We start from the raw sequence: 128,127 nt of genomic DNA, 5'->3' as shown, positions 1-128,127 counted from the left end.
CTCAGGAGTGACAGGAGGCTCTCAACAGCTGACTGTGTTGGAGGCTGAGGTGAGCCTAACTGGAAATGAGTGGCAAAAGCGCCCTGTTGTAACTGGCCCGGAAGCTCCCTGTATTCTTGGTATAGATTACCTCAGGAGAGGGTATTTTAAGGACCCAAAAGGGTACCAGTGGGCTTTTGGTATAGCTGCCTTGGAGATGGAGGAAATCAAACAGCTGTCCGCTCTGCCAGAGCTCTCAGAGGATCCTTCTGCTGTGGAACTGCTGAAGGTTGAAGAGCAACAGGTGCCGATCGCTACCATGACTGTGCACCAAGGGCAATATTGCACCAACAGAGACTCTGTAGTTCCCATCCACCAACTGATTCGTCAACTTGAGAGCCAAGGGGTGATCAGCAAGACTCGCTCACCCTTCAACAGCCCCATATGGCCAGTGCGGAAGTCTGATGGAGAGTGGAGACTGACAGTGGACTCTCGGGGCCTGAATGAAGTCACACCACCGCTAAGTGCTGCTGTGCCAGACATGCTGCAGCTTCAGTATGAACTCGAGTCAAAGGCAGCCAAGTGGTGCGACACAACTGATATCGCCAATGCCTTTTTCTCCATCCCTCTGGCAGCAGAATGCAGGCCACAGTTTGCTTTCACCTGGAGGGGTGTCCAATACACCTGGAACAGACTGCCCCAGGGGTGGAAACACAGTCCCACTATTTGCCATGGACTGATCCACACTGCGCTGGAACAGGATGAAGCTCCAGAACATTTACAATACATTGATGACATCATTATATGGGGGAATACAGCAGAAGAGGTTTTTGAGAAGGGAGAGAAAATAGTTAAAATTCTTTTGAGAGCTGGCTTCGCCATAAAATGGGGTAAAGTCAAGGGCCCTGCACAGGAGATTCAGTTTTTAGGAATCAAATGGCAAGATGGATGTCTTCAGATTCCAATGGATGTGATTAATAAAATAACGGCTATGTCTCCACCAACCAGCAGAAAGGAAGTACAAGCTTTCTTAGGTGTGATAGGCTTCTGGAGAATGCATATTCCAAATTACAGTCAGATCGTAAGCCCTCTTTATCAAGTGACCCGAAAGAAAAATTACTTTTTATGGGGCCCTGAACAAAAGCAAGCTTTTGAACAAATTAAACAAGAAATCGTTCATGCTGTAGCCCTTGGGCCAGTTCGGGCAGGACATGATGTTAAAAACGTGCTCTACACTGCAGCTGGGGAGAATGGCCCTACCTGGAGTCTTTGGCAGAGGGCACCAGGGGAGACCCGGGGTCGACCCCTGGGATTCTGGAGTCAAGGATATAGAGGATCTGAAGCCCGTTATACTCCAACTGAAAAAGAGATACTGGCAGCATATGAAGGGGTCCGAGCTGCTTCAGAAGTGATTGGTACAGAAGCACAGCTCCTCTTGGCACCCCGACTGCCGGTACTGGGCTGGATGTTCAAAGGGAAGGTCCCCTCAACACATCATGCAACTGACGCTACGTGGAGTAAGTGGGTCACGCTCATCACACAGAGGGCTCGAATAGGAAGCGCCAACCGCCCAGGAATACTAGAGGTAATCACAAATTGGCCAGAGAACAAAGACTTTGGAATGTCACCAGAGGAAGAGGTGACCTGAGCTGAAGAGGCACCGCCATATAATGAGCTACCGGATAATGAGAAGCGCTATGCCTTATTTACCGATGGGTCCTGTCGCATTGTAGGGAAACATCGGAAGTAGAAGGCTGCTGTGTGGAGCCCCACGTGTCGGGTCGCAGAAGCTGTTGAAGGAGAGGGTGAATCCAGTCAATTTGCAGAAGTGAAAGCCATCCAGCTGGCCTTAAGTATCGCCGAGCGAGAAAAATGGCCAGTCCTTTATCTCTACACTGATTCATGGATGGTGGCAAATGCCCTGTGGGGGTGGTTGCAGCAGTGGAAACAGAGTGGTTGGCAGCGTAGAGGCAAACCCATCTGGGCTGCTGATTTGTGGCAAGATATTGCTGCTTGAATAGAGAACTTGATTGTGAAAGTACACCACGTAGATGCTCATGTACCCAAAAATCGAGCAACGGAAGAACATGAAAACAACCACCAGGTGGACCAGGCTGCAAAGATTAAGGCGGCCCAAGTAGATCTGGACTGGCAACATAAGGGCGAAAAATTTATGGCTCGTTGGGCCCATGACTCCTCGGGCCATCAAGGAAGAGACGCAACATATAGATGGGCTCATGACTGAGGGGTGGACCTAACTATGGACATTGTATCACAGGTTATCCATGAATGTGAGACCTGTGCTGCAATCAGGCAGGCCAAGCGGTTAAAACCTCTTTGGTATGGAGGGAGATGGTTAAAGTACAGATATGGGGAGGCCTGGCAGATTGATTACATCACGCTCCCACAAACTCGGCATGGTAAGCGTTATGTGTTCACAATGGTAGAAGCAACTACCGGATGGCTGGAAACATGTGCTGTGCCCAAGCCACTGCTCGGAACACTATTCTGGGACTTGAAAGACAAGTCCTGTGGCAGCATGGCACCCCAGATAGAATTGAGTCAGATAATGGTACTCATTTTCGAAATAATCTTATAAACACCTGGGCAAAAGAACATGGCATTGAGTGGATATATCATATCCCCTATCATGCCCCAGCCTCCGGGAAAATTGAGCAGTATAATGGGCTACTAAAGACCATGCTGAGAGCAATGGGAGGCGGAACTTTTAAGCATTGGGACACACATTTAGCAAAGGCCACCTCGTTAGTCAATACTAGAGGATCTGCCAACCAGGCTGGCCCTGAGCAGTCAAACATTCTGCATATTGTAGATGGAGACAGAGTCCCGGTAGTGCACCCTAAAAACGTGCTGGGGAAGACCATCTGGGTTATACCTCCTTCAGGTAAAGGTAAGCCCATACGTGGGATTACCTTTGCCCAAGGACCGGAGTGCACTTGGTGGGTAATGCAGAAGGACGGGGAAGTCCAATGTGTACCTCAAGGGGACTTAATGTTAGGTGAAAATAGCAAATAAGCTGTATTAGATTAGTCACCACACCACCCTACCAATGCTTTGTTATGGCAAACATGAACTTGGATGAAAATAGGACTGGTTCCAGCAACTGATGCCCAGCGACTGCCGCAGACTGTGAATACAGACACCATCAGATGCATCAGATCCAGCTGCAACAGAGACTGCATGCCATCCTCCTGTCAAGTTCAAGAACACCTCTGCCCTACTGACTGAGCATCGCTCCTCCTGCCTGAAGGGACTGTTATGACAGATGGAACCTGAAGCTATGGACCAAGTCAACTCATGATACGTCCTGCAGTGATGGACCATGGACTGAGGAAATGACATCTGTATGCATATGTCTTTGACCAAGGAAGAGGATTGTAAATAACAATAATGTATTAGAAATATGGAACGTGAGCATAATGTAAAATGATATGGAATAAGGGGTGGATACTGTCCTGGTTCGGGCTGGACTAGAGTTCCTGTTGGTTTTAGCAGCGGGAGGAGCTGCAGCCCCCCGAGACCCCCGGGGCTCCCCAGGTCCCAGTGCCCTCACCCGTGTGTGGGGGCGGGGGGAGCACAGCTGGAGGGCTGGGCCGGGATAGGCTGATATCCCATGTCATGTGACATCGTGCTCACCATATAAAGGCAGGAGAGGGCCGGGAGAGGGGCCACTTCTGGGAGTGTGGCTGTGGGGCCTTTGTGTTTGGGATTGCTGGCTGGGAGCAGGCGGGTGTTGGTCGGCAGGAGGTGAGCAGCTGTATTGTCCATTACCTGCTGATATTGCTGTCAGTGTATTATTCTGTTACTGTTATTACACTGTTTTTATCTCAACCCGGGAGTCTCCCTTTGCCCCTCCGATTCCCTCCCCATTCCCAAGTGGGGGGAGGGTGGGTGAGCGGCTGTGTGGCATTTAGCTGCTGAGTAGGCTCAAACCACAACATTTTCTTATCCTACGGCTGCTTATTTCATCATAGCCTTTGGTGAAGGACAGTGTCAAAGCATTTTGGGAATCCAAATACAATCTATTAAATAAATTGCTTGTCTGCCACTCAGAGAACTCTGCTGCCCCTTCCCCTGTGAGTCACGTACATCCATTTGCCTACAAATACCATTCTGTGGTATTATGGTGTAAACAAAAATGAACCAGAACTTTTCTGGAGCTCTTTTTCAAATTTTCCATACTTCAGCCTTTAGATGCAAAGGCAGTCTGAGAAAGCACTTGTACACCACCATTTCTAATTCAGCAGTCTCAGTCTTGGCTTTCTTAAGAAGTCCAAATCAAGACAACCAGCCCAGACTGTTTATCACTGTCCATTTCATCAATTGGATCCATAATCTCTGCTCCAGGCTTTTCAGTTTTGAACATATCCTCTGTTGAGTCCCCACGAAGGTTAATTACAGCATGGAAATCTCCATGTTTTCTTCTACAATCAACAATAATGCAAATAATTGCTTCAGCTTCTCTGCAATGGGCTCGTCTTTTCTAATTGCTCCTTTTATACTCTGATTGTGTGCTGGCTCTGCCAACTCCTTGGCACACTTCTTGTTTCTGATATATTTGAGGAAAATCTACTCTCTTATTCTTTAGGTGTTTCTCAGATTCTTTCAGCGTGTCACTTGGGCCAGGAACTCAGTGATGTATATCCAATACAGGGACGCAGTACTGCCATCGTCCTATCTAGGTCTGGCCTTTCTTTCCACAAGGTTTCTCTGTTTTTTACTGGGATTAGCCTGGGTGGGTTAGACTGCTCACTTTCTTCAGTTTACAACCCTCTGTTAAACAACATCACTCGGTTTACAGTGCCTGAGGGATTGTCCACCTTGCCCCAGTTTCCAGTATGCCTGTTGTGTTCATGTCTTCGTTGAGGACCTGTCAATCCACTCCTCCGTTTCCAAAGGCTCTTGGAGCTCTAGAATATGCCTGAATTTTAATCCACTGCATCACTTTCTCCTAGGCTGTGTGACTGAGGCTAACTCTGTAATCAGATTGTGCAGCAAATGAACTCAAATGACTTACAGAAGCTTTAATATACAGTATTAATACATTTATATATTTTCAATCGCCAAGTTTGTAATCCGGCCAAGAGATACCCCCCGGGTTTGCAGGGAAGAACTTATTTTCCACAGAGCAGAGCTGTCAGGCATTAATCATGCTGGCAATCTGTAATCTGCTACAATCTACTGTTTCCAGACCTCCAGCATATGACTTGGGCAGGAGGCAACCTTAGGAGAACAGCTCAGATACAGGGTAGAGCTCTGCACCCAGCACTACAGCATGTTCAGCTCATGTCATTTCTCTGCAGCGCAGCTGAGACAATACCGTCCTCTGGCAAGACAGCACCCTGGCCACCAGCATCACCGGGACTGGTGTGGTTGGTCATTTAGACCCATAAAAGTGGAGAAGTCTGAGAACATTCATCCCCAAATAGCTCTCTTCTGTCTTATTTTCTGGCAAGGTTGCTGAGGACCCTGTGTAACCATGCTGCTGGGGACACAGCTGCTTTAACCATGCAGAAGATGTTACAACAAGCACAGCTGGCATGTAAAAAAAAATCTCATTTCACAGGAAAGCAAAACTGAGATAAATATTTACCTGCTCAGTGGCTTGACGTTTGTCTTGTGTCACAGACTCAGTCATTCAGGAAAAAACTTGTCATATTCCTGTTACCTGCCCCTTTGTCACCAGCCTACAGGCATGAGCCCAGGCACTGCAGAGAGGGTTCCTGCCCTCACACTCAAGGAACGATTTCCTACTAATGTAGGAAATGCCACCATTCCCTTCGAGGGCCAGAGCCAAGAGAAGCTACAGAACATGGAAAACCAATCAGAGCAACCAGCTTCATCGCCAATCCCAATGTGATACAGCTTTGGGGAGCACCTGTGCTGGCAGCAGTGAGCAGAGGCCTCCCACATGGACATACTAAGCAACATTTCTACATCCTCTCCAGCCCCGCCAGCTACTACATTTGTGCCTGAACTCATGTCAATGATTCCACGTAACTGAATCCATGCCAGTCCTTCGCCCATGGGACAGTACACACCAGGCTGTTCTGACTCACTCATCACTAGAAATGTAGAAGTCTCCATCCTGGAGTGAACTTTATGGACCGTGATTTTTGCTGTGAACTTGTCTAATCCCATTTTGAACACACTCTGCTTTCAACCCTCAGCATCATGTGAAGGTGGATTCACAGAGATGTGAATGGATCACATCCATCCATTCACCCGCTTCTCACACAGTGGGAAATGGCAAAACATTTCCTCTCTCTCTCTGCCACAGATGTCTGCTACACTCCCTTCAATTCACCCCATCCCAAGCTGGGCACTACCCCATAAGCCATCCTTTATAGAGAAGCCAGCTCTGGCCTCCTTGCCAGAATTTCTGTACCTCCTCCAGTCAGCATTAATGCCAGCTGCAACAGATACTATCAACACCCTGTACACATCACTCTCTTTCCTCTGAATTCAGCTTCACATGTATTTGAATTTAATGTAATCTACCATTTTATGCATGAGCATCATGGGACCCTCTTCAGCTTCCTGCATTCAGCCCTACATTTGGCTCTCCTGAATCATTTTTTTCCCTACAAATTTGCCAGCTCACTATATCCACAGCCTTTTCTGCATCCTCTGTGAATGCACTGATCGGTACGCATACCAGCACAGACCTCTGTACGCCACCACCGGTATCTGCTGCCACTGTGAAAATGAGCTCAGTACTCCTGTAAACAGTTATTAATCTACAGGCCTGCCTTTTCACCCCTTGAAAAGTTAGTTTTCTTGTAGGTCACTGATGCAGGAAGTCACTCAAAACATGCAAACCCCCATGTACAACTGTACTAACTGTATATCACCCTGGCCCACCAGCTCGCTCACACCTTCAGAGAGCTTGAACATGCTTCTGAGCTTTGACTTCCTTCTCTAAGAGCCAAATAAAACTCTTCTGCAATATACTGTATTCATTCAAGCATCTAATAAAATTATTCTACATCATTGTTTCTAACAATTTGAGGCTGTTTGAACAGTAACTCTGGTTCCAAAATCAGTCCAGGACTCCTTTTACCCATTGACATCACACTCTTGCATCCCTTGAAGACTGGTTTAGGCATTAAAACACAAGCCCATTAGTAGTTGAACAGCTTCACTACTGCACTCCTCCGGCACTGTTGAGTGACTGCAGTTGGCCCGGGCAATGTGTTGATTTGCTCCAAAACCTCTTCGCCAGTACTTCAGTTTGAGAGTCCCTCTGCCCCCTCTCCCTCTGCACAGTAAATAAAGGAACCTTTCTGAGATGCCACTGGAGTGAGCAGTAACACAGGGAGCTCATTTGCTTCTGCACAATAGCTTTGTTTTCTTCATGTGTCCTCCCTGCTCCTGATGTGCACACCTCAGGACAGAGCTGCCAGGATGTCTTCCTGAAAATTGGCTTTGTAAATATACTTTTAATCTCTAAATATATATAGTGTCAGAATACAAATGAGAACAAAATGTCTCTCTGAAACTCAGACCACTGTCCCTAAAGAGTGAATTTGTCCTTCAACCTCAATTCAGCAACTTTGAGTGGCTTCCTGATTTCTAAGAAACTTGAGTCTCTCCTGCAGCTCTGCAAAGGCTCTTTCTTCGTTGTCAAAGCCTGGCTGTGCGTCAGCTCCCCAGCCCCCCCAGTATTTCCTGGTCCCTCGCCATAGAGCACACTCTGCCCACAGCCCATTTGTCCCTCTGCTCCCACAGCCCCACCAGCTGCTAGAGATATCCCCCCAACCCACCACTCCCACCCCGAGACCATGCAGTACATCTGTGACAGCAGAGAACAAGGACTGTTGACTCAAGACCGTCACACAGCAGCTTTAAATATTCTCCATGGCAGAGCCAAGGATTTTACTCATTTAGCTGCTCCCTTTCATTCCCTTTTAACTGGCTTCCTCTTTTTATATCATTTAAAGACATTTTCAAATTCCTGCTGCTGCAGTCAACTTTTTTGGCTCTTTCCCTTCACAAGGATGTTGAATTTGAGTACATTATAGGCAATATAAAAAAAAAAAAAAAAAAGCATATCTTTGATAGTGATATGTTGATCCAGGTTCTGTGTATTACTCTGGAAGAAATCAAAAGTTACTTCTCCCCATGTAAGGTCTTTCACCAGTCACTTCAGAATTGTCATTTATGGTGCCTAAAACTCATTTTCTCCCCCAAACAGATGCAGTTCCCCCAGACTCAAATTTTGCCCCGTTGTTCAAGGCATTTCCCCATAATAACAAAAATCTCATTTTCAGTAGCTGAGGGTTGCAAAGCTGGATCTTTAAAATGTCAATGTTTCATGGATTAAGCCATTTTAACCCACAATTTATTTCACTTATTACATGCTCAGGTGACTAACTAGTTCCCAGTAATAAAGGAGTTTCTGGAGCTGGCATTACCTTCCTATAACAGAGTTTTTGAATTCTACTCTGAAGTTTGAGAGTTACCAAGGAGGAAGTTCTCTTGCATTTGTCTTTTTCTGTTAATTTTTATGCCAGCTTTTCAAAGAACATTTTCTTTTTTGACTGGCATTTTGTATTGTTTTGTTTGTAGCTATTTAAATGCATTGTTTTGACATCACGTGCATTTATACTCCATACATCATTAAGTGGGGCAAGTTTCATTCCTTTGCAAAAATAAAATCCTCCAGAATAAATTCCTACCCTATTTGCAACATTTTCTCCACCAAAGCTATGCAAACCCACTGTTCAAACCGCAATGGAGACTACAGGGGGATCTCAGAGACGACTCAAGGCTCTGCTGTACCTGTCCTACCAGTGCTTGGAAAAGCAGTCTGCACAGCCCACGAAGAGCAAATTGCCAGCCAGGATTTGGAGTCAGCTCAGAGCTGTGCTGCAAGCCAGGAGCTAATAAATGTCACCAAGCCCGCACAGAGTAGATTAGAAACGGCCATTTGGATTTTGGCCATCAGCCTGTGCAGCGCAGCCACGACACCTCCCTGAATTCCTGCTGAACGTGAATGGACTGTGGGAAAAGCTCATTCGTAATTTAAAAATTACCTGAGTGGGTTAATCTGCCTCAGGAAATCACTCCAATGGTCAGGACCTTAATTCCAAATCCCAGCTGTCCCCTGCCAGCTTTCAGCCACTGGTTCTTGCTCCAGTTACTGCTGTCCTCCAGACTGGAAGACCTGTTAATAGAGCAGGATTTTTTGCTGAGACACTTAGGTACCATGGCTAAGTAAGTCCTTAAAGCTCCTAGAAATTCAATAGTTAAAGTAGATAAAGGTTATCTGATACTCCAGTGACCTCCAAGTCTTCTCTGGTCACTGCGTCTCAGACCAGTACCATCCATCATTTGTTCCTCAACAGCTAATGCTACATCCAGCCTTATTAAGGAATCTATATATTTCCAGCTTAGCAAATCATCTGCCCTACCGTCCAACCATTTTGTCATCTGCGCAGTGAATCAGAGACATTTCTGCTTTTTTCTGCTAGGTTTTTTTGTAAAAATGTTGAATGTAGCCAGTCCACAATACAGGTCATTCTAAAACTTCGCACTTCAAATAAAGTGTGAGGTCTAGAAGTTACAGGAACAAAGGATAGTGCCAGAAAATCTGAGACTTAGTTGGATAAAGGAGATGTTGAGGGCTTGCTGCAACACAACAGACTATGCAGCTGGAAGAATTCGGGTTGAACCCACCATACAAAGCCTGTCACATTTGGGGTTTTGTATTCACTCCCCACTCCTGTCTTCCCTGTTGCTCTGGGCTCACTGCAGTCAGCCATGAAAACTTCCTGCCTTCATGAAAATTGGTTTAAATGAGACAGCCCCTAAATGTACAAAACTCGAGCTCTGGGAGGAATCCCCAAGCACAGCCATCAGGTTCTGGTTCCTGACACACAGCAGAGCTGTGATCTGACTCACAGCAATGTGACTCAGGAGTAACTACCAAAGCCTTAACAGAAGCAAATCAAGGACAAGATATTTCTGTACAGAGTAGTTCTGTACAATCATCTTGGTTGCAGGTTAACGAGTTCGATAAAAGCCTGCACTGGTCTGGAACAGGCATTACAAATACCCAGGCAGTATGCATAGATTAATTACTCAGACCTTGATCTTGATATAAAGGAGTTACAGAAGTCAAAGAAATACCAAAACATCTGGCTGTAAGTTCTGCAGGACAGCTTGAGCAAGCTGCAAACACCCAGATGAAACCAAATCCCTGCAAGACTCCATCTCCCTGCCCAGACAGCTGCGGAAAAGTGGCAGGCGCACTTTGATGAGAGAGATCAAAATGGCATGAGACTCCAGCAAAGGTGCAATAACAGCAGATGATAGTAAGGGACTGGAACCACCCACATACAAACAAACACACGGCATAGTGGGACACAGTTCAGAGACAGTATCTCCACGTTTGACCAGCTGCTCTGTGCAATCGCTCACTTGGAGCAAGGAGAGGAGCAGGAAGAAGTGGGGAGACCTTTCTTGACTTAGTTTTAAGTGGCACACAGGAGCGAATTCATAGTAGCTGAGATGCTGCGTAACAGCAGCCCCAGTCCTGTTCAATTCAGAGTTGCACAGGAAAGCCAAGACCAAACAGCAACAAGTGACACTAAATGGAAGCAAATCCTAAAACTCAGTGTGAGGCTAATTAAGCAAAGCTTAGAGGGGTTTTGAAGAGCAAATCAGTAAAGGTATAAAAACAAACAACAGGGCTGAGCATGTCAAAAAGCCATCAGGAAAACATGGGGCTGTTAGACTGTCAGAGGCTAAAGGAAGCAATTACGGTAGATGAGGATATCACAGAAATGATAAATGGCTCTTCTCCTTCCATCTTCCACACCTTCCCTGGAGATTTCTATGCCTTTGCAGAGCCTCCAGGGAGACACTATCCAGGGCAACAGCAAACATGGGCTAGAAAACATGATTGTTTAAAAGGAAGTATGTTACTGAGCCCATTTGATGATTTAGAAGGCTTCATTCTCACTCCATCCTTCAACCCCACTTCCAGAGACAGTATCCATTGGAGGGACTAGAAAGGCAAGGCAGGAGCTTCTAGTCTGATCCTAAAAGTTGGGAGACAGGTGGCAAGACACCAGAAAAGGACAAATTCAGATAATCAGAGGGTATAATCTTCTCTAGAGATGTGATAACAGAGTGGTCAAACAGACTAGATTTTTTAGATCTGGGGCGGGCAGGGGGAAGAAATTGTAACTAGCTTTGCTAAGGTATTTTGTAAAGTGTTTTAGCTCTATATTCCAGCTAGTCCTGGGTGGAATGTTAACACTGGGGTGGTTTATTCTTCCTCTGTAGCATTAATATTAGCTGCATCCAGGACATGAGGCTGGAAGGTTTCCACAGGCGATCAGGGCTGGCAGCTCTTAAACTGTCAGTGAGAGGTGAGTGAGATCTGGTTGCTTCTACCCAAGGGTGCTATACCTAAGTGGCGTAGGTGAAAAAAACTGTCCTACACCTGCAGCCTGTACCTCGCGCAGTCCTTTACACTTGGCTGAAGTCAGACCACTGCTGGCACACATGGGAGGGTCTGGAGGACCTGAACAGCCCAGTTCAAGAGAGGCACATACTCACAGAGAGCAAGGAGACCCAGAAGTCAACACTGCTCTGAATGTAACACCCACCTTCACAGCCCCACGTTGTCATCAGCAAGAAAGAACCAGAGAGATTTAGGCCAGCAGGGACTTTGGCGGGTTTCTCAGGCAAAGCAGAGTTGAGGAGCACCATCCTTCCTGGGTATGGCAGAGTGAAACCATGCAGGAGAGCTCCAGGATGCCTCGGCAAAGGCAGCTGCATGACATCAGCCCCCTCGGCCGTTTGTTGCCGTTTGTTAATGTTCGGTCCCCAGTGGTGGCAGATGCTCTAGAGCTGAATCACAGGGATTTGTTGTGGCGAGCGTCCCCTCAGCACCTGCTGCACACTGAATGCCTCCTCTTCCTCTGCCTCCGGCCACCCTGCCCTTCACCAGCCACCACTCCTCAAGAGCCACCCATGTGATAAAGAGTGTGGGTGCTGCACCCACGGAGGCAGGAGACAGCCATCTGTCTGCTGGCAGCCACACTCTCTGCAACACACCTGCCTTGCAGGAGACAGAGAAAGGGTTAAAGAACCGCCTGGAGCTACGAAGCCTCCAGCCTGTGGCTGGGAGAGGCGACTGGGGAGGCAGGGGTGAAGGGAGGAGGCAAAGAGCTCCTTGCCCTGCGATTATCTCCTGTGAGGAAGCCTTGCCACGCCATAGCCAGTGCGGCGACAGGAAGGCAGCGTGCCCCCCCAGCCTCCCTCCTCAGTCAAGGGAACTGCGGCACAGCCCCAAGGGACACGACACTCCTGCATGTCCTCCTCCAGCAATCTGAGGAGAGGCTGCGAGATCACAAAAGTCCCTAAGAGACCCAGTGTCACCCAAGACCCTCCTCTCTGGAGGAAACTGCTCCCCTGACTGCCACATGCAGTGCCAGGAGCCACCCACACCCTCCCAGAGCCCAACCCAGCATGGTACCCTCCCAGGAGCCATCCCACAAGACCCTCTCCAGCTTCCCTGCCCCATCTCACTCTCCCACTAGAGCCTCCCTCACCCACACTAATGCCTCTGAGAGGAGCCATGCTTGTATTTACTCCACACCTGGGGGAAGACTTTGTGTGAGCTGTCCTCACATCCCCTGGGTTGCCAGAGCCATTTGTCAAAGGCAGCCCTTTCTCCAGCTGAAGACCTGGGGAGAGCCTCCTGTGGCCTCACTTGGCCCACACTGTCCCCAAATCTGCCCCACAGACCATGGCTCTGCACCCTGAGCACTGGAGTCACATCTGGGGCCAGCTGCAACTCCTCTAAGGTCAGCTGGATGAGGCCCTAATACACCCAGCATCACCTTCAGGACCACATCCAGACACAGGATGAAAATCAAGGCAGAGCAGCAATCTGATCTGACCACCAGAAAGCTGTTCTTCCCACAGCCCCTTCCCACAGAGATTATGACTAACAGAGACATCGCTCTTGCACAGTGTTTGTGCAGGAGATCATCAGGGTGTGGAAGAGCTTGGCATAAAAGCACGTGAGGAGGAGTTTACGCTGCCATGTGAAATGAATGTATGCATTTGTTTCAGACCTACTAAAGCAAAAGGGGTTAATTCCTCCTCTAGGGCTGCAGGAGGGAGTGTTGGCTAAAAACATTTGGGCTAGCATGAACTAGCACTTGGATGTTACCATCTAATGGATGATAACAGTGGATGAAAGAGTTGCCTGCGAGATGCCATGGGATAGCAAGGGCTGGACACTGACTTTATAGGAACTGGCAGCTACGGACTGGAACAAACGCAGACTTCACCCCAAATGTGATTTGGCTGCAAGTCTGAGCAAGGACCAGTCATGAGACCGGGTGGTACATGGGCTGCTGCAGAGACAGAAAGGCAGTCCTCAACCCTGAGGAGCAGAGACAGGCTGAGCAACCCTGGTGAGTCACACCCCAGCGTTCCCGCTGCAGTCCTTCTGACCCCCCGGAGCACTGAGAGGACTGTCCTGCATCAAACAAGGTGCACGTGGTCCGCTCATCTGCGCTCAGCAGGCTGGCTGCAGGAACCAGAGGAAAGCCAAAGCTGGGCCTTCGGCTGCAGGAGCCATGGAGGCTGGTTTGCAAACCGACCTATGCCGGGTACGTGGTATAGAAGGGAGCGATCCCAGAGCCAGCGGGGCCAAGGACCCTCGAGAGCAGCAGAAGACGACAGTGGGCAACCCACCTCCCGTGGCCGCCGCCAGCCACCCATCGCTCAACCCGCTGCTCTGCCACGCGCTTCCCAAGCCACAGATCCCAGAGCCACCCGGAGAGTCACCGCGGAGGGGGAGCCCGGCCTGGCCGGCGCCCTGGCCGGCCCCGGGGACACCGTCTGCGTCGCTGCGCTCCCCACGAGTGGAGCAGACCCACGGCGGCACAGCGCCTGTCCGCGGCCAGAGGCGGGCGGGACGCGGTGGGCTCTGACGGGGACAGGGTCCAGAGGGAGTGCCCGGGCCCGCGAAGACCCGGGGCCGACGCTCCGGGAGGGTCCCCCTCGGGACCGGGCGAAGCTGCGAGGCGCGGGGCTGCGAGGCGCTCCGCTGGGACCGGGAGCAGGTCATCCGCCAGACTGGCACCCCCTCAGCCCGGGATCGGGGTCATCGGGACCACCCGACAAATCGCGACCGAGCTGCGACCGGGCCCTCTCAGCGCGGGGGCGGGACGGGGACCGCGAGGACCCCCGAGCGCGCGCGTGCCCGCCCCCCGCCGCCGCCTGCCCGCGCCCACCTGCCTCCCGCGGGGAGTCGCGCATGTGGAGCACACCACTGCGCCTCGGGGTGCGGGGAGGGCCGGCGGCCGGAGCGGGCATGTTTACACTGGGGCCGAGAGGGGCGGCAACGGCGCGTCCCCCCCGCCCCCCCCCCGCCGCCGTGCTACGAATGGTCTCTTCCTCGCGCTCTATTTAATCCCCGCCGCTGCCGCACCGGTGGCTCTAGCCCGGAGAGCAGCGAGCGCGCCCGGTGCTGCCGCCTCTGCGCTGCGGCTCGGCTCGCCCCGGGCCCCCGCCACCATGCCGCCCCTCGGCCTCCTGCTGCTGCTCTTCGCCTGCTTCGGCGCCGCCCGAGGAAACCTCTCCCGCGACGGTGAGTGGCGGGGCCGGGGCCGGGGCGAGCCCCCTCCCCGCCATCACTCGCGACGGGAGCTGGCGGGGTGCGCCCCCGCCGCCGGGAGGAACGGGGACCGGCGGGGCCGAGCCGCCCGTTATGTGGGTCAGGCGCGGCAGGTGCCGCCCGCCCCGCCCCGCCGCCCCGCCCCGGCCCTGCCCTCGGGGCCCGCCCGCCGCCGCCGGCCCCAGGCGGGTGCGGCTGCCGCGGCCCCGGGCGGCCGGCGGGGCTCAAGGTCACGGCGGCGCCGGTGCTGCTCGCCCTGTCCCCCCATCGCCGCGTACCGCCCGGGGCGGGGCCGGAGCCGGGGCGACGGAAGGTTCCAGACAGGCCCCGGCGGGCGGCGGCAGTGGAGCGCGGCCCCTCCCGGCGCTGCCCGCGGCGGGGCGGGCGGAGCCGCGGGAGGCGGGGGGGCGGCGGATGGAGACTCCCCGGTGGGGTAGAGCCACCCCCCGGGTGGATGGCAGGGGTCGCTGCTAACCCCCGGGGGGAGGCAGACACCCTCGTGGCGGGGGATGGAGCCCCCGGGGGGGGGGTGGTGACCCTCCCCGGGGTGGGGGGGACCCATCCCCGGGATGGGGCGTGTCCCCGGTTTCCCCCCCGGCGGACCAGGAGCCCTCGGTGGGAGCTGGCCGGTCGGAGCCCCCCCCTCTTTGGGGTGATGGGCAGGCGCTCCCCATCCTGCTGGGGTCCCTCGGCTGTCGGGATGTCAGCTGGCATCCCAGCATCTGGCCGGTGCTGGGTGACTGGGAGGCACCGGGCTCGGCTGGAGCATCGGCCCTTGAGACAAAGGGTGTTTACCCGCCATACGCCACAGTGGTGAGCAGCGCAGGGCGAGGCAGCCAGGAATGAAGGGCTACAAAGCAAATGTAATTTTGATAAGGGCTCATCGATGACAGTACCTTGTTTTCCATAACCATTCAACTGCGCAGCACTTGCTGGGTTGCCAGTGCTCAACCACTTAGGGCCCTGTAATTTCTGTCAGGCTGCTGGTGGCTGCATTTGCTGTGTCGGGAATCACTGGCTGTGATAAAATTGCTGTTGTGTGTATTTGGGGAGCAGGTCATGGGGAGAGGCAGCAGCTGTCTGGGGCCTGGTCTCAAGCCCTGATCTGCGTGTTGTGTTTTGGGGGGTGTTACAGGGGCTGACAGCAGGAGAGAGGGTCTGATCGCTGTTGGAGTCCCTGCCTGTGGCTTATTGGAAGCAGGGAGGTGATTCTGGCATGAGCATGTGGCCCTGGGATCAAGGGTCCCGAGGGCAATTGTGGTACAGAGGGTAAAAGGTCTGAAGGCAGCAGCCCCCTGCCCGTGGCTTGGGCTGCCTGTGCTGGCGTGAGGAGCAAGCCTCCCACTGTCTTCCCCTGCCAGTGCCTCCCCTGTGTCCTGTCCCTTTAGTGGAGGAGGTTACTGTCACAGGCGGAGCTGCTCTGGGGGCTGGTGTGGGTTGGTGGCTGTGTTCCCATCCACGAATCACAGGATTTATTCTGGTTATGGCCACAGTCCTCCCACAGGAGCCTGAAAGAGTCACTTGGGTGTGGGTGATGCTCAGTCCCACGGCACAGGGATGTCCTGGCATCCTGTGCATGATGATGCTCAGCTCATGGGTCGGAGCTGGGCAGGAGGGGGTGGCTGAGCAGCCAGGCAAGTGCTCACATGAGGAGGGGTGGCCATGACCTGAAGTTGCGTGTAGTCCTAGGGCAGGATGCAGCCTGGATGATGACACTGCAAGATTTCTTCCAGGGCTGGCTTGCTGCTGTGGCCCAGCCCTGGCCATGAGCTGCCAGGCTCTCTGTTGTCTGATGCAGCGAGACAAACAGATCCCCAAAAAGCTTTTGGGAGCATAGGAGATGGCTTGCTGGAAGATGCTTGGAAAAAAAAGCTGCTGGCTTGTCTTTGTGGTCGGTGCCTTACCCTTGTGTCCCTCAGCCATCAGCTACCAGCATGTCCTGGGGCAGGAATGGAGGAGCTGTCTCCTCCTTGAAGAAATGTTCTTCCAGTGCTCTGGATTTCAAAGCTACAACCATGGCAGGGCCCAGCAGAGCCCCTTGAAGTTGCCAGATCACTAGAAACGCTGGTGCTTCACACCGGGTCTGTGTTTGTGCACTTGGCTGGTGTTGTGCTGCTGTCGGCAGATTTCTGAATGTTTGGGCTGGATGCGTGGGTGTCCTTGCTGCAAGGATTATTCCCCCTGTAGAGTTATTCCACTCTAGAGTTGTGTAACCCTTTTGTTTGAACAGTGCCCTACTGTTGTCCCATGGGCAGCCACAGCATGCCAAAACCAGACTTCACGGGGCTGTTTTTATCTGTGCTCGGTAGCAACCTCATCCTGCCGGGGCACTGGCATTGCGGGCTCTGAGCAACCCTCGATGTGCAGCACCAGGAGCACCACCCTCCAACCACAGTGAGGGGGGAGGCTGGGCAGCTTCACTGGTACAGCAGGGATCTGAGCTCAGGTCTCTCATCCAGTTGCCTCCCACCATACCAGAGCTGGTCCACTCATCATGTGCGTTTTTCTTGCTAGGAGAAACCTTAAAACTGAAGGTCTTAGAACTGGGTCTGCCTGACCAGGTGTAGATGCCACAGCAGGAGGGGCCAGGACTGCTCTGTCTCCTGTAGATGCTGAGGCTGGTTAGGTGGCTTGTGCCCATGCCTCCCTGTTGGGTGAGGAGAGCCTGGAGACCATCTTGAGATGTCTGAAGCCAGGCAAGATGAGCTCCCTGCCTGGTGTTTGGAAGGAGGCAGCTTCAGGAGACTCTCCCCTTCCTGGAAAGTGGCTTCATCTTTCTGAGGCTGATGGAGGTGTCTGCTTGGCCAGACCACCCAGGAAGAGCCTTCTCTGTCTTGGTGAAATGCCCTGTGCTTCCAGGGGCTGTCCTTTCTGTAAGAAGTAATCCACCCTGCCCTGCCTGTGTGGGAACAGTGTCTATTGGCAGGAATATAGGGCTGGGATTGAAGTTTGGACTCTCAGGGCTCTTAACCATCTCCAGCCCTAGAGCAGATGGCAGCTGCAGGTCCTGTAGTCCTTTTCCCTCAGGAGGAGCTTTGCGGACATGTCAGCCCTGGTCCTGAACCAGATTGTGGGAGGCTATGTGCAACCTCCAACCTGTAGCATCGGCCTTGGGCCTGCGGCAGGGAGCCCCAGTGTGCAGAAGTGGGGTGGTGGAAGCCTGGTAGTTGTCTGAAGCTAATGTAAATCTTTGCTGCTTACAGCAGTGCTTTTACCCAACTAATGTGTGCAGAAGCCCTGTTCTTACATGTCATTAGGGCTCACCATATGCTACAAGTCTCTTTCTGTGCCAGCACAAGCCCTTGGCACTAGAGTAGAGGAAGCAGTGACATCCCTGATGAGGCGGTCGTGTGCAGGCACGAGAAGAGGGAGTGTGACCTATCTGCATCACTCGATACCTGGATGTCCTGATTTTGGATGACTCTGATCAGCTGCCTGGGGGAGGTGAGCTGTTCTTGCAGCGGCGATGCAGCTGGGATCAACGTGTCAGTTGGAGGAGAGCATCCCTCTGAGCAGCCGGGCAGAGGGAGCCGGATGGGGAGTGCGAAAGCTATCACTCAGCTGTCTGGCATAACACATTAGGCTCAACAGGCAATGTTGGATTTTAAGACAATACATGGGATCAGCTGCTGCAGAGCTGCCCTGCCACATACCCAGACAGTGAGGGGATGCGCTGGCACTGCTGCCATGGGACAGGAATTTTGCCACTGTCCTGTTAATGCCTCAGGTTTTGACATGGTCCGTGGCACTGAGGCCGGGATGTTTGCTGGAAGTGCGGTGACTTGGTCTGTTGGCCAGAGGAGAAATCCCCAACAGACTGGGGTGTTGCTGCTGAAGCACAAGTTGAGCACCTCCCAAGTGTTGGGTACCTTTCCTTCTCTGGAAGGGGGATGGAGGGAGGCACCCTACTTGCCCAGGATTCCCTGCTTGTGAGGTCTCCTGCATGCTAGACACTGCCTCTTCTTGCTCTGCCTGACGTTCTTGCCTCGCCAGGGGTGTTGGAGTTGCCGGAGTAACTGGAGGCGTCTACATCTGGGTAGTCACTGGTGCTGGCACGGCCAGGCACTTAGCCAGATGGAAGAATCTGCATTAAAGCTAACATTCTTGTTTGTTTTCACTAGGTTGGTTTTAACCTAGTTTTACCCCAATCCGGGCTGTAGTGTGACCATTTGGGTCCTCACAGGAAAGGAGCATCACGAGGTAGGAGGTGGTGCAGGATGTGAACATGTGTCCAAGATGCCTTTGCTGGTGACAGTGACAGTGTGGTGGCCTTGGAGCTTGGTGGGCTCTGCTTGTGTGCTGCTGGGCTTGTTCTCCTGGGTCCCACATGTCTGTTGCTGTGTCAGAGCCACTGCAGAGCATGGTCTGCTTGTGCAGATGCTTTATGGGAAGTGCTCTGTTCCCCGTGCCAGCATTTGGCACGGTACCCCCGGTGCCCAGCCTTGTCTACATCTGAACTCCGGGCTCCTTTTACAGCACAGGTAGTGGCTTGGCCATTCAGGTCACCTGATGCTGTGTCTGCACAGACTGAATTGCCTCCTCGTTGTTTGGCTCTTCAGTGACTCCATGGGACCTTGAAAGTGATGCCAGTGCTGTGACACCCATCTAGTCAGATGTATGCAATCCTCTTCCTCTGAAATACTGGGTCAGCTCATCTTGAACCATCTGGTCCAGTTCTCTCCCCTCTGCTCTAGGCCAAGCACCTGCAGCCATGGAGCAATGCAGCAGCAGAGCTTTCATCATGCAGTGATGGTGAGGTGCAAGTGATCTCCCTGGTGTCCTGACTCCTCTGCCTGCCTGCGAGGGCAGGTGGGAGATGAGGCTTTCCATCCCACCCCGAAAGAGCTCCTGCTTTCACCCAGGGTTGTCTCAGCCCCTCTGTCGCTGCCAGCTCTGGGCCTGGACTGTGTGGTGGCTGTGGCAGAGGGAGGGCCATGCTGGCTGGGGGTGGAAAAAGAGGAGCCAGGCGGGAGTCAGACACAGCAATGCTATGTGTTGTGTTTGGGCAGCCCTTGATGCCAGAAGCACTAATCCAGATGAGCCTACCTAAAATGAGCAGTCAATAACAGTGGAGGGAGGCAGAGAAGCTGAGATGCATGATGAGGGCTGGGCAAGAATGTACTTAACCATTCCAGTCACCTGCCTGGCATCACGCTCTGCCTCCCCTGTAATGCAGGCTGAGGGCACAGGAACCGGTGTGTACACGGGCAGGTGTTGGAGGCTGTGGCTCCCACTGCTCAGGGGTGGCAGGGGCTCCCCAGTGTCACAGGGATGTGCTGGAGGGCAGCAATGCTTGCTGCGGAGACAGACAGCAGCATCTTTCCAGATGACCCTGGGGTTTGCGCAGAGCTGCGAGCTTCCCCTTGTTGCTGCAGGATCCTGCTTAAGGGGACCTGCCCCTTCCTCAGGTGATGCTCCAGGCGGTGCTCTTCTTCACCTTACAATATTTACCAGCAAGCCCAATGTGGAGCATTAGCTTCTCCAGACCACTGCTTTTGCTGCTGCTTTCAGGCCATCATTTCCAGGGAAAGAAAGTTGTGATGCTTCTGGTCTGAGTGGCCAGTGGTACAGAGCAGCAGGTTTCCTGGACCACCCACTGTTGAGGTGCTGCACAGGAGCCAGATTCACTTTCCCATCCTGGAGACAAGTGCAGGGCTGACTGTGCCAAAAGACAGGGCTTGTTGGGACCCCATTGCCCCGTGCACCCTGGGGACCTGTTTTCCAGAGGTGGGATGTGTTTGGTGATATCTGTGCTGGCACAGTGCCCAGGGCAGTAACTCACAAAATCATGGAATGGTTTGGGTTGTAAGGGATCTTAAAGACCATCTGGACCAGGCCCCCTGCCATGGGCAGGGTCATCTTCCACCAGACCAGGTTGCTCAAATCCCCGTCCAACCTGGCCTTGAACCCTTCCAGGGAGCGGGCAGCCACAGCTTCTCTGGACACCCGGGGCCAGGGACTCACCACCCTCACAGTAAAGATTTTCTTCCTTATGTCTAATCTAAATCTACCCTCTTTCAGTTTAAAACCATTACCCCTCATCCTATTACTACACTCCCTTACAAAGAGTCCCTCCCCAGCTTTCCTGTAGGCCCCCTTTAGGCACTGTAAGGCTGCTATAAGGTCCCCTTGGAGCTGCTGCCTTGTGCTCCTTTCTGCTGCAATCAGGCTTGCACTCTGCTCTCCTCTGTGTCATGGAAGCTGTGGGGAGATGGGCCCAGTGGTACAGCATGCTGCCAACAGTGCTCCCACCTTGCCTGTGTGCTGCAGGGCTCTGCTCTTAGCTTGTCTTTAAGCATCTTAACCCCAAGCAGATAACACAGTAACAGATCAGCATTTTCCTGCTTTCCTGGGGGGGTCTGTATTGCCTCTCCACATCTCACCAGCTTTGGTTTCTGGGTGGTTTTTTTTTGGGGTTGTTTTTTTTTTTTTTTTGTATCTGTGATGCTGGAGACTTCATCTCCAAAAGGGACAGACCATGCAACAACAGGGATGACCTGGTGGGCCACAGCCAAAGCTGAGGGTGTTCCGTTCTCCCTGAGCACCCATTGGGATGTGGGGACTCCCTGCTGCAGCTGGGCACAGCAGAGCATCCACTGCAGTCACCTAAATGACCAGCAGGATTGAACAGGTATTTAATCTTTTGAAATTACTCTTCCCTCCTGTCTTTCCAGAAAGTCAGGAGGCAGCATTAGCGTGTGGTGCCCATCAGCTGGCATGTTGTCCCCTAAGAGGGGAGCAGAGCTGCCAGGGTTTCCCCATTTCTTATTTGTGTTATAAATATCCTCTTACACAACCTTTTGTATTTAATCCTCAGACAGTTGGGAGTGACAATTTCTCATGCCAGCTTAGGCAGAGCTCTGCTGCAAGTGTTTAGATGCCTGCAAAGCAACAAGAGACATACCAGGGCATCCGAAGCAACCATTTCTGAGACACCTTGCTGGGCAGGCGGGAGATCCTTAAAACAGAACTGTCAAAGCAAAGAGCTTGTTCCCTTGGCAACAGTCATGTTGGAGATTGGCCTTAGGGTAGGAGCTAAAAAACATGCTCCAAAAAAGTAGTTATCAGCTGTTTGCTGTCAAACTGGAGGAGGGCCCTTGGAGAGGGGTCACCCTGCCAAACTCTGCTCGCTGCTGTCCTGCACCGGAGGGAGGCCTGAGACTGGAGGGTCCGGGTGAGCTTGCTGCTCATTTGTAAGGGAATTATTCCCCTTTTGGAGGGTCCCAGGAAAGCTCTGACACTGAGGATGGCTATCACGGTGCTTGGATGATTTGTGGTGGCCCAGAACGGGGCTTTTCCCCCTCATCTCTGTCCTGCCTCCTCCAAGGCCTTGCCTGTACTTGGTAGGCTCGCGTGCAGTGTGTGCCTGAGCTGGGGTCTCAGCTCCCCTCAGACAGGCTGCAGGTTTGGGCTTTGGCCAGCGACTTGTGGGTCGGGGTGGCAACAGATCCTCTCAGCCATGGGATTGTTGGTGGCCTCAGAAGGAGGCAATCACTGTGCCCAGCACCGGGATTCCCTGACGATGCTGCTGCCTTTTGCTGAGCTAATTGGCCGCCAGACCGGTGTGAATGTGCAAACACGACTGAGCAGAGCTGCCAGCGGCAGCCTGCGTTTGTGCGGCTGCCAAAGCTGCAGGCAGGAGCTGCTGCTGCTGCCATCAGAGGGGTTCCCCAGCTCCCTCGTCCCTGGACCAGCCTGCTCCCATCCCAGCTCTCTGCAGGGGCTTGTCTGGCCCTGGGGCAACTGAAGGAGCAGTCGGTGTCGGGGTGGGACCGGGCTGTGTGCTTTGATAGGGCAGAAAGAGTCCCGCTGGTCCCAGAGGAGAGGCTGCTTCCCAGCTCCGCTCTCATGTGTGGCAGCAGAGGAAGGCGTGCGGTGGGGGATGTACCTGAAGGCACGCAGGAGGGCCTCTGTCAGCTTGCTCTAAAAGCAGCCAGCCAGGGCTGGAGGAGGAGGGCATCCTTTGATCTGAGAGCTTCAGCAGCACTTGCAACCAGCCTCTCTCCTCAGCTGCTTCTCTTTCTTGGCTGCTCTTGGCTGCTGATTGATTGCTAATTGCTGGCCATGTTTCAGTTGCTTAACCCTGGTCAGGTGTCACAGGCAGCTGTCAGCTTTCACTGTACCCTCTGGCAGGGCGGTGATTGCATCCCCACACCCTGGGAGCGGGATGCAGCTCTGCAGTTTGCCAGTGGTGCTCAGGGTTGAGTGTCAGTGCCCTTTGGACCAGGACCCTGCTGCCCTCACTGCTGGAAAGCATCGGTGGGGTCCTAGAGGCTGTGACCAAAGTCTCTACTGTGGTTTTGGGAGAACCCCAGCAAAGTTCCAGGGTTCAGAGCAGGCTGGGATGAGGAGCTGGGTCCTCTTGCTTTGCCCTTTCCCAGAGAACATTTATGTATATGTCTGTTTTCAGAGAAATAGTAGAGACCTTGGTGTTTAGGGTTGGGAGTTGGGGTTTTTCATGTGGGCCACATTTGAAGGCATGAAGCCCCTGCACTTGGCTGACTGCTTCACTTGCAAGGAGCAAGTTCCTGTCATGTGGGGAGCTTGGACAGCCGGTCCCCTTGTCACTCCTCCATTAACCTCTAGATCTCATACTCCGCATCACAAGCTCCCCACAGCAGAGGGCTTGACTGCTGAAGAGCCAACTGTTGAAGAGTGGCATGTCACAGTATCCCTGTATATAAGAGATCTGGAGTTTGGTGCAGACTCTTAATGGGTTGTGTTTTCCACTTCTAGTGAGCATTTGCATTAATATGACAGTCCTTTGTCACCCTGAGGTCAAATCCCTTGCTTTGTGGGAAGGATGGGTCAGAGAGACTGGCTGCTGTGGGCGTCAGGTACAAGGGTGAATGCTGGTAGAGAGGGGCCAGAGGGGGAGGTTTTGGCACCGGAGGGTGCAAATGGGGATCCTGGATGGATTTATCCCTATGAGGGTGAGGAAAACCTGGGAAACTTGCTGAAGCACCTGGATGCCACAGCCCCTGTGGTCTTGCTGTGCTGGGGAGAATTGCCTGCCTAGCCTGAGAGTGGGATACCCTTGCTCACCAGGAGAGCAGCTGGGTAATGGCATACAGGGTTGTCCCCAATTCTAGTGTTCTCCAAGATCAGCCTGGTTTCTTGCATCATTCCTGTCACCACTTTTTGATCTTCAGCCTGCAGCCTGGCCCTCTATCTGCTCCCTTTACCTCCTGCTGCCCATATCCTCCTCTGCCTTGCTCTTGCTTGTCTGGCACAGAGCTGTCCCATCTTGCTAGCTGCCTCTTGGTGACAGCACTTGGTAAGGCCTTGCAGCCATGACAGATGTCTAAGTGCCATGGGACTGGAAAAGGACCTGGCCCTGGACGTGCTGCAGGAGGGCCCCTTGCCTTGTAGCTCCCAGAGGGATGCATCCTCTGAGGGCTGGAGCACACTGGCAAGGCTGTCTTCTTCCACAGGGAGGCATGCAGTGAAGAGGAGTGCAGGGTAACATTGAGCAGATGCATTGAAAGTAGAGCAGGTTTCCCCCTCTAACAAAATCTGGAGCAAGTCAGCTGCCAGTGAGGAGGAGCCTGGAAGTTGGGCTGTGGGTATCCCAGACTGTGGATTCACACGCTGCTCAAATCAGCTTGCAAGCAAGCTTGCACAGCAGATGTCTGAACCTGCTTGGCCAGGTTCACAATCCACCAAGTTCAAAACTGCCACCTTGGCCAGGCTGCTCCAGTGTCACTGCGCGGGAAGAATGCCTGCAGCTGCAAATGCAGTTTTTGCAGTTCATGGCTGCTGAGTGAATTATTAAAATACAGTCCTCGGAGAGGAGATAACTTGCCTTAGAAAATGACTGTGTCAACAGAGACAAATTGGATCTTTATGATGACGAAACTAGACTCAATAGAAAAGAATGAGGAAAATTACAAGTGTTTTTTTGGGCTGTGGACTGGAGGCGTCTGAAGGATTTGAGCAGTGGGTGTTTTCCTCTGGGGCTGCTTCTGCCCCAACAGAAATGCTTTCAAAGCCTGGAGGCAGACTCTGATGGGGTTAGAGTGGACGTGCCTGGCAGAGGCTGGGAGAGGGTCGTGGCAGCTCCAGCTCCTGCCTACCTTGACTGTGGTTGCCACTGGAAGTGCCTCTGGCTTTTGGCAGGCCTCGGCGAACGCACTGCCCTGCCGAGGTTGGTGTGGGCAGCAGGACATCCTCCAAATGTACTGTGAAGGCTTCTGGGCTGCAGTGCTCTGCCCAGGCATCGCTCACCGCTTCCCTGAAAATGCTCCGGGTAAATGGCTCCTGGAAGGCAGAAGGCATGCCATGGCATTTTGTGGCAAAAGCCCCCGGAGATGTGGTGCTGCAGAGAATTTGTGTGTCTGTAGATGGGAGTGTTCCAGGGCTGGAAGCAGCAGAGCTGCAGACCTTTGAGAAAGGGACGTGAGTGCTGGCAGGTCCTGCTTCTGGGTTCAAGGAGCCAGGAGAGACGTGTACATCATTTTCTCCCTCATAAATATTAATGCAGCCCCCCTGCAAAAGTGCACAGGTTTAATTAATGAAATATTGATTTTTCTAGAGTGCAGTGCTTCTCTAATTGCCTTGCGCCAACTGGGATCCGAAACAAACACGGGCAGCAGCTCTTGGCCAAAAATGGGGCCTGGCAAAGCCTTTACTGTGGTGTTTTTTGGAGTGCCAGAGGTTGCTCTGCCCACCCTCGGGTCTGAGACAGTAACTGAACCTTCAGTGTCCCTGCCTATGGCGGCTCAGGCCTCCTCCAGGAGGGTCCCGTGGAGGGGGAGCTGGGTCCCCTGCCTGCCAGGAGACCTCACTACTGGCTTGCCATCTGCAAAATAACTTTTTACCCTATTGCAGGATGATCACAGGGGCTTGGGTGGCCCCTGGGAGCTGTAGATCTGAGGGATCTGCTTCCCCCTCCTGGAGAGGAGAGCCATGAGCATGGGAGGGCTGTTGGCTGTGCAGGCAGCCGGAGTCCTGGGCTGGCTGTGCCTGCCCAAGCCCATCGTGATGCAGGGAAGGCTGGATTCAAACACTGCAGGCTTCTCCTGCCTCGCCTCACCCCTGCAGAGCAACGCCGGCATCCCTGGGGCTGTGTGCTCGCCTCCTTTGCCACAGCGCGAGAGCAGAAGCCATCCCCTGGTGCAGCCTGGTGCCAAGCCCTGTCAGCATGCTGGGGCTTGGACCGTGCAGTCCCCCGGCTCGTGGCAGCAGGGCAGCCCCAGAGGCTACTTTGGCCATCACGCAGTGTCGCAGAGGGAGGGCGAGGGGACTGTGCCAGCCCAGGCTGTCAGGCGGCAGCAGCTCCATGCTGGCACCAGTCGCTGGCACGGTGAGGGCGGATGCTTCCCTGAGTGTCCAGCACATGTCCCCAGGCTCATGGAGGCTGTTTTAACCAGCGTGCCAGGAAGACCTGAAAGCTTTTGCTGCAGCCATCTTTCCAGAGCATCCTTGCTCTGCTCCCCCTCATACCTCCAAGTCCCCAGGATGCTGCCCAGGGACCCTGTGGGTGCTTTCTCATAGCAGCACCCTTCACAATGCTGTTGAACGGCTGTTGTGATGTAGGCAGAGCGGCCTAAACTGTCCTTCATCTTCCTTGGGAAACCCCAGGACCTGACTGGGAGGATGCGCTGGGCTGTGCCAGGCCTGGAGGCGCTGGATTTGGGAGCGGTCACAGTGCACGAGGCACCCTCCTTCTTAGTGTGCCACTGTCCTCAGCTGTGGGGTGGCAGTTTTGCCCCTTGTGCCCCACTGCCTGCCCTGCCAGAGGGGTCTTGCCTGCCAGGGCGGCGGTGAGACACCGTGCCTTGGTCCTTGCAGGCCACGGCAGGAGCAGGATGGTGTGAAGCTCCCTGTGGTGGGACTCGCTGATCCTGGGGTCCTGCCACCCCCTCCTCTCGTGGCCCCACTGCAGCTCCCATGGCAGCTCTGCCCCTATTCTGTCAAGGGCCAGCAGGTTACAGCCACGACAGTTTTTAATTAAATCAAGCCGCACTGGCGCAGCGGCCCAGCCGTGCCCATCTGTTCCTCCAAGCTGTCAGGCACGGAGGCGAGCCGAGTATCTGGGCCAGGCTGGAGGGGCTCTGCCGCAGGGACCGGCATGGGGCTGTGGCCCCCCACCCCGCACGGGCCACCAGCACGCGTCCACAGGCGAGTGAGCTGGGCATGGGTCGGCAGCTCTTGCAAAAGTGTGGCCGCTGGGACATTGGAGACACGTCTTGATGGTCTTGGCTGTGTAGCTGTGAGCCAGAGAGCAAGAAGGGGAGTCGTCAACAAGGCTGAGCCAGAGCTTCAGTGAGACTGTGCAGTGCCCTGTGTGTCACCTAGTGCAAGGGGGGGGTGGCATCACCTGGCCTCTGCTGCAGGGGAAACACACCTTTCCCTGTTTAACCTCTCCCCACACCAATACTTTAATGAGGCCAGTGCTGTGGCAGGTAATGGTAATTGTGTTAAGAGGTTGGGTCTGTTCTACATGGTTTTTAGACCATGTCCTAAATTGCATCCAAGTTGTAGTGTTTTGAGTTTGGACAACGGTGGCTTGCAACAGCCTAATCCCCTAATTACAGTAGTAGTAGCAGCACAAAGGCATTGCTAACCAAATTAAAACAAGCTGACAAACAGATCTCCCCAGTCAGGAGGAACAGATGAAGAGCCACGGCCTCAATCCCTGGCCAAGCTGCAGACCCCAGTGTGTGACATGGCAGAGATGTGTCCCCCATGGCTAGGGGGGCTGTCCTTCTCACCTGGTGCTGTCCCCAGCATCAGGGGCCCTGGTGGTCCTCTCCAGAGTTCTTGCCATGCCCAGGCCTTGAGTAGGATGGAGATGTGCCAGGGAAGAGCCTGGGCTGTGATCAGCTGGGAACAGGCTGTGGAGTGAGGCTTGGGCTCTGGCCGGCTGGTATGCAAGGAAGGCTTAGTCACTGCCTGTAAGTGTCTGCAGGGAAGGAGGTGGGAACCAGAGCTCTTCAGCCGACTGGGCAGGAGTGTCGCAATGGCTGAGGGCTGGCCATCAAACCCAGGCAGGTGAAGAGGAGCAAAATTTTGGTAGCAAGCATGAAACACTGGCATTAGTGATGGGGAGTTTCCTGGAGCTGGAGAGAGTCTTTACCCTGGGAATATTTTTAATCCAAATTTGATGCATCTCTGGCTGCTGGGAGTGGGCAAGGAGGGATTCATACACTTTCCAGCCCGGGCTTTCATGGAGTTTGATGTGAGCCAAGCGGTCCCTGGGAAGCATGGCAGCCTTGTCTTCCTGCCTTCCTCCAAAACATCTTCACTCCTTCCTGCTCCCTGCAATAGCTTTGGGGAATTTGCAGTGTGAGCAAAAGAAGATATTTCCCTTCACCATTCTGAGTGGAAAATGGGAAAATTCAGCTGAAGTTGCTTCTACCGCTCTCCTTCCAGTAACTAGAGCTTCTCCCAGGCAGTGAGTATCGCACAGGAAAACAACCACATGAAATTGGGACTGCACTGCACCCTGCATGGGCACACAGGCAGGACTACCCAAGGCTTGGGGGTCCTGAGGCCTAGTCCCTGCCTAAACATCAGTAACTTGGGCAGGTAGAAGACACCACTTAGTGAAGAACCATGTCCAGCACGTGAGCGAAGTGCAAATAGCAGCAGCATCCGTTTTCCTCCCTCTTGTCTGTGTGGCTGCCTCTGGACTCAGCTGGATGAGGAGGGTTTGCAGCCCCCAGGCTGGGAGAGACTGTCCTCTCCTCCCAGTGCTGCTCAGCTCACTGGCACATGAGCGTTCCCAAAATAGCTGTCCTTGGGACAGGCGGGGTAGTTATCTGATCTGTTGCTGCTCTTCTCTGCCCTTGGGCTGCTCGGCACCATGGAGCCCTCCGAGGAGTCTGAAGGAAGCAAAGGACAATGTCTTTGCTGAGGAAATGCGGCCTGGGAAGGGACATGCCCAGCCCATGAGCAGCGTGAGCAAGAGAAAATCCCCTTAAGGAATGACAGGGAGAGGGGGTCACTGACTGCACCCCACAGGCCACACTTGATGGTCTGCAGCTGCTTTTGCTGGAGGCAGGGGTGGAGATGGCCAGCGGAGCATCCGTGGTGTGGGGTGCTTGGCACGGAGGCACGGTGGGTGTGAGTCCCGGCCTGCTGGCACTGCCGGGGCAGCGGAGTGGGGCTTGCTGTCTGCCCAGGTGCCTTCAGCCAGTGCCCATGCCAGGCGCTCCTGCTGCCTCCTGGCATAGTCCTGCTCATGCCTGGTGGCACCGGCTGCCTGTATCTTCCAGCAGCCCCAGGGGCCGTGCTTGGAGCCCAGCCTGACACTGATGTGTCTGTGCAGGTTGGCATGGAGCTACTGCCTGGGGACAGCAGCATCCCAGAAGCTGCCCTCCCAGTGGGTGCTGCAGGTTGAGTGGCAGGACAGGTCCTGCCCGAAGGTCCTTGCTTCCGCAGCTGCAGCGGTGCAGTTCCCTGCTGGAGAATGGGATTGCAGTGGGAGACCCAGGCAGACACGTGCCCATGAATGGGTCCTTGTTGTCTCAAGGGTGTGCAGGACGGCCCTGCTCCAAGCACGCTGCCTGTGTGATTGGAAACCCCTTGTCCCTGGAGAGGCACACATGCCCATGAGCACATGTGTGTGTGCGCATGCATCCATGCTCAAGGGACTGTACAGATGCTCCCAGATATACACACATATACACTGGCCCTCCATGCTGCCACCCAGATCAGCTGAGCCAGGGTGACTCAGTCCCTCTACCCCAGTCTGTGTAGCCTGGCCATCCAGGGCTTGGGGTCAGCTGGAAAAAATGTTTGTCCCAAGCAAGCTGTATTCAGCCCAGCCCTGGAGCCCCACTTGTCCCAAGGGTTTGAGGAACACTGCTGTGTTCCTCCCTCCCTTCCTTTGGTTGCTCAGTGATGTTTTTGCATACCTGGGGAAAGGCATTGCCCAGGCCCCCACTAACCTGCCCTGTCTGTGTCCAGAGAGCCAGCCCACAACATCGGATGAGACCGTGGTAGCTGGTGGTACAGTGGTGCTCAAGTGCCAGGTGGAGGACCCTGATGACTCCTCGCTGCAGTGGTCCAACCCTGCCCAGCAGACCCTCTACTTTGGGGAGAAACGAGGTATGTGGACATGAACTGGGGATGAGAGAGCAGATCGCTCAAGTCCAGAGCAATGACAGGCAGGGGGAAAGCAGACCAGGGACAGTGATGTCCCGGAGGGTGATGTTCCCTCCTGCTGCGCATCAACACTGATGCCACTGGGCAAAACACGAACTAGCAAAGGGGTGTGGTGGTACTGAGCCTGTCACACACCCTGTTTCCCCCTTCCCCCCAGCCCTACGAGATAACAGAATCCAGCTGGAGAGGTCCACGCCCAACGAGCTGACCATCAGCATCAGTGATGTGGTGCTGTCAGATGAGGGGGAATATACTTGCTCCATCTTCACCATGCCTGTGCGGACTGCAAAGGCCCTGGTCACCGTGCTGGGTAAGCCACTCGTGGCAGCCCCCCCATCTGTTCCCATTCTCTCAGCTGCTACTGCCCTGCCAGCGAGATGCTGTCCATACAGCCGTTCATCTCTGCTACTCCCATATCCCTACCTATTAACTCATTCTTGCTGTGTTTATTGACACGTCTTTGCGTGTACATCCGCCTCTGGGTGGCAGCACACACACAGCTAATACGCTGTTGTATTTCTTGTCTCCTCCTTTACCAGGAATCCCCCAGAAACCCCAAATCTTTGGCCATGAGCAGCCCATTGATGAGGAGAAGATAGCCCGGCTGACTTGCCGGTCCTCTGGCAGCAAGCCTGCGGCCCAGCTCCGGTGGAAGAAGGGCAACAAGGAGCTGACGGGTGGGTTCCCAAGCAGTGGGGCTCTGCCCCAAGGGCCTGGGACAGCTGGGAAACACTGTGGAGGCAGAGGTGGGGCACCAGGGGTTGCAGATGAGCCTGGTGCTGGACCACACCAGCATCATATGCTACTGCCAACAAAGGGACAGAGACAGGGTGTTCCCTGCTCAAAACACATCAGCCTCATGCCTCTGCTGGGGTACTGTGGATGTCAGCTCTAATGGTTCCCTGTCCCCACAGACGAGGGCACCGAGGTGGTGGAGGACCCTAATGGAAAGACCTTTACCGTGAGCAGCCGGGTGGAGTTCCGCGTCACCAAGGAGGACAACGAAGCCGAAGTGACCTGCACTGTGGACCATGAGTCCCTGCAGAACTCCGAGAGGTCAACCACGCAGAAGCTGCAGGTCCACTGTATGTGGCACGTGGGGACGATGGGACAGGGCCACATGGGGAAGGAGACAGGGCTGTGGAGGGGTGGAAAAGATGGAGGAGGCCTCAGCATCACCACAGTTCAGCAGACATCACACACATGGCCCTGCATTTACATGTACACACAGACATTGCACATACACGCATACAGGCTCATCGGCCTGCATGCTTGGTAGTTCTGTCATACGTAGGGGCACTGCACAGTGACACTTCCCCTGCACATGCGTGCCCTTGGTTTCTCCTGCCTGTCCCTGTCCTCATCTCCCTAAGACTGGTCGGTGCCATCTCCCATGTCCTGCCTGTCCCCATTCCCTGTGTCTCGCATGTCCACTGTGATGCCAGGGTGGGGGATGTGGACAGTGTGCACTCCCAGAGTGCTGACCCCCACCCCAGTGCACCCTACCACCCACAGGTACACTCACACTACAACCCTGCCCGGGAAGCTCTGGGACCAAGGTAGGGTGCCAGAGGCAGGGTTTTGGGGTGCCAGCAGGCCTCTGCACAGTGTGGGGCAGGGACAGGTAGTCACCCAGCTGTGCTTCTCCTCCTTTTTCAGACAAGCCAACAGCGAGGATTGAGCCACATCCCCAGTACCCACGGGAAGGCGAGAAGCTCCAGCTGCAGTGTGACGGGCAGGGCAACCCAATGTAAGCCCCCTCATCACCTTCCTCCTTCTCAGCCCCACCAGGCCCCGGCCAACTCGTCCTCACGCTGCCAGGCTCCCAAAACCACCACCACCACTTAGCCCTCCCCATAGCTCAGGCAGGGCATCACAGGTAACTCTGTGTGTGCTCAGGGCCAGGCACTGGCTTTGCATCAGTACCAGGTAGGGCCAGGCACCCCATGGAGAACAGACAAAGCCCCTGTCCTCTCCCTGGAGCAGCAGATCCATTCCAGCTCATCTCTAAATGGGGTATTTTCCTCCTGCTTAAATACTCCCACACCTTCACTGTCCCCTCCACTGCCTGGCCAAGGACACTGCTCTGCCCCAGCCTGCCAGGAGTGCTGGGGAGAACAGCAGTGCCTCACTGCCATCCCACTCCACAGCCCCCAGGAGTTCCTGTGGGAGAAGGAGGGCAGCGATGCACCCCTGCAGCTGAGCTCCGACAGTGTCCTCATCTTCCCTTTCCTCAACAAGAGTGACAGCGGCACCTACGTCTGCACAGCCACCAGCTCCATGGGCAGTGTTGTGGCCAAGTACAACCTCGACGTCAGTGGTAAGTGGGGCCACAGGGCACCCGGCATCACCTGGTTTCTCCCAGCAGCTGCTGGTTGGCACAGCCATCTCCATCTCAGCTGCATCTCCCTGTGCAGGGGTGCGTGAATCCAGGGAAGGCTGTGGTGGGCGGGGGGCTTTGTGGCAGAGGGCGGGTACCTGCATGCAGCTGAGTCCTGGCACACTCGCTGGCAAAACGCTGTATCCCCAGCTCCTCTGACCACATCCAGCCTCCCCATCCTGCCCAGCACTGTGCAGGGTTGCTGCCTGTGGCCAAGAAGAGTGGAGAGCAGTTTGCGGGGATCAGGGCAGGGACACGGCATGGACCAGGCTGAACTTAGTCCCTGTTGCCTCTAATGGCGAGTGGGAGAGGGTACGATGGGGGAACTGCAGGGACTGCAGGCAGGATTCTGCTGGAGTCTCTGGAGCAGGAGGAAAGGCCGGTGTTCCTGTGCCTGTCACAGGCAGAAAGCCTCTACGTGACACCACCACAAGCCAAAGACGATTTCCAGACGGCACCGGCCCCTCCAAACCATGAGGTGCCCTGGCAGCCCTGTCCCAAGCTTCTGGAGATGGGCCCTATGGCTTGCCCTGAGCCACTGGAGCTGCAGCCTTGCACTGTGTCCCGTCTTCCCAGAGTGTGTCCCCCCTCGACACCTGTCCTTGTATGGGAAGGGGCAGCACCTGCTGCCTCCCCGTGCAGCACTGTCCCCTTGCTGCCTCCCCCCACCCTGGCTGTGCTCTGCTGCTGTGTTTGCTGTCATTGTGCCCTGCTACACCCAAGTGCTGTGTGTCGCACATGGAGCAGAGCTGTGTGCTGTGTGGGGCTGCAAGCGCTTCTCCGGCCCGTCCCCAGCTGGTGGTGGTGCTGCCCCGACTGCTGTGCTCAGCACCCAGCCCCTCACGCAGCAGCTTTCCTGTAGGAGCCTGTCTTCCCGTGGTTTTGGCCTTGGATTTGGGGTTATCTTCCTCTTCTGCCGAATCTCTTGCCATCTCTCTCCTTTCTACCAGCCTTGGACTTTCCATCTTCCAGCACTCCTACGTGTTCCAGCTCTTCTCTCCCCCATCCCCTTTCCTTTCCCTCCTGTTTTGGCTACTCTCAACATCCTTCCCCTCCAATGTGGCTGTGGGTAGAGGGAGTGCATGGCAGCAATTGCACCCCAGGCACCCTGTCCCCCTGAGTCCCTCCCTGCTTACGCAGGATGAGCCCCTAAATGCCCAACCCTGTGCAGTTGTTCCTTCATCACCCCTTGTGTCCCCCCCCATCCTCCTGGGTGCTGGGTCTGCACAGGGAGGTGGTTCCTGAGCCTGGCTGTGAGCACAGCAGCACCCAGAGCCCTCTGCACCCACCCAGGACCACAGAAGCCCCCAGGGTGCTCAGCAGCCACCCACGGGCTCATAGCAGCATCTGGGGTGCTCAACACCATCCACAAGCACACAGCACCCAGAACACCAGTGTCCCTCACTCACTTGGTGTCACAGCCCCTGGCAGAGGAGCTCCACATCTAGGCTTGGTTCCCCTTGTCAAATCCCCCTCCCTCTTTTTCTCCAGAGCCACTCAGGTCTCGGGCACCATCACTGGAGCAGCCACCTTGCCTGGCCGAGCCCTTGAGCTTGCCCACTGCAGCAGCCAGCTTGCTCAGCAGCGAGGAAGAGCGGGGACAGAGCGGTCCCTGAGGATGTGCATAGGAAAGTGTAGGTGGCACCTCATGGTGGGTGACACTTTCCAGCCACCGCAGTACCGGGGCTCCCAGGCAAGAGGGTCCCAGTGGGGTCCCTCACAGAGGAAGGAGTGACGAGGGGGTCTGGCAAGATAGGAGATGGGGGGGAAGATGTTCACAGCAGTGTGTCCCAGAGGACAGTGGCAGGAGAAGAGGAGTAAGTCCTGTGGCCAAGAAAGGGGTTGTGGAAGGAGCCGCCGAGAAGAACATGTCCCATCCGATGGGCTCTGTCATGCCGCACTGGCATCTCCCAGGGTTGATTTGTGTCCCTGTGTTTTTGTTGTCCTCCCCAGATCTTTCCCAGCTCCCCACCCCACACGTTCACTCCACTCCAGCCCCTCCGCCGGGCCCTTCCCAGCCCATCTCTCATGCTTCCATGGCCACCGCTTCATCCTTCACTCCAGCTCCCATCCAAGGTACCGTAAGCTCCTTTTCTCTCTCTTTATGGACCTGCTGCTCCCCAGCCCAGTGGGAGAAGCTCCACAGGAGGATGGTGGCCCAGCCCTGGGCCAGGGACACCCTTGCCGCATCCCAGGTGCCCAGCCAGACTCCAGTCCCTGTGCAGCTGCTTTTTGGTGTGTGTGGACTCTGCAGCCACCATCTCAGCACTTCAGGGTAGTGGTACACAGCAAAGAGCTGAGGCTCGGCTGCGTCATGGTCCTTCCAGCTCTTCCTGGCAGGTCGTTGCAGCAGCTGCCTGTGAGCTGCAACCTGTGCCTTGTGTCCATGCGAGATGCCGTTCTCCTGTCCTGTCACACCTGCCGTGTTGTCTTTCCCACCCTGTCTTGTCCAAATGCCTCCTCTGAACGTTTCTGTGGCTCTGTCCTCCCCAAGCTAATGGGGCACAATGAGTGGAAGAAGGATTTGTTTCTGTGCACCAGGGCTGATGCAGGATCCCAGCACAGACTGTGCTACAAGATGTGGTTGACTTGGGACTGGCCTTGGGGTCCCACCATCCTTGGGGTGCCATTACCTCCTGAGGTGTGGTGTGTGGCCGATGCCAACCTGCGTGTCACCTTCCTGCTGGCACAATGCAAGGGAAGAGTGAGCTCAGCCTGGCTCCACCATGTGCTTAGCCTCGCCTTTTGGGGAAAAAATCCCACTGTGAAGGATGGGGCGGTGGGATCACAACTGTGCCTGAAGGCAGAGGTACCATAGGCTGCACAGAGCATGTTGCCAGTGCTGCTCCCTGGGGCACATCACAGACAGCTGGGCACAGGGTTGGGTTTGGCCATTGCAGCTCTTCTTGGCTGCTGTCTCGCCCAGGCAGGGCTCCCAGCACAGCTGTCAGGGCTCCTCCCAGCTGACTCCCTGCAGGAGCTGGCACCCTTGGCCATTGCTTTCCCCTCCTGGCTTCCCCTGCTGCCTTCCCTTTTCTTGCTCCCCCCTTAACAGCTCTCACCTGCAGCAGGATCTAGTTGAAGGCGTCAAGCTGAGCAGGATCGGGCCTTCCAAGGCACCCACCTGCAGCCCTGAGTGATCCGTGGGATAAGCAGCAGCCTCTGCTGCGCTGCAGGGTCTGCAGCATCTCCTTTCTGTTTTCTCTCCCTTTGCCATCTGGGCAGATGCCAGCCCGGTGCCCTCGACTTCCAGCACGTACCATGCAGTGATCGGTGGGGTGGTTGCCGTCATTGTCTTCCTCCTGCTCAGTCTTCTCATCGTGTTGGGACACTACCTGATCAGACACAAAGGTACGGGGTAGGGGAGCTGCACGGGGCGAGCATGGAGCCGAGAGCCCGTGCCACGTTGGAGCAGGCAGCGCAGTGCGTGCTCCCCGCTCGGCGGGTCTTTGGGAGCAGGGCCGGGTCCCTGCAGCGAGCGGGCAGCAGGGGCAGGCGTGAAGGGGGCAGCTCCCTGTCCTGCAGACGTGCCCTGCATCCAGAGAAACCCAGCACAGCCAGCGGAGCCCTCCTGGGTTTGGGGGTGGCTGCCCATGCCTGTGCTGGCACCAACCCCAGCGTGGAGATGTCCCAGTGAGTCCTTGGAGCTGGACAGCACCAGGTGGAGGTAGCTCCTACCCCATTTCTCCAGCTCTCCTTCGTGGCTTGGTACCCACTGCCCCAGGACTGCCTATGCCACTGTCCCTGTCTGTGCTTGACCCCACCTCCTCCCTGTCCCTGCCCTCCTCACCATCCCTCAAGCCCTCTGCCTTCCTCTTCCTCCTTTCCCTCCACCATTTCCATCTCCCCATCCCTGGACTTTTCATCCGCCCAGCAGGTATGTGCATAAGACACGGGGAGACGGTCACATCCAGACATCGGCAAAACCCAGCAGAGGTGATGTGTGAGTAAGAGTCCCCCAATCCTGCCCTCCGAGCCCAGCAGAGCTGCCGCCTCTGCCCCACGCCATGCCGGCTCGGGGGCAGCCGGGAGTTGGAGCCTCCTTGCAGATGGAAGTTTTGCAGAGAAACCCTTGAGTTTTTTGAGGGGGAACAGGGACAGGAACGCGGAGAGGGGCGGACAGTGGGGAGGGCAGGAAACTTGCCTGGAAGTGAAAGCAGGGGCTGCCGCTTGCAAAGGGGGAGGCAGTTTCAACCTCTGGCTAGAGAAGACTGCGAAAGCCCAGGCAAGGCTCGGTCCCTGGGCAGGGCTTGGCCCAGGGAAACCAGTGACTTTTCCATTTCAGGCCAAGCCTCTCACCTCCGCTTTCCAGCCAGCCCTCGGGCTCTGCCACCAGGGCCCCTCCAGGCAGCCCAGCCTCCCCCTGCTTGCGTGGAAGCGGGATGCTGGCAGGGCCCTTCTATGATGCTGACCCCTTCTCCCCACCCAGGTACCTACCTGACCCACGAGGCCAAGGGGTCGGATGATGCCCCAGACGCTGACACAGCCATTATCAATGCAGAGGGCGGCCAAGCCAGTGGTGACGACAAGAAGGAGTATTTCATCTAGGGGCATCAGAGAGAGTGAGAAATGGAGCCAACAGACCCCGAATGAAACGGAAACCAGACCACAAACCCCACTCAACCCAACCGATTTTCTCTCGCGCCTGGCACGGGCAGACAGATGGACAGAGGGATGGCAGGACAGAGAGCAGAGAGCAACCGGCCTGAGACATGATGCTTCTTAAACTTGTACAAAACATTATTACTACAAACAGCGAAAGCCCTGGCCCCGTTTGCTTGCTTGCACCTCCATCCCTGCGACTGGCGCTCGCGCAAAACACAGACCAACCAGTGAGTGAGCGACTTTCCTTCTTCCTTTGGACGTTTGCTTTGGTTTCGTGGCTGCTCTTTGCTTTAGGCCTTTGGTTGGGATGTTGGGCTGGGGTTGATGTAGCTCTTTCCTTTGTTTCTCTCCATTTTGGTTTCTTTGACATCCAAGGATAAAATCAGCTCCAGGCTCTGGTGCAAGCTCGGGACAGCTGGGCAGCCCCTCTGTCGCAAACACTCGCCCCGTGCCTCCCACCAAGAGTCAGGACCCACATTCCCATTGCTCCCCCCAGCCTCGGCTGCTATGTGATGGCCCCAGCTGGGACAGGGAGTGCAGCCGGCAGGATGGGAGCAGGATACTGACAGGAAGCATCTCTGCCTCCAAGGTCTTGGCACGTGGCTGGCATCGAGCAGGGAGGGCCCCAAGCCCCTGCCCTGATTTTATCCTTGGTGGTTCTTGTCGAACAGTGTCCATTCAGGAGGAGAGCTGTCCTCGTGCAGTAGATGTGTGAAGGGGGGGTGAGCTTCCAGGGTGGGAACTGCTGAGGCCCCCAGAGAGACTGGGAGCTGCCAAGCACTGCAGCTCCCCGGTCCCACCCCAGCGGGAGGGGGGAGGGCAGAGGTTTGGGGGTGAATCCAGAGAAAAAGCCCCAACTTTACAAATTCTCAGATTGGAAATGTCAATTTAGACCATCTATTGAGATGTTCAGTGCAGGAGACCACCTGCGCTGGGAGCAGCAGGCAGAGCTGGGAGAGACGGTGGGCCTGCGGCCATTGCCACTTCCCTCTTTGCTGGGCTGGCCCTGGGGCCCCCAGAGCCTCTGGAAAGGTAGTTGAGACCCTGGGGGTGGCTTCAACCAGAGCTGACACAGCTGGTGGCACCACAGGAGCCGAGCTGGTCTGGAGATGACCTGCTCCCCAGCACAAGCGGTCCAGAGCAGCACAAGGCCTGGGATTTCTCTGGTGGAGATGTGCAGAGAGGCACTTCCCCAGCATCTGCTTCTTGGAGCTGGCTGTCCCCATTTCCTCCCCGGCCCCTTCCCAGGGCAGGTGTGAGCTTGGAAAAGGCTGTTTCCCTCTCAGCTCCAAGGGCTGCATCCAACAGCCGCTGAAATTCCCAGGTTTAGTGTCTTGGTGGTTTGTGCGTCTCCAAGAAGGTTTGGAGGGGGCTTGCCCTACCTCCTACTTGTTTTACTATCTCTTCCAAGACAAAAACAGCTTTTCCAACCCCTCCAGCATGTTCCCAGGGTCCACTTGGCCCACCCCAGCCACACGCCCACGGGATGGGAGTGCAGGAGGCTATGCACCAGCATCTGCAGGACACCCCTCAGCCCCCGGGGAGCCAGGCCCCATCCCTCACCCTTGGGATGAGGTTTTCCAGCTTCCCAGGATCCCAACATTTCTTGGTCTGAACACAAGGGGTTTGCAGGACCTGCCCTTCGGCTGGTCACCCCTTCAGTTTCGGGTTGTCTGGAGGAGAAGGGCCCTTTGGGAAGGAGCAAAAGCCCTCAGTGGTGTGGGTAACCTCACCATGGAGGTAGAGGAAGAGCTTGTGTCCTCTGCTGTGGGGTACCAGGTGCCCACGGGACAGGTAGTGTTGCTCACATCAAGACCCTGCAAGCACGTGGCACAAGGAGGATGCCTGTGGGAAAGCTATCGCAGAGCGAGCAGGGCTGGATGGGGCTCTAGGGCCAAACAGACGAGGAAGAAGAGGCATGGCTCAGTGGCAGGCACAGGGTGTGAACGAGCGATGTGTTTGTGGCACATGCGCAGATGGGACTAGATTCATTGTGGCTAAATCGTGTGTCAGGAGCACTCAGGCAGCAGGGTGTTACCACCTTGAGAGAGAAGTGCACGAAGCCTTTGTCAACATGGCGAAGAAAATCTGCAGTTTTCTTGATGTTGTTCCTCCCTTCCCATCTCTTTGGAGGAAGTCGTTGGCCTGGAGTCCCAACGGTAACTCTCAGCTTGTTTCAAAGGATGCAACCATTGCTGCCGGAGATAACACTGCAGATGTTGATGCTGTTAACTACTCCACTGCACACTGAGCATGTCTGAATGTGCGATCTGACGCTTTGCTGAAGATCTCTTAACATCCACTATCAAATAGACGTAATTCCTTCAAATAAAAATGCAAGGATGTGTTTTCAAGTACAATTTAATCTCATTGTAAGTCTACGTGCTGTAGATGGTTACAAAGAAAGCCCCAACCCAGGGGTGTGGGGGGGGAAGGGGTTAACTGGTCCCAAGGGAAAGGGATGTGGGAGCTGAAGCTGGACAGGGAGGTTTCTGCCTCTTCAAGGCAGTGCGGCACAGCCATGGCCATTTTCTCCCCAGTGCCACTGCTTCAAAGCTGCTTCGAGGGCTGGTGCCAGTGGTCGCCACTTTGCCCTGGTGTGAGAAGTCAGGATTTGGCCTTTTTGAGATGCTGCATGGTATGGGACGTGGCAGGATGCAGCACAGGGAGGACTGGGCACGGGCAGGGCATTGAGGCTTGCTTCCTGCGGCAGACATCAGCAAAGGATGGTCTGGGTCTCACCCCAAGTGGACCCCCTGTCCTGCTACATCCACGGCAAGAGGTTGAGCTATGGCCCCGGGCATCGCAGGTCCTGGGAGTGGTGGAAGCCTGAACGTGAGGCTGTGTCTTCAAGCGAGAACCAAAGGGCTTTGGCAGATGCGAAGGAGCAGTGGACCCACTACCGTGGGCATGAGGGTGATGGAGAGCCCGTGTCGCGTGTGCGGGGTGACATACACCAGGTAACATCTGTGAAGAGGGAGATGCCATGGGATGAGCGTGAGGGGTGATGGGGACACGGGAGGGTGCAGTGGTGGTGCACCCACCGTGCTGCTGGTGGAAGGTATGATGGGACACACCATGTTGTGAGCGTGATGGAGAAACCACTGCGAGTTTGAGGCCCTGATGAATAGATCACGTCATAGGTGTGAGGTGTGGTGGGAAGCACCATTTTGGGAGTCCAGGGGCATGGTGGGGTACACAGCGTGTTGAGTCTTTTGGGGTGATGAGTACACCGTGTCACAGGTGTGCAGAGGAACAGCTACACAGCAGGATGGGTGTCAGTCGTGAGCTGCACCACGCCATGAGTGTGTTAGGGTGATGTGAGGGAGGGGTGATGGGGTACACGCTGTGTTGGGGCTGGGACATGTCCTGTTGTACGTGTGCATGGCACTGTGGTACAGCAGGTCAGGGCTGTTGCGGGTTGAGTACACCGTGTCATAAGTACAAGAGGGGATGTGGGTCATGTGAAGGGGTGAGAAGCTACACCTTGGTGCTAGCATGGGGGTGATGCCACACACTGACGACACGGGGAGACGGTGGGGTACGTGGTGTCGCTGACGTGGCTGAGGGTGGATGCGCCGCACTGCAGAATGATGAAGCGATGGGGCAGGTGGTGCTGCTGGAGCAGTGACGTGAGGGACACGCTGTCACAGGGGAGAGGGGACACCAGGCTCCTGTCCGTCCCCACTGGCACCCAGCAAAGATGGGCAGTGTCACACTGTGGCTGGGAGAGCCCAGGGCACCAGCCGCCGCCCTGGGCCTCGGTGGCTCCTTCAGAAGCGGGGCTTCCTTGTTGGCCATGTAGGCAGGGGACCTGCAGCCCAATATCCTCTCCGTGCCACCGCAGCCACCCGTGCTGGGCCCAGGGCATCCAAACCGGGATGCAGCCAGGGCTGGCACTGGGGGAGCAAGGAGGGTGTGGGACCATGTGGCCCTCTTTTGTAGACAGGCCTATTCACTCCCGCTCACCAGCCCCAGCGAGGCTCCGGCTGCGTCCCAGCCAGCACTGAACTCTCAATAGACACGAAAGCCATATTTGTAGGGAGCTCTGGAGACGCCGTGGGGCGGCAGTGGGGCAGGGCAGAGGACGGTCTGTGTTGTTGTGCTGTGTTCTTGTATGTACATAAAAGGGAGACAACGAACGTCAATGTGACTTTATAACCTTTCTAATATCCTGTGCTAATCTCGGAAAATAATCCTATAAATATATCTGGATTACACACATTACCTGCCTGCACGTCTCTGCTTCTGCCTGCGCATGCTGGTTACTGCTGGGGTCCTGGAGGTGTCGTGGCCATGACCACCCAGGATTGAGGGGGATCCAGGGGCGCTGAGGCCGGGGGAGTGGGCAGACACAGCCCACCCCGCTGTACAGCGTGGGAGGGATGCAGCTGAGCCCATTGCACAGCCCACAGAGGCACAGCTCAGCCCCTTGATCCCTGGCCCCTCTCAGCCCTTTCACCCTCAAATTCCCCCAGCCTAGTCCCCGAGATCCCCACCGCAGACGCCCAGACTCTGACCCTCCACTCCTCCCAAATTACTAGCCCCCGCCAAATGACAGTAACCCTCAATCCCAATCCCCTGAGCCCCCTCCAGGGATGCTCCTACCAGGCATGAGGGCCACCAAGTGCCATCGGCCCATGCTGGTTCCCTGCGAAGCTGGGCTTGCTGCCTGCTGCAGCCCAGGGAGCCCGTGACTCAGTCCCGGTGCCACAGGGTGACCCCACAGGATCTGGCCTCGCAACAGGGCTTCCCAAGGAAGGGCTGTGGATTTCCTTGCTGTAGGGGAGCGGGAAAGCACCACATGCCCAGGCTGCGCTGCCGTAGGGTCTCCTCAGCAGCTGCCTGCACCCTGCACCCGCACCACCCACCCTACGCCCCAGAGTCAGGCTTGCATGCAGCCTGCATCCCTGGGATGAAACCTGCATTCCTGAGCCCAGGCCAGCAGTAGGAGCATCCGCACAGCCAGGGTGCCTGTAAATACAATCCTTAATTAATTTAAAGTGTTCTGCCAAGAAGCAGTTGTTTCCTGCTCAAGAAATTGCAGGCTTGCGCTGGCAGCTCACTGTCTTTACCGTCAGCAGTGGCCCGCCTGTTTCCGTCAGGCCCTGGCAAAGGAGATGGCCAGGCCAAGGGGGCTGCTGTTAACAAGGCAGCTCTTATCTCGTTACCGCAGTCCCTCGCCTCCCTCTCGAGCAGGAGGAGCAGAGGCCGAGGGAGCACAAGTGGAGCAGGCACTGCCGCACAACACGGCTCTTGGAGAGCGTGCACCCCTGAGTGAGTGTGCACCCCTGAGCGTGCAGCCCTGAGTGTGCATGGCTGGGCACAGTGCCCTGCAGTGAGCGCGCCTGGCTGAGCAGTGCCCACCACGCACAGCACCCATTGGAGACCTGCAAACACAGAAGAGAGGGTGCTGTCCTGGGACACCCATCATGGGCAACTGCATCCCACTGGTGAGTGCCTCTCCCCTCCCCTGATGCTTCTCCCCGGTGATTTTCCATCCTGCTGGACATGAGGGCTGGGGCCAAGTGGGTGCACAGTGGTCGTCAGGGCCACAGCTTGCAGCAGGTGCTGCTGGCAAACACTTGCAGATGGCTCGGTGGGGTTTGCACCCACCCGCTGAGTGTCTGCAACCCTCCTCTGAGGCTGTAAGAAAATTTGTACTTTGATGCACCGTGGGGTCAGCCTGGGACAATCCTACCTTCCCAAGGTATCAACAGCAAGTGGCCTCCCCTCGCCCTGCAGCATGTCCCTCCCTAATAAATCACCCTGCTCAGCCTGCACCAAATCCCCTGGCACCAGTGGGGCAGCAGCCCATCCCCGGGGAGGTCTCAAACAATGCCATGGGATGCAGGCACCAGCAGTGGACCAGGCATATCCCTGCCTGATGCCCTCCACTCTCATTCACAGACCCCCCGCGTCCTGGAGAGCAAAAACTCCCTGGACCTGATGGAGATCATGGGCAACTTCTCCTATGACGACAGCAACATGACTGTCCTGGACTACGATGCTGCACCCTGCCACAACCAGTACTGTCCCTTCTTCCAGCGCGTGGCCCCCACCTTCCTGGCCGTCACCTGTGCCGCAGCTGCCCTGAGCACTGGGGCGCTGCTGGTGGCACTGGCCAAGCGGCCCCACACCTGGGGTTGGCCCCAGAGCCGAGCACTGGTGGCCCAGCTGGCAGTGGGGACAGGTCTCTTCGCTGCCCTGCTGCCGCCAGTGGCAGTGGGCATTGGGCAGGGCTGGCGGCTGGGCGCAGGGCTGTGCAGGCTCACCCACTTGCTGTGGCACTGGAGCCTCTTCGCGCAGGGTCTGCTGGTGGCCAGTGGCTCCTGCAGCACCGCCTGGTGCCGCTGGGACCCCCAGAGCCGGTGGCTGGCCGTGGCTGTGTGGGCTGGGGCATTGATGCTGGCAACGCCAGCAGCTTTTGCCGGTGGCATGGTGGCAGCCCCAGAGACGAGCTGCATCCGCCGGAGCGTGGACGTCCTCTCCCCAGTGTACCTGCTGCATCTCACCCTCTGCCTCTGCCTCTTCTTGCTGCTGCCAGCAGTGCTGCTGGTGGCCATGCTCGCTGTGCCAAAGCTGAGGGCGGGCTGGGAGCCAGGTGTCACTGTGAGCTGGTTCTTCTTTGGGCTCTGGGTGCCTTACGGCGTGGGGCTGGCTGTGGATTTCCTCCTGCAAGCCCAGCTGCTGCAGCCCACCTGCAGCACCTTTGAGCACTTCGACTACGTGCTGGGGCTGAGCGAGGGGCTGGGGGTGCTGCACTGCTGCCTGGGGCCCGCAGTGCTGCTCACCACCTGGCTCTGCCGGCACAGGGCCGGTGCCAGCGGCAGCTGCTGAGCTCCTGCTGCTGCAGCCAAGGGCTTCAAGCGTCCCCCAGCACTGTCCCCTCTCCCCACAGTGTCCCCACCAGCCCTGCAGCTTCTGCCCCGCAGGCAACATGGGCCCATTATGTGCCAGACTTGTCACCTCTCCTTCCTCCATCCCCTTCCTTGAGGTCTCAGCCCCACTGTTTGTGGCCAGACACCCCGATTTACTCCATGGAGCTAGCCCTAGGGCGCCTCAAGCATCTCCTCAAGCCCCAGGGGGTTGTCAGCCTCAGGCTCCTGGACGTTCATGGGGATGCCCAAGACTCAGCCCCAGCTTCCCCAGCTCCACAGGGACATTTTGGCAGGCAGAAAGGGCAGCGGCGATCTGAAGCGACAGGTTTTTTCACTCCCTCCTGACAAGCTGAGATAAGCGTCATGTCTAAGATCAGCCAGTGGGAATTATATACAATATATATGTTTGCCAGAGCTGCTTGCCAGGTTCGGTTAATGGCAGGGGTTGGGAGGTACGGGAGGGTACAGAGGGGTGACATCCGCCACCTCCGGCCAGGCTCCCGTGGGCCAAGGAACAGGAAGTAGGAGGTGTGTGCTCCTTGTGCCTCCAAACTAGCAGGAAAAGCTCATAATGAAGCTCTGCAGTCTATTAGCGGGAAATGGAGTGATTTATATCCAGCGCTGGAGGCATCAGCCACAGTCCATGAGGGACAGCCACGTGCGGTCACAAGGCACACAGGATGTGAAACGGCTGTGGATGGAGACCTGGAGGGGGTGATGGGGAGGCACGAGCCTGAGGCCAGGACCTGCCCATCCGCAGGATCCAGGGCCCAGCATGGGGGTACACAAGGAGATGCCCCAGCTGAGCCAAGCCCTGTGGGACCTGGGGGATCACCCACAGCAAATTGAAGGACTGACGCAGTGGGGAATGAGCTCTCATCATCCCCAAAAAGGGGTTGGCCAGCCATGGCCGAGAGCATCCCACTGTTGCCCTGCCACCCATCCCTCCGTAGCATAACTGTGCAAGGGCCCCACAAGCCCATCCAGGACACCTCACTCAGCCCAGCACCATCATTATGGAGCCCCAGGACAGACAAAATCCACCCCTTTCCCAAGCAGGTTGTATCCAGGCAGGGGGCACAGCATGCTGTGCACCAGCCCTATCTGCTCATAACACACACGGACATCCTCAGAGGACGTCCAGACCACAGACACCCTCTGAGGACACCAGACCCTCAGCCACTCAGCTTTGCTGCAGTTTCTTCTGCCACCTGGTGTCCACGGCTCTGGCTTCAGGCTCCATCCCTTTGGCTGGGACAGGGCGAGTAGAGTTCAGGGATGTGCCGGAGAGCCATGGGTCAGGGCAAGGCGGCCAGGGGCAGCTTTCCCACTGTGCCTCTCGGACGAGCCAGGATCACACCAGGTCAATCCCACAGGGAGCTTGCCCTGGGCTATGGGACAAGAGGACCACAATGAAGCCACGCGGCTGGGGTGCCCCCCGCCACCCGGGTGGGCACGCGCCTGGGACACAGTTCCAAGGACAGCCCCGTGCAGGCGGGTGACCTAGAGTCTCGCGGCATGGCCGCATGACAGCGTGAAATCACCCCTCCTGGGCATGCCACGCTGGTGGGGATGGGATTGGGGGAACGCAGCTCCCCTCCCACCCTCCGGCCCATAAACGTGGTGGGCAGCACCCCTGCACCAAGTCCTCTGCTGGCACTGACCGCAGCGCCTGGGACCATGGGTCAGCTGCGGCTCTGGCTTGCCATCCTGGTCGGGCTCTCGAGGATCGTGGCCCAGGAAGGTAGGGGCAACACTGGGGGACAGGAGCTGGGGGGGGACCATGGCAGCAGCTCTCAGGGCCCTTTGTGTCATGCCAGAGCCCGGATAGCAGGGCTGGAGGATGCTGGAGCAAGGCTGGGGTCAGCAGAGGGGATGTCATGGATGCAGAGTCACCCAGGGGGGATGGAGGAAGGTTCAGAGGCAGTCAGAGGGGGCTGCAGGACACCCCGACCTCCCGCCGCATCCCTTCTCTCACCCCTCAGACCTGTACAGAAAGGTGTTTGTCTTCCGGAAGGACCCCAGTGATGCCTACGTGGTGCTGAGGGCCAAGCTCGAGCAGCCACTGCAGAATTTCACCGTGTGCCTGAGGTCCTACACCGACCTGACCCGGCCTTACAGCCTCTTCTCCTACGCCACCAAGGTGCAGGACAACGAGATCCTCCTCTTTAAGCCCAAGCCTGGCGAGTACCGGCTCTACGTGGGGGGCAGGTTTGTCACCTTCCGCGTCCCGGAGGGCCGTGGGGACTGGGAGCACGTCTGTGCTAGCTGGGAGTCAGCCACTGGCATCGCTGAGTTTTGGCTCAATGGGAAGCCCTGGCCCCGCAAGGGGCTGCAGAGGGGCTACACGGTGGGGGTGGAGGCGGCCATCCTACTGGGGCAGGAGCAAGACACCTTCGGAGGTGGCTTTGACGTCTACAACTCCTTCTCGGGCGAGCTGGCCGACGTCTACCTGTGGGACACGGGGCTGTCCCCGGACAAGATGCGAGCTGCCTACCAGTCCCTGCGCCTGCCGCCTGCCGTCCTGGCCTGGAAGAGCCTGAGCTACCAAGTGAAGGGCGATGTGGTGGTGAAACCCCGGCTCCGGGAGGCGCTGGGGCCATGACAGCCGGCTGGATCCGGGGCTGGGGCAGCCTCAGCCCCCACTCTCCCCTCTCCGTCCCCATCACCCCTTCGCTTCTACAACCCCGCAAGAAGGTGCCATCTGTGCACCCCAGACAGGGAGCTCCAGTCAGGAGACAGCTTGGATGGAACTGGGGAGGGCTGGGGGCATCGCTCAGCCTGGCAGGGTTCCCCCGAGTGCCAGCACCTGTCACCAACCCATCACCGATGCCTGGGGCACCCCTTCCCTTCCCCACGCCCCCCTGATCTGCCCCACGGCCAGCTCCCACATGGGCAGGACATGGATACACCAGCTCCAGCGTTGCCCAACCACACACCACACAGCAGAAGAGGTTAGGGACAGGCAAGTAGGGGCTCAGAGCCCCGGGGGCTGCAGGACCCATCCCCAGTGCCCATCCCCATGTATACCTGCTGTCCCCAGGCTCCCTGCCAGCCCGCTGGATCTGCAGGCTCCTGGGCAGGCAAACTGGCCCGAAGTCCCTCACCAGATTGCCAAACAGCCCCGTGGGTCAGTGGCCCCTCAGGGGATGAAGGTGCAGTGGGGAGCAGTGGGGAGCAATGGGTGGGGGAGCAGTGGGGCACCCGGATCTCTGCAGAGGAGTGCAGTGGGTGCAGCGAGGGGTGCAGTGGGTGCTGTGGGAGGCACAGGGGTCACGCAGTAGCTGTGCAGTGGAGGAGGCACCTGGAGCTCTGCAGAGGGGTGCAGTGGGTGTAGCACAGTGAAGTGGGGGCGCAAAGGGGTGCAGCGGGGGTGGGAGGAGGAGACGTGACGGCAGTGTAGCAGGAGCCGAAAGGGGCACCCTTGAGAGCCACAGTGGGGGTGGCAGAGCGGGGGTAGCAGGCACACAGTGCCAGGCACCATGAAGAATGCCGCAGGGCCACAGTGGGGGCTGCATTGGTGACACAGGGCTGCCGCAGGCCGGTGGAGCCAGGCCCCACGGGTGGGTACAGGGATACCTCCCCACCCAGCATGGCTCTTCTCTCTGGGTGCTGCAGAAATAGTGGCTGCCCAGATCCAGGCTCACCCACCGGCACCCACCCCGTGCCGATGCTCTCCTGAGAGGTGACAGGGGACCCTGGGTAAGGCACTCCCCACCCTCCCATGGCCTCTGGCATGTCACCGGCGTGGGGCAGGCAGCTCCAGCATCCCCGGACCTGTGGTCAGTGGGAGAGGGCTGGGGAGGAAGCACCATGGTCCCTCTGTGTCCCTCCCACCCCATTACATGGTCATCTGAGTGACACCCAGCCCGGCTCAGCCCCCAGGAGTTCCTGTGGGAGAAAGAAGACGTGACCCTCTGCAGAAAGGCCCCAACAACATCCTCCTCTTCCCACTTGGGCACCTACATCTGCACGGCCACTAGCTCGATGGGTACCACTGTGGCCACCTACAACCTGTGGATACACGGTAGAGAGAGGACCAAGGGGGTGGCTGGGGACAAGGGCTCTTCCCCTCCTTCCCACAGCTTGTCCTCACCACCCTGTGCCCCTGCCGCCCCGTATCACAGCCCACGCTTGGCCAGTCTTGGTGGTGGAAGCCACCTCTGGGGCTGATGCTGGAGGCTACCTCCAGAATGGTGGTGGCTTCTTCGCTGGCACGCTGCAACCATTTCCCCTTGGGGGACTTGGCTGGATGCCTTCGCCGTGGCAGGAGCAGCCATCCCTTTCTCACCTCTCTCAGACCCGACCTACGTGTTGGTGTATCCCCAAGAGACCAAAGACTCCCATGTGCTGGTGAGGGCGAAGCCGGAGCAGCTGCTGCAGAATTTCACGCTGTGCCCAAGGTCCTACACTCCCGGTCAGGGTGGCCAGCAAGTGCTGGGTGAGACGCGATTGCCATGGGGGCTGTGTTGTCCCCCACTTCCCTGCTCTGTAACCCCCTCCAAAGCCACCTAGTGTCACATAAATGAAAAAAATGGGTTTGAAAAGCAGCAATGGTGTTTGGCAGCCAAATCGAAGCCCATCAAAGCTCAGTGTGGCTCAGGTAATTAATCCGGGCTCAGAAACCTTGTCAGGGTGAGGGTCAGCGGGAGAGGAGGGAGGGAGAAGGGGCTGCTGCCAGCCCAGGGGCCCCGCTCCTGTCCTGGGGGCGCTGGGGCCAGGCCGAGTGGGGGGACAGAGACCAGGCACCCCCTTGCCCAGTGCTTGGGGGGTAGCCCCGTGTCCCGGAACCCGGGGGGTGCAGTCCCGGTGCCCCCGGGGGGCGCGGCCCCGCGTCCCGGTGCCCCCGGGGGGCGCGGCCCCGCGTCCCGGTGCCCCCGGGGGGCGCGGCCCCGTGTCCCGGCGGCCGGCGCGGCCCCGCGTCCCGGTGCCCCCGGGGGGCGCGGCCCCGCCTGGGGCGGAAGGCCACTGCCCGCCCTCACCGCCGCGCTGGGCAGCCGCTGCCCGGGGCCCGCTCCGCCGCCGCGGAGCCTCCCCGGTACGGCGGGGCGGGAGAGGCCGGGGCTCGCCGGGCGCGGCCTGCGGGGACCGGCCGGGCCGGGGCGGGGCCCCGCTCGCGGCGGGCGGCGGGAGCCGGGCCTGCGCGGGGGGGGGGGGGGGTCCGGCCGCGGTGGGGGTGCTGCAGAGACGGGCCTGGTCGGCGGGCACGGGCCGGGGGGTCGCGGTGGGGCTGAACCGGGGACCCCGGAGTGTGGCCAGAGGGTCCCGGCGGGTCTGGCTGCGGTCCGGGGGGGCGGCCCGAGCAGAGGGGGAGGCGGGCGGCTGGCAGCGGCCTCGCTGTGACCCGGGAACGCGGCGGCGCAGGCCCTACAGTGCCGGTCCCCGCAGGTGATGGCGGCGTCCGAGCCCCCCAACTTCTCGTGGGTGGCGGAGGGGCGGCTGGCGGGCCTGGCCATGCCGCGGGAGCCGGGCCACTACCGGTTCCTGCTGGGCCAGGGCGTGCGGCACCTGGTGTCGCTGTCGGAGCGGGCCCCCCCGCACCACGGGTGCTGCCCCGCCATCCAGCTCCACCGGCTCCGCGTGCCCGACTTCAGCCCCCCGACCCCTGCGCAGATCCAGGGCTTCCTGCAGCTGGTGGAGGAGGCCAACGCCCGTGGCGAGGTATGCCGAGGTCTGGCGGCCGCTCGGGGTGACACTGCGGGAGGGTGACAGCTCGGGAGGGAGGCGGCGGCCCCCGGGGAGAGGTTCCACCGAGGGGGTGACACCGGGGGGGGGGGGGGCAACGGCTGTAGCACCGAGGGGTGATGCCGAGGAGCGCGGGGGGCCGCAGCAGGGATGCCCGCGCCCCTTCGCGCCGGGGCCGCTGACGGTGCGGCGCCGGCGGCCAGGCTGTGGCGGTGCACTGCATGCTAGGGCACGGCCGCACGGGCACCATGCTGGCCTGCTACCTGGCGAAGGCGCGGAGGATGGATGGCGGCGACGCCATCCGGGAGATCCGGCAGCTGCGGCCCGGATCCATTGAGACGTGGGAGCAGGAGCAAGCTGTGATCCAGTTCTGCCGGAGTGTTCGGTAGGTGCAGCCCCACTGCATGGAATCCTGTCTCTGGAGGGGCTCCTCCTCCTCGTGCCGCGCCAGGGCCGTGGCTGCTGGTGAGCTGTGGCTCCCAAAGCCCGGCTCGCCAGCGGGATCTGCCCCACCACAGCGCTGGAGAGGACAGTGAGGAGGTATGAGCGCGACCGTCTCCCTGGGGCAGCGTGTGCCGGACGGGTTCAATGGAGACAGTCCCTCCGAAATGGTGGGGGCCTTTACCAGCCCTGAGATGCTGCCATCTGTCCCCTGCTGCATTAAAGGACTGTCCTGTGGCTTCTCTCCGGGTCTGTGTGTGGGGAACCGGTGGGCAGCACATGTGCTTGTGGCTCTGCCAGGTTCCCCGTCACCCCGCTGTGCCACCGGGCTTGGTTGGCAGCCACACCCCGGGTGGGGGGGGGTCCTGGCTCATGAGGATTGTGAGGGTCTGTGCTTCAGGCATCGGCAGGCAAGCCCCAGAGTTGGTCGTCCAGCAAAGCAGTGATGCCACGTGGAGGGCGGCAGCCGCCTCAACGCATGTGGGCTGGCCCAGGACATTGATGCTTGAAGTGTAGCTTGGATGGAATTTAGACATCTCTGTCCACAAGTCCAATCCTGAAAACGTCTTCTCAGCTGCTCTTAACCTTGGTGGCATTTAAATCCTAAGTGCAAGAAGTGTCACTGTCCCTGCTCTCGGGAGCACGGCACACGAGTGGGAGTGCCCAGCACTCCCTGGAAATGAGCACAGTGTCCATGCCTGGGGCTGGCAGAACCATCACCTCTGCCAGGCAGCTCCACGGCCCACAGATGTTGCTCTGAAACGCCAAAATGTCATCGTCCTCCCTCGGGAGCACAGCACCAGGGTGGTGACACCAGGCACAGCTGACAAGATGGCTGTGCCCTGCTCAGAGCCATGGCTGGAGGCAGCTGTCTGTCTGAGGGCAGCTGTAGCACCCCAGTGTCCCCCTCTTCTGGACCCAGCTCCTCACACATGGCCTGGGGTGGGACCAGCGGGGATGGAGGCGGTGACCCGGGGCGGGGGGGGGGGGGGAGCAGGGGAGGGGTGTTTCTCCACAGGGTGCAGGGCACCCCAAAAGGCCGGAGGTAGAAGGCAGCCCGTGGCTCTGGAGATCTGACACCACATCAAGATGGGGGGACATCCAGGGGTGCTCGCGCTCGGCGCCGGCTGGACCCGTTGCCTGGGGCACAAGTGGCTGGGGGGTGGCCAGGAACAACAGGGACAGAGCAGCACTGTCCAGCTGTAGCGCTTAAGCCTGTGGGAGCTGCAGGGCTCACATGGGCCCGTGAGATGCAGGAAAGCAGCTTAACTGCAGAATTATTTACTTTAACTCCTCTTACTTTAGCTCTGTCCTTAATAGTCTCCCAGGCTCAGGAGGCCGGGCTTACGGGGGGGTCTGTGGACCCCTGCCCCAGGGAAGGGGGGCCGAGGTGGGGGGCTGTGGCCCATCGTCCCCATCCCAGTGCTCAGCATGGCTCCTGAGGCTGAGTGGTGCCGCCGAGCGGGGCCCGGCCAGGCGTGCACAGTCTGGCACAGCCACGCTCCACCCTCCATGCCAGGCTCCATCATGGCATCAGGATGCAGGGGATGTCCCAGGAGGCCTCCCAGAGCCCCCAGCCTGGCGGGCAGCCCAGCTCCGGCTCAGCCTGGCAGGATGGGGACACGGCACCGGTGGCCGTTCCTGTGCCAGGGACACATTTAGGACGGGATTAGAGAGGAGACAGCTGGGGTAGGGAAGGGCAGCTCAGGAGCCCTGGCATGGCAGGGTCACGGGGGTGCTGCATGCCCACGCAAGTGCTGCCTGCTCACCATAAGGCTGCATGTGGTGTGGCTCAGCATGGCTTGGCATGACATGGCTTGCGCGGCACAGCCCGGCACGGCTGGGCACAGCGGGGCTCAGCCTGCAGCAGCTCTGGGTAGGCACCATGCATTGACGATGCCCCTGGTCAGGCAGCGTGCGGGCACACTGGTGTCCCGTGCCTGGTCACACACACACACCTGTGTCACACACCTGGTCACGCACACGCCTGGTCACATGCACACCTGGTCACGCACACGCCTGGTCATGCACACACCTGTGTCACACACGCCTGGTCACGCACACGCCTGGTCACACGCACGCCTGGCCACACACACACCTGTGTCACACACGCCTGGTCACGCACACGCCTGGTCACATGCACACCTGGTCACGCACACGCCTGGTCACGCACATGCCTGTGTCACACACCTTTGTCACACACACACCTTTGTCACACACACGCCTGGTCACACGCACACCTGGTCACACACATGCCTGTGTCACACACCTTTGTCACACACACGCCTGGTCACACGCACGCCTGGTCACACACACGCCTGTGTCACACACCTTTGTCACACACACGCCTGGTCACACGCACGCCTGGTCACACACACACACCTGTGTCACACAGGCCTGGTCACGCACACGCCTGGTCACACACACACCTGTGTCACACACGCCTGGTCACGCACACGCCTGGTCACACGCACGCCTGGTCACACACACACCTGTGTCACACACACGCCTGGTCACACGCACGCCTGGTCACACACACACACACCTGTGTCACACATGCCTGGTCACGCACACACCTGGTCACACGCACGCCTGGCCACACACACACCTGTGTCACACACGCCTGGTCACGCACACGCCTGGTCACACGCACGCCTGGTCACACACACACACACCTGTGTCGCACACGCCTGGTCACACGCACGCCTGGTCACACACACACACCTGTGTCACACAGGCCTGGTCACGCACACGCCTGGTCACACACACACCTGTGTCACACACGCCTGGTCACGCACACGCCTGGTCACACGCACGCCCCGTGCCCGTGTCCCGCGGGTGCATCGCACACCCGCACCCCGCCGCAGCGCCCCACCCGCGTCCCCCCGCCCCCCCGCCGGAACTACTACTCCCAGCAGCCCTCGCGGCTCCCTCTGCCCCGCTCCGCCACTGGCCGGCCTCGGCAGCGCCCCGCCACCGGGCTCCCGATTGGCTGTCCCCATGGCAACGGGCCGCGCGGGGCGGCGGGGGCGTGGCCGGGGGCGTGGCGCGGGGCGGACCCTCCCGGCGCCGCGGGTTTGTCGGCGGCCGCCGGAGCAGAGCGGCGCGGGCCGGGCCTGGGCGGGCCGGGCATGAGGGAAGGCGGGGCGCAGAGCCGCCAGCGCCCCCCGCCCGGGGCCGCCGCGCCGCGGGCAGCCCGGCGGAGCCCACCGGCCCGCGGGCCCTGAGGCGCTGGCCCCCGCTGACCGACTTGCTGCAGCCCGGGGCCGCCGCGGGAGCCGGCTGAAGGGGAACCTGGGCTATGCGGTGGTGGCTGCGCGCCGCCGTCCTCAGCCTGCTCGCCGGCGCTGAGGGTGAGGGGCGCCGGGACGCCCTGCGGCGGAGGGGCCGGGGGCCGGGGCCGGGGCTGGGGGGCCGGGGCGGGAGCGGTTGCGCTGCCGGCGGGGCCCGTCTGACCGGGGCTGGGCCCCCGGGGCGCGGGTGGCGGCGGGGGCAGCGCACGTGGTGCCGCTTCCCGGGCCGAGGGGCGGTCGGTGCCGCCGGCTGGGAAGAGGTCCGCGGGCTGCGGCGGGGCCCGGGGCAGCGGGCAGGGTCCCGTCCCGCCGGCGGGGCTCACCCTTCCCGTCTCGGTCCCAACAGGCAGCGGCCAGAGCGAGTCCCAGGCCGTGGTGGGGCGAGTTGGAGGGAGCGCGGTGCTGGGCTGTGACCTCCTGGACGCCCACGGGGCCCGGCCCCCGCTCTATGTGATCGAGTGGGTCCGCTTCGGCTTCGTCCTCCCCATCTTCATCAAGTTCGGGCTCTACTCACCACGCGTGGACCCGGAGTATGTCGGTAAGTCCTGTGGCCGGGGTGCTGCGATGGCGGCTGGTTACAGGGTCCAGGGGGAGCCCTCCTGGCCCCAACCTGTGGGCTGAGACAGGTCTGGGGCGGCACATGAGGTCTGCCGGGCTGGCTCTTGCGTCCCGCGTCCCTTCTCTCCTTGGCTGGGCCCCAGCCGAGGGCTGCCGCTGTCAGATTGCATTAATCACGCTCCCAAGGGCCGTGAGGAAGCGTGGGGGTCTCCCTCCAGCCCTGGGTAGCAGGAGAGGGGATGCTGTGGGACCAGGGAGGTCCCTGCAGCAGGGGAGAGAGACCCCTCCTTGTGCAGCAGCTCCGGGGATGGCTGGAGTAGGAGGCACAGGGCTGCAGATATGCAGCTGGCAAGGGAGATGCAGCTCCCGGCCCAGCTCAGCAGCGAGCAGGATCCCCACCGGGGTAGAGGGTAGGAGAAGCTGCCCAGACAGGCGGGTCCTGGCATACCAGCCACGGCACCCATCACCGGGCACCCATCACTGTGGCCTCGGGCTGCTGGGGCCTCCCCCAGCGCCACCCACTTGGGAGCAGGCCGGGCCAGCGCCTGCCTGGCTGTGCCCAGGCTGTGGCATCACGGCACTGCTTGCCACGCTACCCTGACTCCCCTGTCTGTCCACTGCGCTGCAGCAGGGCTGGTGCTGGAGGCTGCGGGTGCCCCGGCGCTGCCACACTGCTGCCTCGGCCCATGTGGGTCGCTTGAAGGTTGAGCCTGGGGAGGGGATTTTGGTGAAGCTGCTAATTGGCAGTGCTGGGCTGACTGGGATTTGGAGCAAAGCTCTGCTGGGGAAGGGCTGTGGCGTGGGAGGGCGATATTCTCCTCTTTACGGGGTATTTAAAGTGAAGCAGTGACAGACCTTGAGGGATCTCTGCGAGAGCAGAGATGAAGACAACAGGAGCGTTCCCCAAGGATGGGGAAGCTGGGGAGGAGGGTAAGGGCTGGCAGCTGGCTGGTGTTTTGAGCTGAGCCCGGCCCTGATAGCCTGTGGCACTGGTGCACCAAAATCTTCCCTCCAGTCCTCCCATGGGACCACATGGGGAGGGCTGGAGAGCCAGATCGTGCTTAGGTCAGGAGCCTGCCCCTCCCACTGCCGAAATTGGCCCTTGCCTAAAAAAATGCATGGCAGGCTGAGGTTTGAGCCAACCTCTCTCCTGCCTTGCCACGGGCGGAGCGGTGCTGCTTCTTCCCAGACTCTGCAGGAGGAGGCTGATTTTGGGGCACGCCTGGGCCTGTGCCTGGGGACACCACCACTCTGCAGCCAGCCCCAAGCTGGCTCTGTGGGACCGACGGTGACAACAAGGCACCTGCTTCCCTGGGAGGCCTGGGCTGGGCTCCTGTTACCTGAGCCTGGCATCGTGGGGCCCCTTGGCTGCCGGAGCTCAGGTTACCCAGAAAGGGCCTGGCAGCATCCTGCCTGCACTGCCCTCAGCCCTCCCCCTTGTCCCGGGGGCTGTGTGAGCGGGTTGGGGGCTGTGTGAGCGGGTTGGGGGCTGTGTGAGCGGGTTGGGGGCTGTGTGAGCGGGTTGGGGGCTGTGTGAGCGGGTTGGGGGCTGTGTGAGCGGGTTGGGCTGCTCAGGGATCAGTGCTGGGAGTGGGTAGATCAGTGCTGGGGGAAGGGGTCTGGAGGCTGCAACGAGGGCGAGGTGGGTGGGCAGGGGGACTGATGGCTGTCACCATGGCAGCGGCTTGTCTTCAATCCTCTGGGGGGGCTGGGAAGGGATGGAGGGAAGGCCAGGGGCTGTGGGTGCAGGGTAAGGGCAAGGGTAGCCGTTCCTTCCAGCCCTTCCCAGGTGGAGCAGAGTGGATGTCAACCGGAGGGGCCGGGGGGGGCTGCAGTCACCCACATCCCTCGTGGGGCAATTCAGGGCATCCTGGGGACAGGGTGGGCTGCAGTCACCTCTGTGAGAGCCCTTGGGGGAACGGGGTCAGCTCTCCCCCTCATGTGCCACTGTCCCCCATGGTGTTATGGGCCACTGTCCTCTGCTGTCAGCTGGCCTGGAGTGGGGCCAGTGGTCCCTGGTCTGGCCGCCTGCTCAGGCACCCCATCCCTGACGGCAAGCACAGCAGCTAGGGCTGGAGCCCCCTTTGTGTCCCTCTGAATGACGGTTGCCAGGCACTGGGGGATGCTGGTCTGGAGGGCAGCAGCAGCGGTTTTGTTATTGTCAGAGTGGTGGAAGAGGAGGAGGGGGCTGGGGCCGGTGTGGGGGATTAGGAGGAGGCTGAGGGGGCGTCCCCAGGGCACTCTGATCCCTTCCAAAGGGACCTTTGTTCAGGAGCCTGCTGCTCTTGCCTGGCTCCTGGAGGCTGGGAGCTGGGAGCTGCAGGCAGGGATGGGGTTTCCTGGAGCTCTCTGGAGCTGCACTGCTTCCCAGGGCTTGTCATGGGAGCTGCCTCTGGGGTGAGGGGCGGGAGGACCCTTTGTCCCATGGGTGTCTTGCTATTGCTCCCATCCCTCCAGCTGCTCCTGCCACCGGCCTCATGTTCAAGGTTTGCCTGGGGTGTTGGTTCGTGCTCTGAGGGATGCCACCAGAGGCACCCAGATATGTCCGCCTGTCCCTGCGCCTCCTGCAACAGGCGATACCATGAGTCTGGGTTGGAGCTGGCCTGGGGAGAAGCAGGAGGGGTGGGAGATGCGGCAGGTGGCTGGAAGAAGCTCTGGGCACTACTGGGAAGGGCTTGCACGTGTTTTGTGTGCTGGGTTCACGCAGGGCTGCATGGCCCCAGCACCCCACCCCACGGGGGATCCTGTCCCTCAGCTCCCTGGCCTCTGTGCCCCAACCAGTCTGCCTGGGTCCCACTGCTCCTCCTCCTCTTCACAAGGCTCATCTGGTGGGATGAAGCCTCCTGCTGCCGATAACACGCACGCAGTGCCCAGTCTGGGCTCCAGTGGCTTGGGCAATGCATGGGCACTGCCTGTGACACCAAGCTCCTGCACAGAGCTAAAGGTGGGGGTTTGGCAAAACTCGCTTTGTTGGAAATATTTGAGGAAGCTGCTGGTCCCCAGGAGCTCTGGGATGTCAATGGGAGCATCGTGGACCGCTCCGGTGCCAAGAGCTGTGTGCGGTGCTGCCAGCGCAGTGGCAACAGCCCTGCCGTGGCGTGCTAGGAGCAAGGCCACCCCAGGCAGTAGCACACCTGGGGCTAAACTTGCATCCCCAGCCTGGAGCAGCTCTCTGGGCCCTGGATGTCTGCGGCAGGGTCAGGGGCACATAGCCCTGGGGGTGCTAGAGCAGTGGGTGCCGCTGGCTGTGCGCCCCGGCTGGGGCTGAGCCAATTTTCTGCAGCACTCCTGATACGATTATGGCTCTGATAATAGCCCAGAGGATTAAGGGGCTGTGCTCGCTGTCACTTTGCTCCCTTATCCTCCTCCTTATCAAATGGGGCACAGGGCTGCTGCTGCCTGCTCAGAGCGAGGGCCTCACAGCCCAGGAGAGCCCCCCCTTGCCATGTCCCTCGTGGGGTCTGTAGCACTCGTCCCTGCCAGGCAGGCAAGGGTTCAGCCTGACCCTCCCTGTGCCATGGGGAGAGGGGATGGTGCAGGGGTGCCTGGAGCTTAGCAAGGCTCCTAAGGGTGAGACTGCTGAGGGCGGGGGCTCCCAGGGGAAAGGATGGCTGAGGCTGTGGGGGAAGGCTCCCTGAAAGGCAAGGGGAAATGGGTGCTGGGAGGGATTTTGCAGGCAGGCTGGCAGCTCAAGAGGGCGGCGGAGGGGGTGGTGGGACCAGCTCTCTTGCCCAGATGCTGGGAGTGATGCTCGAGGCGGATGGACCCACCTGGGGTCCCTGCTGAGGCTACTCTACGCGGGGATGGCTGGCAGAGCCCATCACCATGTCCTCTCCCATTTCCCTGACAGCAGCAGGAGGTGCAGTGCTAAATGTCGCTGTGACCAACCTCCACCGTGACACAGCACAGCTTTTGTCCCACGGCCATTCCCAGTCCCCTGTGGCATCAGCCAAAGTGAAGCTCAAGCGTGGCCTGGCTGCACGGGCATCCCTGCTCCCCGGGGAAGCTGCTGAACCTGCAGCAAGGGCGAGTGCTGCGTGGGCGGCCAGCCCGGGGAGGCAGGTAGCCTGGGGATGTGGCTGTCCCTGGACCAGCAGCACTGGCTGTGACAGCCGCTTCTGGGTGTGCAGGTCGTGTGCGGATCGAGGAAGGCGCCTCGCTGCGCATCGACCTCCTGCGTGCTGAGGACCAAGGCTGGTACGAGTGCCGTGTGCTCTTCCTCGACCGGCACAGCACCGATGCCGACTTCCAGAACGGCACCTGGATCCACCTCACTGTCAATGGTACCGGTTGATCCTACCCTCGGTTGCTGCTCTGCTCGCCGCCAGCCAAGATCTCTCAGGGCTGGAAGTGGATCTGCTGGTCTTCCAAGACCAGTTGATCTGGACCTGGGGTGGGTGAGGGTCTGGACTTGTCTTTACAGCACCCCCCACCTTCCTGGAGACCCCCCCTGCATTCGTGGAGGTGCGGGACCGGGACGCGCTGAGCCTTACCTGCACAGCTGTCGGCAACCCCCAACCTGTTGTCATCTGGAAGAGGAGCGACCTGGCTGTCCAGAGTGGAGACACAGTGCAGGTAAGGGTGGCAAACCACCAGCTAACCGCCCTGTGGTGTGTCCCCCACCTCGGCCAGGGTCTCAGGGGGCAAGCAGACATGCAGAGCAATGCAACTCTGCTCGGCTGGAGAGAGAGGGCATCTTTCCCCACCCTGGTGGCACCCATCTCCTGCCACTGGCCCTGCCCACAGCACCACCTTCCTGAGAGAGTCCCGTCCCTTGGTGGCCATGCCATGTGCCCGGTGCCCTTGCAGGTGAGGAATGGGACGCTGAGCATCGCCGTGGTGGAGCGCACCAGTGCCGGCACCTACACCTGCCACGCTTCCAGCAAGGAGGGCGCCATCGCCCACACCACCCGTGTGCTCGTGCAGGGTAAGGGTGCTCTCCCAGCCCTGTCTGTCTGCGCCGCCCACTGGGTGCTGTGGCAGAGCATGGAGGGAGACATATCATCGGGGTTGGTTTTGGGGCGGGCACAGGTATGATGGGCTTTGGGAGCAGCTGGGGCTGTCCCTGGTCCACAGCCTTTACCATCACCTCTGCTCCACGCTGCAGGGCCACCCGTCATTGTGGTGCCACCCCAGAACATCACTGTCAACATCTCTCAAGATGCCTTCCTGGCATGCCAGGCTGAGGCGTACCCAGGAAACCTCACCTACACCTGGTTCCAGGGCAGCAGCAATGTCTTCCACCTCAGGTACAGCGGGGACAGGGATGTCACTGAGGTGGCTGCGGGCTCCTGCTGGCAGTGCTGGGGCTGGTAGGGGCTGCTATGGCCCTGCAAAGCCTGGATCTGAGCGCAGTGGGCTGGCTGCATGCGTGGCAGGGGGGTTTGCTCATCGCAGGGCAGTGGGGACAGTCCCAAACACCCCACCCACCACTGCCCTCCCCTTCTCTTGCAGCCACCTCCAGGCTCGGGTCCGCATCCTGGTGGATGGGAGTCTGTTGCTCCAACGAACGACCCCAGATGATGCCGGAAAATACACGTGCATCCCCAGCAACGGGCTGTGGAAGCCACCTTCTGCCTCAGCCTTTGTCACAGTGCTGTGTAAGAGCCCGGCCGCCCCTCGCAAGCCTGGGCCATGCTGTCACCAGCTCCACTCACGGAAAGGCCCTGCTGGGCCAGCCTGTGGGGGTTCCTGGAAACCATGGTGGGAAGGGGCTGTCCCCTCAGCTGCCACCAGGATGCCCGCCACCCTCACACAGGCCCTGTCACCCTGTTTGTCCTCACAGATCCAGCGCAGGTGACCACCATGCTCCCAGAGACCCACCTGCCCAAGGGGATGCAGGGTGTCATCCACTGCCCCACCAGGGCCAATCCCCCCCTGCTCTCCGTCAGCTGGACAAGGGACGGGCTCCCGTTGGAGCTGGACAAGGTACCACCTCTTTCGTCCTCCCCTGCCTTCCCACCCCCTTGAGCCCCCCGTCCTGATCCCACATTCCCCTCTCCCAGTTCCCCGGCTGGTCCACAAGACCAGACGGCTCCATCGTCATCGCGACGGGGAACGACGATGCACTGGGAGTGTACACGTGTACCCCGTACAATATCTACGGCACCGCCGGCAAGTCCCAGCCCACGCGTGTCCTGCTGAAGGTGAGGCTGGGTGGGTGGGCACGCTGCTGTGCCGAGCAGCCCAGGTGTGCTGTGTGCCCATTGGCCTGCCCTGCTCTGGGCCTGCGCCCAAGCCCCACATTGCGCATGCCTGTCTTCCAGGACCCCCCTGCCTTCACGGTGCGCCCCAAGGAGGAATACTTCCAGGAGGTGGGCCGGGAGCTGGTGATCCCCTGTGCAGCCCATGGGGATCCCCCACCCACTGTCACCTGGATGAAGGTAGGAGCTGTTCCTCTGGGGAACCAGCGGAGCCCTCCTGGGAGGTGGACGCTGCTTTTGTCCTCTGGGACATCACTCCTAGGGTAGTCTGCATGTCCGTGTCCCCGCAGATGTGGCAGGGTCATCTCTCTCCTGGTTACTGTGGGAGAAGAGGCCCAGGGCACTTTGCTTGTGTTGCCCTCTAAGAAACCAGGGTAAAATCCTGCCCCTCAGTTTCTAAACCAGCCCCAGAGTGGTGGACCATGTCAAGTCCTGCTTTCCCTGCGGTCCTGGTGCTGCAGGGTTGCAGCAGAGCAGCTGTCCCAGCCCTGCGGTGGGGTGGGCTGGGTGACCGACACTGTCAGTGTGTCTGTGCCTTGCCACGCAGGTGGGCAGCGCGGGGAAGAGCGGGACCCAGATGGATGGGAACAGCAGCCTCGTCTTCCGCCCACTTGTCAAGGAGCAGCACGGGGTCTGGCAGTGCATGGCCACCAACCAGGTGGCCAGCATCACCACCACCACCTCCGTCCATGTACTGGGTGAGTTGCCAGTCTCTGGTGGGCAGGCATCATCTGTGGCTGCCCTGGGGTGGACAACAGTGGCCCCCCTCCCTTGCTGGAAGGGGTGGAAATGCCCCTGCATGTCTGTTGTCCAAGCTGCCCAGTCTAATATGTCTTTTCTTTGTTTCCCCTGCCAGGTACCAGTCCTCACGCTGTCACCAACGTCTCTGTGCTCCCGCTCCTGCTGGCAGCCAACATCTCCTGGGAGCCAGGGTTTGATGGAGGTTATTTCCAGAGGTTCAGCGTCTGGTACACACCGCTGTGAGTCCCTGCAGGCAGAGCCTGGTGTCCCACACTGCCTCCATCCCACCTGGGGCTCTCGGCTCTGGAATCACAGGTCCCACATCTCCTCAGGGTGAAGCATCCACCCCGCGCCCATCATGACTGGGTGTCGCTCTCGGTGCCAGTGGGGGCTCAGCACCTTTTGGTGGAGAATCTGCAGCCAGACACAAGCTACCAGTTCAGCGTTCTGGCCCAGAACAAGCTGGGCAGTGGCCCCTTCAGCCAGATTGTCACCTCTGTGCCCAGGGGTAAGAGGGGGCCCCATGTGGTCCCCAAAGCAGCCCATGTCCCCTCAAGCACCGGAGAGGTTCCTGTTTCTGCCCTACTGTCCCCCGGGATCAGATCCCACACCAGCATCCCCTTTCTCTTCAGGCTTCCCAGTGACCACAGTGCCTCCAGAGCCGCCGGCCATGACCATGCGTGTCTTCCTGTCCCCGCCGCAGGCTCTGACCGCCAACGAGACCGTGCGCGGGGTCCTGCTGCAGTGGGAACCCCCAGCTCAGTTCTCGGTGGCGCTGAGTGGCTACGGTCTTGAGCTGCGGCAGGACAAGGGCGGCTGGGAGGTGCTGGACCACTCCATCCCCAGCACAAAGACCCAGGTCCTGGTGCCAGGACTCATAAAGGTGGGAATCTCACCAGGTGCTCCCTGGCTGTGGGGCAGCTCTGGGGGGACGCAGCAAGGGAGGGGTCAGGTCTCTTGCATTGCTGCTACCCGGAGATGGGATATCTGTCAATGCCACAGAACCGCTCGGCTCTGCCGCCGTGTGAGCTGAGGCTTGGCTGGCCACCGTGCCAACAAGGCTAATGGCCCTCTGCTCCCCCAGGACGCCTTCTACGAGTTCCGACTGGTGGCCTTTGCTGGCAGCTACATCAGTGATCCCAGCAATACAGTGAACGTCTCCACAGCAGGTAGGGCCCGAGCTGCCACCCACTTGCTCTTCCTGCCCTGGGGACAGAAACCAAAGGTGTAAAGTGCCCAGTGTGGTCTAGGATCTTCCCAAACAGAAACCCCCTCAGTCTGCTCCCAGCCCCAAATGTCCCTGCTGCTAGACCAGGAGACTCAGAGCCCAGAGCAGAACCCCCAAAGCTAAAGCCATGGGAACACACCCATCTCCACATGCAGAACTGGCGTGACTTTTGTCTCACAGACCAGGTAGCAGGAGAGCTCTGTGCAGAACACCCCTGTTCCTGGTGCCCAGCATGGTGGAAGGCATGGGTCTGCCTGAAGGCAGACTGGCCCTGCGGGGTGAGAGATCCAAGGCTTCGCTGTTTATCCCAGTGGTGCTGGCGATGTGAGGGAGGCTGTGCTGGTGTGCTCTGCAGGCAGCTGAGCCTCTGATGGTGTCTCCTGTCTGACCCAGGCATGGAGGTGTATCCGTCTCGCACCCAGCTGCCAGAGCTCCTGCCACAGCCAGTGCTGGCTGGGGTCATCGGGGGGATCTGCTTTCTCAGCATGGCTGTCATCTTCAGCACCATGGCTGCCTGCATCATGAACCGCCGGCGTGCTGCCCGCATACAGAAGCGAAGGCAAGGTAGGAGCCAGCTGTCTGGGCGCAGGCACCTGGATCCTGGGGCTCCCAGAGAGCTTGAAGCACCATGTGTAGGGTGGCAGGACCTGGTGCTGAGGGAGGGGACAGGCCAGCCTGGGGCTGGGGGGCTCACTAGGTGTGGTAGTAGGGCTGAGTGGGTGCCGCCGTCTCCTCATCATCACTTTGAGTTGCTTGCTGTGTGATTCCCCCTTGTGTTCTCATGACCTTCCAGATCCACCACTCGTCTTCTCCCCCAGCAAGAAGCTTTCACCTCCACAGTAAGTCATGCCATGCCACTCTCCCTCCCCATCTCGCTCCATGCCCCATCATTCACTTGCCACTGGCTGGGGGCAGAGGGACAGGCTAGGGGGCAGCTGGTCCCCAACCACTGGCCAAGGACTGGCCACAGAGGGGGCGTTAGGAGCTGGGTGCTGGGGTCAGGGCATGCTGTGGGGTAGGGCTCCCCCGGGGAGTTTTGGCTAAAGAAAGGCTCAGAAAGCACAGAAGTGGGGCTGTTGAGCCCAGAGCAGTGGCACAGGGTCACAGTACCTGCTGCCGGGTGCCTGGCACAGGGGGCAGCTGGACAAGCCTGCAGTTGGGACAGGGGTGCTGCAGCAGCTTCCTTCTTCCTTGCAGCAATTCTCGTGGCTCTGGTGGCCCAGACAGCACCCTGAAGCTGAAGCTGCACCCGTCTCCCTACCGGAGCCTGCGCCGGACACTGCTGTGGGGTGAGAAGGCCAGCACCAGCCTGGGTCTCAGCATCGCCGGGGCCAGCTCTCAGTATGCTGTGTATGAGAGCCACGTTGGGGAGCATGTGCCCCTGGAGCGGATTTGCCGTGGCCCTGACGGGCGCTTCGTGGTGGAGACCGACACGCAGCCGCGGGAGAGCGGCTTTGGGGCACTGCCCTACCCTGAGCCAGAGCCCTACCCCCACCGGGACCCTCTGGGGCCACAGCCCGAGTCCTACCTCCAGCTGCCCACAGAAGAGGAGGAGGAAGAGGAGGAGGAAGAGCCCATCTGGCCCAAGGGGGTCTCACTGCACCCCAGGCCAATAGGGCAGGCCTGCCGGGGAGCCCGGGCTGCCAGCCACCACCGGGGCCGCTACTTGAGCTACAGCAGCAGCAGCCCCGTGGATGAAGCCACGGCGTTGTGCATCGTCAACATCAGCCCCGTGGCCTCTGCCGCAACTTTGCCTTACAGCACCATGGAGGAGCTGCACGGCAGCCCTGGCAGCGCCAGGCCCTGCCAGAGCACCGCCAGTGCCCTGTGGGACTCGCTGCCCCTTGAGGGCTCCCACCAGCCGCCCCTCAACCACTCAGCCTCCCCCAGCCCCAGCTCTGGGGGCAGCCAGCAGCCGGCCGGCCCCCTGGCACAGAGCGGGATCCTCCAGTACCTGAGCCTGCCCTTCTTCAAGGAGATGTGCGTCGATGGTGACTGGCCACCCCCGGAAGAGCCGGTGGAGCCCAGCCATGCTGGTGGCCAGCCTGAGACTGCCGACAGCCCCCTGCCCACCCCACCGGGGAATGGGGGCTCCCCACGGCGTGCAGGGCAGACGCTGTGCCCGGACTGTGTTGATACATGTGCCAATGCCACCTCCCCGCTAGCCACTGCTTTCCTCAAGCCCCCCAGACTGCCAGTGGGTCCTGCCAAGGCTGCGCTGCCTGGCACGGCCGCCTGGCCTGGCTCCTCCAGCCCCGGGGCTGGCCTGCGGACCCCTCCCCAGCCAGCTCACCGCCTCCCTGCCGGCAGCAGCAGGACTGAGGCCGTGCCCTCGGCTGGCACTGTGGAGCCCAGCTGGGCACTGGGCCGGCCGCCGGAACCTGCCCCCCCAGAGAAGCTGCCACGGGGCAGTTTGACCAGCCAGAGCAGCGGCCGGGGCAGTGCCTCCTTCCTGCGGCCCCCCTCGCTGGCGCCGTCCCTGGGGGGCAACTGCCTGGGCCCGTTCCTCGGGGATGGGGGCAGCTGGCAGAGCAGCAGCTCGGCAGCGGAGGAGGGCAGGGCAAGGACGGATCCCGCCCTGGGCAGCATTGGAAAGAGGTGAGCCACAGGCAGGACACCGGGGACAAGCTGGCTCATCCTGGGGCAGCTCTCTGCCTCAGAGCTGCCCCTGCAGCACCTTCCCTTGCTCCCTGGGGACACCCCGCTCTGGGGTCCCCACCATCCCCAGCTCTCCCCACAGCATCCCTGACTGCCCTCGCACCAGCTGCCTGCTTCCCCACCATGTCCCTAGGTCGGGGGGGGTGGGGGGGGTGGCGGCTGTGTGGGGACTGTCCTGACACCCATCCACGCAGGAGGAACACCTCGGTGGACGAGAACTACGAGTGGGATGCGGAGTTCGCCCTGGAGTCGGACATCCTCGAGGCGCTGCAGCTCTACCGCAGTGGGGACCCGGCACGGCCCGTCTCCACCATCGCCCTGCGTGACCTGGAGCGGCAGAGTGAGTGCGGAACCCCCAGACTCCCTGAGCCCGCGACTGCGGGGCAGGGCGCTGGGGGAAGGGGGGGTGGCAGGGGGTGACCCCGCCGGGGGGTGACGCAGCCGGGCCGGACACTGCCCGTCTCCTCGCAGAGCCCGGCGGCGGGTCCTCCCCGGTGAGCTCGGTGTCAGCGGAGGCACTGGCGGCGACGGGCAGCGTCCCCGAGCGCGGCGCGGCCCTGCGGCAGGAGCTGGCAGCGTCCCGGCGCCGCAGGGAGCTGGCCCGGCAGCGGCTGGGCCCCCCCGGGTGCGGGGCGGAGCGCTTCGAGCTGGCCACGCTGCTCTAGGGCCCCCCCGGGCCGGGGCAGGAGGATAGCGGGGTGAAATAAAGAGACGTGAGCGCAGCGCCGGCTGATGCGTGGCGGAGGGGCAGGTGCCCACCACCCCCGGGCTGGGCCCCTCGCCCCTCCAGGGTCCCGCCGCTTCCCCCTTCACACGCCCCCCGCCCCGGCGGTTCCCCTGGCCCCTGTAGGGCCCGAGGCCCGCACTGTGCCCCCCCTCGCACTGCTGCCTTGCCCCCGCCATGTGTCCCACCCCCCCCACCCCCCCCCAGCTCGGGCGGGGGGGGCCTGGCGGTGGCTCCGCACGGGGCGGGGCCTGCGCGCCTCGTTCCCTTATATGGTCATCCCGCGGGAGCGCGTCACGGGGGCGAGGCCTGGAGCGCGCTACGTCACCCGCGGCAGCGGGGCGTTCCGGGGGTCGCCTGTGGGCTGTGCCCCGGGTCACATCGGGTCACGCCGGGGTCCCGCCCATGGGTCACCCGTGTCCCCGGGGTCCCCCCGTGTCCCTTCTACCAGCCCCACCCCTTTCCCCCAGCTCCTCCGCCGTGTCCCCGCGGGGTCCTGCCTGTCACCCCCGCATCACCCCTGGATGCATCCCCCCACACCCTGCCCTGTGCCCCCCCCTCAGCTTCGTGTCCAGCCTCCACGCGGGGTCCTGTCTCCAGATCACCCTGCCTTACCCCTTGCTTCCTCCGCTCCAGTCCTTCCAGGATTCTGCCCTTGTGTCACCATTTTCCTAATCTCTGTGTCACCCCCGTGGGCCCGGCCCCCTGTACCATCCCCCCCCTGCTCTCTGTGTCACCCTGGGCTACAGCCCCTTCCCCAGTCTTGCCGTCCCTCTGTCACCCTTAAAGCCGTTTCCCTGGGTCCTGCCCCTGTGCCACCCTCAACCTGCCACCCCTACCCCCATTTCTGCACCACCTTGTCCCTCCCCCTGTCCCACGGGTCTCCCTGGTTGGCCATGTTACGTGCCAGCCCCTGCCCTGGTCCCCTCCTCCGCCTGTCCCCTAGCCATGCACCCATGTTACTGAAGCCAGGGGAAGCCCCACTGGAAAGCCCCAGGGGACACCCACATCCTGGGGTTAGGGGGGGCATCAGGGCCAACACCCAACCCCTCACGTGGCACCCAGGGGTCCAGGATAGCCACTGGCCATCGCAGGGGGGGACAGACACACTCCAAGGCTGGTCCCCACCATGATGGTGTCCTTGCAACTAAGCTCCAGAACACGGTGGCACCTCAGACTGTCTGGGGAGGGTGGGGGCCGAGTCCAGGACGGATTTTGGGGGCTGGGGTTGTAGGGAGTGCCATGGTGGCGGCCCTGCCCCCTGTTCCAGGGGCGGCCGGTGGCTTTGGGCCGAGGTTTTGTTTGTTGTTTTGGTCGCGCTTCCCATGGAGACAGGATTGTGCAAGCGCCATCGTCCCTCCCTGCACCGCCGGAGACACCGCACGTGCTGGGGATGTGTCCCTGCGGGGCCCGCTGTCCCCCTGCCCCCATCGCCAGGCCCTGGTGGTCCCCACCACCTCCCCTTCCACTCTTGGCTCCTGTCCCCATCACAGCCTTGTCCCCCACTGCCACCACGCCATGCTGTCTTCACCACGGTCACCACATTCCCTACAGCCACCCCGTCCCCACAAAAACCCTGATGTCCCTCAAACACTAGGGCCAGCCCATCTCTACCACCACAGCCACCCTGTCCCCGCCAAACCCCCGACGTCCCCCTGCCGCCACGGCTGCCTTGTCTCTACCGCAGCCCTTCTGTCACCTTGTCCCCCACTGCCACCCTGACACCGCTGGCACCCCCACCCATCTCCTCCCGGGCTGGAGCCCGCTCCCCGCGAGACGGGGCGGGGGTGCGGTGGCGGCGCGGCCCCGGCCCCGGCCCCGGCCCGGCGGACCCGCCCCGGGAGCGGGCGGTACCGGGCCGCCCCCGGCCGCGCTGACATCAGCCGTGAAAAGGGCGCGGGCGGCGGCATCCGCCACCACCGCGCCGGGACCGCGGGATCGGCCGCAGGTAGGGGCGGGAGGGGCGCGGGCAGCGGGCAGCGCCCGCGGGCGGCAGGTGGGGACGGGGACCCGGGACCGGGACGGGGACCGGGACGGGGACGGGGACCGGGACGGGACCAGCCGCTCTGCCCTAAAATGGCCGGGACTGCGCTGCCCCGGGAGCCCGGAGCGGGACCGGTCCCCCACGCTGCCCCCACGCCCCGCCGGGGTAACGGCTCCGGTCAGGACCGGGCGCCGCGCCCGTGGGGCCGCCGGGACACGCGGCCGCGCCCGGGAAGCGAGACCCGGGGTGCGGCTTCCGGCCCCGCCGCTCCGGGCGCTCCGTCTGCCCCAGGGCTGCGCCCCGTCCGAGCCCCGGTCCCCGCCTCGCCGGCTCCAGGGTGGCCGTGTCCTGGCCAGGCTGGGTCCAGTCTCCCCCTCGTGCCTCCCAGGGGCCCGCGGCGTCCCCAGGGTGGCCCCGTCCCCTCTGGTCACCCACCCTGGTCTGGCTGTGGGGTCCCCAGGGAGGCTGTGTCCCAGCCGGGGGTCCCCTCCTTGCAGGCCCCGGGAGGCTCTGGGGACCGGCCCCAGGTTGGCCATGCCCTGGATACAGTCTTCAGGATGTCTCGGGGGCCCCTCCCTAGGGGCACTGGGGGGGGGGTTAGGGGGTCCTCGGGGTGGCTTGGTCTCAACTGGGCTGGGTATAGTCCTCTCCCTGCTGGCCCTGGTTGATCTTTGGAGTCCCCAGTCTATCTCTGGGGATACACGGGTGGCTGCAACCTAACTGGGAACCCCTCCCCGCAGCCCCCAGGATGCCAGGGAGGGTCCTCAGGTTGGCCGTGCTGCAGCTGGCCTGGGCATGGTCCCCTCCCTGCCGCCCCCGGGGCTGCTCCGGGCTCCCCAGGGTGGCTCTGCCCTCCTGCGGTGCCCGTGGGGTCCTCAGCGCAGCGGTGGTGCAGCCAGGCTGGGTCTGGCCCTCCCCTCTCGTCTGGGCAAGCCCCAGCTGTGTCGGCAAATCAGCCCTGTCTGCACCAATTTCAGCTCCTCTTTGTTTCCCAACCGGCTTGGCCCTCGGCCGGGCGCTCCCCACACTCCGGGGAAGCCGACTCCCTCCCTGCAGGGGCTGCCCGCACCCCAGCCCTCGCCCCAGGGAGCCCCACAGCAGCCGACAGCTTTTGGGGGGACGCCCAGCTGGCCCAATGCAGTCTGCAGTTTTGGGGTGGCTGTGGTGCTTGAGGCTTCGCACAGCTGCCCCGCTGCCGCTGCTGGCTTCCCTGGCGGCTTAGGTTTGATTTTCCTCCTGTGCTGATAAGCCAGGGTGGCTTGTCCCCCGGCTGCTCCTGCTGACAGAAACCCCAAGCCTGGAGCCAGGTGTGTGACAGGATCGAGCTCTGTCCCAAACTGAGCCTGGTCCCCCCAGGCGTGGGATGGGCTGCCCCATGTTCCCAGCTGGGGTGCGGGTGCCGGGGCTGGCACCCCTGGGAGGAGCAGCGTGTGCTCCTGCTTCTGCGTGCCAGGGTGCCCCACAAACCCCAGGGGTGCAGGACTGGGTGCGGGATGCACGGCCTGGGCAGCCATTGCTGGTGGGTAGAGGGGGTCCAGACCACCCCAGGGCTCCGGAGCACCCTGGCTGCATGGGCAGGGCAGCACTGGTCTGCTTGCATCACCCCGTGAGCACCTTGCACAACCTCCGTCCTCCCCAGTCCGGGCGCCACTGCTCCCGTGGCACCTTGGCAACGGCAGTGCCCACCCAAGGGACTCACCATGTCCAACTTCCCTGTCAGGGTGGGGGCACTGCGGCCCAGGGCCCCGTGGTCCCGGATCTGGCACCCAGCCCGAGCAAACGGGCAAGCTTTGCAAACAAGCTTCAACTGGCAGTGAGCGCCTGCCAAATCTGCGCGTGCTTGGTGGGGCTGAGCCGCGGGGAGAGGGATGCTCGGGGCGGGGGTCCGGCCTGGGCACGGAGGGGCCATGGTGCTGCCCACCTCTGCCCAGGGTCGAATTGCCCCGGTGCCCTCGGGTAGGCGCAGACCCCGCGCCCAGTCCTGGCCAGCTCGGCAGGAAGCCTGCAGGGCAGGGCAGAGCCCGGGCAGTGCCTGGCACAGGCGATAAGGTTCCACGCCGGACGTCCAGGCAGGATGGGGCTCTGCCACGCTGCTGGGGAGCAGCAACCATGCCTGCTGTCACCCGCTGTCCCCAAGGGGCTCCACCACACTGCGGCCATGGGGCCACGTCCACCCTGTGCCACGGGACCCACTGATGGGGGCTCCGATCTCTGCAGACCCCCCCCCTCCATCAGCATGGCAAACCGGGGACCATCGTACGGCCTGAGCCGGGAGGTGCAGCAGAAGATCGACCGGCAGTACGACCCCGAGCTGGAGCAGATCCTGGTGCGGTGGATCCTGGCCCAGTGCGGCGGGGATGTCGCACAGCCGGCGCCTGGCAGGGACGGCTTCCAGCAGTGGCTGAAGGACGGCACCGTGAGTACCTCTGGGGCCGGCCGGGGCGGGGGGCCGCAGCGCCGTGCCGCCTGACCCCCGGCTCCCGCCTGGCCAGGTGCTGTGCCGGCTCATCAACAGCCTGCACCCGCGGGGCCAGGGGCCAGTGGCCAAGATCCAGGCGTCCGCCATGGCCTTCAAGCAGATGGAGCAGATCTCGCAGTTCTTGCAGGCGGCCGAGCGCTACGGCATCGCTGCCACAGACATCTTCCAGACGGTCGACCTCTGGGAGGGTGAGCAGCTGGGTGGGCATGGGGCGCCGGGATGGGAATGGGGATCAGGACCGGGATGGAGATGGGGATGGGAATGGGGATCGGGGTGGGAATGGGGATCGGGGTGGGGATGGACATGGGATGGGAATGGGGATCAGGATAGGGATGGGGATGGAGATGGGAATGGGGATTGGGATGGGGATCAGGATGGGCATGGGAATCAGGTTCAAGATGGAGATGGGGATCGGGATGGGGATGGAGAATGGGTTGGGGATCAGGATCAGGATGGGGATCGAGATTGGGATGAGTATCAGGATGGGGATGGAGATGGGATGTCAATGGGGATCAGGATCAGGGTGGGGATGGGGGTGGAGCCGAGCCTGCATGCGGCCTTGCAGGGAAGAATATGGCATGCGTGCAGAGGACCCTGATGAACCTGGGCAGCCTGGCTGTGGCCAAGGGCGACGGGATCTTTGTGGGAGACCCCAACTGGTTCCCCAAGTAAGTGGTGGGTGCTGGGGGGGGGGCAGAGGGCTGTTTGCGGGGTGGGGTTCCCGTGGGGATGCTGACGCCTGGCCGTGCCCGCAGGAAGTCGCAGGAGAACCGTCGCGTCTTCTCGGAGGACAAGCTGAAGGAGGGGCAGAGCGTCATCGGGCTGCAGATGGGCACCAACCGCGGCGCCTCGCAGGCTGGCATGACGGGCTACGGCATGCCCCGCCAGATCCTCTGAGCACGCGGACCCCCGCCCTGCCTGCAAGGGGCCCCCCGGGGCCGGCCCCCACCCTGCCTTAACTCCCCCCCCACGGACCAGCCGGGTGCCCCCAGCCCGGGCGCCCACCCCTCCGCCGCCAGTATTTCCAGGACCAAAATCTTTTTTTATAATTATTATTATTTTGTTGGGTGCGGGCGGCGGGTGGGGGCATTTTCACGCCGCCCGCCCCCCCACCGCTGTGCCTACATCCCCCCAGTGCCTTGGGGGCCGCCGTACCCCCCAGCCCCGTTGCTGTGTGGGAGGGGGGGAGGCGCCCCCCCACCCCAATAAACAATTCCTCTTCTTTCTAGGCGTGGGTGGTCGTGATGAGGGGGGGCTGTGGGTGAGGGGACACCCCGGAGCAGTTGGGGGAACCCCAGCCCGGGGGCGCCCGGACCCCACGGCGTGGTGGCAGCCGGGCCACGGGGAAGGGCGGGGCGGTCGCTGCTGCCGACCCCCGTGGGGTTGGGGGGGCCGTGGGAGGCGGTCGCGGGGGGAGTGGGGGCGGCCGGAGGGCGTGGCTGGGGAGGGGAACACGCCGCGGGACGCGCGGGCCGGACGGGCGTGTGCTGCGCGTGCACAGCGGTCCCGCGGGGTGATCTCGGCCGCGCGGGCGTGTGCACGCGTGGGCAGGGCGGTGCCCGCCCGGGCGCGGCCGCCTTGGCCGGGCTCCTCGCGCCGGCCCCCACGCGTGCGCAGGCGCGCGGCCAGCGCGAGCGCCAGAGGGAGCCTGCGGGCGTGTCCGGGCGCGCGCCGGGCCCTTGCACAGCCCCTGCGTGCACCAATCCACGCGTGAACACACACACACCCCCACACACACCCCGCGCCCCCCACCATAGAGTTGCCCTCCCGTCGGCCAGGGCGGCCCTCCGGCCTCAGCCCCGCCCCCGCCCGCGCGGCCGTTGCCAGGGCAGCGGGGGGGGGGGAAACGGACGTTGCCATGGCGACGGCCGGCGGCCGCCGCGGAGCGGGATGGTGAGCGCGGCCTGTCCCGGTGCACCGGGCCCGGCCCGGCCCCTCCGCGCCGCTTCCCCGGGGTCCCCGGTCACAGCCCCTCTGTCCCCGCAGCCCGCCCGCAGCCAGTCCCGGTGCCGGCGCAGGAGGAGGGCCCGCAGCGCGGCGGCGGATGAGATGGTGCTCAGGGAGGGCCAGGTGAGGAGGACGGGATGCCGGGGGGCACCGCCGCCTGCACCGGGTGGCCGGGACCAGCCCCGTCCCGCCCCGGGCACCGCGATGCCGGGGCACCTCACTCCCGGGCACCCCCCGGGCAAGGGAGCTCCCGGTGCCTCGGCCCCTCGCCCCTCTCTGCCGGGCTTCATCCCGCCCTGCTCGCACCGGCTCGCTTGCCACAGGCTCTTCACTGTGTCCCTCTTCACAGTCCCTGTTTTCCAAAACTCCCCACGCCCTGCCGCCTCTTGTGCTAATTCCTTGCCCCGCTGTGGGAGCCCAATGCTCCGTCCCTTCCAGGAGGGTGCAAAACCCAGCGTGCCAAGGGCTGCCTGTGCCGCCGTCCTCCTTGGCGGCTGTATGCTTCCACTTTTCACAGGGTAATTAGTTAATTAGTGAGACAAACGAGGCTCAGGAGGTGAGGCACCCAGATAGAGGAGTGGAGCCTGTGTTACAGGGTCTGTACGTTAGCGGTTAGTTCATGTGGGCTATGGAGAGAGTCCTTGGAGCGGGGGTTGGAAGCTTCCAGAGCAGCTCATTACCAACATATTTAGATTTTCATCAGGGAGCTATGAAATCAGTCCCCCTGGAGACAAGGCAGAATTGCAGCAGGTCTCTGACCTCCTGGCTGGATGCCCTGGCCACTGAAAGAGGAGATAAACAGAGAGCAACAGCTCTTTCCTCTCCCGTCTTGTAAGGAAAAGGCTTGCTTCCTCCATGCTTGTCCCTTGGCTGCCCCTGGCTCCCACAGAAGAGCCCAGGGGAGAGCTGCAGCTGCTGTCGCCGAGGTGGACGATGTCATTTTCCAAGCAAGGGTGGTGTTTTGGACATCCTTTCCCCACTGCTGCTTCCCCACCTCCTTTATCAACTCTCCCAGGTGTTCTTCCTGCGGCAGGTTGGATTTATGGCTGCCACCGTTGGCTTCCCCTACCCTTTGTGTCGTCTTTGACACAGATCAAGGTACAAGGGCCAGGCTGGACACTGCTGGAGTTTAGTCCATCTCGTGCTCACCGTCTCTTCAGCTGATAAAACGTTGGGGGTATCTCTGTCAGGGCTGTGGTGGGCAGGTGGCTGCCACGAGGGGACTGCGCTGTGTTCGAGGCACTTGTCCCTCCATGGGGGTGTGTGTTTGTGCCTGTCATTTCCTCTCCTGGGTCTTATCGCCTGAAATAAATCTGTCTGAAGAAAACCCTTTGGCTTTTCAGAGGAGAGGAAGGAAGTGTGTAATGAGGATTACCTCCACTCCCAACTGGAGGCTGTGTGGACAGTTTGCCTTGTGGGGCAGGAGGTTGGGAGCGCTCCCAGCAAGTGACCTGCTCTGGAGCTGCTGGGTCCGTGTGCCTCGGACACCCTGCAAGCTGAGGAGCCCCCGGCAGGTTTCCGACCTGTTATCTCGGAGGCCTTCGAGGCAGTTAGATAACAGTGTCGTAACACTCATATGGTTGTTAATCGAATTCCCTGAGATTGATTGAGGTCTAGTCTAAGGAGTTCTCCTGGCTTTGGGGACAATATGCGGGCTGGCTGCTATGAATAACACTATTATCTTTGTTTGCACGGGTGTTTCGATGCCAAACCCTTTAATTCAACAACTCACACCTGGGGCCCACAGTGACTGGGAAGCTGCTCTGGTATCTGCTGTGCTGGGCTGTGGGACACCCTGTGGTTTGGGGCCATCAGACCCATACAATGGAAATATTACCAGCAGCAAGTTCCCAGGGAACTGCTCGGTGCCTGGCTGGCTGTAGAATTTGTTCCAGCAGGTGCTTAGGATTTTAAAGCTGAACTAGTAAATAAAAGGCTAAGGGAAGCCACACATCTGTGTGTACCTTAGATTAGCTTTTGTGGTTCCCTGACTGGGGTGAGGATTTTGCTGGGATGCCTACACTGTGGTTGGGCTCAGGGAAGTGACCCTGGGCTTAGGAAGCCGAACCTGCTGTGCTGGGCTCGGGTCTCCTGGCTGGGGACTGTCCCACTCAGCTGCTTGGAGGTTTGCTCTGCAGACCGGTGCCTGCTCTGAAATGCTTCTTGCTGTGCGATTGTCAGCAGCCTCAGCAGAGCTTCACCTCGGGGCGGACGGGACACCTGTTCCTGCTAATAGAAGACCCTGCAGCCTGATCAGAGGTTCTTGTGGGATGGCCCTATCGTGTGTTTGGGACATCCCTCAGCTGCTTCCACCCCTCTGGGGGTGACCACTGCCCACCCTGCCTGGATAGGATGTGGAGCGGGGTCCCTGAATCACCCCGCAACCGGGTGATGCTTCACTAGATGGCAGTCTCAGCTCAAGCACCAGTCCAGGCTCTGCTGGGAGGACTGGTTTCTGCCCAGTACTGAATGACAGTTGATTGCCCCACAAGGCCAGACCTCAAGCTGTTCCTGCTTCTCCCTCCTCAGGACACCCCCTGCCAGCTCCCAGTGGTTTTGGGTCAGTCTGGGTTGGTTTCCACACAGTTTCTCCTGAGTCCATGGGGCTCAGCAGGACAGAGGTACTGGTGGGCATGGTGAGGAGTGGGGCAGGGGGCAGCTGCCATCAGCTCAAGGTAGCTGAGATGGTGCTTGAGCGTTAGTGAGGTCCTTCCCTGAGCAAGCAGCTATCAGCCCATTGTTTACTTCAGATCTGGGTGAGAGACTGACACCCAGATTTTTATAGTAAAACCAAAGCTATAGAGGTATTTTTGGTTCTCCCCATGTCCTCATCAGGCCTTTGGAACTGGGGCTGCTGAGGCAAAAACCCTTCCCGTGCCCAGACATCACTGGTCTTGGTGGTGCGAGGTGCTGTTTGTCAGAGCTCAGGGGAACTGTGGCCTCTTGTGCCTAGAGCACCTCTGTGCCCAGGATCCAGGGGCAGAGAGCTAGACACAGGCCAGTGACAGGAAAGCCGGAGTAAACGCTGTCCTTTCTTGCAGAGCCTGCAGCCATCGTGCTCCAACAGCCCCGTCGTGATCCTTCGAGATGTGCAGACTGCCCCGAAAGCGTCACCCACTGGCGAGCACAAGCCCAAGACCACCCGTCTCATCACCAAGGACTTGATCCGTGACCTCGTGTAAGTCTGTGCCCAAGTGGCAGCTCTGAGGAGCTTTTGGGGTCCTGCATGTCTGTCACAGCACTGTTTTGGTGCACAGAGCTTGTCTCACAGTTTACCGAGATGTCTTGGGGGAGGAGGGATGGGCAGCAGCGCTCCAATACACCTGGCTTGGTTAGCAATGCGGCCAGCAAGTGCTGAGCACTGAGCATTTTACAGGGGCACTGAATCATCATAAGAACCAGTAAAAAGCAACATAAAATCTTCTCAGCAGCCAGAAAAGCTCTTTTGGAGCTGAACAGCCCCCCAGGGTGGTACCTGCACCCCATCACGTATCCTGTGCCCCAATACCAAAAAGCCCCATGTGAGAACGGCAGTGGTGTGTCACCCACACACCAGGAGCAGGGACATTTTATAAGCAAGGCTGAACTGTAAGAACCCTGGCCCTAATTACTACACATCGTTAAAAGCCTGAAGCACATAGACAAGAATAGGGCCATTATCCCGGCCAGCTCCAATTTAGCCTAATTTTGACCTCCCTAAATTTTCCTTGTAGTTGTCGTTCTGTGCAAGGTTCATCTTTGCTTCCTGTTTTGAACCTCCATGTAATGCTCTTACACCCCATAAAACGTGACATCCGCCCTGCGGGTGGTTTGGGTTTGGGTTTTGTGGACAGTAAAATGGTACAGAGATACTGGTTCAGGCTTTTGAGACTGGTACTTGATTTTATACTTTCACATTCTTCTTTGACCCTGCTACCGAAAGCTGTGGGCCAATTTGCAGATGTGTCGCACAGCCTCAGCTCCAGCTGAAGCTAATGGAAACTGTTTGTGCTGGTTTAATTCCTGAAAATCAGGCCCTAGACATCCCAGGCTGGTCACCCAAACACTGGGACAACTAAAGCAGTGGCCACTGTATCATTAAATTTATTAGTGCCGTTGTGACCATTAGCCATTCTTTAAAGCGTCCTGGAATCCGATGCTGTGATGCAGCTCTCGAACGATCATTATGTAGGTATCTGTTCATATTCACAAGGGTGGATGAAAGGTGACACACAATAATAATGAGTAAATTCTTAGTCCTGAACATCTTCAAAGTGCTCTATGCATTTGGTTAATATATGCTCCTACACCACACGCGTCACCATGGTATCTGAGTAATACAAAGAGTAATTAACTCCTTACAACTCCCCTGGAAAGCAGCCCTGTATTATTATCCACATTTTTACAAGTGGGGAAATGGGGGCACCAAGAGCTTCAGTGATTTCCTCTAAACCACAGCGTGAGTCACAGGCAAAATTCGTGGTGGCAGTGTCCTGCAGAGCCAGGGTGACGGCTGGAGGGACACCTGCCAGCGCTGGGAGGGGAGAGGGTGCTCCGTGTTTGGGCAGCACAGCATTTCCTCGACTTGTGCCAGCTGGATTCCCGGGGCAGCAGAGCCAAAGCCGAGCCGTGCTGTGCAGATCTGGAGCCTGAGCAGGCTGAGTGTCATTAAACAGAGTGAAAAGGCAGCTTCTGCTCCCCAAAATCTGTCCGCATGGAACAGAGGTTTTGATCCGGCATGCAGAAGCAGTGACAGTCAGTCGGAGGTGGGGGTGGGCAGGGATGAGCAGCGTGTCCCGCTGAAAAAGGGGTGAGAGCAGTGGTCAAAATTTTCCCAAACGAGAGCTGGGAAAGTCAAGTTGGACTGAAATACTTTCAACATTTTTTTTTATTGGGGCTGACTAGGCCCATGCTGAATGTTTTGACGTTTTCCCGGGAGGCCCCTGGCCACCCTGCCGAGCATCCTGTCACCTGAGCATCACAGCCTGGAGTCACTTTCACTGCACCTTCTGTTTCTTCCTCCCTCTGACCAGGAGAGTCGGGCCCTCACAGCTCGAGCGCTTCCTGCATTGCTTGTGGGTGACTCCCGGTGGTGGAGCCGCTCCTGCCGCCCCCGGTGTGGGCAGCCCAGGGAGGTCAGCAGGAATAGAAGGAGCTGTCGGAGACTCCGTGCCACTGACTGCCCTCTCTCTGTGCCCTGCTCCCCGTACCACCAGCATCCCTGCAGAGAACCCAGCAGCATCCCTCATTATCGGTCGGGAGGATTTCCAGCGCATTAAAGAAGCAGCTCGAGTCCTGACCAAGGAGGAGCGTGAGGCCAAGCTGGCAGCCCTCAAAGCGGAGACAGAAGCAGTTCTCGTAGGCATTTCCCCTCCTGCCCCTTCTTTCCCTGCTTGCTGGCAGGTCTCAGGCTGCAGGTGGAGGTGGGTGCACCCAGGTAGAGCCAACCTTGTGGGTCAGAGACACACCAGCTGGGGCTGTTCCTGGAGCTCTGCTCAGTGGCCACCACCTTCATCCCTCTTTCACCCATGTTTCGGTATGCCGGGACAGCATGCAAGGGAGGCAGCACAGCTGTGTGTCTTGAGTCTCCTCTGATCCCCAGCCCAGCAAGGGCTGTGCAGGATCCCTGGGTTTTCCTGCTGCATGAGTGGGGAAGGAATCCCATGCTGGTTGTTTGGCTAGCCTGTGGTGACCCTGGAGACTGTGATGAAGCCGCTGTGCTGCATTTCTGCTACCCTGCAACAGGAGCGGGGTTGTCTTAATAGGGACGTAGGAAAGGGCTACCCAGCTCCCGTACCAGGGCTGGCGGAGCCCGCTGTGCCCCTCGGCTCCATTCCAAGGGCGCGGTGCAGTGGAGTGTGCCCCTCGTTAGCCAGGCTGCCCCACACCACCCTCGGGCAGGGTCAGCCTTGCAGGGCTGCCCCGGGAGGGTGTCCGGCTCTCGGCCGCCCTGCCTGTCCCCACAGGAGGCAGTGAGCGAGCGCAAGAACCTGGCGAAGCAAAAGGCCATCCGGCAGCAGCAGGTGGGGAAGCTGAGCGAGCTGGAGGAGGCGGCGCAGGAGCGGGCCCAATACCTGCTGCAGCGGGCGAGCAGGATGCGCATGGAGCAGGAGGACGAGATCAAGGAGTTCAGCGAGGTAGGGCCAGGGCTCCTCGGCATCACCCGGCACCCCAGGACTTCCTGACAGCGTTAAGACCTGCCTGAGCTGCCTGCTCAGACAGGCTGCTGAGAGCCCCCGGGAGCGGCTCTAGACCTAAACCCCGCTCTGCTTGTTGGTACTCAGGGTCTTCCTCTCCTTCCTTTTTCCCCCTCCTCCTCTGTGTGTCTGTCCCTGCTGCCACTGCCAAGTCTGGCTCAGAGACCAGGGAGACCTGTTGTCCCCACAGCTGGTCCTCGGTGCCAAGTGCCACATGATCCGTGACACGCAGATCCTCGAGAAGCAGCTCATCGCGAAAGAGCTGGAGGAAGAAGAGAAGCGCCTGGCCAACATGATGGAGGTGGAGAGGAAGAAAGCCAACGAGATGCAGGAGGAACTGGAGCGCAGGAGGAAGCAGGAGCTGATCAGGTTTGCAGAAGGCTCCCTCTTCCCCGCAGAGGCATTCATCCTCTTCCCAGGCCGTGTGCCGGAGCTAGGGTAATCTCCAGCCACCAGCTTCACACCACAGCAAGCCTCCCAGTCGCTGCGGCTGGACCGGGCAGCATGAGGCAGCAGACACACCACCTGGTGTCTGTGCTGGCATTTCTCCTTCTGGGAGTGGGATGGAGACAGAAGGAACCCTTCTGCTCTCTACTTTGCAGAGGGAGGCAGGAGCTTGTGAAGCAGATGGAGCAGAATGCGGAGGAGCGGGCTCTGAGAGCCGTGCAACGGGACCAGGAGGCACAGGAGGTGCTGGAGTACCTGGAGCGGCTGAAGATGGAGGACCTGAAGGTGCGACCAGTGACCTGCTGGGGAGCAGGGGGGGCTGGAGTTAGATTGTCACCTTCTTGTAAGGGTGACCCGGTGCTAGGTAAGTCAGACATAGTGTGTGGAGACAACAGCTGGCAGAATTAAAGTCTCTTGAGGAAGCTGAGGCATCCTCAGAAAATGACCCTAGCCACTGAGCCCTCCCTCATCCTGAGCGCGCTGCTGGGCCCTCCAGAAGGCACACAGGGAGGAGAAGAGGGAGCACTTTGTGCTGCAGTGCTTGTCCTGTCACCCTTGGACCCTCTGCATGGTTTTCAGGACTTGGAGCGGAGACAGGAGCAACAGAAGAAAATCCAGGCTGAGATTAAACGCATCAACGATGAGAACCAGAGGCTCAAGGAGGAGCAGCGGGAGCAGGAGAGGATGGCAGATGAGCGGGTGCTCGAGTACCAGAGGCAGAAAATGGTAACAGGACTGAGCGTATGTGGCACTGGCACGGGTTTAGCAGGCAGCAGAGGTGCTGCAGGGAGCTGTCACAAGGCTCTGTCCCACACAGAAGCGTGAGGCCGAGTTCGAAGCTGAGCAGGAGAGAATCCGTTGGGAGAAGGAGAAGGAGACAGCACGCTTGAGGGCCATGCAGGAGAGGGCCCAGGACCACCAGGCAGAGCAGGTGAGCAGCTTGCTGACATGCTATGTGCTCCCATGCTGGCTCACTTGCCCCTTTCCTCATCACTGCCCCAGCAAAGTGGGAGCTCCTCTCGGTGTGGTGGGTCTACTGGGGCATTGCAGGTCTGGACCAGCACCTGGAGACAGATGATACCCTGGAGCAGTGCTGGCCATGGCACTGGAAGAGAGGCAAAATCACACTGAAGTGCTTCCATACCTCTCCTCCTGAGGGGGGGTGTGCCTCCATGACCCCCCAGTGTCACCATTCTCCCCTTCGGCAGGATGCGCTGAGGGCCAAGCGCAGCCAAGAGGCTGCTGAGCGAGAGTGGCGGCGCAAGGAGAAGGAGGCGGCACAGAAGAAGGCTGAGATGGAGCAGATGCTGAAGCAGAGCCGCCTGGAGCAGATTGCTCAGCGGGAGCACAGCATGGCCGTGCAGGCGCAGCAGGACCGCCACGAGTTCGAGAGGATCCTCAGGTGAGAGGGACGGTGCTAGGGGCTCACCGGTGAGATGGCCGGATGCCTCTCTGCGAAACGGGGCTGAGGAATGGGTGACGCAGTGGCAGGGGTCTGCTGGAACGTGGCCTTTCATCTGCCCCGAGCTCTCCCGCAGGGCTCAGCAAGAGAAGATGGAGAAGGAGAAGGTGGAGGAAGCGCAGAGGGCAGGTCTGCGGCTCGCCCATGCTAACGACGTCCGGTGCCAGATGCGGGAGCGTCAGCAGCAGCTAGCGCAGGAGCGGGTGGCTGCCTTCGAGGAGTGCCAGCGGCTGGAGGAGGAGGCCCGCCAGCGCAGCCAGCGCATCACCCAGCTCAAGCAACAGAAGATGCAGGAGCTCAGGTGATGTGCTGCCAGAGGCCACTTAATTCCCTGCTTCCCGGCACATCCCTAAGTCCTTTCTGGCTTCCTACCATCTCCTGACCCCTGGGACACCTCACAGGTTCCTCTGCATCCTCATCAAACAGGACCCGTTCTGGGGCCACGGTCCTAAAGCTGGTCTCCGGTGTAGCACAGGGTGCCTGATGATTTCTTTCCTCTGCAGAGCTGCTGGCATCCCCGAGAAGTATTGTGCCCAGGTGGAGCGGAAGGCCCTGAGCCTAACAAGTGCAGCCCCTGGCCAGGCTCAGCCCCATGAGGAGCAGAGCTCCAGTTTCCCAGTGACTTAGAGGGTTCCATTTTCTTAGGCTGAGTTTTCTATGAACAAAGATGTTTATGGAGCAGACAGTGTCTTTCATCCTTCTCTTGCTTCAGGTTTGCGGGCCAGGAGTTGCCCTTGGGGCTGGAGTAGCCCAAAGGCTTGTTGTCCAAGCTGCCCCACTCACGGGACAGAGGTCGGCCCTTGCCTGTCTCCCCACATGCACTGGGAGAGAGCTGGCAGGGGCGGCCCGTGTCCTTGGAGGGGCCAGGACCATCCCCAGGTCCTTGGCACAGCTCGGTGTGTCCCAGCCTACGCGGGGTGGCTCAGGTAGGGTCCCCATCAGCCAGGCATGCTCTTTTCCACACACAGAGCCCTGGCCCCGGCTGTGCACAGCTGCATCAGCCCTGGTAGTGCCACCTTCTCACCGAGGTGTCACCTCCGGGCCCTGCTGCGGCAGCCTTCTTCAGGGGCAAAGCAAAGAGACCAGAGCATGATGCAAACATTTAAAATCCATTTGGATAGGGACTGGCAGCTTCAGAGGGCTGGGATCCTGTAGGAGTGGCTCTGATTAATTGTCAGAGCAGCTGAAAAATAAGGATTGCTGGGAAAGGCAAGACTGCCCAGGGCAGGGGGACAACTTGGAGGACTCTGCTGTGAGCCCTGAGTCTCCTCCAGGCTGGGTAAACGGGACAAAGCGCCACTGTCTCTTGTTACTCCTTCCTTGTCCCTTCTCCAGCTGCTGTGTGTCCCCTGGGTGTGACAGGGCCAGGCACTGTGCCACCCCTCCCAGGGCACGGGCTGAAACGTGGCACTGGCTCTGCAGGGCATCTGCCACCTCAGACCAGACCCTGAGCGAGCCCCCGCAGGGACGCTGGGGGCCTTGGCACCTGTGCCTGACCCACTGAGCATCTGTGGTGCTCAGTGCCAGGCTCAGCTGTCCATCCCCTGTGGCCACAGGCCAGCTGTGTCACTCTCGGTCACCGCCTCGGCCGGGCAGTCACAGCCGGGCTCAGCCCAGAGGGTTTTGAAGCCACCGCGGGGGCTGTGACCACCAGCAGGCCACCAGCCAGGGTGGAGCGGCTTCCCCACCCTTCCTGCGTGAGCGGGGCTCCCGGGGCCGAGGAATGCAGGAGTCACCGGGCCAGGGAGCCAGCACCGTGCCGGCTGGGAGCCCTGAGCCGTGGTGAGCCACGGCCCCGTCACGGCGGGAACGGCCCCGGCAGACGACACCCCTCGCCGCGTCGGTGCTGCCCCGGGGCCAGGCTGCGAACAGAGGCCCCAAAATCACAGACGCGGCGAAGCACGTGCTGGGTTCAGCCCCAGTTGCCAGCACGAGGCCAGTAAGGGTTAACTGGCAGCGGTGAGCTCAGCTTGGGGCCAGTAAATGGAGCAGCTCTTGGCCCCGGGGAGTGTTTGGGACCAGCTGGGCGGTGCTGCCGAGCTGGCTAGGGCAGTGATGTGGAAAGCACCAGCACGGCGGAGCTGTGCCGCGGGGCAGTGCACAGACCAGCCGGACATGGGGCCTGGGCCTGAGCCTGCCCCACAGCATCAGCGCGGCCCAGTGTGGGGCTCAGCCCCTCCGCGGGACAGGGAGAGTGCTTCATGGCTGGGGCTCCCCACGGGGCTCAGCGTCTCCAGGGTGGCCCCCAGCACCACCTCCACAGAGCATCCCTGCCCCGACTCCTCCGTCCAGTGCTGAGCATCCCTGTCCCCAGTGTTCCGTCCAGTGCTGAGCATCCCTGTCTCTAACTCCTCCACCCTCTACAGAGCATCCCTGTCCCCAGTTCCTGCCCTCAGATCCCAGCAGGTTTCAGCCCCTTTCTTCCTCCCTTCCCACTGCCACAGCCTCCTCCAGCTGCACCGCTTGTCCCCTCCACTGTGCGGAACGTGGCCTGGGATGTGCAGCCCCTGTTGCGGCCATGCCACAGTGTCCCCATGCAGTGAGCCATGGCTTGGAACACCAGCCAGGTTTCTGCACTGTATTTCATCAGTGCCACCAGCACCAGCATGGGCTTGGTGGGTGCTGTGGTCCCCACATGGTTGCAGCATCGCTGTGTCCGCTCACTGAGGGGGCAGGACCGGAGGAGGGATCTGCAGGAGCTTAAGCCCATGGTCAAACCACACCTTTAAGCTCTTCCAATTGCCCTGAGTCCTGCCCCAAGAACAAAATCCTTTTGGGACCTGCGTGGGGCCAACTGGCACTTCCAAGCAGCTTCAGTGCTTGGTCATGCTTGGGGTGCTGCTGCAGGGTCCCAGGCAGCCTTTTCCCACCAGCCACACTCAGTCCGACAGTGGCCACACCAGGGTACCAGCCACCGGACACCACAGGGTCCAGGATCCCCCCGATCCCGGCTCCGCTGCTCCGGGTGCCCCAGGATGTGCTGGTGCCCCCTGCCCACGCTGCCTGCAATGGTCCCCTGCCTGGGCTTAACTGGATGGGAGCCCATACCATGGTGATGCTTAATTACTGGGTAGGGAGTGGAGCAGGGCGGCATCGCTCACGCACAGCTTGGAGCCACTCAGTCATCCCAAAGGCATCCGCCCCACAGGGAGGAGCATCCCAGCCCAGCATGTAAAAGCAGCCCCGCGCGGCCGGCTGCCTTGTCGCCTCGGAGCCTCCTCCACTCCCGCTCTTCCTCACCGCCCGGCACGGCTGCAGCGTCATGGCAGGGCACGGCGCCAGCCTGCTCCTGCTCCTGGGTCTCATGCCAGGTAGGCGCTGACGGATCCCTGCACCTGGACCCTCTCCTGCAACTATGCTACCAAGGATGGATGGGTCCCTGCCCAGCCACAGGACCCCCTTCAGGGTGCCAGAGGCACCCAATGGTCAGCAGAGCACCTGCAGCCAGGGCTAGTCCTGCCCTGACACCCGTCTGTGTTGGCCAGAGCCAAGAGGGTGCCATGTCCCATTGTCCCCGATGCAGCTTCACAGGACCCAGATGGTGCCAACCCTGATGGGTGCTTAACCCCACCAGGACACCCAGCCCCTGCGGGTGCCTGACCCCAGCAGATGGGTTCCTGTCCTGCTCCCCATCGGTCAGGTGCTGCAGGACGCGGGGTCGGGTTACACTGGGGCACAGGTTCGGCGTGCTTCCCGGCCGGTGCGATGGGTGCTATTCTCTCCCCAGCTCTCCTCCTGGCTGTCAGGATCAACAGCAAGGGCCGGGAGGTGCTGTACCTGGCCAAGGGTGACTCGGTGAAGCTGGGATGCCCCTACGTCCTCGAGCCTGAAGACAACGGTCCCCAGGGTGTGGGCATCGAGTGGATCCAGATCACACCCGAGCGGACTGGCCCGGAGAATGTGGTGAGTGTCACTTGCCCCAGAAGCTGCCATCCCACCATGCAGGCAGGGCAGGCAAGACAGGCAGGGCAGGGATAGATCAGATGGAGCCCAGACAAGCACGCAAAGCCAGGCAGGACAGGCAAGGTCTGGCAGGACAAGGAAGGAAGGACCAGGCAGGGCAGCGAAGGACCAGGCAGGGCTTGGAAGGTCCAGACAAAACCCAGCAGAGCAGGCAGGACAGGCAAGGTCTGGAAGGGCAAGGGAAGGTGCAGGTAGGGCAGGCAGAGACAGGCAGGGTCTGTGAGTGCTGGGCTGGGAAGGACCAGTCAGGGTAGGCAGAGCCGGGCAGGCACCGGGCAGTGCATTTCCCTCCCCCGCTGGCAGCTCCGGGTTCCCCCACCTGGACCAGCCCTGACCAGTCTCCCCACTTGCTCCTCCCCAGTTCCTGTCCTACCATGACCACCACGTCAATTACGGCAGCGGCTCAGGGCTGCAGGACCGGGTGGCCTTTGTGCAGAACGACCCCAGCCAGTACGACGCTTCCATCCGCCTGGCTGACCTGCAGGTCTCTGACACTGGCACCTACCAGTGCCGGGTGAAGAAAAACACTGTGGCCGTGCATGAGGTCATCGTCACTGTGCAAGGTGAGCCCCCTGCCCCCCCCAACACACACACACTCCTGTGGCCCCCTCCCGGGTGGCCCCCGCTGGCCCTGGCACTGAGTGTGTCCCTCTCCCTGCAGAGAAACCAGCCACTCCACAGTGCTGGACCGAGGGGGAGCTGACAGAGGGGAGCAGCCTCCTGCTGCGGTGCTACAGCCGCGGGGGAACCTCCCCGCTCGCCTACCAGTGGGCCAAGCTGGCCGATGGCTACGGCGGGGGACGCCTGCCCTCTGGCACCATCCAAGGTGGGTGCTGGCGGGGCTGCGCCCACCCAGGGTGCTTCCCTGGGGGGGTGCAGGAGATGCTCATGGGTACTGTGTCCCTGTCTCTGAGTGCACCTAGGTACATGAGTGTCAGCGTGCACCTGTGTTCACGTGTGTTCTTGCCTGCATGTGCCCTTGTTCACATGTGCCCACGTCTGTGTGAGCCTGTGTCCCTGCACACCCATGTCCAAGGTGGGGGGATGCTGGCAGGGGTGGCGCAGTGGGACTGATGGGGCTGTCTCTCCCCACTGTAGGACGTGCTCCTGGCGACCTGATAATCCGTAGCCTCTCGGAGGTGCACGCCGGCATCTACCAGTGCCGCGTCACCAACCGTGTGGGCTACTCCATCTGCCAGCTCAACCTCAACCTTGCGACAAGTGAGTGCCACGGCGGCGGGGGGGACAGCACGGGCAGGGTGCTGCCAGGGGCCGGCTCTGCGTCTCAGGGTGACACCGGGGGCATGGCGACCAGTGGGCAGTCGGCGGGGAGGCCAGCGGTGACAGGCTATGCTCCCGCGGCAGGAGGAAGGCAAGCTGGCATCATCGTGGGCTCCATCCTGGGCTCCCTCCTGCTCCTCAGCCTGCTCGGGCTCCTTATCTGGGCACTGATCTGCCGCTACCGCCGGAAGGAATGCCAGCGGACATGCAGTGACTGCAGGTGAGGGGCACGGGAGCAGGGGACAGGCACGGGGCCAGCAGGCATTGGCAGATGCCACTGGGCACCGACAGGCATTGCTGGGTATTACTGGAGACTGATGGGCACTGCTGGGTGCCACTGGGGGCCGATGGGCACCCATGGGCACTGCTGGGTGCCACTGGGGGCCGATGGGCACCCATGGGCACTGCTGGGTGCCACCAGGCACTGATGGCCACCGTGGGTCACCTACGGGTACCGCCAGAAAAGGACAGGGACTAACAGGCACCAATGTGTGGCACTGGGTGCTGTTAGGTACCACTGGGAACTGCCAGGTCCCAATGGATCCCGGTGAGCACTGGTGGGTGCCATCAGTTGCTGATGGGTGTGGAGGGCACCGATGGGTACCAACGGGTGCTGACGGGTTCCACCAGGCAGTGATAGTAACCAGTGGGGTGCCAACGGGTGCCACTGGGCACTGCCGAGCATCCACAGGCACCAAGGCGTGCCACCGGGCACCGATGGGTGCCGATGGGTGCCACTGGGCACGGCCGAGCACTGACGGGTGCCGCCGGGGCTCCCCTCTGCCCGCAGGAGCAGCACAGGCGGCACCATGACCCGCACCTGCAACGTCTGTGCCCACAGCTACTCGCCCCACGGCATCAGCTACATGCAGTGCCAGCACGGCGACGGCGACGAGCGAGCAGCCGCCCTCATGTGCAACGAGGGCATCCGGCACCAGGTCGCCTGCCCGGCGCTGTAACCCCCCGCCTGCTCCGCGCCCACCCCTGCTCCACGGGGGGAGCAACTGCGAGCCCAGCGCCGGCAGCACCGCCGGGATCCGGCGCGAAGCAGCACAGGGCTGCGCTGCCGGGGCTCGCCGTGCAAATTGAAGTCAGGAATCCAGCTCCCTCCTCCCCCTCGAAACAGCCCCAGCTTCCAGCTAACTTCGTTTGGGTTCATCAGTCTGTTTTGTTGGTTTTTCTTTTTTTTTTTTTTTTGGCCCCTTTTTTTGTATGTCCCCCCCCAGCCACAGCCCAGCTCTCGGGGCAGCTCCCAGCCCCGCTCCTGGAGGCATCCCTCGCTCGTGCAGCAATATTTATTTCTCTCTGGCCCATCCCCTTGGCATCGAGCAGGGACGCAGCAGCCCCAAATCGCCCAAACTGGCTGCCCGGTTGCCTCCCGCCTCTGGCCCGGCGCTACTAGCGCCTCCGCATTGGCTTTAGCAATTGGGTGTTATTCGAGACGAGACGCCATTGGCACCAGGATTTGCAGTTTGGAACAAGAAAAAATGAAAAGAATTAAACTAAAGTGAAATCAGCGCTGTCCTGTCATGTCTCGCCCGTCTCTGGGCAGGTCCCGGGTGGTCGGCAGCACCACCTGACGGGGCAGTGGAGGGAAGCTCCTCCTGGGACGGGTCCCAGCACGCCAGGGCAGCGTCAGGACTCCTGGCAGTGCCCACCCTGCCGTCCTTGTGCGGACGCTGCTGACACGAACCCCATCACCCATGGGTGCCTCCTGGGGCTGCTGCCCGGGCAGCCGGATGGGACGCGGGGCGAGCTGGGACGTGCTGGGACACTGTCACCCAGGGCCTGGCAGGGGAGGGGCGTGGGACACAACCCCCAAGCACCCCCCACAGCGGGGGGGCAGTGAGACCCTCAAACAGGGAGCGAGGGCAGCCCCAAATGGCAAAGCTGCCCAGACCTGGGGTGCCCTAACCCCAACAGTAATCCTAACCCAGCCCGACTCTCACCCTGGCGCCGACCCTAACCCAGCAATAACGCCTACCCCAACCCCAGTAACCCCTAACCTTAACCCTGACCCCAGTAACCCCTAACCTTAACCCCAACCCCAGTAACCCCTAACCTTAACCCTGACCCCAGTAACCCCTAACCTTAACCCTGACCCCAACCCGCACCCCAGCACCCACCCTAACCCACACGTCAGTCCTCGCCCTCACGTTCACCCCAACCCAGGCGCTAATCCAGTCCCAACTGCTAACCCTGACCCTAGCCCACGGCGGCCCCGGGGATGGGCAGGGGGTCCCACGGCCGGGGGCTGCCCCGGGCCCACGGGCTCAGCCTTAACGCGACCCCCCGCAGACACCGGCCCCGCCCCCTCACCCCGGCCCCGGCCCCGGCCCCGCCCCCGGCCCCGCCCCCTCGCCGCCACCGCTCCCGTCTCGGACACCGGGCTCGCCGGCCCCCGTGCGACCACGCCCACCCCGCGTCCTGGCCACGCCCCCCTGAGCGTAGGGCCCGTCGCGGCCGCCAGGGGGCGCGCGCGGCGCGAGCTGACGTGGGGCGGTTGCCGGGAGACGGCGCGCGGGGCGCGATGGCGGCTCGCTACGGCGCGGGGCAGGTGGAGCGGGGGGAGCGGCCGGACCCCGGGCCCCGGCCCCGGCCCCGGCCCCGGTCCCACCGGCCCCGCTCTCCCCGCAGTACGAGGACGCCTTCAGCTCCCACCGCCTGCAGAACTGGAGCGTGGCCCGGCCCGGCCGGCAGGTACCCCCCGACCGGACCCCTCCCAGCCCCGGCCCGGACCCTCGGGATCCCCTCAGCTCAGGGCCAGACCCCTCCCGGGACCCCCAGAACCCCCCGGGACCCCCCTCAGCTCTAGCCTAGACCTCCCCGAGACCCCCCCCCGCCCCAGCCTGGGCCATTGAGACCCCTCGAATCCCCTCAGCTCTGCACCGGACCCTCCTTGGGACCTTCCTCAACCCCAGCCGGGACCCCCAGGAACGCCCACAACCTCCTTCAGTCCCAGCCTAGACCCCTGGAATCCCCCAAGGCGCCCCCCAGCCCAAGACTGGAGCCCCAGGGCCCACCCTCGGCATTGGTCCAGACCCCTGGGAGCCCTCCAGATCCAGCCTGGGACACCCCTTCTGTCCCATCCCGGACCCTAGGGACTCCCCTCAACTCTGGCCCAGACCGGGACCCTCCCCCCCAGTCTCTGACCCCCGCTTAGGCCTCCCAGCCCCGGCCTGTACCCCAGGGACCCCCACCCACACCCCCAATGCCCGCTCCCCCAGCACCCCTCGCTGCGGAAGGGCTGCACGACGATCGTCACTGATGACCGGGGGCACCTGCTCCCCACCGTTCCCTGCTCCCAGGTGAGCCTGACCCACAGGAGGGGGTGGAGGGGGCAGCTGTTGCCCCTCACCTGCACCGGGGGTCCCTGGTGCCCCAAAATCCTTGCCAGGCCCCGCTCTGCTCCCCCTCTTCCTCCCAGGCCTCCCCGTGGGGCACGTTTGTGGGGACCTGGGAGATGCCGCCGAGGATTCCCCCAGCCAGGCTGGACCTGACCTCCCGCTCGGCCGCCGCTGCCGCACGGCTCCTTGACTGGGTCCACCAACCCACCACCCTGACGGGCGCCTGCAATGGCCTCCGGACGGCAGTCACCGGGAGGGTAGGTGACCCTGTCTGGGGGTCCGGGGACAGCGCCCGTGGGGGCTCCAGTGTGGGCTGCTGACAGGCTCCATCTCCCAGAGGGGGCAGCTTCATGAGCTGGCACGAATCATGGTGGTCCCCATTCTGCAGGAGAGGGCTTCCAGGGCTGGGGACGGCCCACAAGCAGGTTTCAGGGGTGTTTCGTACAGCGAGGCAGCTCCCAGCGCTTGGGCCAGCACCTCCCCTTGCTCTAGGGGTGGGGCTCCCTCCACTTCACCCCAAATCCAGGCTGGTCTCCCTGGTGCTGGCAGGGTGCCCTGGCTGCAGTGCCGGCAGGAGGAGCTCGCAAGCCACTTCTCCCAGAGAAAAGCATCCAAGAATAGGGGCTTTCCTGATGTGGAGGGGTTCTTGGAGCCCCCAGGACACCATTTCCATTCCCTGATTTTCCCTGGGGACCACAGCAACGGTGCCTCATCCCTGGGCAGACCAGCACCTGCCCCAGGTACTGTGGTGAGCCCAGTACAGAGCCCGGCCCTACAGCAAACCCCTCGGCAGCAGCCAGGACTGACCCAGACCCACCTGCCCCAGCATTTCTATCCAGTCCATTTGCCCCCTGCTGCCCTCCTGTTCCCATCTTTGCACTGTGAGCATAGTGCACATCTTCCTCACGCAGCCCCAGGAGCCTCGGTTGGACACACAAACCTCCAAGGAGCCTTCCTGGAGGAGCAGTCAGGCACCCAGCGAGGGCATCCAGCCCTCTGGGGCACCGCTGGAGGAGCCGCCCAGCCCCAGAGCAGGAGCCACCCGGGAGCCTGGCTGCACAGAGGTCTGGCTGAAGGCAGACACATCCCCAGAGCTCCCAGCTTCATCCCATCCTTGCTCCTGGCAGGCCCAGCGTGACAGACAAGCCCCACGCTCCCACCAGCCTGCTGGGACAGACTTCCAATGCAGGGACGACGGCCAGCCCAAAATCCCAGCCTTGAGCCACCCTGCTCTGAGGGAGGCCAGCCCTCGGCTAGCCACCCCGCTGCAGGTCTCTGCTCCCAGCTGGGGGGGGCCTGCAGAGGCTGAGCCTGGGGAGGGTACATCCCCCAGGCTCAGGGCATCACCTCGTGCAGGACAGGGAGAGGCCAGTCCCCGAGGAAGCGCCGCAGGCATGAGAGGCAGGCAGCTGTCTCGCACCAGGCTCTGAGCTGGCTTTGCTCTCCTCCATTCCCCTTCCGGCATCTCCCCCAAACCATCCACCCCTTCCGACAAGCAGACAAACAGAAAACACCTTCCTACCCCCAAGGGGGAGGAAGTGGGAATGTGTTAAAGCCTGAGCAAGGCCAACACTGGGGCAGCACTACATGGCCTGCACTGGGGTTCTCATGGCAACTGGAAAAATACAGGGTTTATAAAAAAAAAAAAAAAAAATCCTGTTTGGTTTTGGCATCTCAGGGCAGAGCCCCAGGTGGGCCTGGGCTGCATGAGTGTGTGCGGTGCTTTGGTGTCAGACATGGTGCCCTCTCTTGGGCTGTATCTCGGCTCGTCCCGTTTAATAGTGCCTTGTGCTGGAAATGTGGAACCAGGAGCAGGCCTGGAGCCGCTCAGGGCTCACCCAGCCTCCCCCCATGCCGAGCAGCAGAAACCCCACCACTGCAGGCTGCTTTCACCCATTTCTCAACTGGGCTCTGGGAGGGTGGGGGTGCAAAGCAGGTCCAGCTTTGTTTCCCACCTGGCCCAGCCATGGGGCACTGCTGCCAGCCCCCTGCCACTGCTCACGAAAGGGAAATAGTCTGTGAAGAGCAGCTGAGAGACACAGCAAAGTCTAACTTTGTTAGCAGCTGGCACACACCACAGAATAGCTCATTAGCGAGCAGAAGTGGATTCCAAATAAAAGCCATTTCAGCAACTGCAGGAAGTAATTGGTTCAAAGCTAAAATACATTCATTTTTCACGCAGGAGCTCTCTCCTGCTGGGGCATGCAGCTACACTAAATAGGATTCAGCAGTGTCTTCTCTCTCTGCCACACTTGACAGCAGAGTTTTCCCTCCTTCATGATTTCTCATCTCCAAGGCTCTGCGTCCCCTCAGAGCCGAGACTCTGCTAATTAAAGGAGTAGCAGATTTGTTAGGTCCAGCGGGCAACCAGAGGAGCTGAGCAAGCAGCAGGGATGGGGCTCAGATCAGCAGAAGTAAAAACAGTCACGTGGAAGCAAGGCTGGCTCGTGCGAGGGATCACGGAGCGTGTTATTGGGACAGCTCCCCTCCTGCCACTTCTTCAGGTCTCCATCAAAAGCCCAATGAGGAGAGCAGATGTTCCCCATAAAGCCAGTATTTTGCTGGCCGGTGATGTGAATGGGAAGGAGGATCCTTTCTGAAACAGAGCCGAGACCCTCTCTGGGATAGAAAAGCAGGACAAAGCTCCTGATGGGGAGCGTGCTCTCTACAAAGCTTTGCTCCCAGTGGCAGACCTTAAAAAATGGCTAATTTGAGAAAAAAAGCTCCTGGGCCTCATACAGATGTTTGTACCAGTACAAACCACCTCAGTCCAGGTAGGAAATTCCTTTCTGCTGGGCTGGCAGCATTTCACAGACAACCCCACCCCACACCCACCACCTCCAAAGGTCAGGCACTACACCTGCCTCTAAACGCTGCACTTTTTCCATCGACCGGCTCCTTCAGGAAGCGGCAACTCCCTGAATCTCAGAGCAAAACACCCCTTCTTAGCTGACTTCACCTCAGTGAAGTGTTGTGCACAGACAAGAAACACAGTGTGAAGGATCAAGGCTGCTTTACTGCTAAGGTGGACAAGTGCTGAAATGAAAGGTGGTGGCAACACACGATTGGAAAATCAGGTCCCTCCCTGTGTGCCAGAGACAGAGTAACTTCCTAACAGGAAAATCAGACGTTTTTCACTGGCAGGGGCTCCAGGGCCCAAAGCTGACATTTTCAAGGATAAGGAGTGGGGATTGACCCCGAGCACCCTATTCCAGCCAGCTCACGCTGCCAGGCTCAGAAAGCACAGGGTTCTGTGGCTGGTGCAGCACCTGGACGGCACCGATCACCCATTCCCCTCACGGGTGCTGGCACTGGCAACTCCGCCTGCTCGCCCTGCCCTGGCACAGGCTGCCTCAATGGAGATGCTTGTCCTGCACCAGGCCTACACATGCACAAGCAGCCGTCCCCAAGCCCACTCGGACCTGCAGGGACACAGATTCAGCATTGTCTCAAGCTTGGGGACAGAGCAGAGAAAAGAAACGCCCTGGAGTTTGCCTGGAAGAAGCTAGGCAGCTTTCTGTGAGCAACTGAATATGCCAGGATCAGCTGTTAATTTGTGCCCAGCTTTCTGTGGCTGCTCGGGCACGTGGCATAGCAGGAGACAGCCCAGCCTGTCCCTGCACTGCTGAGAGGCGGTCAGCTCATCACCTGGGCTAATGAAAAGCAACTCTGATCATACAGGAGATTTGCGAGGAGGGGAATCGCCACCTTCCCCAAAGATTTGTAGTTACTTGGGAGCCTGTCCTCCCACCTCCCTTTCACACACATCTTGCGGTGGGCCAGGACGGAGCAAATCTTCCAAAAAAAGGGAGGCCGTGAACCGGGAGGTACCTTCACATCGCCGCGAGGCCCGCAGAGGAGAGCAGGGTCAAGACCAGGACTAGCACCCCAGACTGGTTGACCTGGGGGATCTTGAACCCCTTCCCCATGTCCCACGCCTGCAGGAGAGAAAAGACACAGCAGGGTTAATTCAACAGGGCTGGGAGGGTTCCTGATGGGGGATGTGCCAGATGCAGGCAGAAAGTAACCATCTTTCTGATAAAATCTAGCAAGACCACCCCCAAAAACAGCCTTTAGACCAATGGGTGCAGACTGGATGGAGGGCTACAGGCATCCAGCGGGGCAGGGCAGTGGGCAGGGGTCTCCCTGGGTGCAGGCAGGTGTGTGTCGTGCCAGAGGAAGCTTATCCCCCACCAAGCCCCTGCATCTATCGGCAAAGCTGCCCACGAGCTCTCCCTAATCCCCAGCAGCCTCAGCACGGCAGGTTCACTTCAAAAGCAGCAGCTGCTCTCCGCTTCTCTCCTGCTGACAGAAATAGGTTATAAAGCACGGCGCAAGCAGCAGATCTGAGGCAGTGCTGACGTCCCCGCGGGCAGAGCCTAGCAGCTGGGGATGAGCCTCAGCCCCCCACACCTCTGCGTACACCCCTGGGTACGGTGCGAGCTGTGGAGGCCCGGCTGAGCCCGGGGGGCGGGGAGGGATGCTGGAACGGCACCCTGCAGCTGGGTGTCCTCAGTTTCCAGGTATTGCAGGGGGGTTTGCACCTCTCCCCTGACTTCAGCCAAGCGAAAGCAGGGTGGCTGAGGGCGGCCTGCGGAGCACATGCCCCCTCACAGTAAGCCCCCAGGACTCAAAGCAGAGAAGCACCCGGGGCAGAGGCACTAAACTGAACCTGCTCCACGTTGGCTCCCCTTCTGCCATCGATGGTCTAGGCTGCTGAGCGCAGCCAGGGGCCAACACCACTGGTTTCCTTCTCAGACAATTTAATTGGCATCCTAATATATACATGCAGTCAGAGACTTCAGCACACATTCAACTCAAGACACTCTGAACTAGCAGCCAGTTATGACTGCTCCATTCGCCCAGCAGCATCTCCACAAGCGAGCAAGGCTCAGCCGGCTGCCAGCCCTGTGCTCCGAGACCTCGTCCAACGCCGAGTGCTTGAAAAGCAGGTAACGAGCACTGGCAGCACTGCTGTCCAGCCACTGCCTGCCTCAACGGGCTCCTCTCGCAGCACACGGCTGTTGTTCACCCCAACAGCTCAGCCAGGCACCTCCCGGCACTCTGACACCTCGTAACGGCTGCTCTTGGGTACAGGATACAACATTCAACAGTGCTCAAGTTCTGTGTTTCCACACTGGAAACACTGGGAGCCATCAGCGCCTGCAGCGTGAGTCCACGTCTGCAGCGCGGCGCCACACGTGACATTCCCTCTGCCCACAGCAGAAGGATTATGTCATGCTCCGGGCCAGCTGCCTTTGCAAATTTGCTCCCATAAAAACCTAACCTATCTGGAGCTACAGAAAACACAAAATCAACTACAAAAAGCAGCACATCTTGTACTGTTCCCAGCAAGAAACTCAGCGCTCTGGCTCCCCCTCCTTCATCAAACACAGGAAGCTTGGCTGAATGGAGCTGCTTGTTCCTCACTTCAGCCCAGGGCAAACATCACAGATTACTTTCTGCACAGGCAGCACTGTCTCCAATCCTCTGCCACACATCTTCTGGGCTCATTAAATAATATAAAGCACTCAGAAGATCACAGCACAATGGCTGCATGATGAGGGTGAGATGATAACGAGCAGCGGGTGGCACCACCACAGGTTTCAAGCCCGCAGCCTTGCAGACACGTCCCACAGCTGTAATGCTGTTCCTGCCACCCCTCACCCATCTCCCGCAGCCGAGGAGGTATCTGCGGGGGGATTTTTCAGCCAGCTGCACTGCCCAGTGAAGCACTAGAATAGCAATACTCTTTGCAACTTATACACGCCCAAAAATAGCACTGAAGTTCTGAAGCACTTGAGGTGACTAATTCCCATTTCCAAGGGCACCTTCTCAGATGCTGCACCCAGCACCCCTGCAGCCAGCAGATGCTTCCCTTCCCTCGCACCCCCGGCACCTCGTGGAGGCTACTCACAAGGTGTCGGACTCCATTCCAGGTGTGGTAGGAGAAGGGGAAAGCCAGAGCGAATTTAGCAGAGTAGATGAGAGCGGGCCCCAGGCTGAGCGACTTCACCATGGCCAGGTAGTGTGGAAACTGCTCTGGGAGCAGCAAGGCAGCCAGACCGAAGAGGGAGACTCCTGAGAAAGACAAAGCCCACAGGTCAAGCCAGCAGAAGCCTTTCCAACCCCTTGCTGCCCGCAAAGGGCCCCAAGCCACCTCCGTGTCTCTGGTTTGGTGACACAGCCTGAACCACCATCAGCTCATGGTGGCCTGCAGAGGAAGGAGGGAGAAGGGCTCTGCCTGCGTGGTGGCAGCACCATCTGCACTGTGACAGTGTGCCCTGGGGTGCTGAGGACTCAAACTGCGGCAGCAATGCCCTGAATCTGGGTCCTGCACTGGGGGCTGCATTACTCATACAACACCCAGAGACCACACTGGTGAGCTCATGCAATTGCAGCCAAAACAGCCCAAATTCAAGGTTAAAGGAACAATGAAATTTGGAAACGTAAGGTGGCAGCTCTTCAGCAAAGTCCCCCGGTCCACATCTTGGGACAGAAACCCCACCGATGCAGCAGCGATCCAGCGAGGCTGCCTCAACAGCAACCAGCAAAGGAACCGGCAGCCGAAGTGGCAGCCCGATGCGCGTGGCTGCACTAGCTGCAGGAGCCGCGGCAGCCTCTCCTCCTCATTTTTAGGCCAAGAGGGTTCATCCAGATGGTGCTGCCAAAAGAATGGGAATGATCGCAGCCAGCCAAGGCACGATTCACCCCCTGCTCAATAGTGCCTGATTACACTGCGGCACGCTAGCTCGAGCGCCTCGGCTGAGGCCGGCACTGGCAGCGAGCGTCAACCAGCTGCTTCCTCGCTCAGCCACTTGTCTCCTCAATGGCCTTTGTGTTTGCCCTGCAAGAAGCACAGGAAGTCAGAGGCTCCTGTAATTACAGGCCTTGACAGAGAGGAGTTGAACACTTCCCCCTCCTTCTCCTGGCTGCTGCGCTCTGGTCGGCAGAAGCCATGCTCCTTCGTGCTCAACAGGCCTAGGCAGGGGACAATTTCCCCTCCAGTAGAGGCTAATGGGTCGGAGCAGAAAGGCAACTGGGAGGCCAGGCTGGGAAGGGCAGGCTGCAGCCCTCACTGCTCCCTCTCACTCTGCTGAGTGAAGAACACAAGTGCTCTGTCCTGCACATCTTTTCTGAGTCCCAACACCAACTCAGCTCCCCATGAATCAACAGGGAGCTACCGGCGAAGCACCTTCCAGCTGCAGTGAGAGCATTAAGGGAAATTAAACAGCCTTTCACAGTTAGATGACCTAACACTTAGGCAAACTATGCAAGTCAAATTGCTGGAGGGAGTCTACTGGTTTTAATGCTGATGCCACCTTCCCCCCTACTGAGATCTCTAGGAAAGCAGCAGCCACTTCCAAGAAGCTGCAAAACTCCACCTGTGCTAAGGAAAATCCTCTGAGCTCTGCCTGTCAGTCTTTCCCTCACACAGTGTTTCCTGTAAGGATAAACCAGCCAAAAAAACAGCCATGGAAGAGAAGGGCTGAGAACTAGAGCAGCTGATTAGCCTTTTCCAGGTTGGGGGAGGCCCAGAAGAAAGCAGCCAGGCCAAGCCAAGAGCTGCAAATGCTTCGAAGGCTTGTACCTATGGGGGAGAAATGCTGCTTTTGCAGGGCTGGAGCCACCTGCAGCACAGGAGGACCCGGGGACAGAGAAATGGGGCTAGGGAGATATTCAGGGGACAGAGAAAGGCAAAGGACAAAGCATGCGTTTCCCAGGAGAAAACACATTGCTGAAGCTGGGGACAGAGGGGAGAAAACATCTGCCTGGAGTCACATCTCTGAATCAGAGGGGTCTTCCCTCCCGTAGCCCCCACCCTCCATCGCCATGAGCAAGTGGGAGATGCACGCACCTAAGCTCAGCACAACGCCGGTGCCCCGGTGCGTGATGGACATCGCCATGGGCAGAGACCACCTGCAAAACAGGGCACAACATCAGCAAAACAGGGGGCACAACACCAGGGAGGCCTTCGAGGCTGCGGGACAAAGCACAGCCCATCTGTTCCTAGACAGCTCCGTGTTGCTGGGCGGGTATTTCTGCACTCAGAGTTATTCAAGGAATCCAGCCAGAGCAAAAGGGGAGAGACGGGGGAATTTGCAGAGGCAGCTTGGGAATGGCAAATGCCACTGTCACGGGTTTGGGAAGGGGAAAGGCGTCTGCTGAGAAAGCTTAAAGGGAGATGCAACAGAAGACAGTAAGACTCCTGCAGTTTAGGAACAAAGGGGCAGGGTTTGGTCACCCAGGCTCACAGGTGAATGAGAGAACCTGGAAAAGTGACGGCGGTGTCCTCAAAGAAGCAGTCACCTCTCTGAGGGGGGGACAGGAGAGCCCTGCGTTGGCCCCCTGCCTCCACCCTCAAGGACTGCCAACCCCACAGTGGGACGCGCCGTTCTGTGCAACCACCCTCCGCAGAGGCACCCACCTCTCAACAAAATGCTGCGCTGCCCCGGCACCCTGAGGCGCAGCGCTGGGGGGACGGTACCCCTCCACAACACCTCGTGTGAAAACAGTGAGTGTCAGCAACTCTGTGGGGGAGGCTGTGATTCCCCTGCACTGCTCAGAGGGTTCAGAGCACAATGTAGAGGGTCTTCCCATCCCCTGCCTGAAGTGACAGTGGGAACACCACAGGCCTCCCACCCAAGGGTGTCTCCGGGGACAGAGCTGTCACGCATCAAAGCCCACATGTGCCCCAGCACAAAGCTGAGGAGGCCAGGAGGCTCTTACTTGTAAATGGTAACGTGAGGGGACAAGGGACGATTGGACTTGGTGTTCTTCTCCCAGAAGCGGGCCATCTCCTCCTTGGCCGTCGTTCCCATCGGGACAATGCTACAAAAGAAGGAGACAGGAGGTGCAGGGAGAAGGGTAACATTTTACCCGTCTGATCCGTTGGGCTTTGCTGCAGCAGCTTTCCATCTCGCAGGATGTGAGCTACCAGCTGACCTTGACTACAGCAGCACAAAGAGCAGCTCCAGCTGTTCATGAACCCCGGGCGAGGAGAGGATCGCTGCCAGCACTCCCCAGTGAATAATAATAATATGCAGGACGGAAAGCTGCTGCACTGGAATCCGCTCAGCCAGCAGAGCTGAGCCAGCCCCCCCAGCACCACCCAAATCAGGGTATAAGATATCAGATAACACATTATATAATCCTGATAACATGCAACCTGCTTTTTACTGCCACGGTAATTGCACACTGTACCAAATAAAGAGCTTGTAATTTAACGTTCCCGAGATTACACAGCAATTACACTTACATCCCAATTTAGCAAAAAATAATGATTTCTCCCTAAGCCCGGCAGTACGAAGCACGGGAACAAGAGAGCTTCTGCAGCTCCCAGCCCTCCTCAGGGGCAAAGCCGTCACACAGAGCGGCACCAAGGGGTGACAGGGGTCCAGCTATCCCTGCGAGAGACCCAGGCCCGCCTCAGCAGCCAGCCAGGCTCTCCCCTCGTCCCCGTCCCCAAGCCCCAGCCGCTCCGTAAATAGGCCAAGTGGTAAGTGCCTGTCCAACACAGGGCGTTCGTTGATTGACCAGAATTACTAAGCAGATGGAGCATGTGTATGGCCCAAAGCCTTAGCCAGGATCCCTTGGGGCAGAGCGTAATCCCGTTACCCTCAGTAAAACCTCAGACTCACTGTCGCACAGAAAGGTTGGGGCCAAGCCGAGCCAGCAGGCACCGCCGACTGACACATCTGCAAGAGAGAAGATAGAAAGGTGTTGTGAGTGCCAAATAAATGCTGCAAGATGCCAGCAAGACGGGGCTGAGGAGGGGATTCACAACTTTGGTGGTTTGTATCTTAAAATTAACCGTAACACGAGAGTATCTGGGCTGTTCCTCGACAAATCTCTCTCCCCCACTGAGCTCTTAACTAGAGTCTCTAGACTCTGCCCAGGGGTTCATTCTTTATGACACCCTGTAATTAGACTGCTCAGCTGTAATACCTTGTTTGTAAGACAGACATAAACAACACTCTAAGCTCACAGCTACGCTGAGGCAGTCCATTTTTCACTCTCACTACAGCAATTATCAGGGCAGGTGGCACACATCCCTAGAAAGGTATATATCTGCGAAGCTCTGTGGAAAGGGCCAGTGCAGGCCACCACTCTCCACGCGTCCGAGATGAAGACATCATCTCCCCTTCCTCCAAACGCTTGTTTTCATTCCAGCGTTTCATCGCTGCCATTCGTTAAGCTCCAGGCACTGGCGAGATGGGACATCACTGTCACAGCCCAGTGCATGCAGCGTTTCAGCTCTGCCAAGGCTCACAGCAGGAGGTAAAAAGGGATTTTGTGGTGCCTGAAGGAGTGGGAGCCACTCTCTGCAGAGCGATTGTAGTAACGGCGACTCTGACATTGAAGGGCATCTCTCCAGGAACGGGGAGGAACAGGCCCCCGGCCCAGCACAGCTCGAGCGTTTGCAGATGTGGGCTGGAATCTGCAGCGCCTGCTCCTCTCCAGGACAAAGCATAACAGGCAGCGCTGCCTTTCCTGACAACGCGATGAGAACAAGGTGTATAAAAACGTTTGGCGTGCTCTTCTGCAGCACAGCGACAAACACTAATTAATCTTCTCAAACGCACAAGCATCTGTACCAGCATCCCCCGCTGTTTCATTAGCAGCAGTAGATAAACGAAGCTCTGCTGCTCTTCAGTTGTCCTACAGCCGGTTCCAAGGACATGGTAGGAAAAACATCTGGAGGTCAGCTCTTCACCAGGTGTAAATCCAAAACAAAAGTAATTATTATTAACCACTCCGAGTTCCTGTGTAAATGATGGTTAGGATGTTTCCTTTCAAAATATTCCCTTGTGTTCAAGGGCTGGACTTGAAACACAGCAGGTTTTTAGAAAGGTGTCCTGGCTAGATGCATGAATTTTTTGGCAATGCAGAATCCACCCCATGCTGCAATGCAATATTTCCAACTAAAAACCCTTCTTTGAACTGTCTCTAGTTTATTAACGCCCTCCCTAAAGTGCAGCCTGACAGATGAACAGAGAGCTTCACGAGGACACAGCAATGGCTGAGCCCAACCAAACCTCCACCAAACCCACCATCACATCTGAGAGCAGCTGACAACAGATCCCTGGAGAAAAGTCTCAGGAAGCACAGCGGAAGCACCCCCACCGTGTGCAGCTCACACACTTCCCGAGCCAGAGGGTTTCAGTCTGTAACAAATGGCCTTTCCCGCCATGAAATCGCATTGCCACCTCCCGACCCTCCCAGCTTTCAGCACGAATTCTCAAGGCTTAACCAGACATGGAGAACCAGCTCCCTGCTTGTCCTGAGCTCCTGTGGACTAGCAGCACCTGCTGCCTCACAGTTCTGGGCCAGGGGAAAGGAGATGAACAATAAATTTCTACCCACAGACCATTAATGATTTACACTCCCCCTCAGTCCTCTTTTCCAGAATAAAAGGCCCAACCTACTTCATCTCTCCCTGTACAGAAGCCACTCAACACCTCTTCTGCAGTGCAAGAGGGAGGGCTGGCTCCGAATCACACACAATATTCAAAACCAGGAATAAAATCCACAATGCATTTGCGTTTTTTCAAAGCTAAACTCCCCATCTTCTTGGCTCAATTTTAATATCTTTTTTTAAGATGCAAAGCATTACATCTTGCTTCAGTGCAATGACTGTTGCTTGCAAAACACAGCCCTCCAGCTAAGCTATCAAGGTCACTCTGTACTAAGGACCTGTCCGCCATTATTTATCATTCTCTAAGTTGTTGCATCTTCTCCAGCCCTCCCTTGCACCTTCTTCCAGATCACTGATAAACATGTTTTTTTAAAAAGAATTAACCCTGAAAGAGGATCCTCTGGACCTCCGCTGAGAGCTTCCTACGGCACCTCAGCCAACTCCCACTCTGCCCTACTCCTGAGGAAGGTGCAAAGGCTCAGGGAACCCCCAGTTAGCGTTAATTATCGGGGACTCTACAGAGCACAGCCGCTTGTGTGGGGCTGGAGAAGAACAAGTATAAAGCAGCAGCTCAACCGAGACATCTATCAATGCCCGGCGGTGGAACAGCACAGGCTGCACACACCCCACCACACAGCCCCGTTAGCTCAGGAGGAGAAAATCAGGAGATGCGGGGGGGACAGCGCTGGAGCAGCATCAGCTGAGCGTCACGTCGACAGACACCGTTAACTTTTATCCTGCAAGACAGGTCTATAAAAATTAGTTGGATTTCTCCACAGAGGAGGCAAATGAGAAGTGATCATATATGCTTTTTCATCTGACAAGCAGAAGCAGACACGAGATGAAGTTATGAAGCGCAGGCTTCAAACCAGAGCGAACGATTTCTCTCTTGCTTTTCAAGCAGCAGCAGCTGCTGCGCGCCCACCCCAGCAGGTATCAGAGCTCCCCGCCTCTCCCGCTGCCAGCAGATCCCGCCTTTAAACAAACCCACGCACACAACAAAGAGCCTTCCACAAAAGCATGACGGCTCCGACTCGCAGGGAATAAATTAAGAGAATGAAATCCCAAACACTGTCCCCGGACTGATATCCAAGAGAAGAACGTCGGAAAGGAGGGGCTGGAGGGGGACGGCCACGGCCTCGAGGAGGCACAGAACGTTCAGGCGGGGGCTGAGCCAACCCGCGGCCCTGCGGCAATCCCACGGGCGCGGCGGGACCACCGGGCTGCCAAACGGGGGACACCCCCCAGCCCCGGCCGTCTGTCCGTCCACCCCGTCAAGGCCACCAAGAGCCGCAGGAGCAAGGGACCGGGGCAGACTGGCGGCAGGAAGCGGCAAGGCGCAATAAATCACAGGAAAGCGCAACAGACCGCTACAGGCAGCCCCGCAGTCCGCGGGGCCCCGTTACCGTCTAACACGCGCCCACGGCACGAGTCCCGGGGCGACGGCGCTCCCAGAGCCCCGGGGAGTCCCCAGAAAACGGCCGCGAGGACCGGGGCGGTGGCGGGGGGCGGCAGGGGGGAGGCGGCGGGGGGCGGCGGCGGGGGGCGGCGGCGGGAGGGCGGCGGCGGCGGGGGGGAGGCGGGGCCTGTTCCCGCCCCGGGGCCGTTACCCACACACCCCCCCGCGGCCCCCGGCCCGGCCCGGCCCGGCCCCCCGGCAGTCACCTCAACGCCAGCGCCGCCATCTTGGAGCGCCCCGCACGCCGGAAGCGGCCGTGACGCACTTCCGGCCCCGCTGCCGTCGGCGGCCGGGTACCGGCGGGGCCGCGCGATCGCGTCGGGACCACCCTTTAACCCTCCCTCCGGTACCCCCCCGGCAGCCTGTTGCACCCACCGGGGCTGCCCCTCAGCGCCCCCCACTAGACTTCCCGTTACCCCGAGAGCTGCCTGTAACCACCCCACTCCCCCCGGCGCCATCGGGGCCATCCTTTAACCCCCACTCCGTTACCCCCGTTCCCCCCCGGCAGCCTGTTGCACCCACCGGAGCTGCCCCTTAACCCCCCCAGTTCCCCGTTAGCCCCGGGACCACCCATTCCCCCTAGACCTGCCCGTTTCTCCCCCCGGCTGCCTGGTAAACCCACGGGAGCTGCCCCTTACCCCCTTCTGGGGGTCCCTGTTGCGCCGGGGCTGCCCCTTACCCCCAGAGCCGCCCTTTATCCCCCCTGTCACCCACCCAACCTTCCCCAGCTGTGAACTCTGGATCAAAAACCAGAGGAAAACCCCACTTTGGGGCTTTCCACCCCAAAACACCACTTGCTCTGGCAGCAAAGCGGCTGGGAAGCCACTGTGCAAATTCTTGCCCTGGGCTCTGCGCGGTGGCACTTTGGTCGGTCCCCACTTTGCACCCCGTGGGGACGCACGTGCCCTTATCCCTTGCCACCCTCAAAGCTGTGTTTTCACCCCAAAATGGAGCTGGAGCAGAGGCTGCCGGGAGCGTGCTTGGCCAGAGCGGGCAGTGCCGTTCTGGGAGCCCTGCACCGCGGGGCAGGAGTGGGGGCCACAGCGCAGCAAGCCAGCCGCCGGTCTGCGGCCACGGGACAAGAGACACGCGGGTGTCCCGGTCACAGCGCAAGACCCCCGGCCCCGCCAGCCAGGTCCGGCCCCGGGACCCACCAGGGACCGCGGCCATGTGCTGGTGCCCTCCGGCTCCAGCCACATTCCTGCCGAGCCGCCTCCGCTGCGGGCGGGAATGCGGCTGTACAAAGGGCGCTGTGTGTCCGGTCCCCCCCCTGCCACATGCTTCCCCCTCCTCGCCCATCGTCAAACTAAATGCCCCCTTTCAGCCCCGGGGCGCCCAGCACCCCCCAGCCCCCACCACCCCAGCTGCCTGGCGCCCATTGGCCCAAGGCCGGGGCACCGCTGGCATCATTCGGCGCTGCTTGCTCTTAAACCTCAGCCCCCGTCCCGCCAGCACCCTTCGGCACGCCGCCGGGCCCCTCTCACCGCCAGCCCTCCATGCGGCTCGGAGCCCACCGGTGACGGGCAGCCACCATGTCGCAGGGTGCCGGGGGCAGCAGCAGCCTCCTCCTCCTCACCGGGCTCCTCTTGGTGCTGGGTAAGCTGGGGACAGGGACAGGGAACCAGGGCTGCTGGTCCTGAAATCCTGATCCCAGCTGCTGGGGAATACTGTGGGGACTCCGGAGCCCTGGGAGGTGGCCATGGGGCTGGCAGCCGCCCACGCATCTGCTTGTGGGACCATCACCAGTGCTGGCAATGCTTCGGGACCGTATCTGCTGCCGTGCCCCTGACCCCGTCACCGGGATGCAAGGAGATTCCGTGCGCCGGCCACCTCCCTGGGGATGAGCAAGGGGTGCTAGCTGCTGGCCGCATCCCCGCCAGTGTCCCCGGGTGTCAGCTGGCACCAGGACACAGTCCCCTTCGAGCCGGCCATGGGGACGCCAGGGCAGAGGCTCCCAACAAAGGCACCTGCAGTGGCACAAAGAGCCGCTGTCCCCCCAGCAGCCCCTTGTGTTTTCTCCAGGGCCAACAAAAGCCTTTTCGTGGCAGCACGGGGCCGGGCACGGGGCCAGCGCGGGGGCACAGACCGGCTAGCAGCCCCGGTGATGGGCACCGTCCCTGTGCCGGGGTCCCCCGTGGGGCTGACGGGTTTGTGCCCCCTGGCAGAGCCGTCCCCAACATCGTCCATCCACGTGTACACGCAGCGGGAGGTGTATGGCACCGTCGGCTCCCACGTCACCCTCTCCTGCAGCTTCTGGTCCAGCGAGTGGATTTCCGAGGACATCTCCATCACCTGGCACTTCCAAGCTGAGGGCTCCCGTGACAGCATCTCCGTAAGCACCTGCTCCGCTTTGGGGCTGGGGGTGGCCCTGATGTGCCCTGAGCCACCGTGACCCCGATGTCTGTGTGTCTGTCCCCATCGCTAGATATTCCACTATGCCAAGGGCCAGCCCTACATCGATGACGTGGGCAGCTTCAAGGAGAGGATGGAGTGGGTGGGCAACCCCCGCCGCAAGGATGGCTCCATTGTCATCCACAACCTGGACTACACCGACAACGGCACTTTCACCTGTGATGTCAAGAACCCTCCCGACATCGTGGGCAAGTCCTCCCAGGTCACGCTCTACGTCTTGGAGAAAGGTACGGCACTACCGGTCCCCTCCCCACCGCCATTCCCCCCGCACCAGCCAGGGGGCTGACGGGGGGCTGGTGTCCCCACAGTGCCCACCCGCTACGGTGTCGTGCTGGGCTCCGTCATCGGTGGGGCTCTGCTGCTGGTGGCCGTGGTGGTGGCCCTTGTCTATCTCATCCGCTACTGCTGGCTGCGGCGGCAGGTAGCCCTGCAGCGACGGCTGAGGTGAGCCCCGCTGCCCCATTGGGCAAAACCACCCCGAAATGGGGCTGCCAGTCAGGCTGGGGGGGGGGTTGGCCTTTCTGAGTTGCCTTTTTGCCTTTCCAACCCCAATTTCAGTGCCATGGAGAAAGGGAAGCTGCAGCGATCGGCCAAGGACGTGTCCAAGCGCGGCCGGCAGGTGAGTGTGCAGGAGTTGGGGGACAAAATGGCTTGGCTGGGGTGGGGGGCAATTCCCTCAGCTGCCTTTTAGGGTGGGAAGAGAGGCTGCGGGGCAAAGCCCCCAGAGTGGGGGGTACCACGGTGATGAGAGTGCCCTATGCCCGCAGGCGCCTGTGCTCTACGCCATGCTGGACCACAGCCGCGGCACCAAGGCGGTGAGTGAGAAGAAAGCCAAGGGAGCCCTGGGAGACTCCCGCAAGGACAAGAAATAGCGGTTAGCAGGCAGGGAAGGTACTGTGGGGGCGGACACCGGGGCCCCCCGGCCCCCCAAAGTCGTCATGACCATCGAGATGGAGCTGCGGGGGGATGCTGCCGAGGCTGCTCGCCTCCCGCCCGCCGTCCGCTCCCCCAGCAAGGGCAGCCTCAAGAGCGCCCTGATGAACATCATCAAGCCAAACGCGGGGACCTGACGCCCAGCCGCTGGCGGAGGGGGGGGGGCCCGGACGTGGCCCCCCCGGCTCTGAGAAGCGGCAACCCCGTGGCACGGGACCTGGCGAGGAGCGGGGTGTGGTCCTCGCCCCGGGTCCCCTGGCCTCGGGGACGCCCTGGTGTCCCCCCACCCCATCCCAAAGCCCCTCAGTCGGTACCTTCCTCTGCGCAACCGCTGCCCTGCCCAGCCCTGGGCACTGATGTAATTTTTCTGTTTGAAAATGCAACTACTGAATTTTGGGTCTGGCCCCTGTGGGCTGCCTTAGTCCCCCCCCCCAGGGACCTGTGGGGTGCCTGCGGGACCGTGCTGCCCCCATCCCTTCCTGTCACCCCCCCTTCAAAACCGGTCTCCGGGAGGGTTTCTCTGCCCCCATTGTTGCTCCTTTTCTGGCCGTTTTCTCGTCTCTCCACGCAACCGAGCCCAAATGACGTTGCGGGGTGGCCCCCGCCCCGTCCCCTCCATCCCACTCCTGTCCCCCATTAACCTTCCCGCCCTGTAACCCCCAGCCCCCCTGTGTCGGCCGGAGCCTCATGGAGGAGGAGAGGCTGCGGCCGGGCTGGAGGAGCTCCTGGTGCCCATCACCCCAGAGCCAGGCGCCGCTCCCCAATGTGTTTTTCTACACAAAAAAAGTCTGTGTCCCCCCATCCCCACGGCGCCATTAATAAAACTCACATCTCCAGGAACCCAGCGTCCACCCTGGTTCATTGTTCCCAGTCACAGGGGGAGTGTCGCGGGGGGAGGGCAGAGGGTGGCTGAGCACTTCTGAACTCATTGCACGGAGGCCCAGCAGCTCCCACAGGGAAAGGGGCATCACTGCCTCTGTCCCGGTTTCCCCGGGGGTGAGGTGACATCTCAAGGGCATCCTTGTGACACCCCAGAGACCCCCCTCAGCAAGTGGAGGCTGTCCCCAAGGCCACCCATCATGGCTACACCCCACCCTAGGGCCACCTTCCCCCTCATCCCCATTAGCTGTTAATTAAAACTCATGCCAATTAACACAGAGGCCAGATCTCAGGTCCTGCCCTGGGTGCACAGCCCTGGGCATGGCCATGGGGTTGGTAAAGGTCTCCCTGGGGTGGGCAGGGTCTCCCCCACCATGGACTCCTGCGCTCCCACCCCAGGACTTGGTGCCAGCCCCCAGCCCCATCCCACTCCACACCAGACTGGGAACTTGCTCCCACACTGGCCCAGTGGAGGGAGGGAGGGAGGGGCCCCCGTGGTGCCCCCCCACCGGCCCCGCTGCAGGGGCTATAATTGTCTTTTCCCTAATAAGTCTGCAGAGCGAGCAGGGGCTGAACTCGACCCCAGGGTGTCCCCTGGGCCCTGCCTTTCCCTTGGCCACCGATGCTGTTTTTCTTTCCAGGGAGCTATTTCTGCCAACAAGCTGCAGCTCCTCACTGGGTCCCGGCAATCCCCTGTCACCCTGCAGCATCGGGCACCGCAGGGACTGGTCTCACATCCGAGCACACAAAAATCCTGCTGCAAATCCCCCGAATGGCTTTATTTTAATCGCCCCAAAGCACTTTCACTCATCACCAGCAGGTACCTCCAGTGGTTGCTCTCGGCGATGCCGTGGCAGGAGCCAGGGCTGGGAACTGCTGCCAAAACCAGCCCTGAGCGGAAAAAGTTTGATGCCTGGAGGGACATGGCCCTGCAAGGCCTTCATCCCCTGAGGAAGAGGAGCAAGCAGCAGCGTCTTTCATCACTGCTGCGTAGAGCAGAGTGACGGGAAATAAGGACACAGCACCAGGGGCTGAGACCCTGCAGATGATAAATTGAGCAGATTTTCATGGGGAAAAACAAAAAAAAACCAAAAAAAAAACCCAACAAAACAAATTGGAGGGTGACAGGAGATCCCGGGGCGATGAAGCTGTTCCCAAACCTCCAGCCAAGGGGCCCCATCCCAATGGGAGAACCCTCCACCCCTGTCCTAGGGCCATCCCTGCCCACACCCCCCCAGGCAGGGACAGCCTTGCCCCCAGGGCTGCTTTTAGCAGGGGGCTCCATCCACTCCCCTTGAGAAGGGGGACCTGGGGGTTCTGCCCTGTGGGGGACAGTCCCTATACCCCCTCCCACAGACCACACACCAGCCTGGCTCCTTTTCCGGATAGTTTATTCTTTACACATGCTAAAAGCCCCCCCCAGGGGAGGGGATGGTGACAATGACAGGAGCTGGGAAGGGGCAGTGCAAGGATGGGGAGCACTCTGTGCCGGGGGAGCCCCCGTTTCCCGTGGTGGGCTGCAGCCTGCAGTGAGACCCGTTTTCCTCACAGTGCCCCAGCTCCTGGGATGGGACAGGGGCTTCCCTTGCTCAGGAGACACTGGACACCCCCCCCTCCCCCTGGCACATCCCCAGCAGCCAGCATCATTGCCATGGCCAGGGAAAGGGAGGCTGCCCCAGGAAAAAGAGCATTTCCATGCCATCCCCTCACAGGGGCCACCTCCACTCTGGGGGACACGGTATTCAAACGTGTTCCACCGCACATCGACCCCCCAGCTTCACCCAGGGTCCTGGCTCAGGGGTGGGTGAGGGGTAAGGAAGGGCTGAGCCCCCCCGGCCCTGCTCACAGAGGACAGGGCAGCCCTGGCATAGTGGAGGTCAGGATAGGACCATGCCCATGTGCGAAAGCGGGTGCCCGCCCCGGGCAGGGGGTCCCAGGACCCCCGAGCTGCTCAGGGCCCCGACTCCTTCTTCCGCTTCTGGAAGCGGCGGAATTTGCCCTGGATGGCGAGTGCAGCTTTCTCCGTCTCAGGCGCGCTCAGGTCAATGTCGATCTCCTCCTCCTCTACCTTCTTGGGGTCACTGGCTTTGGCTGGGGACACACACACAGCCTCACCCCAACACCCAGTAATCACGCTGACACCCCCCCCAGCAGCAGCAGGGTACTCCCAGGGGGACACACCACCCCCCCAAGGGACAGAGCAGATCCCCAAATCCATCCAGGTGTCGCCCCCCCCCTCCCGCGGTGGGGACTCAGATCCTGACGGCAATGTGTGGGGACAGGAGCAGCCGGGGGGGTCCGGGGAGGGCACGGGACAGGGGGGACAGCAGGGACGGGGCACCCTGCCGGTGCCGGGGGTCCTCACCTTCCTCCTGCCCACCGGGGGCCTCCGCCGCGGAGGGGGACTCGGGAGGGCTGCGCTGCAGAGAGAAAGAGGTGCCCGGGGGTGACACGGGGCCCCCGACAGAAAACCCGCACCGGGGGGGGGGGGGGGCAACAGGCTCAGCTTAGCCGGGGACAGCCCACGGCCACCGGGGTCTCCCCCCCGCCTCCGGGGTGCGGCTTCCCTCCCTCCCCCCGCTATTCCCAGGGCAGTTCCTCTCCCGGTCCATTGCTAAGAATAAAGGAAAAAGGGAAAACTCCTTGCTCGGCTCCGGCTCCGGCTCCGGCTCCGGCTCCGGCTCCGGCTCCGGCTCCGGCTCCGGCTCCGGCTCCGGCTCCGGCTCCGGCTCCGGCTCCGGCTCCGGCTCCGGCTCCGGCTCCTCACCCCGCTCATGTCCGCTCCGGTGCCGCCGCCGCTCCCGGTGTGCGGCCCCCCCCGCCCTCCGCCACCGCTTTTCTAGGGGCGCGGCTGAGTGGCGGCCGCGGACAGCCAATGGGACGCGGGGGCGTGGCCGTGTGGGGTCCCGCCCCCCCGCGTGTCACACTCCCACCCCCCCGCAGAACCTCGACGCCCCGCGAGGAACCGGGCGGGGAAGAGGGGGGGAAGCGGGAGGGAAGCGGGGGGGCCCGGCCGTTGTCCCCCCCCAGGCTGGTGCCACCTTGGGGCACCCTGAAGGTTGGGGGTGACACTGGGGGGGGGGGGGGTGACACCGGGGTGTGAACCGGGAGGGGACACTGCTGGCACCCCCCCGCAGCGGGTGATGATGGGCACCTTCCTCCGAGGTCACCAGTGACACAACGGCCACCACCATGGTCCCTGTCCCCTCTGGGCACCGCCGCCCCAAACCCCCCTCCCAGCACCCACATGTGAACCCCTGCCTGACCCTGCCTGTCTCTGCCTGACCCTGCCTGTCCCTGCCTGTCCCTGCCTGTCCCTCCCTGTCCCCTGCCTGACCCCTGCCTGTCCCCTCCCTGTCCCTCCCTGTCCCCTGCCTGTCCCCTGCCTGTCCCTGCCTGTCCCCTGCCTGTCCCTGCCTGTCCCTGCCTGTCCCTCCCGCACTGCCTGTCCCCTGCCTGTCCCTGCCTGTCCCCTGCCTGTCCCTGCCTGTCCCTCCCGCACTGCCTGTCCCCTCCCTGTCCCTCCCTGTCCCTGCCTGTCCCCTGCCTGTCCCTCCCTGTCCCTGCCTGTCCCTCCCTGTCCCTGCCTGTCCCCTGCCTGTCCCTCCCTGTCCCCTGCCTGTCCCTGCCTGTCCCTCCCTGTCCCTGCCTGTCCCCTGCCTGTCCCCTGCCTGTCCCTCCCGCACTGCCTGTCCCCGCCTGCCACAGCCTTGCTCAAGTTCAAGGTTCAAACTCCACGGGGCTCCAGCTGGGAGACGGCAGGGACAAGCAGGGGCCGGGTGGCCCCTCACTGCGTGGCGCCGGCCGCACCAGTGGGCACCGGGCCCCAGGTACAGGTACCGGTTGCCTTCAGGGGTGACACACGGATGGTTCGGTGGTGGCCAGTGTGGGGGAGGTTGGGGTGACAGGTGGGTGCACAAGGACGGTGTGCTGTGGGGTGCGGGGGGGGACAGTTTGAGGGGACATGTATTGGACGGGGCGCAGGAGCTGGTGTCGGGGTGGTGGCTGGGGGTCGGGGGCAGTGGTGCCTGCAGAGCGAAGCTGCTCAAGCGGGAGCTACGGTGCGTGCACCCACACACGCTCACCCTGTCCTGTAGGCTCTGTCCTCACCACCGCCACTCCCACCCAGGCGCTGTCACCCGCGTCCCCGGCCATGTCCGTGTCGAGCCCCTCGGACACGGAGAGCAGCCCCTGCTCGCTGCCAGACCCCCGGGGCGCCGGGGGGGAGGACATGGAACCCGGGGAGGAGAAGGTCTGTGCTGTGTGCGGGGACCGTGCCACTGGGTACCACTTCCACGTCATGACCTGCGAGGGCTGCAAGGGCTTCTTCAGGTGGGGGCTGCCACGGCACCGGACGGGGGGGTGCCAGGGGGTGGGGTGGGGTGAGATGGGATGGGACAGAGGAAGGGGACAAGATGGGATGGGCAGGACAGGGTGGGAAAGGACAACGTGGGACGGGACAGGACAAGATAGACTAAAATGGGACGTGATGGAACGGGTCAAGATGGGATGAAATGGGACAGGACAGGGTGGGGTGGGACAAGGGGACAGGGCAGGATTGGACAAGACACAGCGAGGTGGGATGGAACAAGATGGTCCCATGGACAGGGACTGGGCAGGACAAGACGGGACGGCCACTGTCACTCCATGCCCAGGCCACCTGGGGCACAGTGGTGATGTGGTCCTGGAGGTGGCCCCTGCCCTGGGACACCCCGTCCCCCAGCCCTCGCTGTCCCTCTTCCCCCCCCCCCCAGGGACACACAGTGACAGTCCCTGTGCCCGTGTCCCCCCTAGGCGCTCCATCAACAAGGGTGTCCGCTTCACCTGCCCCTTCGCCCGGAGCTGCCCCGTCACCAAGGCCAAGCGGCGGCAGTGCCAGGCCTGCCGCCTCCAGAAGTGCCTCGACATGGGCATGCGGAAGGACAGTGAGTGCAGTGACACGGGGGAAGAGGGGATGGGGGGGACACAGCGGGTCCTGGGGGGCAGAGGGAGGACCCGGGTGGGACGACATGTGGGAAAGGGGACGACGCGGACAGAGAGGACCGGGCTGGGTGGGATGGCAGGGGAGGACACAGGGACAGTGGCACAGAGATGACAGAGGACCCCTGTGGGGAGAGGGGCTGACGGGGCGCTGGCGTCCCCCAAGCACCCGGGGGGTCTGTGCCACCGGCAAGCCGGTCCCTGGGCCGGGGGTGACGGTGGCGGTGGCAGTGATCATGTCGGAGGAAGCGCTGCGGCAGCGGCGGGCGCTGCGGGGGCAGCGGCGGCTGGCACGGGAGCAGCAGGAGCTGATCGACATCCTCATCGCGGCCCACCAGCGCACCTTCGACTCCAGCTTCTCCCAGTTCATGCACTACTGGGTGAGCGGGGAGCCCCCAGGGACCCGGCCGTACCCGCAGGTGCCCCGGCACAGCGCTGACACCCCCGCTGCCGCAGCCCGCCGTGCGCCTGTGCGTCCCCAGCCCGCGGCCGCAGAGCCCACCGGCGCCAGACGCCCCCGCCGCGCCCCTGCAGCTGGACTGCCCGGACGAGGACGTGCTGCCCGATGTCTTCTCCATGCTGCCCCACTTCGCCGACCTCAGCACCTTCATGATCCAGCAGGTCATCAACTTCGCCAAGGAGATCCCAGCTTTCAGGTCCGGGGAGGGGGCCAGGGGGTGGGAGACCCCCGCCACCACCCCGCCTGACGCCTCCCCACACCCCCCGCCCCAGCAGGAGCTTGCCCATCGACGACCAGATCTCGCTGCTGAAAGGGGCCACCCTGGATATCTGCCAGATCCAGTTCAACACCGTCTTCAACCCGGAGACCAACGCCTGGGAGTGCGGGCAGCACTGCTACACCATCCAGGACGGAGCCCTGGGTGAGTTGGGGGGCTGGCGGCACCGGGGAGGGGGGTACAGCCATGCCCCCATCCCGGCTCGCCCCTCACCGCTGCGCTCCTCCCAGCCGGCTTCCAGCAGATCTACCTGGAGCCACTGCTCAAATTCCACATCAGCCTGAAGAAGCTGCAGCTGCACGAGGCCGAGTACGTCCTGCTCCAGGCCATGCTGCTCTTCTCGCCAGGTAGGGACTGCGGTGGTGGCGGGGGGGGTTCCCTCGGCCCTGCTGACAGCCCACCCTGCGCCCCTAGACCACGCTGACATCGCCCAGCGGAATGTCATCGACCAGTTCCAGGAGAAGGTGGCCCTGACACTCAAGAGCTACATCGACCACCAGCACCCCATGCCCGAGGGCAGGTACGCGCCCGGGGGGGGGCTGGCTCGGCCACGGTCCCCTCTGCCGCAGGGGTCCGAGCCGAGTGTCCTGTCTGTGTCACCCCCTCGAGGTTTCTCTACGCAAAGCTGCTGCTGCTGCTGACCGAGCTGCAGACGCTGAAGGTGGAGAACACGCGTCAGATCCTCCACATCCAGGACCTGTCCTCCATGACGCCACTGCTCTCCGAAATCATCAGCTAGAGCCCACGCCGGCAGTGCCTGCACCGTGCCCTGGCCCCCCGACCACGAGCACCGGGGCCCACCGGCTACCAGCACACTTTACAGGGCAGAGTAAAGCTCCTTTATTTTTTCAGGCTCCGCAGGTGCGTGCGCCCAGAGCCACCCACTGCGCCGCTGGAGGGAAACTGAGGCAGAGCAGGGGTGGGAGCAGAGGGAAGCGCGGCGCGGGGCCGATGGAGGCCCCCAGCCCCGGGCAGCAGCCACTCCTCAGCCCAAAGGCGCAAACAGGCACCACAGACTGTCACACAGTGTCCCCTGGCCTCCAGGGACCAGCTCCTCTCTCCACGGGCTCCCCCAGCACCACGGCACAAGAACGGGGCCCAGCCGGTGACCCCACGGCACGGCACGGCGCGGTGCGGCGGGGCGGCTCCCTGAGCAGGACGGTGGCATGTGCCGCCCACCCCCACAGCCCCTCAGCCCACGATGACGCTGAAGCCGCAGTGGAAACGGTTCTTCCAGTGGTTGAGGAAGGCGCCCAGAGCCAGGGTGACGGGCAGGGGGGGCAGCTTCTTCTCCAGCACCCCTCCAACGCTCCAGTTACTGTCCAGGAGCCCTGCGGGGTCGGGGGGGGGACGGGGTGAGACCACGGCCAGTGCTGCGGCTGCCGGGCGCCGGCGTGGCTCCTCGCTCACCTCTGAAGACCATGTTGGCTTGTGGCAGGTTGAGCTGGTAGCCAAAGGCGAAGGTGGTGTCCTGCAGCCGCGTGTTGGCCTCCAGCTCCACCCCAACCTGCACCTGGGGAGGGGAAAAACGTGAGGTCCCGGGGGTGACAGGCACCGGCGGGGGGACAGGGACATGCAGGGGATGCTCGCCTGCTCGTTGGCTCGGTGGTAGTAGCTGGCGTGGGCGCCGCCGTACCCCACGTTCAGCGTCGCCACCCACTTCAGAGCTGGAAGAGAGAAGAAAAGTGGAGGGCGAGGGGAGCCAGGGCACCTCCTCGGGGCCAGCACAGGGCGGGGGACCCCCAGGGCTGCGCCCGGGGCCCCCTCAAGCGTGGGACGCCCGCGTACCCGTGTATTTGCCCGCCAGCGTGAGGATGGCTCCTTCCTCCCCCGGCCGCCGGTGGTAAACCATTTCCCCGCCCAGTACCAGGCGGGAGGTGACGCTCTGGAGGAAATGGGCCACCAGGATCACTGCGGGGACAGCATGGCTCTCAGCGCGTGGCCCCCCCAGGCCTGGCAGAAAGAGGGGGGGACACGCACCCCGCTCACCGGACTCGCCGAGAAGGTCGGGGTTGCCCAGCGTGAGGGTGGCGGTGCAGTCATCCCCCCGGTACTCGCCGTCGAACTGCCATGTCACGAACTTGGCCTGGTGTGTCTGAAAGGGGACGGGGACCGCAGCAGGTCCTGCCACCATCCCCCACCATGGTCTGGGGGTGACGGAGACACCCCGCACCCCCCTGCCCTGGGGGGGAGGCCCACTCCCACCCGGCCCCACCTGGAAAACAGCTTTGGTGCGGATGCGCTCGGCCACGAGATGCAGCGCCTGGGCATTGAGGCTGCCGCTGTTGTCCATGTCCCCCACCAGTGTGGGGAAGGCCTAGGGATGGCGGGGGGTCAGCTGGGGGGGAGAGGGACACCCCCATCCCCCTGTCCCTGGCTTGAGCCACCCCGGCTGGGACCCCCTCGCCCCACAATTAACCACCACCCACCCTGGTGCCGTTTCAGAGCCTTGTGGCCACCCCAGGGCCACCCACCACCCCAGGGCCACCTCAGGGCTGTCCCAGAGCCACCCTGAGGGTCACCCACCACCCCAGGGCCACCCTGAGGCCACCCATCACCCCAGGGCCACCCTGAGGGTCACCCCCACCCCAGGGCCACCCTGAGGGTCACCCACCACCCCAGGGCCACCCTGAGGGTCACCCACCACCCCAGGGCCACCCTGAGGGTCACCCCCACCCCAGGGCCACCCTGAGGGTCACCCACCATCCCAGGGCCACCCTGAGGGTCACCCATCACCCCAGGGCCACCCTGAGGGTCACCCCCACCCCAGGGCCACCCTGAGGGTCACCCCCACCCCAGGGCCACCCTGAGGGTCACCCATCACCCCAGGGCCACCCTGAGGGTCACCCCCACCCCAGGGCACGGGGGTCTCACCTCGGTGGGGCCGAGCTGCCGGTCCCCCACGAAGGTGGCGTTGAAGTGGTAGCTGGAGGGGCCAAGAGTGCTCATGTGAACCGTGTGCGTCACCTGGGGGACACACACACACACACACAGACACAGCGCGTCGGCGGGGGGCAGGGGGGCGGACCGGGGGTGGCAGCGGCCCCCCCCCCGCAGTGCAACCCCCCCCCCCCCCCCCGGCGGGTCCCTGTTTGCCCCCCTGACCTGGAAGTGGCTGCTCAGGGTCTTGGTGACGATCAGCTTCACGCCCTCCATCTGCTGCGGGAAAACCTCTGGGGGAGAACGGGGACTGAGCGGGGCCACGGCTGCCGCCCCCCACCTCTCCTCCCGGGGCCACCCACAGGCCCCCCCCTTCGCCACCCCCCCCGCCCCCGGGCCCACCTTTGCACTGCCGATGCAGCTCGTCGAAGCTGCCGGGGCTGCCCAGCGGCTGCCCCCGGCGCGGGGCCCGGGGGGCGGCGGGGCCCAGCGCGTTGCCCATGGCCCGGCCCGGCCCTACGGCCGCCCGCCCCCCCCGGCCGCGACCCCCCCGGCCGCCGCCATCGCGGGCGCGGGCGCCGCGAACCGGAAGGGGCTTCGCGAGGTCGCGGCCCGCTCGAAGCCGCCGCCGCCATCGCGGGTGCGGGCAGGCGCTCGCCGCCCATTGGCTGAGCCCGACGGGGGCGGGGCCGCGGCCGCGCCATGAGGCCCCGCCCCCGGCGCCGTTCCGGGGCTGCCGCACTCCGCCCCCCCCCCCCCCCCCCCAGCCCCTCTCCTCCCTCGTGCCCCACGTCCCCCCGTGTCCCTTCCCCGCGCCCCTGGACCCTCCCGGCTGTGTCCCAATTCCCCCCTCGTGTCCCCTCCACACCCCCCGCCCCGTGTCCCCACCACGTCCCCTCCCCGTGTCCCCTCCACATCCCATCTTCCCTGCCCCGTGCCCCCCCCTCGCTCCACACCCCCCTCCTTGCCCCCTGCCCCGTGTCCCTGGACCTTCCCCACTTTTCCGACACCCCCGCCCTGTCCCCTGTCCCTGCTGCCGTCACCAGCAGCTTTCCTGGAAAGGACTGGTGCGGCCAGTGGCTCGGCGGGGAAGGGGCCCCAGTGTCCCCACTGGTTACCCAAAGGACAAAGTGTTTTTTGTCCCCACTGCTGCCCAGGTGCCCTTTGGCCTCGTGTCCCCAAATAGCGCCCGAGCTGGACCCCGGCCTGTCCCCGTGGCGGGGTGTCCCCAGGGTGCCCCCCCCGATGGGTGTCCCCTCCAGGACCCCACGGGGACAGCCCCTGCCCGCCCGGCGCTGAGTCACGCTGTCACGTTGGCGGCCGAGGGTCAGCGATAAGGCGGGCGACGGCCTTTGCCCCACGGGTGCTGGGGCAGGACGGGGTGTGCAGCCCCCCGGGCTGCCCCCCCCCAAGCCGAGACCCTGGGTTGGGGCAACCACCGGGACCCGTGGGGCTGGTGGGTGCTGGAGTGGGGGTGTGGGAGGGTCCCCTGAGGCTGGAGGTCTGCTCTGGGGGCCTCACTATGCCGCAGGGCCACTGCATGCCATGGGGCCACTAGCCAAGACCCCCGGTTTGGCAGCCCAAATCCCTGGGCTGTTGTCACCCACCACCCACGTCCCGCCTGGGGTCATGGGGCGTTGGGGACGCAGGGACAGGACCCAGGGTGTGGGGCCACCCTCGACATGGACAAGGAGGGGCCGTTCCCCGCAGCGACCCTTACCCCCGCCATGTTTACCCAGGCTGTGGTAGGGGCTGGCGCGGCCCCCCTGGCCCCGGGGCGGGAGCTGGCAGGGGGGATATAAGCAGCCCCCGAGGGGCCACCCATAGCCCCGCACCCCCAGAGTCCTGCCCAGGTGAGCAGCAGCCAGCACCTAGCGCCTGGGCAGGATGGGGCTGTGGGGCTGGGATGGGGTGGGATGGGGCTGTGGGGTTGGGGTGGGATGGGGCTGTGGGGCTGGGATGGGGTGGGATGGGGCTGTGGGGTTGGGGTGGGATGGGGCTGTGGGGCTGGGATGGGGTGGGGCTGTGGGGCAGCGATGGAGTGGGAGCAGGATGGCAGGGCTATGGGGCAGGGCTGTGGGGCAGGGATGGGAGGGACCAAGGTTCCATGGGGTGGGATGGGGCAGGGCAGGGGGGGTGCCAGGGGGCAGGAGGGGCTGGGAGGGACCCCGCTGAGCCGTGGGGCGCTGACCTGGCCCCCGCAGACCCCCCGTCCCCCCCGAGATGAAGCTGCTGGCTGCTGCCCTGCTGCTGCTCTGCGCCTGCTGCCTCCAGGCCGCCCTGGTCAGGCGCGAAGCCCCCCCCGAGGAGGCTGCCCCCCCCGAGGAGGCTGCCCCCCCCGAGGAGGCCGCTCCCGTGGACGTCGATGGATTCTTCACCCGTTATTTCCCGTTCTTCTCTGTCTTCATGACCGAGCAGCTGCCCCAGAAGCTGCAGGCGGAGAAGCTGCGCAGCCAGGCTGAGTACGGGGGGGGGGCCGGGATGCGGGGGGTGCCCCTCGGCCACCTCTCACCCCCCTTCACTGGCCATCTCTCCCCAGGGCTTACTTGGACCGGGCCAACAAGCAGCTGGCGCCGCTGGCCCAGGAGCTGCGGAACAACATCGACAGCCTCTTCTCCTCCGTGCTGGAGCTGGGCAAGGGCGAGAGGCAGCCCTGAGCCCCGCCACGGCGGCCTTGCACCCCCGCCCCCCCGTGACAATAAAAGCCGTGGAGCTGCTGCCGTGTCCCTGCTGTCGGGGGGGGGGGGGGGGGGGGCGTGGGCGAGGCGTGGGCGCGACTGAGACCCGACAAACTCAGCTCTGCCAGCGCTAAAGATGGAGGCGCCGGGGCGGTGTCGCGCCCTGCCCGTGCCCCTAGTAAAGATGGCGGCATCCCCCCCCCCCCTTGCCCCGCCCCCGCGTCACGCCCCTAAGCAAGATGGCGGCGCGGGGGACAGGCGCTTCCGCAAGCGTCAGTTCCGCCCCCAGGCAAGATGGGGTTCCGGCGGCGGGGCGATGGCGGAGGAGGCGGCGCGGCGGGCGGTGGCGGAGCTGCCGCTGCTGCGGGCGGCGGCGGGGCCGCGGGACCGGGAGGGCTGGGCGCCGCGGCTGAAGGAGGAGTACCGCGCCCTCATCCAGGTGCGCCGGGGCCGCCGCCCCGGTTCCCCCTTCCCGATCCCCTTCCGGTTCCCCCCCCGCTCACCCCGCTCCCCCCCCCCCAGTACGTGGAGAACAACAAACGCGCCGACAACGACTGGTTCCGCCTGGAGTCCAACGCCGAGGGCACCCGGTGGGTGACCGGGGCGGGGGGGGGGGCGCACCGGACCGGGCTTCCCCTCGCCTCGGGGCCGCTCCGGTGTCCGGGATGGGGGGGCCGGGATTGAGGGGGACACCCCCGCGTGTTGCAGGTGGTTTGGGAAGTGCTGGTACATCCACGAGCTGCTCAAGTACGAGTTCGCCATCGAGTTTGACGTAAGTGTGTGTGGGGAGGGGGTGCCGGGCTGGTGGGGCCCGTGGTTCCGCTGACCCCCGTCTGTGTGTGTGTCCCCCCACCCCCAGATTCCAGTGACCTACCCCTCCACCGCCCCCGAGATCGCCATCCCCGAGCTGGACGGGAAGACGGCCAAGATGTACAGGTGGGGTGAGGGGGTGGGGGGTCCCAGGGGGCGTGGGCGGGGCCCCGGGGGGTTGTGGGGGGGCCCCGGGGCGTTGTGGGGGGGCCCCGGGGCGGCTGACGGCTCCCTCCTCCTCCCAGGGGGGGCAAGATCTGCCTCAGCGACCACTTCAAGCCCCTCTGGGCCAGGAACGTCCCCAAATTTGGCTTGGCCCACCTGATGGCGCTGGGGGTGAGTCTGGGGGTGTCAGGGGGGGTGAGGGTGGGGGGGGGGTGTCCGGGGGGGCCGCTCACCCTCTGTCCCCGCAGCTGGGCCCCTGGCTGGCCGTGGAGATCCCCGACCTGGTTGCCAAAGGCATCATCCAGCACAAGGAGAAGTGAGCGGCCGAAGGGAGGCGGGGGGGTGTGTGTGTGCCCCGCCCCTCACCCCCCGCGCCCCCCCCCCCCCAACGCTCCCCCCGCCCCCCTGCTGCATCGCTGCTGCTCCCCAATAAAATCTTCAGCCCTGGCCTTTTCCTCGCCTGCTGCTCTGGGGTTCCCGCGGCCGGGGGGAGGAGGTGGGGGGGCGCTGCTCTACCCCCAACCCCCGCCCCGGGGTCCGGCCGCCCTGCGCGACCCTACCATAACGCTTTATCGGAGGACGCTGTCGCTTTAAGAAGACCGGGTGCGGCGGCTCCTTTAAGGGAGGACGCCGCTCCGTCTCCATGGTGACGCGGAGGCGGGGCTGCGGCGCCGGAGGGGGCGTGGCGCAGCGTCGGCGCAGGCGCGGCGAGGCGGGCGGGGGCGTGGCGGCGGGGCGGGAGGGACAAAGATGGCGGCGGGCGCTGCGGGAGTTGTTGCCATGGTGGCCCGCGGGAGGTACGGGGGGGGCGGGGGCCGGGGTGCCCCCCGGTACCGGGCGGGGGGGGGGGGGGAACACACACATCGGTACGGCCGGGCCCTTCGCTGCGGCCGGCGCTTGGCTCCGCGGGTCGGGGCTCCCGCTGCACCGCCGGACGCGCCGTCCCTGACCGGAGCCCGGCGGGATCGAGCCGCGCCGCAGCGGCCCCCGCGCAGGGCCCGCACCCCCCGCGCCGCGTGTCCCCGCGGCTCGGCCGACCCCGGGGCAGGCGGGTGGGAGGAAGCCGCGCCCGGCGGTGCCCCGCGCCTCTGCGGCCCCCCCGTTCGGGGAGCCCGTCCTCCGTCGGCGCCGCGGCGGCCGGTGTCGGCGGGGTGCACCCCGGTGACCCGCAGCGTCTCTCCTTGCGTCGCAGGGCCCCCGCTGACGGGACCCTCTGGCCGGCCGCTGCCCGCGGGGGGCTGTGAGCGGTGCTGGCGGGCGGAGGCGCAGCGACAGAGGTGGGTGCGCGCCCGGGAATCCCAGTCGGCCCGGTCCCGTGCCCCTCCGGGCCGTCCCCACCATGCCCCAAGCCTCGGAGCATCGCGCCGGCCGGGCCAGGGACCACGCCGTTGTCGCCTCCCAGCCCAAGGTGGCCGCCAAGCTGCCGAGCGGGCACCGTGCCCTGAGCCAGGAGCGCCACGCCGCCCTGGCCTCCGCTGCCAACGGGCTCTCCCCGGCCCCCAAGCTTCGCCTCCTGCCGCCTCGGCCTGGCCCGCTGGATGACCGCGGCAAGAAGCTGGAGCTGGACCGGGGTCGGGCCTCAAAACGGGGGGAGGCTCTCCGCAGCTCGGCGTGCCGGCGAGGACCCGTGAAGGCGGATCACGCGGTACGGGTGCCCGGCTCTCCCCAGGCGGGCGCCGTGCCGGGCAGCGCCTCCTTCTCCCTGCCTGCCGGGGCCTCGCTGGTGGGGCGCGAGGCGGAGCGCCGGCGGAGCAACCTGGCCCGCTCCAAATCCATCAGCATCGGGGACCTGAGCCAGGGCGGCGGTGGCAGCCGTGCCGAGGACGTGGCGGCGGTGCTGAGCCGGCTGGTGCTGAGGGACTGTGGCCACCAGCTGAGCGCCGGCTCGCTGGCGCTCAGGAGGAGCTCCTCTCTCCGGAGGGTCAACGTCTCCCCAGGGCTGGATGGGAAGCCCGCCGCCCCGCTGCTCTCCGTCCGGCCCGAGGGCTGCCCCAGGACTCGTACTGCCCCCGACCCCCTGTACGCCCACAGCCCCAGCATTCCGGCGCCCGGCAGCCCTGCCGTGGGCAGAGCCCCGACACCCGGCAGGACCGAGGAGAAGACGGCAGCTGTAAGAACCTCAGGACTTGTCCTGCTGACAGGACATGTCCTGGCCCCTGTGTTGCCCCTGGTCGTGAGGCAGCAGCTTTGCTGTCCGGGTCGGTGACGCTGCCGGGGTGGGACAGTGGTGCTGGTCTCACCTCTCCCTGCTCCGTTCCTCCTGGGGGACCCCAGATGCGAAAGGGTTGCGTTCTCTCGACTCTGGGGGTGCTGGGGGCCAGCTGGTACCATGCCCATTTCTGCACCTGCCTTCTCCCCGCTGAGCGGCCGGGCTGTGTCCTCCACTTGCCCTGGGCCACGTGTGGGGATTAGGTGCCCTGAAATCCCGGGGCTGGGCCTGTGCCGGTGGGGGACGGGGACGGGGACATGGCTTGGCCACCATGGCGCATTCCCCACCGGTGGCACGGAGCTGCCCCAGCCCCGCCAAGCCGCCCTGCTCCCCGCATTGCTCTCCTGCACCTCACCGGCATGGCACGGGACTGGCGGGTGTGTTTGCCTCTCTTCTCTGGGCGCCGGCTGTCCCTGAGGTGGCTCTCCTGCTAATTAATCCCCCCGAGATGAGCCTCCAGCAAGGCCCAGAATAGCCGGTGGAAATCGGATCAGCTAATGAGCTGCGGCTTAGCGAGGCAGAGGGGGCCCAGCAACACCGGTGCCACAGTCCCACCCTGGCACCCAGGCGGTGCCGGAGCCATGCCAGGGCTGCTGGGAGCCACGCTGGTGGAGCTGCCGCGCAAGCTGCACCGCACGCTGCTCACCAAGCGGGAGCTGCAGGGCCGCAGCGCCGACATTGCCGAGTCGGTGGTGCACACGGCCGTCATGGGGCTGCTGCTCGTCAGCAGCGAGGTGAAGCTTCCGCAGCCAAGAGGCTGCCTGGCTGTCTGTCTGTCCGTCCGTAGGAAGCTGAGGGGCTGCTGGAAGGGTTTGCTGTGTGGGGGCAGGTCTCACTCCTGTCCCTTTGTGTCCCCACAGACCCATCATACCCTGCTGCTGGGCTCGGGACACGTTGGCCTCAGGAACCTGGGCAACACGGTAAGTGCCTGCTTCCCCCTGTCCCTGTGTCCCCCGAGCCCCCTCGTCTCTGTCCTGGGGTGTGCAAGGGTCCCGGGGTCCCCCTGGCCTTGCAGTGGCTGTAATGAAGCGGTTCCCTCCCTTGGGGGCCGGCACATCAGCCCCTCAGGGGTCCCCCATGCCGCAGCAGGGTATGGTTGGGGGGTGCGAGGGGATGGTGGGGGACATGCCAAGGCCCAGTGGCCCCCCCCAGGGCATCACCGTGCCCCCGCTGCTGTCTCGTCAGTGCTTCATGAACGCCGTGCTGCAGTGCCTGAGCAGCACCAAGCCACTGCGGGACTACTGCCTGCGCCGGGACTTTCAGCAGGAGCAGCCCCCTGGCCCCCGCGCCCCCCAGGAGCTCACTGAAGGTGGGACAGGAGCCCCCCGCAGCTAATCCCCCCCTCAGGTCTTATGTAAGACCCTGCCAGCGCTGACACCCAGCGCGTCCCCCATCCCTGCAGCCTTCGCTGATGTCATCACCGCCCTCTGGCACCCCGACTCCTCCGAGGCCATCAACCCTGGGCGCTTCAAGGCCATCTTTCAGAAATACGTCCCCTCCTTCACTGGATACAGGTGAGGCTTTGCCCTGCCCCTGCCCTGGGAGACCCCCGGCAGCCTCCCCGGGAGTCTGGGGGCAGTGGTGGGTGCGATGGGTCCGTCTCTCCGCAGCCAGCAGGACGCACAGGAGTTCCTCAAGTTTTTCATGGACCGGCTGCACGTGGAGATCAACCGCAAGGGCCGCAGGACCCCCAGCATCCTCTCGGACACCCGGCGGGGCCCCGCGCTGGAGGACCCAGAGACGCTGAGGTGACGGGGAGAGGAGTTCTGGGGGGTTGGTTGGCCCGGGCAGGGGGGGCGAGCGCTGGCCATGGGGACGCAGCCTGACCCCCCCACACCTTTCACCACAGTGACGACGAACGCGCCAACCAGATGTGGAAGCGATACCTGGAGAGGGAGGACAGCAAGATTGTGGGTGAGCGCTGCTGGGTGGGGGTGACTTCCTCTGGACCCCCAAACCGCTCTGGGTGACCCTCTCCGCCCAGCCTCACACCCCTCTCGCCCCCAGACCTCTTTGTGGGGCAGCTGAAGAGCTGCCTCAAGTGCCAGGCGTGCGGCTACCGCTCCACCACCTTCGAGGTCTTCTGTGATCTCTCCCTGCCCATCCCAAAGGTAGGGACGGGGCAGAGCCCCCCGGCCACCCCCCTTTTTCCCCCCCCAGCCACCCCCTGGTCTCCCACCTGACCCTCTCCCCCTGCAGAAAAGCTTTGCTGGTGGGAAGGTCTCGCTCCACGACTGCTTCAGCCTCTTCACCAAGGAGGAGGAGCTGGACTCGGAGAATGCCCCGGTAAGAGGGTTGGGGTGGTCTTGGCACCCCGGGTTCTGCAGCCCCGGACCCCTCTCACCGGCGCCGTGCCACCGGCAGGTCTGTGACAAGTGCCGGCAGCGGACACGGAGCACAAAGAAGCTGACCATCCAGCGCTTCCCCCGCATCCTAGTGCTCCGTATCCTTTTGGGACCGGAGGGTGGGGGGCCAGGGGAGATGCCTGGGACCCCTGGTGCTGCCGGTGCTCGTGGTGAAGGGGAGGGGGGTGTCCCTGCAGCCCCTTGGGGGCCACGTTTCCCTTGACCCTGCCCAGACCTGAACCGGTTCTCCACCACCCGCTACTCCATCAAGAAGTGCTCTGTCTTCGTGGACTTCCCCCTGCAGCAGCTCAACCTGCGGGAGTTTGCCAGCGAGAAGGCAGGTGAGGTGCGGCGGGGATGGAGGGGGACGAGGCGGCAGGGGACACGCGCACACACGCGCACACACACACACAGTGCTGAGCGCGGCCTCCTGCCGCAGGCAGCCCCATCTACAGCCTCTACGCCCTCTGCAACCACTCGGGCAGCGTCCACTACGGCCACTACACTGCGTTCTGCCGGGACCCGGCCGGCTGGCGTGTCTACAATGACTCCCGGTAGGTGCCCCCCCCCCCCACCCCCCCCTGCACCCACCCCCCACCTTGCCCGTGCCCCCGCTGCTGCTGGGGTGGGCACGGGCTGAGGGTGCTGCCGCAGCGTCTCGCCCATCAGCGAGAACCAGGTGCCATCCAGCGAGGGCTACGTCCTCTTCTACGAGCTCGAGGAGCCCCCGGGCAGGAGGCCCTGAGCCGCCCCGGACCCCCCGGCCCCCATAGCCCTCCGGCCCCCCGCCCCGGGCCGTGGGTGGAGGGAGGGTGGCCACAGCCCACGTTGCCCCGGGTGGGGCTTTTGTGAATAAATTTATTAAAAAAAAAAACCAACCCAAAAGGCGAAGTTTGGAGGTGTGAAGGGCGGGGGGCGGGGCTATACGGAAAGGGGCGGGGCATGTCGGGGGTTGGAACCGATGGGGCCGGTCGGCTTCAGGGGCGGGGTTTAGCGCGCAGGGGTGGGGTTTGCGTGAGGGGCGTGGCTAGCGGGAGAAGGGGCGGGGCCTCACACGGGAGGGGGAGTCTCAAGACCCGATGGGCGGCGCTCACTGCTGGAGGGGCGTGGTGTCTGGCGTGTGGGCGGGGCGTATGCCGCAGGGGGCGGGCCGTCCCGCCGCGCCGCCATAGCCCGTCCGTCAGAGGACAGCGCCATACCATTGGCGCTCCGCGTCGTTAGCCCCGCCCCGTTGCTCTCGGTGGCGGCGGAGGGGCGGGGCCTGTTCAGCCCGGGCGGCGGGCGGGCTCGGGGCTCGGGGCTCCGGCGGTTCCGCTGGCCCGCCCGGCCCACGTCCCCCATGCCGTCGACCGTGGCCGTCGTGGGGGGCGGCATCAGCGGCCTGGCCGCCTGCTACTACCTGTCCCGCGTCCCCCGCCCGCCCAAGGTGAGGCCGGCCCGTGCCCGCGGGGCCGGGCTGTCCCCCGCATCCCCACTCGCGGGGTCCCCGGCGTGACTGCGGTGTCCCCAGGTGCTGCTGCTGGAGGCCGGCGCCCGCCTCGGGGGGTGGCTGCAGAGCACCCGCACCGCTGATGGGGCCGTGTTCGAGCAGGGGCCCAGGGGCGTCCGCCCCGGGGGGGCGGTGGGCACCAGCACCCTGCACATGGTAGGGCAAGCTGGAGGGCGCGCCTGGGGGGCTCTGGGGCTTGGTTTGGGGTGCAGGGGTCTGGGGGGGGCTCTTGGGTGGCGTGCTGGGATTGTTGGTCCCGGGGGGGGGGTCTGGAGAAGGGGGTCCCTGGGTTGGTGAAGGGTGCGGGAGGCCAGGAGGGTCCCTGGGAGGGTGCCTGGGTCAGGGGGTGTACCTGGGAGGGTGTCGGGGGTCCCTGGAGGCGCAGGTATTGCGGGGTGCAGGGGTCCAGGGAGGGCAGAGGGTCTGAGTGCAGGGTACCAGAGGGTCTCTGGGTGCTGGGGGGACAGGGGTCCCTGGGGGGGGGGTGCTGGGCTCTTGTTGGGTCCCTGGGTTGGTCCAGAGTGCGGTGGGGTCTGGAGGGGGTCCTTGCGTGGGTGCTGGGGTCCAGGTGAGGCTGCCCGGGGGCAAGTCCTGTGCCCGTGTGTGTCCCCCCCCCCCCCGTCCTGCCTGTGTCCCCACAGGTCTCCGAGCTCGGCCTGGAGGGCGACGTCCTGCCCGTCCCTGGGGACCACCCGGCCTCCAGGAACCGCTTCCTCTACACGGGTGGGGCCCTGCACAAGCTGCCCTCGGGCCTGGGGTAGGTGCTCACCCCGGTGCCGGCCTGGTGCCACCCGTGGGCTGCCCTCCCCTGAGTCCTTGGTGTCCCCAGGGGCCTGCTGTGGCCAACGCCCCCCTTCTCGCGGGCGCTGCTGTGGAGCGGGGTGCGGGACCTGCTGGCACCGGCCGGGACAGAGCCCGATGAGAGCGTGCACGCCTTCGTTCATCGCCGTTTCGGCCGTGAGGTGGGCGCCTGCGTGGGGTGATAAAGCCGGGGGTTTATCAGGGGCTGGCAGGGGCCGGGTGGGGACTGGCCTTACCCTGCGCAGTCCCCGCAGGTGGCTGACATCGCCGTGGACAGCCTGTGCCGGGGGGTGTTCGCTGGGGACTGCCGAGCGCTGAGCATCCGCTCCTGCTTCCCCACGCTCTTCGAGGCCGAGCGGCGCCGGCGATCCGTCCTGCTGGGGCTGGCGCTGGGCTCTGGTGAGCACCGGGATGCAAGGGCTGGGGCGGGGCGGGGACGCCCCGGTGCCACCACTACATGATGGGACGCGGGTGCTGTCACCTGCAGGGAAGGAGCACGGGGCCGAGTCGGGGCTGAGCCAGCGGGCACGGGCCGAGGGCTGGAGCCAGTGGTCGCTGCGGGGCGGGATGGAGAGCCTGGCCGAGGCACTGGCGGCCTTTCTGCGCCCGCGCAGCGTCGAGCTGCACTGCCACGCGCCCCTGCGCCGTCTGCGCCGCTGCCCCGACGGGCGCTGGCAGGTAGGGCCCTGCTGCGGGAGGACGGTGGGGGCGCCGGGGCGCCTGGGTCCCCTTCCCAGTGCCCCCTGCCGCCGCCACTCTCCTTCCCCCCAGCTCGTGCTGGCAGACGGCGCCGTGACGGCCGAGCATGTGGTCAGCGCCCTCCCAGCTGCAGGTAGCGGTGGGGGTGCCCGGATCCTTGGGTTCCCCGGGGATGGAGGAAGGGCAGGGAGGATGGCGTTGGCCCCCCCCTTGATGTCCCCTCTCCTCCCAGCCTTGGCGGAGGTGCTGCCGGACGAGGCCGAGCCGCTGGCACAGGAGCTGCGGCGCATCCCGGCTGTGTCGGTGGCCGTGGTGAACCTGCAGTACGAGGGCGTCACGCTGCCCGTCACGGTGAGGCCAGCACCCACGGGCATCCCCCAGTACCCAAGGGTGTCCCCAGCGCCCACGGGTCACCCCATCCTACTCCCACCCAGGGCTTTGGGCACTTGGTGCCCTCCTCCGAGGATGCCTCCCTCCTGGGCATCGTCTACGACTCAGTGGCCTTCCCCCAGCACGACGGCACGGGAGCCGCCTCGGTGCGGCTGACGGTGAGCGGCGGGGGATGGAGGGGTGAGGGAAGACAGGGACATGAGGCGGGGGGGCCTCACAGTGCCACCGGTGCCGTATAGGTGATGCTGGGAGGCGCCTGGTTCAAGCAGAGCTTCGGGGACCCGGCGGCAGCAGCACCGGCACCGCTGCTGCAGCGGGCGCGGGCGGCCGTGCGGGAGCAGCTGGGCCTGGAGCCGGCCCCAACCCGCTCCATCGTCAGGGTGCACCAGGTGGGTGATGGCACCACGGGGTGGGGGGCCTGGGGGGGCCCGTGGGGCTCACCGGCTGCTCCCGCCCCCCCCCCAGGCCTGCATCCCCCAGTACACGCTGGGCCACTGGCAGCGTACAGGTAAGAGGGGGCCAGGGCATGGCGGGGGGTAGGACCCCCCCCCCCCGTGAAGGCACCCACCACCCGTCCCCGCAGAGCGCATCAGCCACTTCCTGGCGGAGCAGCGGCTGCCCCTCAGCCTCGTCGGGGCCTCCTACACCGGCGTCTCTGTCAACGACTGCATCGCCAGCGCCAAAGCGGCCGTCGAGCGGCTCCTGGGGCAGCCGTGCTGAGCCCCAGCGTCCCCCGCCCCCCCCAGCAATCCAGCAGCCACAGAGCTGTAGGACAAAGTGGGTTGGTTGTTTGTTTGGTTTTTTTTTTTTATTGAAAAACCCTTACAAAGGCCCAGGGAGCAGCTCATAAATAGAATAAATAACCGTGCGCTGGCAGCGCAGCCTGTGACCATCTGCAGGCACCCACAACCTGCAGGGAGACAGTCAGGCGAGCCCCCAGGGCCCCGGCTCACCCCAAACCCAGCTCTCCCTGCGCCCCTTCCCCAGGGGTGCCCCCCAGTACCAGGCACAGGCCCCACAGCCAGCAGCTCCCCGGGCGGTTCCCCCCAGTCTCTCCAGCAAGGCCACAGTGCGACAAGCCCAGCTGCGGCTTCCCCGCCCCGCGCACGACGGGGGCCCCTTCCCAGCACCAGGTCGCAGCGAGCGGAGTCTGTGTGGGGTCGGCGGTGGCCAAGGGCTAGCGGGTGCCTTGGGGCAGGCTCTGGTTGGCCCCACGGGTGGGCAGGGTCCCCTCTTCTCCTGCCACAGCCACAGCAGTGCTGCTCCCTGGGTGGGCATCACCCTCCCCGGCAGCCTCGGGGCTGCGCTGGGTGCTCCCCAGTGCTGGCGGGGAGCCAGCGCTGCCCTGGGTGCCGTTACGCACCAGCGGTTGCTGTGCGGGGGCTGTGGGCAACCACGGGGACAGGGACAGGCCCTGGTCCCGCCAGCCCGTGGCATCCCGGGGCAGCTTGCGCAGCATCTCCTCCCGGAAAAGGCTAGTGCTGCTGCGGTACCTCTGGCCCTCGTGGCCCGGCACCGGCCCCCCGCGGCCCCGGCCGGCACGGGGGTCCGTTCCGATGTCCACCGTCAGGTTGGTGTAGAGCGGGTGGAGGTGTTTGGCCAGCAGCGTGTAGGTGAGGGAGTTCATCCCGTCCTGCGTCCACATCCGCTGGGTGCGGATCAGCAGGTCGAACCTGGAAGGGACCAGGAAGGGGGAGCGTGACTGCCAAGGCCCGGGCCCCCCCCCCCCAATCACTGCCAAGCGCCCTGCCAGCCCCCCCAACCTGTGGGGGTTCTCCTCGTTGCCTTTGTCGCTCTTGTGCTTCACCATCTTGTAGTGGCCGATGGAGACGGGCGGGCGGGCGATCTTCATGCCGGCCAGGCGCACCCTGCAGAGATGCCACCGTGTCACCCGAGGGTGCCACCTGCGTGTCCCCCCACCCCACCCCACCCCCCGTGCAGCAGCAGTGGCCCCCACACGCTCGTCCTGCGTGGTGACGCTGTCCCAGGGCCCGGCCAGTGTCTCCCGGTGGGACACGAACACGGGGGATGGTGAGGCCGGGAGGTCTCCGTGGCATCTTACCTGGTGGCAATGTCGTCGTCCTCACCACCCCAGCCCCAGTACTCGTTGGGAAAACCGTTTATCTTCATGTACTGGTCAGGGGTGAGAGCTGAGACCCCCCCAAAGTACTGGGGGTACGGCAGGCTGTAAGAGGGGGGGCAGATGCTGAGCCAGGGCCGGTCCCCTCGCTCCTGGCCCAACCGCCCACCCCCAGCCCACCGTGGTCACGCACCTGTATCCGAATTTGTTCATGGCAATGGAGACGTGTTTGGGGTTCCAGGGGTCGCAAGTGTAGAGGTTGTGGTCGTTCTCGGGGATGAGGTCAACGTCGTGGAGGAAGAGGCAGTCCCACTCCTCGTCCTTCAGCGCCTCCTTCACCCCCACGTTCAGCAGCTTGGCCCGGTTGAAGGTGGAGTTGCCCGCCTGGGGGGAGAGGGGGGCTGGCAGCAGCGGCCCTCGGCAGGGGCCCGGCCGAGCCCCCGGCGCCCACCGACTCACCTGGTGCACGACGTAGATGCCGTACTGGAGCTGCTGGCGCTGCAGGAAGGGGTGCA

The 128,127-nt window shown here is 61.7% G+C and overlaps 18 protein-coding genes across 40 annotated transcripts in view; 14 read left to right on the top strand and 4 right to left on the bottom strand.

Annotated features, from left to right (window-relative positions):
- Positions 1-14,439: 14,439 nt before the first annotated feature.
- CADM3 (cell adhesion molecule 3) lies at positions 14,440-48,180 on the top strand. 7 transcript variants are annotated; one of them, XM_033005820.2, is made up of 11 exons: positions 14,443-14,623; positions 29,567-29,707; positions 29,922-30,074; positions 30,304-30,441; positions 30,679-30,849; positions 31,424-31,514; positions 31,915-32,084; positions 34,098-34,220; positions 35,370-35,495; positions 36,022-36,080; positions 36,430-36,567. In XM_033005820.2, the coding sequence occupies exons 1-11, from the start codon at positions 14,551-14,553 to the stop codon at positions 36,547-36,549; spliced, it is 1,365 nt and encodes a 454-aa protein (XP_032861711.2). In that variant the 5' UTR covers positions 14,443-14,550; the 3' UTR covers positions 36,550-36,567. The 7 variants fall into 7 exon arrangements, with proteins under 7 accessions (XP_042640673.1, XP_032861711.2, XP_032861710.2 ...); XM_033005819.2 differs by lacking the exon at positions 36,430-36,567 and adding an exon at positions 36,574-40,973 and having other exon boundaries at positions 14,445-14,623; positions 36,022-36,087; XM_033005822.2 differs by lacking the exons at positions 36,022-36,080; positions 36,430-36,567 and adding an exon at positions 36,574-40,973 and having other exon boundaries at positions 14,447-14,623.
- On the top strand, positions 41,948-43,614 carry ACKR1 (atypical chemokine receptor 1 (Duffy blood group)). The gene is made up of 2 exons (XM_033005824.2): positions 41,948-42,202; positions 42,660-43,614. Exons 1-2 carry the CDS (start codon positions 42,182-42,184, stop codon positions 43,587-43,589), a joined length of 951 nt encoding a protein of 316 aa, XP_032861715.2. The 5' UTR covers positions 41,948-42,181; the 3' UTR covers positions 43,590-43,614.
- Positions 48,181-48,575: 395 nt separating the features above from the next.
- Positions 48,576-49,993, top strand: LOC122152555 (dual specificity protein phosphatase 23-like). Of its 2 annotated transcripts, XM_042785129.1 has the most exons (4): positions 48,576-48,668; positions 49,019-49,291; positions 49,519-49,700; positions 49,834-49,993. In XM_042785129.1, exons 2-4 carry the CDS (start codon positions 49,022-49,024, stop codon positions 49,859-49,861), a joined length of 480 nt encoding a protein of 159 aa, XP_042641063.1. In that variant the 5' UTR covers positions 48,576-48,668; positions 49,019-49,021; the 3' UTR covers positions 49,862-49,993. The 2 variants fall into 2 exon arrangements, with proteins under 2 accessions (XP_042641063.1, XP_042641064.1); XM_042785130.1 differs by lacking the exons at positions 48,576-48,668; positions 49,834-49,993 and having other exon boundaries at positions 48,765-49,291; positions 49,519-49,704.
- Positions 49,994-52,781: 2,788 nt separating this feature from the next.
- On the top strand, positions 52,782-65,159 carry LOC122152552 (protein turtle homolog A-like). 2 transcript variants are annotated; one of them, XM_042785124.1, is made up of 20 exons: positions 52,782-53,109; positions 53,396-53,587; positions 57,738-57,890; positions 58,031-58,182; positions 58,354-58,534; positions 58,715-58,856; positions 59,062-59,207; positions 59,393-59,535; positions 59,613-59,753; positions 59,874-59,990; positions 60,358-60,508; positions 60,667-60,790; positions 60,884-61,059; positions 61,184-61,434; positions 61,636-61,720; positions 62,173-62,343; positions 62,573-62,618; positions 62,977-64,377; positions 64,632-64,777; positions 64,909-65,159. In XM_042785124.1, exons 1-20 carry the CDS (start codon positions 53,058-53,060, stop codon positions 65,100-65,102), a joined length of 4,164 nt encoding a protein of 1,387 aa, XP_042641058.1. In that variant the 5' UTR covers positions 52,782-53,057; the 3' UTR covers positions 65,103-65,159. The 2 variants fall into 2 exon arrangements, with proteins under 2 accessions (XP_042641058.1, XP_042641059.1); XM_042785125.1 differs by having other exon boundaries at positions 52,793-53,109; positions 58,417-58,534.
- On the bottom strand, positions 53,180-69,276 carry LOC122152553. The gene is made up of 2 exons (XM_042785127.1): positions 67,172-69,276; positions 53,180-53,190 (listed from the first exon to the last, which is right to left on the bottom strand). The coding sequence occupies exon 1, from the start codon at positions 69,052-69,054 to the stop codon at positions 68,119-68,121; it is 936 nt and encodes a 311-aa protein (XP_042641061.1). The 5' UTR covers positions 69,055-69,276; the 3' UTR covers positions 53,180-53,190; positions 67,172-68,118.
- Positions 66,991-70,852, top strand: LOC122152554 (transgelin-2-like). The gene is made up of 5 exons (XM_042785128.1): positions 66,991-67,109; positions 69,363-69,561; positions 69,638-69,812; positions 70,190-70,292; positions 70,380-70,852. Exons 2-5 carry the CDS (start codon positions 69,382-69,384, stop codon positions 70,519-70,521), a joined length of 600 nt encoding a protein of 199 aa, XP_042641062.1. The 5' UTR covers positions 66,991-67,109; positions 69,363-69,381; the 3' UTR covers positions 70,522-70,852.
- Positions 70,853-71,485: 633 nt separating this feature from the next.
- LOC122152404 (cilia- and flagella-associated protein 45-like) lies at positions 71,486-80,339 on the top strand. Of its 3 annotated transcripts, XM_042785682.1 has the most exons (12): positions 71,490-71,517; positions 71,611-71,694; positions 74,613-74,749; positions 76,584-76,908; positions 77,517-77,687; positions 77,938-78,116; positions 78,350-78,479; positions 78,774-78,920; positions 79,012-79,125; positions 79,403-79,596; positions 79,733-79,957; positions 80,160-80,339. In XM_042785682.1, the coding sequence occupies exons 1-12, from the start codon at positions 71,515-71,517 to the stop codon at positions 80,281-80,283; spliced, it is 1,833 nt and encodes a 610-aa protein (XP_042641616.1). In that variant the 5' UTR covers positions 71,490-71,514; the 3' UTR covers positions 80,284-80,339. The 3 variants fall into 3 exon arrangements, with proteins under 3 accessions (XP_042641617.1, XP_042641615.1, XP_042641616.1); XM_042785683.1 differs by having other exon boundaries at positions 71,486-71,694; positions 76,767-76,908; XM_042785681.1 differs by having other exon boundaries at positions 71,486-71,694.
- A 2,507-nt stretch (positions 80,340-82,846) lies between these two features.
- Positions 82,847-86,416, top strand: VSIG8 (V-set and immunoglobulin domain containing 8). 2 transcript variants are annotated; one of them, XM_042784809.1, is made up of 7 exons: positions 82,847-82,967; positions 83,384-83,559; positions 83,981-84,182; positions 84,281-84,445; positions 84,718-84,840; positions 84,985-85,120; positions 85,742-86,416. In XM_042784809.1, exons 1-7 carry the CDS (start codon positions 82,919-82,921, stop codon positions 85,857-85,859), a joined length of 969 nt encoding a protein of 322 aa, XP_042640743.1. In that variant the 5' UTR covers positions 82,847-82,918; the 3' UTR covers positions 85,860-86,416. The 2 variants fall into 2 exon arrangements, with proteins under 2 accessions (XP_042640743.1, XP_042640742.1); XM_042784808.1 differs by having other exon boundaries at positions 82,848-82,967; positions 85,691-86,416.
- A 956-nt stretch (positions 86,417-87,372) lies between these two features.
- Positions 87,373-89,919, top strand: LOC116964875 (protein Flattop). Its single transcript, XM_042784822.1, has 5 exons — positions 87,373-87,457; positions 87,538-87,600; positions 88,128-88,208; positions 88,328-88,504; positions 89,159-89,919. Exons 1-5 carry the CDS (start codon positions 87,431-87,433, stop codon positions 89,675-89,677), a joined length of 867 nt encoding a protein of 288 aa, XP_042640756.1. The 5' UTR covers positions 87,373-87,430; the 3' UTR covers positions 89,678-89,919.
- A 1,324-nt stretch (positions 89,920-91,243) lies between these two features.
- LOC122152394 (succinate dehydrogenase cytochrome b560 subunit, mitochondrial-like) lies at positions 91,244-101,440 on the bottom strand. Of its 3 annotated transcripts, none has more exons than XM_042784827.1 (6): positions 101,332-101,440; positions 97,889-97,945; positions 96,978-97,079; positions 96,106-96,167; positions 94,165-94,328; positions 91,244-92,185 (listed from the first exon to the last, which is right to left on the bottom strand). In XM_042784827.1, the coding sequence occupies exons 1-6, from the start codon at positions 101,349-101,351 to the stop codon at positions 92,081-92,083; spliced, it is 510 nt and encodes a 169-aa protein (XP_042640761.1). In that variant the 5' UTR covers positions 101,352-101,440; the 3' UTR covers positions 91,244-92,080. The 3 variants fall into 3 exon arrangements, with proteins under 3 accessions (XP_042640761.1, XP_042640763.1, XP_042640762.1); XM_042784829.1 differs by lacking the exon at positions 101,332-101,440 and adding an exon at positions 101,073-101,164; XM_042784828.1 differs by lacking the exon at positions 101,332-101,440 and adding an exon at positions 101,035-101,068.
- A 1,048-nt stretch (positions 101,441-102,488) lies between these two features.
- LOC116964882 (myelin protein P0) lies at positions 102,489-105,310 on the top strand. Its single transcript, XM_033005843.2, is given in 6 exon segments — positions 102,489-102,721; positions 103,291-103,457; positions 103,551-103,764; positions 103,846-103,981; positions 104,096-104,156; positions 104,305-105,310. Coding segments are annotated over 6 exon segments (945 nt in total). The 5' UTR covers positions 102,489-102,657; the 3' UTR covers positions 104,608-105,310.
- A 4,267-nt stretch (positions 105,311-109,577) lies between these two features.
- Positions 109,578-111,823, top strand: LOC116964639 (nuclear receptor subfamily 1 group I member 3-like). Of its 3 annotated transcripts, none has more exons than XM_042784813.1 (8): positions 109,578-109,681; positions 110,144-110,274; positions 110,561-110,709; positions 110,786-110,985; positions 111,065-111,210; positions 111,297-111,413; positions 111,481-111,586; positions 111,676-111,823. In XM_042784813.1, exons 1-8 carry the CDS (start codon positions 109,581-109,583, stop codon positions 111,803-111,805), a joined length of 1,080 nt encoding a protein of 359 aa, XP_042640747.1. In that variant the 5' UTR covers positions 109,578-109,580; the 3' UTR covers positions 111,806-111,823. The 3 variants fall into 3 exon arrangements, with proteins under 3 accessions (XP_042640747.1, XP_042640745.1, XP_042640744.1); XM_042784811.1 differs by having other exon boundaries at positions 109,581-109,681; positions 110,561-110,744; positions 110,827-110,985; XM_042784810.1 differs by having other exon boundaries at positions 109,581-109,681; positions 110,561-110,748; positions 110,825-110,985.
- A 59-nt stretch (positions 111,824-111,882) lies between these two features.
- Positions 111,883-119,944, bottom strand: LOC122152505 (mitochondrial import receptor subunit TOM40B-like). Of its 4 annotated transcripts, none has more exons than XM_042784818.1 (9): positions 119,840-119,944; positions 114,172-114,239; positions 113,941-114,033; positions 113,282-113,383; positions 113,047-113,161; positions 112,855-112,977; positions 112,657-112,733; positions 112,477-112,579; positions 111,883-112,397 (listed from the first exon to the last, which is right to left on the bottom strand). In XM_042784818.1, the coding sequence occupies exons 1-9, from the start codon at positions 119,934-119,936 to the stop codon at positions 112,258-112,260; spliced, it is 918 nt and encodes a 305-aa protein (XP_042640752.1). In that variant the 5' UTR covers positions 119,937-119,944; the 3' UTR covers positions 111,883-112,257. The 4 variants fall into 4 exon arrangements, with proteins under 4 accessions (XP_042640752.1, XP_042640751.1, XP_042640753.1 ...); XM_042784817.1 differs by lacking the exon at positions 119,840-119,944 and adding an exon at positions 114,349-114,680; XM_042784819.1 differs by lacking the exon at positions 119,840-119,944 and adding an exon at positions 114,349-114,680 and having other exon boundaries at positions 112,477-112,573.
- On the top strand, positions 116,146-116,613 carry LOC122152514 (apolipoprotein A-II-like). The gene is made up of 2 exons (XM_042784836.1): positions 116,146-116,408; positions 116,486-116,613. Exons 1-2 carry the CDS (start codon positions 116,170-116,172, stop codon positions 116,601-116,603), a joined length of 357 nt encoding a protein of 118 aa, XP_042640770.1. The 5' UTR covers positions 116,146-116,169; the 3' UTR covers positions 116,604-116,613.
- Positions 116,879-118,049, top strand: LOC122152510 (ubiquitin-fold modifier-conjugating enzyme 1). The gene is made up of 6 exons (XM_042784832.1): positions 116,879-117,063; positions 117,147-117,214; positions 117,333-117,396; positions 117,484-117,560; positions 117,680-117,770; positions 117,848-118,049. Exons 1-6 carry the CDS (start codon positions 116,941-116,943, stop codon positions 117,917-117,919), a joined length of 495 nt encoding a protein of 164 aa, XP_042640766.1. The 5' UTR covers positions 116,879-116,940; the 3' UTR covers positions 117,920-118,049.
- LOC116964874 (ubiquitin carboxyl-terminal hydrolase 21) lies at positions 118,304-123,035 on the top strand. Of its 3 annotated transcripts, none has more exons than XM_042784782.1 (13): positions 118,304-118,396; positions 118,792-119,709; positions 120,669-120,728; positions 120,994-121,117; positions 121,211-121,322; positions 121,419-121,556; positions 121,658-121,722; positions 121,816-121,919; positions 122,008-122,094; positions 122,173-122,251; positions 122,387-122,494; positions 122,597-122,707; positions 122,808-123,035. In XM_042784782.1, the coding sequence occupies exons 2-13, from the start codon at positions 118,939-118,941 to the stop codon at positions 122,924-122,926; spliced, it is 1,878 nt and encodes a 625-aa protein (XP_042640716.1). In that variant the 5' UTR covers positions 118,304-118,396; positions 118,792-118,938; the 3' UTR covers positions 122,927-123,035. The 3 variants fall into 3 exon arrangements, with proteins under 3 accessions (XP_042640716.1, XP_042640717.1, XP_042640718.1); XM_042784783.1 differs by having other exon boundaries at positions 122,593-122,707; positions 122,808-122,948; XM_042784784.1 differs by lacking the exons at positions 118,304-118,396; positions 118,792-119,709 and adding an exon at positions 120,306-120,542 and having other exon boundaries at positions 122,593-122,707; positions 122,808-122,948.
- Positions 123,036-123,341: 306 nt separating this feature from the next.
- Positions 123,342-126,309, top strand: LOC116964873 (protoporphyrinogen oxidase). 2 transcript variants are annotated; one of them, XM_042784799.1, is made up of 12 exons: positions 123,342-123,579; positions 123,664-123,798; positions 124,284-124,399; positions 124,472-124,604; positions 124,689-124,842; positions 124,931-125,121; positions 125,215-125,275; positions 125,375-125,493; positions 125,577-125,690; positions 125,772-125,921; positions 125,998-126,040; positions 126,116-126,309. In XM_042784799.1, the coding sequence occupies exons 1-12, from the start codon at positions 123,493-123,495 to the stop codon at positions 126,250-126,252; spliced, it is 1,440 nt and encodes a 479-aa protein (XP_042640733.1). In that variant the 5' UTR covers positions 123,342-123,492; the 3' UTR covers positions 126,253-126,309. The 2 variants fall into 2 exon arrangements, with proteins under 2 accessions (XP_042640733.1, XP_042640734.1); XM_042784800.1 differs by having other exon boundaries at positions 123,346-123,579; positions 124,698-124,842.
- Positions 126,310-126,532: 223 nt separating this feature from the next.
- LOC122152501 (beta-1,4-galactosyltransferase 3-like) overlaps positions 126,533-128,127 on the bottom strand; it is a 2,388-nt gene continuing 793 nt past the window's right edge. The window contains exons 2-6 of one of the 2 annotated variants that reach the window (XM_042784796.1): positions 128,072-128,127; positions 127,806-127,996; positions 127,595-127,717; positions 127,296-127,400; positions 126,533-127,205 (exon numbers count right to left, since the gene is read on the bottom strand). The exon at positions 128,072-128,127 is cut by the window's right edge and continues 180 nt beyond it. In XM_042784796.1, coding sequence (XP_042640730.1) covers positions 126,710-127,205; positions 127,296-127,400; positions 127,595-127,717; positions 127,806-127,996; positions 128,072-128,127 — 971 coding nt within the window. In that variant the 3' untranslated portion in view covers positions 126,533-126,709. Of the gene's footprint in view, positions 127,206-127,295; positions 127,401-127,594; positions 127,718-127,805 lie in introns of both variants that reach the window. The other variant, XM_042784795.1, reaches the window with a different exon arrangement.

The sequence above is a fragment of the Tyto alba genome, unplaced genomic scaffold, assembly GCF_018691265.1.
Source record: "Tyto alba isolate M040663 unplaced genomic scaffold, T.alba_DEE_v4.0 Super-Scaffold_8, whole genome shotgun sequence".
In the NCBI taxonomy this organism is placed as follows: Eukaryota; Metazoa; Chordata; class Aves; order Strigiformes; family Tytonidae; genus Tyto; species Tyto alba.
Note: the sequence above shows the minus strand (reverse complement) of the source record. Positions and strands in the feature narration are given on the sequence as shown.

Bases quoted from the DNA above. Each gene is read 5' to 3' on its own strand.
- CADM3 (XM_042784739.1), top strand. From the start codon at position 14,551: ATGCCGCCCCTCGGCCTCCTGCTGCTGCTCTTCGCCTGCTTCGGCGCC. The intron at 30,442-30,678 runs GTGGGTTCCCAA...CTGTCCCCACAG, and splicing joins GGGCAACAAGGAGCTGACGG to ACGAGGGCACCGAGGTGGTG. The intron at 32,085-45,615 runs GTAAGTGGGGCC...CTCACCCCTCAG, and splicing joins GTACAACCTCGACGTCAGTG to ACCTGTACAGAAAGGTGTTT.
- ACKR1 (XM_033005824.2), top strand. From the start codon at position 42,182: ATGGGCAACTGCATCCCACTG. The intron at 42,203-42,659 runs GTGAGTGCCTCT...TCTCATTCACAG, and splicing joins TGGGCAACTGCATCCCACTG to ACCCCCCGCGTCCTGGAGAG.
- LOC122152555 (XM_042785129.1), top strand. From the start codon at position 49,022: ATGGCGGCGTCCGAGCCCCCCAACTTCTCGTGGGTGGCGGAGGGGCGG. The intron at 49,292-49,518 runs GTATGCCGAGGT...GCCGGCGGCCAG, and splicing joins AGGCCAACGCCCGTGGCGAG to GCTGTGGCGGTGCACTGCAT. The intron at 49,701-49,833 runs GTAGGTGCAGCC...GCCCCACCACAG, and splicing joins CAGTTCTGCCGGAGTGTTCG to CGCTGGAGAGGACAGTGAGG.
- LOC122152552 (XM_042785124.1), top strand. From the start codon at position 53,058: ATGCGGTGGTGGCTGCGCGCCGCCGTCCTCAGCCTGCTCGCCGGCGCT. The intron at 53,588-57,737 runs GTAAGTCCTGTG...CTGGGTGTGCAG, and splicing joins CGTGGACCCGGAGTATGTCG to GTCGTGTGCGGATCGAGGAA. The intron at 58,857-59,061 runs GTACAGCGGGGA...CTTCTCTTGCAG, and splicing joins AGCAATGTCTTCCACCTCAG to CCACCTCCAGGCTCGGGTCC.
- LOC122152553 (XM_042785127.1), bottom strand. From the start codon at position 69,054: ATGGCCCCTCCGTGCCCAGGCCGGACCCCCGCCCCGAGCATCCCTCTC.
- LOC122152554 (XM_042785128.1), top strand. From the start codon at position 69,382: ATGGCAAACCGGGGACCATCGTACGGCCTGAGCCGGGAGGTGCAGCAG. The intron at 69,562-69,637 runs GTGAGTACCTCT...CCGCCTGGCCAG, and splicing joins AGTGGCTGAAGGACGGCACC to GTGCTGTGCCGGCTCATCAA. The intron at 69,813-70,189 runs GTGAGCAGCTGG...GCGGCCTTGCAG, and splicing joins GACGGTCGACCTCTGGGAGG to GGAAGAATATGGCATGCGTG.
- LOC122152404 (XM_042785681.1), top strand. From the start codon at position 71,515: ATGGTGAGCGCGGCCTGTCCCGGTGCACCGGGCCCGGCCCGGCCCCTC. The intron at 77,688-77,937 runs GTAGGGCCAGGG...TTGTCCCCACAG, and splicing joins AGATCAAGGAGTTCAGCGAG to CTGGTCCTCGGTGCCAAGTG. The intron at 79,126-79,402 runs GTGAGCAGCTTG...CCCCTTCGGCAG, and splicing joins AGGACCACCAGGCAGAGCAG to GATGCGCTGAGGGCCAAGCG.
- VSIG8 (XM_042784808.1), top strand. From the start codon at position 82,919: ATGGCAGGGCACGGCGCCAGCCTGCTCCTGCTCCTGGGTCTCATGCCA. The intron at 83,560-83,980 runs GTGAGTGTCACT...GCTCCTCCCCAG, and splicing joins GGACTGGCCCGGAGAATGTG to TTCCTGTCCTACCATGACCA. The intron at 84,841-84,984 runs GTGAGTGCCACG...CTCCCGCGGCAG, and splicing joins CAACCTCAACCTTGCGACAA to GAGGAAGGCAAGCTGGCATC.
- LOC116964875 (XM_042784822.1), top strand. From the start codon at position 87,431: ATGGCGGCTCGCTACGGCGCGGGGCAG. The intron at 87,458-87,537 runs GTGGAGCGGGGG...CTCTCCCCGCAG, and splicing joins CTCGCTACGGCGCGGGGCAG to TACGAGGACGCCTTCAGCTC. The intron at 87,601-88,127 runs GTACCCCCCGAC...CCGCTCCCCCAG, and splicing joins TGGCCCGGCCCGGCCGGCAG to CACCCCTCGCTGCGGAAGGG.
- LOC122152394 (XM_042784827.1), bottom strand. From the start codon at position 101,351: ATGGCGGCGCTGGCGTTGAG. The intron at 97,080-97,888 runs GTGAGTCTGAGG...CTTCTTTTGTAG, and splicing joins CCCAACCTTTCTGTGCGACA to CATTGTCCCGATGGGAACGA. The intron at 92,186-94,164 runs GTGAGTAGCCTC...TCTCTCCTGCAG, and splicing joins GGAATGGAGTCCGACACCTT to GCGTGGGACATGGGGAAGGG.
- LOC116964639 (XM_042784813.1), top strand. From the start codon at position 109,581: ATGGAACCCGGGGAGGAGAAGGTCTGTGCTGTGTGCGGGGACCGTGCC. The intron at 111,211-111,296 runs GTGAGTTGGGGG...CGCTCCTCCCAG, and splicing joins CATCCAGGACGGAGCCCTGG to CCGGCTTCCAGCAGATCTAC. The intron at 111,587-111,675 runs GTACGCGCCCGG...CACCCCCTCGAG, and splicing joins CACCCCATGCCCGAGGGCAG to GTTTCTCTACGCAAAGCTGC.
- LOC122152505 (XM_042784817.1), bottom strand. From the start codon at position 114,448: ATGGGCAACGCGCTGGGCCCCGCCGCCCCCCGGGCCCCGCGCCGGGGG. The intron at 114,034-114,171 runs GTCAGGGGGGCA...TGTGTCCCCCAG, and splicing joins CCCTGAGCAGCCACTTCCAG to GTGACGCACACGGTTCACAT. The intron at 112,398-112,476 runs GTGAGCGAGGAG...CCGACCCCGCAG, and splicing joins AGCCAACATGGTCTTCAGAG to GGCTCCTGGACAGTAACTGG.
- LOC122152514 (XM_042784836.1), top strand. From the start codon at position 116,170: ATGAAGCTGCTGGCTGCTGCCCTGCTGCTGCTCTGCGCCTGCTGCCTC. The intron at 116,409-116,485 runs GTACGGGGGGGG...ATCTCTCCCCAG, and splicing joins AAGCTGCGCAGCCAGGCTGA to GGCTTACTTGGACCGGGCCA.
- LOC122152510 (XM_042784832.1), top strand. From the start codon at position 116,941: ATGGCGGAGGAGGCGGCGCGGCGGGCGGTGGCGGAGCTGCCGCTGCTG. The intron at 117,215-117,332 runs GTGGGTGACCGG...CGCGTGTTGCAG, and splicing joins TCCAACGCCGAGGGCACCCG to GTGGTTTGGGAAGTGCTGGT. The intron at 117,397-117,483 runs GTAAGTGTGTGT...CCCCACCCCCAG, and splicing joins AGTTCGCCATCGAGTTTGAC to ATTCCAGTGACCTACCCCTC.
- LOC116964874 (XM_042784782.1), top strand. From the start codon at position 118,939: ATGCCCCAAGCCTCGGAGCATCGCGCCGGCCGGGCCAGGGACCACGCC. The intron at 121,118-121,210 runs GTGGGACAGGAG...CCATCCCTGCAG, and splicing joins CCCCCAGGAGCTCACTGAAG to CCTTCGCTGATGTCATCACC. The intron at 121,723-121,815 runs GTGAGCGCTGCT...TCTCGCCCCCAG, and splicing joins GGAGGACAGCAAGATTGTGG to ACCTCTTTGTGGGGCAGCTG.
- LOC116964873 (XM_042784799.1), top strand. From the start codon at position 123,493: ATGCCGTCGACCGTGGCCGTCGTGGGGGGCGGCATCAGCGGCCTGGCC. The intron at 125,276-125,374 runs GTAGCGGTGGGG...CTCTCCTCCCAG, and splicing joins CAGCGCCCTCCCAGCTGCAG to CCTTGGCGGAGGTGCTGCCG. The intron at 125,494-125,576 runs GTGAGGCCAGCA...ACTCCCACCCAG, and splicing joins GCGTCACGCTGCCCGTCACG to GGCTTTGGGCACTTGGTGCC.